The sequence below is a fragment of the Metopolophium dirhodum genome, chromosome 5 (assembly GCF_019925205.1).
Source record: "Metopolophium dirhodum isolate CAU chromosome 5, ASM1992520v1, whole genome shotgun sequence".
In the NCBI taxonomy this organism is placed as follows: Eukaryota; Metazoa; Arthropoda; class Insecta; order Hemiptera; family Aphididae; genus Metopolophium; species Metopolophium dirhodum.
The window spans coordinates 30,779,950-30,924,128 of record NC_083564.1 but is presented as its reverse complement, the minus strand read 5'-3'; the positions used below and the strand labels follow the sequence as shown (position 1 = coordinate 30,924,128).

Sequence of the window (144,179 nt, the reverse complement as noted above, 5' to 3'; positions counted from 1 at the left end):
TGCTTATAATTATTGAGATATTGTAAATTCTATTGTAATAGTAATTAATGTCCATATACCTTATAGAAAATAATAATTGATCTTCTTGTAAAAATATAATAAATAGACAGGACAGATTTGAAAGCGGAAATGTAAACGTTGATACATCCACATCAGATCCCAGCGAAATAGGGGTTTTTGGACTAAAATCCAAAATCAAAACTTCTGGTGGTGGAAGCCAGGGGATCGAAAAGCCCAACCCTACCAAAACCCCAGGAACAATAATCCGTACTGCAGCGTGTGCTGCAAAGTGTACACTATCTTGTATTTCGGGAGAGAATACTGATGCATGTCTGAAGTGTATAAGTAGATGTTCAAAAAAAAAACAATAAGATTTGATATAAGTAGTTAAATTGTAAAATGTATATATATTTAGTATTTTGAATAAAATTGTTGTGAATTATTTTGTTTACGAAGAATGCAATTTTAAGCAATTATATTGTAGAAATCATTTTAACTTGTACAAAAATGTATGAAAATGTAATAATGTTATTTTAAATATAAAAATGCTATATTTTACATAACATATGTTTTTCTTACGCCTGTTTTGGCCATACATTTAAGCTATTCATTAAAGCACAAGACAGGACTGAGTGGTCCGTATCAATTATCATAGTTGCACTTACAGCTGCTCATCTTCATACCATTTGTATATGCGGCCGACTGCTGTGCTGTTCCATGTTGTCCACGATCCAAAGTATTCGGTGCATACTTAGGTGACCAAGGTGAACTTTAATTAATTTAACTCGAGGTGACTTACAGGTGGTAGGTAGTATTATCTCATCTTCCAACCTGAGGTAGGATAATTGGCCATGAATGGAGCATGATTTAAGATAGTTTGGCGGGGCACACAAAAAGGTTTTATCTGGTGTTCATGACTTGTTATATATGCGGTAGTCAGGTAGTCTTCCGGTGTCGCGACTGGCTAGGAGTTGGCGACGCTGTCCGCCGTTTAGTCGTCACTACCCGAGCCAGTTGGGTCGAAACACAAAAGTATAGTTAATAATAAAAAAAGTAAGAAGCGTCGCCGTGCTAGATATACAAATAAAACTCGAATCAACCAAGTTAAGAAAGCTATAACAAAGTACAATGCAATCAAACACCAAGAAACTTTAGGGTTTCCGACTAAAATATAATTTACGCAAATGGAAAATTAAGAAATTATCTGGTCTAGCATATAATCCCACAATTGATTATAAAAATAACATTGGCACTATGAACCAAGTCAAAATAATACTAATTGTCAGGTTAGGTTATTCACGCTGATAGAAAACCTGCTAATGGACACAAAGGCTGTTACAATGCTGCAACTACTAATGAAGTAGCTTTAGTTATAGTTGGGACATTTTCTAATAAGATTGTTGTCATACATTATTATTTTTATTTTATACCTATTAAAATTATTATTATTTTTTATTATATACCTATTAAAATTAATCGTCTGTCTTGGTCTGCGGCCGTCCGGCTAAAGTTGGGCTGTAGACATTTTTTATACTTAAACTCAGCTAGTAGTTTATAAATAACCCAGATAAGAAAATGATTATTATAATATAATAATAATATTATATAATATTACCTATTATATTTCGTAACAAATATTATTTAATTTTGTTCGGTTTTATATTTTGTATTCGTATCCGAATTTTATACTAATAAAAACTATACTTTTGTTCTTCCAAGTAATATGGCTTATTGTAGCGGTTTACAATAAAACTACCTATTATAAAAATTTTAGAGGAGAACTTTTTTAACAATCGTAAGGAATCCGATTTTTGATATCGTATTCCTATCGTCCAATATCACATGGTAAATTAACACGGTTTTTAACTTCTTATCGATTAGTTATTCAACTAATTAATAAAAATATAAAAAATCGGGCTTCTTACGATTGTTAATAAAAATTCTTCTCTGCAATTTTTGTAACAGGTAGTTTCGCTGTAAACCGCTTAAATAAGCCGTATTACTGGAATTGCGAAACCATGTTTTTATGCTATATTTTGTCTACTATAGTGCGCCCTCTTCGTATCCGAATTTTATACAAATAAAAACTATACTTTTGATCTTCAAGTAATACGGCTTATTGAAGCGGTTTACAACAAAACTACCTATTATAAAAAAAGTAGCGAAGAACTATTTTAACAGACGTAAGGAATTCGATTTTTGATATCGTATTCCAATCGTCTAATATATTGCATGGTAAATTAACAAGTTATCTTCTTACTCTTGATCAATTAATTATTTAACTAATTAATTAAAATATCATAGATCGTGCTTCTTACGATTGTTAGAAAAATTCTTCTCTACAATTTTTATTATAGGTAGTTTTGCTGTAAACCGCTTCAATAAGCCGTATTAGGTTAGGTTAGGTTAGGTTCAATAAGCAGTGAGTATTACTTGAATTATCCAACTATTTGGGTATGATAAAAAATACTAATTATTACGATATCGGAATAAACAATAACTAGGTATATAAGAAAAAAAATCAAAATTAAATCAAATGTTATTCAATTTAGTGTACATTAGAATATATTGTATACAAATATGTAACAATTATTACAAATTAAATTTCATATAATAATAATTATATTATAATCGTTTGAATAAATTATTATAGCAATAATTAAAATAACAATTATGATATCGGAATAATTATGTAAGAAAAAAACGAAAAAAAAACAAAATAATTCAAGTGTAATAACTAGAGTTAGGATGTTGAAGACTTAAATAACACACACAAATTCAACTGCTAAAGTAACAATATATTAGATTTTGTATTACATTTTCAAGCTTTTTTACTCAACAAAAAAAATTTTATTGACATTCAAATAAAAAAGATAAAAATTTGGAAACTGAAAATGTCCGGAAACAGTTAAAAACAAATCAATATTTTTTGAAAATTTATGTGTATAGATAACGCTAATATAAACAACCAGTGAAAATTGCATGTAGGTCATTCGTTTTAGAATTACACCAAAAACCGATTTTGCGTAAAAACTCCTGGTTTTCCTTTCCTTTTTTTTTTTGTTTTTCTCCGTGCCTATGAATTTCTAACTCATAAATAAATTATATTTAAAAAAATTCTCATGGCTATAATTAGCTCAAAATGTGTCAAAATAAATTGAAAATTTTACCTGTGAACACTTTGAGTGTTTTGAGTTATTCGTTTCTAAATTACAACAAAATATCAAATATCGATGAATAAAAATTCGTTAATTAAATTCAATATCATGAAAATGTTAAATTCCTAACCTAACGATCATAAAAAATGAATGTTACATTCCGATAAACTTTTTTTTGTTTAAGGAAGAAAAATTTGTGAGGAATCTTCTAATAAAATTTCTTATGTTAGCTATGGAAAGATAAACTTTTATGAATTTCTAACTGAAAAATAATTTGAACATTTTCGAGAATTCAATGAATTTTATTCTAATTTAAACTTAAGATGTATATTAAAAACAGATTTGTGTAAATAATATTTTGAAAAAAGTTTGTTACGTTCCAAATTAATTAACTTAAAAAATATTAATATTTTAAAAAATTCTAAAATATAAACTAGATACTTGACTTAGAAAAATATTTTTACCTTCTAAAATTTTTTTATAAATCTAAAATTTGATAATTTAATAGAATATTTATCATAAGAATCTCTACCTTCATAAAAAAAAAAGGTGGACAAGTGGGTGTCGCTCTGCTGTACAGTAGGTTACAAGTGGGTCATTGTAATGGATGGTGTGAAATTTGAATTCAATGATATAATATCATTGTATAAGAAAAACGATTCTGAGGGAAAACGGTCAGTCAGCCTATGATATTACCAAGTATATTTGATGATATTATTGTGAATAAAGTAATTTATATATAACATATTTACGTGGAGCCTTGTTTTAAATTTTCAATCCTAAGCCATAAAAGTTAAACATTTTATGTATTTTTAACTACAAAATAATTAATAAATTATAAATTTGATAAATGTTGTCAAAATTTGAACTTAAATGCTTATAAATAAAAATTGAGCTTATCATTCAGTGAAATTTTCAAGTATCTACAGTCATACGTTTTTTTAAATACAACAAAATAAGAAAATCGTTACATGAGAAATCGAGTGAATATCAAATGTTGTAAAAATATGAAGTTCAAACGATCATACAAATTTAATTTGACTTCCTTGTAGACATTTTTTTTTTGATATAGGTAGGTAAACTTATGGATATTCTAGTATTACATTTTCGAATCTTAGATTGAAAAAGAAAAATTTTTATGAATTCTCAACTCAAAATAATTTGATATTTTTCGTGATTTTTCTGTATTTTGTCAATATTTGAACTTTAAATGCTTATAAATAAATACCGTGACAAATTACCGAGAAAAAAAACAAAAAAAAAAAACACATCATTGTAAAATCAATACATTCATCGCTTCGCTCAGAATCTAAAAAGGTGGACAAGTGGGTGTCGCTCTGCTGTACAGAAGTTTACAAACAGGTCACTGTAACGGATGGTGTTAAATTTGAATTCAATGATATAATATCATTGTATAAGAAAAACAATCCTGATCGAAAATGGTCAGTCAGCCTATGATATTACTAAGTATATTTGATGATAATATTGTGAATAAATTAATTTATATATTTACCTATTTACGTGAAACCTTGTTTTAAATTTTTTTTAAATATGTAACTACAAAATAATTATTAAATTTTAAATTTAAAACGATTTTAAGTGGAGACGATTTTGTCAGTCTAGGATATTGTATACTATATGTATATTGATATTATTAAATATTATTAATACCGTAGCCGGTTAAGTTGAATTATTATTATTTGTTTATTATCGTATTTGTATATGATAATATATTTTAGACGTTTCAATTACCCACGAATAATATTTTTAAAATAGGCATATGTATATATTACAAGTAACAACGAATTAAGAACGATATTGCAAAAAATAATTGCCGGAAATCATTAGTTTTTAACTGAAAACGACAGGGAAGTCTGAACTTGGTGGTCAGTCTTATTTTTAAGTTATATGTATTATAACTAATTGAAATTTTTGGTATTTTCATATGTACCCGGTATACCACACTGCGCTTGCTCGAACAATTAAAATCAAAAACATCCATCGACTTGTTAAGTAAAACCACCATGGGTGGGGTGTCAGAATTATTTTTGCATCATCAATTTTAAAACGTTGATTTACCTAGATTAAAAAAAAAATTAATTTGTAATACTTAAGCTCGGTAAACTTTAAGCGTTGTACGGGTGCGTAAAACACCGAAAATCGTGAACTTCGTAAGGCTACCATAAAAACCAATGATTTGCAGGTAGTCGAGTTTTGGACAAGTACCTACATAGGTACCTTATAATAATTCATATTGTAAATTAATTAGGTACCAAAAAAATATAACTTCTCAAACACTTTGTCTATTGGCACTGGCGGGAGAATGTATTAGAATGTCTATAAACTTGCGGACCAGTTTGTATAGTTAAATTTGGCATGCGAACTATAATTGAAATAGAAAACCAGAATAGGTGCATTGCAGATCACAAATATTTCTGTAAAAGAACATACGATTTATAAATATACCGTATAGGTTTACTGAGTACTTATATAATAATATATAAGTTCTTTGGATTTATCATAGTAAATAATATATTTTATGATATCTATGGCAATCGTCAATTGTCGAAATTCGTCAGCGACGGTTAACAATTCTAATAATTTCAGCAATACTATTGTATTATAAATATAATATATTGTATATTTTGATTTCAGTGAACAAAAAAATAATAGGCCACAAATATAAACGGACAGTTCGTTAAACCGGATAACTTGTAACACAAACTCGCAAATTTCGTTTGATCAGGTTATTTTCATAAAATATTTCGATACTTTCAAGTTTCAGCTCATCGGAGTGAGATGATTAGATAAAGATGGATGAAGATAGCTGTTTCTTCGGCGATGGCGGCACTCTAGCTACGTTTTACCGGAAGAGTAGATGTTTACGAGTAAGTTTGATTTTTATATTATTACCTACTATTTTACATTTACTTTTTAGACTTAAATTAAATATTTATTGCCACGGACAATCTGTTAACTACGTGACGTAGAAGCATTTATAAGTTTAATCCCAATAGCGCAATGTATAAAATACGCGAGACCGTCTTCGTTTCACCACGCCAAGTTTAATACGCACCTTTTTGCATGTTATACTATACGCCGGGTATCACCTTAGGTTTGCGCGAAGTATTTAAAACAATATAATGTTATTAATCTTTATATTTTATATTTTTATATACATAAATACATTATACAACTCATATATTTTATTAGCATACTTACACCTTTTTTAGTGTAGTCTATACCCTAGATGGCTATAGATATAGGTATTAAATGTCTTGCAATTATATATTTTACTATAATTATTAATTTCATTATAATATAATATAACAATACACTCTAAAATTAAATTATTTGTTATCAAGACAGACAGTCTTAAAACAAACTCTTTTCTGGACGTTTTCAAAACGTATTATGCTTAAAAAAATTGCACAGTTGTCGTAGCAGTCAGTTGCTAGATCAACCCGTGTGACATCAAATAGGAATTTTTCTTGTTTTTTTAAATAGTTTTTTCGAAAAATATATGTAACATGTATACCTCATACAATTATAATTTTATAGTTCATGGAAATGCGGATGTTCATACTTCATAGATATTTTTTTAGTTAATAATCGTGTAAATAATTTGATTAAACAATATTACCTACTCATCACTAGTGTCAATTTTATTATATTACATGTAAAATCACCAACACAAGGTGCAGACTACGTTTAAAAAATTAAAAACATAAAATAAAATATAAAGTAATGTTGTAGTATAGAAGCTGGAAACTGTAGTTTATTTTAATTTATAATCCAATTAATGTAACCGAGAATGTAACTATTAAATTCATCATTGAATGATTATTCAGTGATCACTTTGGGATAAATGTAAATTAAATTAAAAATAATTAAAAAACATTTTGTGAAAGGAACAAGATTACTGCTAATATTTAAGTCTTAATTATTATTAACAAATAAATACAAATAATAGATATTTTAATAGATTTTACTATTAACATTCAGTGTAAAAATAGTTTCTGATCGACTTACCAATATGTAATAAACTTATATGTTATAAAATAATTATTCATATCAAATAATCCTAACAATTTAATGCAAGGATTCTCATAAATTGATCTTACAGCAGCCTTAAAACACCAAAAATACATTTGTACATCATTTACAAAATTTTAGTTCCCTATTATGGTGTAGGTATTAATACAAACAATAAATTGCTATTCGAAAACACAATTTCGTTTACCTATTATTATTTACTAAATACCTACAATTAAATTAAACTAAAAATAAACATATGATTGCATACTGAGTGCCTATAATATAATATAATATATGAAAATTGAATCTTTATTACGAATACTTATCGTTTACACAGACCACAAGAAAAAATAATTAAAAATATTAAAAAAAAAAAACACACACATCATTGTAAAAATATAGTTGGTATTATAGTATTTGATGAATATACTGTATACGTTTATGGCTTTATGTTAACTCTGAAATCCAGTAATCACATTTTTATTTAATAATTCTTAAAATACAATATGCTCTTATAAGAATATTCTTGTGCTTCTGATATCTATTCACCACCTTAATCAATAATTAAATTGATAAACGAAAATAATAATTTAAATAATACCTATATCATATTATTATAATTCAAATTCAAAATTATAAACTATTTTGGTTTATTGTCATATCAAATTTCAATGAACAAATAATCGGCCCTTAACACAGAACTCTTTGATATAAAAAGTTGCATTATATTATATCCGTGGATTCTTCATATTGACGTACCTAGTATAATATCTATCATTTATTTATTTAATCTATGGCAAATCTCAAAGTCGTTGCAGAAGACACAGTCGATTAAAAATTCTAAAATTTCAATAAGCAAAGAAGATATGAGCAAAAAACATACTGCGTTTCGTATAATTTTATTTTTCATAAATCACAATATTCTAAGTTCTGGCTGTATTCTGGAGCGTTTCCTCATGGGCGTCGCAGTTCACACACGTCACGGATTCCGCCGAAGGAGTCGATAATTAAAGTAAGTTTGTTTTTATATTCTTTTGGGGCTTAAATTTACTTTTAAGACTTAAAACAAATATTTAATGTCACGAAAAATGTGCTATCCAAGTGTGGTAGGCACATATTTTAGTTCCGGACTAGAAATGTATAAAATACGCGAGATATAAACGCCGTCGTCGTTTTTCCAGTCCCTGTTTGTAGAATAATTATAATTAATAGGTGCATACCTATACAGGGTACTTAATATAAATATATGAATATTTTGGTTTAATTTATAGAAATATATGTTATGACTTATAACTGATAATAGTCATAAGATACAATTTTAATTAATAACTGGTATTTTTTTTTCCAAATACAACGTTATAAGTTATAGGTAACTATTAATTTAGTGTCACATACTTAACTTCTATTGTTCACCTAATATCTATATTCTATATCATAGGGATTAGGGATGTACACATAAAAGTATATCCACGGAATGGTCAACTGCCTATCCTGACGTGTGCGCACTTATGAATAATATACCTACTCATATACTCGTATAGGTATATAAATATACCTATATAAATAGTGTAATACTACATACACGAATGTGTTACCTATTATGTCCCTAAAAGTTCAACATTTATTATTATATTTATTTATTTTTTACATATAGGTAGGTACATTACAAGACTCTAATTAAAATCACATTTTTTTTTTATTTTTTTGAACACAATGTTTTAAAAATTATTAATTAATTTATAATTTATTGGTATAGTACTAAATAAATTAATGAAATAAAACAAACACAACTACTATAATTATTAGTAATAATAATATATCCACGTATAAATTATTAAAATACAAAACGAACAAACGAAAAACGATTCTGAACAAAGATATCGTTAACTAATAAATAATATTGAGATTAAAGTTATTAATTTTTTCGGTAGAAAATTGGTATAAATATGAATTATAAATATTTTTTTATTTTCATACCATGACGCGTGTGTGCAAAATTGTTTATATTAAGTGTTTAAGATGTTAGATTTCGGTTCGGTTGATTGTCCACCCCCCTCACTCTTCCACATCAATGTATCAGAAATTATTATTTATAATATTTAAATATAAACTGCATTTTCTGAATTTTCTAAAACATTGCTTTCCAAGCAAGGAATTCGTTTCATATATTATCAATGAATTGAAAAATGAAATTAGAACATTTATATGGGATAAAGTCAATTTTAAAAAAACTTATTAGAAAAAAATTAAATACAATTAAATAAAGGTAATTTTTTTTCTTATATTTCTATTTTTTTACGTACCCATTATGTTCGATACTATAACTTCAGTCTTCAGTTATAGAAAACAACACTTGCCAATATGGAATTACTGTCGAATTTTTTTATTTTAAAATATTAAATAGCATCTGATCGACTGATGTGCCATAATGAAACTCAAAATATAACGAATACACTACCTATACACTTATCTAAATTCTATTTTATATTCGTTTAAATTGGACTTTTAATTTTTCTGGCCATTTTATTAAGCTTTGTATATTAAGTGCATTAAATCGTATTTTTAAGGCATTTTTCTTATTTTTAATGCATTTAAATCCACGTCCTATTTATAACTTAACGTTATTTTGTATATACCAATCGATAAGTGTATACAATAAAAAATATAATATTATTGATGGTATCGTTCTTAATTCATAAAGTAGCTAAATGAGTCAAATGATTTTGTCAAGGGGTGGGGGGGAGGATATGGCTGATTTTTTAACATGCACTATTTCAAGGGCTCTTTACCTAAGGGGCGCACCACTCTAAGGAGTAGTGACACCATTTCGTAAGGGGGGGGGGGGGGGGGGACGTGAAAATGTTTAAAAAAAAAACAGGAATTTATTTAGTTATTTTGTTATTTAGGTAATACATATTAATTAATAGGTATTTCTTAATTTTTTTTTATTATTTTATTTGAAACATTATTTTTAAATATTGGGATCAATAAAACTATTTTTATATAATTACTATTTTATATCAATTAGAATTTGTTTATAAACCAAGTAATAAATAAATGGTTACCAAGTAAAAAAACCGTTATCTATATTATAAATTTGAATTCAATTTACCGCATTTGCGTCTAGTAGAAACAAATAAATGTTTTTTTGAAGATAATGTAAAAATATCCATCATCCATCGGTTAGGACCATATATATATATTTTCTATGATTGGGACGGTTAGGTTATAATTATAAATAATCTATGGCAAATGGCAATCGTTTGAGACGAACAGCGATTCCAATACGTACTCACATATTTCGTTCCATTCTGGTTATTAAGCTAGGTACTTATTTTTATAAATGTCATTAATCTCAATACTTCCAGACTGAACTTTTGGATCGGAGATATGAAGACGCGAGCTGCATTTTGCTTGGCGGAGACGCACAGCTCTGACACTAGACACTATTATACACTCAAAGGGAACGCGTTTCGCCGGAAGAATAAATAATTACGTAAGTTTTGTCCTACTACTCTATTGACGCGGTAGACCTAATGTCAGACAAACTTATATACCCGCTAGACGTAGAGTAGTTTTTTAAAATCCAGTTGTTATAGGTGTACAAAAATTAGGATATTATGAAAAATACCTTAAATTTTTTTATTAAAATTCAGATTATACCTATCACTTGGTGACGATTATTTTTGTTTTATACGTTCTTCGTAATTCAATTCCGTCACGATAGTTTTAGTTTTCTTTAATGTGAAACATACATTTTCTATGCATACGGGATACGGGCATTAAATATTTGGGTTTTAAGAGAACACCTCAAACGTACGTTTTATTTTAGGGGTTTTACGGGATATACATATAGGAAATTTTCTTCAAATTTTCACATTTCACTATTTGATATTGTGATATTATTTGTACCTATAGGTTAGGTTTCTGTTTTAGAATCGATCGATATGTTACCTAGGTATATCACATTCTTTAATTTAAATTCTGGTAGTCGAGTATTGGACAAGTACCTACATAACTTATAATTCGTATCGTAATTTAATTACTAAAGAAATATAATTTCCCCAACAGTGTTTAGGGCCACCGGCAGCAGAATGCATTATAGATTGTCTATAAACTTGTGGTCTAGTATATGGTTAAAATTGGCATGCGACCAGCAACTGGGGGCTTGTTCTGGAAAATTTAAATGATCTAATAAGGTCCATCTCATTATTTGAATTAAATTAATTTTTAAGCGATTGTTGTTTTAATCAATTTTTTAATTTATTTCATTCAACACACTCGTCTCAGTTTTCTAGTACCTCTAGATTTCTCACAAAATTCATATCGATCATCTCACAGCTTTCATATTCAAAACCAAAAATATATGTATTTTTATCTTATTTCAATCTTTTTCATCGAACACCAGAATATATTACAGATCATAAAGATAAGATACTAGTATTGTATACTAGATAAGTTTCAATTAGCGAGATGTAGAGAGAGATGGAGATGGAGCGAGATGTAGACGGATGAAGATAGCTGTTTCTTCGACGACAGCGTGTGCTGCAGTACAGCTAGGTTTCACTGGAAGAGTCGATGTTTATGCGTAAGTTTGTTTTTATATTATTTTGGTCTTACATTTACTTTTTAGACTTGAATTAAATATTTATTGTCACGGAAAATCTGTTAACTAAGTAACGTAGAAGCATATACGTTTACTACTGCCTGCCAAAGGCGCAATGTATAATAATAATAAATTATACGCCAGTCCGAACAATCCAAACGCTGTCTTACTCGTAGTCGAGTTCTAGTTGATAACTGACTTGTGAATAAATGTAATTTTTGTTAGGTATAAAAATAAAACTAATAAATCCTTGAATACAACATTTAAAAATACAAATTCTGTGTAATAAAAATTAATATTAGGTATTTATTGGTAGGTTTATATATCTGTAGACTGTAACGCATAGGTCATTAGAATATTGTAGAACATTTTACTTTAAGATGCGTGTTATTTCAGAAATGGTATTCGTCAGTGAACATTTTCAAACTGGGAATAATATATCATAAGTAGATTGAAATGTGTGAACGTTTCAGTGTTTCGAAGACTAAGTCTCGTAGCATATTTTGATTCCGTCACGGGGTATATATTTTCTTATTTCTCAGTAGGTTTTTTTTTATTATAGTTAATTGATCAGGGGTTATATTGCCCGAAAATTTTCAATATTTGTATTGTAACTATACTGGTATAACACTATTATATCAATAAAATCGTGTTCAAAATTAGAAAATTGGTGAGGTATGATATTTTTTTAAGCAATTCTTTCGAGTAGGGAATTCGCTCAATGATATTTAAATATTTTCACCGATAATCAAGTACGATGACTTGTAGGTAACTAGAGACTGAGTGAATAGGAATTAGGCAGTGTGTGATATGGCAAAGATAAGGAAATGGGTCAACAGGATTTCAGAATGTTTGGTGTATGAAAGGAAAAGATGAAAAAGAAATGTAAGGTTAGGGTAGGTAAGTGGAGTGAGAGTAGCAGATATGAGAATAATAAGTAAGGTGTTAAGGTACAAAAGAGGATAGAATAAGAAATTAATTAATTAAGGGCAGTGTAGGGTAGTGTACATATTGTAGTGAAAACAAGAGAGAATAGGTTTAGGTTGTTCGGTCACTGTATGATAAGAGATAACCACTCTATAGAAGTTAATTTACGGGAGAAATGATGGACGAGAAGACTGAAGAAGAGATGGATAGACAGAATACCGATCATATGGAGGTGTGGAATGAGAGTGGCTGAACCTGTATATAGCTGTGAGAGACGGGGGAAGAAAAAGTGTAAAGGTAGAATAGTTATGTTAACAATGCCGAATACGTAGGAAAAGATCTTGAATTGCAAAGGCCCTATTGACTCTTTGGCTTCAACTAACCATAGGTTTACCTAACTAACCTTCTTATGACTCATTAGGACACTTTGAATAAAAAGATCCTGAGTTGCAGGTTGCCGAACTGAAGTGTTTGATTATCAAGTTGATCCTTTGATTGTTGACACCTTAATCCATGCTATGAATGAAGCCCATAGATAATAAAGATATGGATAGTCCACGCCTATGTTAAATACATTTGAGGCCGCGTCCCGGAGGGGAAGGAAATTGAGGCTCCTTTATATTGATATAGTCGATATAAAGGAGCCTCAATTTATTGTTCCCCTCGAAGACCGCTGATAAGACCATTATGTCCTATCCATATCTTTATTATCTATGATGGAGCCATACCCAGCTCACTCGTGTAAACTTGTTGCCGGTTGGGATGTCAGTGCACTATTTGTTTTCCATCTTCGACCCACGCGTAGCATACCAAATGTACGATTAAGAAAACACTAAAATGATTGGGTCAGAGAGAGAAATAAATGGTGCGCTAAAAATCTGACATCCTCTTAGTGTTATCAAATTGAAGAAGCAGTTGATTGTTGACAATTTGACATTTAACATTAACTGTGGTAGGTATTATGATTGGAAGTAAAAGTAATTAGCAGGGCTGTGAATTTAATGCAATGAAAAAGTGTTAAATATTTGCCTGCATGTATGCACTAAAAACAGATAAATGGCAATTTTTTTTATATATTTAACTTTTTTTGATTCTTTTATATATATCTTTTTTTAAAACATTAACAACTTAATGCCATATGATTTTTTTAAAATTTTTTATCTGCTTCTTAAAATGCGTTTGCCTGCGGTAGCCCACGTTTCCCTTTCAATTTTTTTTCATAAATTTAATTCAATTGATTTTTAATATGAATATTTTCAAATTTGTAAGTCTTCAGAGAATTTTTTTCTGTTATATAATTCCTATCTAAATCTTTCTATATAGATTTTTTAAGCACTGACAAGCCGGCGCCAACACTCTCCTTCAATTTTTTCTTTTTAGTAATGTAACTCTAGTTGAATATTTTGTATTGACTTGAAAATTAATAACTTGGTGCCCTATGGATAACCATTCTTTAATGAACTAAATACTTTGAATAGTTTTTTCTGTTTAAAATTCTGGGCATTTTAGTTTGTACATTGTAATGAGTATTCCTACAGTTAAATGTTTTCAAAATTTTTTTTTGGTTTCCTAAAATGCATTTGCCTGCGGGCGCCAACACCCTCCTTCAATTTTTTTTTTATGATATAACCTCTAGCCAAATTTTTTAAACATTGACAATCTGGTACCATTTGAATAATCCTTGTTTAATGAAATAAATATTTTAAATAGTTTTTTCTGTTTAATATTCTGGGCATTTTAGTTTGAACTTTGCAATGTATTTTTCTTCTGTACATTTTTTCCAAATTTTTTTATTCAGTAATGTAACTCTAGTTTAATTTATTTGAATAATCCTTGTTTAATGAAATAAATATTTTAAATAGTTTTTTCTATTTAATATTCTGGGCATTTTAGTTTGAACTTTGCAATGTATTTTTCTTCTGTACATTTTTTCCAAATTTTTTTATTCAGTAATGTAACTCTAGTTTAATTTATTTGAATTATCCTTGTTTAATGAAATAAATATTTTAAATAGTTTTCTTAACTTGGTTGATTCGAGTTTTATTTGTATATCTAGCACGGCGACGCTTCTTACTTTTTTTATTATTATTTTCATTATTAACTATACTTTTGTGTTTCGACCCAACTGGCTCGGGTAGTGACGACTAAACGGCGGACAGCGTCGCCAACTCCTAGTCAGTCGCGACACCGGCAGACTACCTGACTACCGTATAAATATCAAGTCATGATCACCAGATAAAACCTTTTTGTGCGCCCCGCCAAACTATCTTAAATCATACTCCATTCATGGCCAATTATCTACTCAGGTTGGAAGATGAGATAATACTACCTACCACCTGTAAGTCACCTCGAGTTAAATTAAATAAAGTTCATTATATAAATATAAATAGTAAAATATGAATACAACTCAAGGAAAACCATTAAATAGTTTTAAATAGTAAACAATTTTGTAAATAAATAAATATCAAGTTTCTTGAGTTATAGTTAACAATACGTCAATTAATTTAACCTTTGGATAATCAAGGTTATTAAACATATTATTTTTTCATTTTTCTCAATATCACTAAAACTAATACGTAAAATAAATTTATGGCACACACCATTATGTTCGCAAACACGGCAATTATATAAAATTCTTAACGTATACATTAATAATGAAACAACTGAAAAAGAACAAAACAGCTGAAAAAAACTTTTATGACACTTTATTAAAATAATGAAAATAAATATAAAAAAATTAAAAAATATAAAATGTATTAAAGATACACAGAGAATTAAACAAAAATGGGGAAGTAGGTAACTCCAGTAGCTCTGGACTGTAGCTGGAGTTGAGTGTACCTAGTCATTGAGTAAGTCACTGTAATCTGTATTAGTTAAATTTGAATTCAATGACAATGTACGTAAACAGCTCAAAAAGAGTCAAAATATTTTCAAAATTTTATAGTGTATAGAAAATGCTAAAATAAACATTCAGTGAAATTTTCAAGTATCTACAGTCATTCGTTTATTAATTAAAATAAAATAAGTAAATTGTCACATGAGAAATCGAGTGAATATCAAATGTTGTAAAAATATAAATTTCAGACGCTCATAAACATTTAATTTAAGTTTCTTGTAGACATTTTTTTTTTTTGATAAAGGTAGACAAACTTATGAGTAATCTTATGTTACATATTAAAATTTTAGATTTAAAAAGAAAAATTTTTATGAATTCTCAACTCAAAATAATTTGCTAATTTTCGTGATTTTTCAGTATTTTGTCAAAATTTGAACTTTAAATGCTTATAAATAAAAACTGTGACTAAGGATTTTTAATTTTTTTCATCTGCCTTTGAAACAATAACCAGGAGCCTTCTATTAAATTTTCAAACTTTTTTACCCAACAAATAAAATTTCACTGACATCCATAGAAAAAAAACTAAAAAAATTTAAAACTGACAAAGTCCGTAAACAGCTCAAAAAAAGTCAAAATATTTTCAAAATTCTATGATGTATAGAAAATGCTAATATAAATATTCAGTCAAAATGTCATGTCCCTACGGTCATTTGTTTTAGAGTTATTAACGAAAAACAAAAATCGATTTTCTCGAAAACAGATTTTGCGTAAAGATTTATAAGCATTTAAAGTTAAAATTTTAACAAAATTATCAAATTTAAAATTTATTAATTATTTTGTAGTTACAAATTTATAAAATTTATTGAAAATTTAAAACAAGGTTTCACGTAAATAGGTAAATATATAAATTAATGTATTCACAATATTATCATCAAATATACTTAGTAATATCATAGGCTGACTGACCATTTTCGATCAGGATTGTTTTTCTTATACAATGATATTATATCATTGAATTCAAATTTAACACCATCCGTTACAGTGACCTGTTTGTAAACTTCTGTACAGCAGAGCGACACCCACTTGTCCACCTTTTTTTTTTTTATGAAGGTAGAGATTCTTATGATAAATATTCTATTAAATTATCAAATTTTAGATTTATAAAAAAATTTTAGAAGGTAAAAATATTTTTCTGAGTCAAGTATCTAGTTTATATTTTAGAATTTTTTAAAATATTAATATTTTTTAAATTAATTAATTTGGAACGTTACAAACTTTTTTCAAAATATTATTTACACAAATCTGTTTTTTATATACATCTTAAGTTTAAATTAGAATAAAATTCATCGAATTCTCGAAAATTTTCAAATTACATAGGTATAAAATAAAAAATAATAATGTATGACAACAATCTTATTACAAAATGTCCCAACTATAACTAAAGCTACATCAGCAGGTTTTCTATCAGCGTGAATAACCACCTGAAAATTAGTATTATTTTGACTTGGTTCATAGTGCCAATGTTATTTTTATAATCAATTGTGGGATTATATGCTAGACCAGATAATTTCTTAATTTACCATTTAAATATTAATTTTAGTCGGAAACCCTAAAGTTTCTTGGTGTTTGATTGCATTGTACTTTGTTATAGCTTTCTTAACTTGGTTGATTCGAGTTTTATTTGTATATCTAGCACGGCGACGCTTCTTACTTTTTTTATTATTAACTATACTTTTGTGTTTCGACCCAACTGGCTCGGGTAGTGACGACTAAACGGCGAACAGCGTCGCCAACTCCTAGCCAGTCGTGACACCGGAAGACTACCTGACTACCGCATATATAACAAGTCATGAACACCAGATAAAACCTTTTTGTGCGCCCCGCCAAACTATCTTAAATCATGCTCCATTCATGGCCAATTATCTACCTCAGGTTGGAAGATGAGATAATACTACCTACCACCTGTAAGTCACCTCGAGTTAAATTAATTAAAGTTCACCTTGGTCACCTAAGTATGCACCGAATACTTTGGATCGTGGACAACCTGGAACAGCACAGCAGTCGTCAGCATATACAAAGGGTATGAAGATGAGCAGCTGTAAGTGCAACTATGATAATTGATACGGTCCACTCGGTCCTGTCTTGTGCTTTAATGAATAGCATAAATGTATGGCCAAAACAGGCGTAAGAAAAACATATGTTATGTAAAATATAGCATTTTTATATTTAAAATAACATTATTACATTTTCATACATTTTTGTACAAGTTAAAATGATTTCTACAATATAATTGCTTAAAATTGCATTCTTCGTAAACAAAATAATTCACAAAAATTTTATTCAAAATACTAAATATATATAAATTTTACAATTTAACTACTTATATCAAATCTTATTGTTTTTTTTTTGAACATCTACTTATACACTTCAGACATGCATCAGTATTCTCTCCCGAAATACAAGATACTGTACACATTGTAGCACATGCTGCAGTACGGAATATTCCTTCTGGGGTTTTGGTAGGGTTGGGCTTTCCGTTCCCCTGTTTTCCACCACCAGGAGTTTTGATTTTGGATTTTAGTCCAAAAACCCCTATTTCGCTGGGATCTGATGTGGATGTATCAACGTTTACATTTCCGCTTTCAAATCTGTCCTGTCTATTTATTATATTTTTACAAGAAGATCAATTATTATTTTCTATAAGGTATATGGACATATTTTTAATAGCAGAATTGAATTGAACAATATAATCCAATAAAATAGTGTTTTTTTAGAAGACTATTATTTTGATATTAATTATGTATAAGGGATATCTCGTATATTTATTTCGTATTCTATATTGTATACGCTTACATGTATTTTTTTTTTTTTAATTCTATACCTATGATCTATTAATTACATTAATGATACTGTTAGTCGTCTAAATATTCACTAATTGACTACAAATCATTATCTACATATCACTTGATCTATACTCGATAAAATATAATTAAGAATAGTATATATTTTACTTGTTCAATAAATTATTGTTTATTGAGAGTAGAGAATGTGCTTATGGTGATGATTTCTAACATCTACTCTAACTTAAGATACTATTTCACATCCAGAACACTACCGTGTATCGAGTGAACTACAGCATATTAAAACTGCACGTCACTTATACGTATACAGTTATAGAGTCGGTGTGTAGCGAAGTATTTCGGGCGCACAGGCTATTATTGTTTGTTCCCAACCCCCCAAAAAAAGAAAAACATTTTTTTAATATGATATAAAATATAAAGAATTAAATTCTTTTTAATTAATAATTGTTAGTTATATTGCGATTTGTAGACAACAATAATTTGAGTTCAATAAGTGAATTTTTAGACAATTGACGGTATTATTATTCACTGAGGTCATTAATATATGATATAGAATTAAAAATAACGAAAATATAGTTTATAAAATAAGTAGTAAGTAGTAATAAGTAATACTTTGGTGTATGAATAGGAGAATAAACATTATATAAATGTACGGATATAAAGCAGATATTTTATAAAAATGTCGTGTACTTTGAAGGAGTCCTACTTACTTCTCAAGTCCTTGGCCGCTGCCGTGCTCTAAGCCATGATTTTGGTCTCCATTTTGCGATTCAGAAATGTTTTGCGGTGCACCCAGTGAGTAACTGACAAAGGCAATTGCCAATATTATTGACTAGAAGAGAGAGAAAAATGCATTTATATCACAAATTTATTAGTCTATAAATATAGTCAATAGTTGTACTTATACGTTATGAAATATATTATAGTAAATTATTTAAATCACATAATAGGTGTACTGGTGTACTGATATCTATATAGGTACGTATTTAGAGTAAGTATATAATTCAGCGACATCAGTTTATACGTTGCTTACTCAAAATATATAAGTAAATGAAAATAAATCACTGTGTACCAATACCAAACATCATAAACGAGGTGGTTATACTTTTTAAACAATTAGAGCGAAAAAACCATTTCCGCATTGATAAAAACCAAAATGATTGTAATATTCAAATAAAAACAATAATATTATTTTATTATCCTTAGGGCCTTGTCGACTGTCTTTAAAAAATTTCCTTGGAGTTTATTTTTCTGAAAAACACGGGTGGTATTCGTAATCTACTTCGAGACATTATTTCCGCTCTCTCAACGAGTTGGGACATCATATCCGCATCCACGTTCATAATATTAAGCGCTTTTCCGATAAATCACATTTGCCTCTCTTTTTTATCGATCTAAAAAAAAAGTCATCAACAACTTGGACTTATAAAAAATTAAACTCCCATGGCACACCAAAGTAATTGTCGTAAAACCTTATCCAGCCAAAAAACCACCTCAATACCAAATATCTTATGGGCAGTCTATCTTATGGGCACACACAGAGTTACTGTAATCACGATCCACGATGTTTTTTTAATATTTTAACAATGTGTGAGGAGCCTTGCATTATATTTTCAAGACTTTTGACGCAACGAATAAAATTGTATTGATATTTATATTAAGTTATTATTATTGTTATTGTAGAGTGATGAGTAGTGTTTGTACCTATTGACTATTTTTTTAAATTAATAATATTTGTAAAGGGCAAAAGTTTTATATTTTTTCTTATACGCTCTTTAACTTACTTTTAAATTGTAATATTTGTAAAATGTAGGTAAGTATGAGGAATAGTAATCAATATCAAATATTATACATATATAATATAATAAATATTGTATTTTTGGACGTACAACAAAAATTCAAAATTATACAAGGTAAGTACCTAAATTATTGTGTTCAGCGAGTAACGTTTATACGTATAAAATAGGCAATTACGGTGAGGCGGGGCCAAAAATTAAAATATTCTGCTACTGCAAACCTGATTCCACACTAAAATATTTCAAAATAATGAACATAGACCTAGTAGTGCACATACCACATATAACTTCATTGCATAATTGTTTTTGCTACTTATTTATAATTAGTTATAGACAATCTTCTATAAAAGTCCTTGATACCTATATGACTAAACATATTAAAATTAAAAACGAAAAAGCTTCTTATTATACTTATTATATTATAAGTCGCCCAGAATATGGTGTAGTCGGTATTATTTTTAGTTTTAAGGATTTTAAACGAATAAAATACGCTAATTAGTAATTTTCAATAATCAATATTGAATATCAATCAGATAAAAATGTATAAAAGCCGAAAATAAGTACTGCACACTTTTAAATTTGCTGCTGCACATTTAATATTAGCTACTGCACAATGTGTGTGCTACTGCATACAATTTTAGGCCCTGCGGTGAGGACACATATTTAATGGTTTCACAAAATAACAATATAGACAGAAATACAGAATGTTAAGTGAAAAGTGTACGTTCGGGATAATATAATTCTAGGATCGTACACAAAAAAGATAATTCAATATAAAAATAAAAAAATAGTAAAAACCTATTTGGTGATAGGTCAGGTTAGTAATATTGTAAAGTATACAATAATTATTTAAATAGAAAATATTCAAATATACCATAATATATTTGTGTATTATTAAAATGTATGATTATTGATTCATTAAAATTACTATCGATGAACGAGAATACTCGTGTCATATCATTAATATTTTGAATATAGCACTCAGGTTTTTTCACTAATAATCGTATAGGTACAGGCTTGGTTGCTTGGTACTAGTATGGTTAGGAATTTAGGAGTACCTACATATTACACTTCGCCTATCACTACAAATTTTTTTAGGTAGGTAAACATTTTAATAATTACCAGACGGTTCATGTTGATTGTTGATTAGTGAACGTGAAGTGTTTTTCGCAAGACGAGTTTATCGGACGATGGAATACTGTCAGTAATCTTCAGGTTGCTACTGTGATCGTTCGTCGGACGTGCTGTCTTATATACTTTAAGGTCGACGGACTGGATTTTCCCAAGAACGAGTATAATATGGATAATATATTGCGTATCATGATTTAATGACTGACCTATGAACATAATATAGATTAGCTGCAACTGATAACTCTAAAAGGTTATGATCATTGGAAAATCCATGTTTTTGATAGACTGTACCTAAATTATTATTTCTTATTAATTATTAGGGATACAAATTGGGAAAATTTGGTGTCATTTGCTATTTCCGGAAAAAAACTGGGATTTTCCGGAGAAATCGTAAAATTTCATGAAAAAAACATTTTTTTTTCCTATAGAATTGAAAAAGAAGATTTACCCTTACTATAGTAAGTTATAGCTTTTTGACCCAACAAATAACATTTTATTGACATTTATAAATAAAATTGAAAATTGAAAATGTCACTTAACAGCTCAAAACGAGTATTTAGAAAATTTTATCGCTCCGCTCAGAAACTAAAAAATTAAAATTATCAAGTACTTATTGGTCGAAAACATTAATAGTTATATAATACAGTTGAATACATTGATATACAAATGGAAATGACAATGACAGGTTTGTTTATACATATATTTTTAACTGAGTTTTTTTATACCTACTTAGATTATTTTAATTTTTAAGCGTAAATGCAACTTTTGAACTTTTCAAAAATTCTGTTAAATTTCCCGAAACCTTCAGTTTTTTTGGAAATGTTTTATTTTAATATTCATCAATTTTCCGGCATTTTGATCCTTACTAATTATTATTAGGTATTATAATTACGGTTATAAATAAATATTTATATCAAATACGAATAGATAAGAAATTTAATGATATAAATAATGTTCTTGATATTTGAATCGCCGAAAATAATTCACCCAGATCACTCATAATTTATTTAAAAATCGACAAATCTAAATTATTAGATATTATATATTTGAGGTCAAATGTTAGGAATATTTAAATATCTCACTTTTCATTTTGTCGTGTATAATATAGAATAAAATGATGCATACAAAAATTGTAGTACAAAATATCAACAAGGCATTATTTTATCAGGTAAAATTGACCGTTCTAGCTGTATACGAATTTGTGATTCATATTCGTATGATTCTCAATAATTATTATAAACACGTAATTTTCTAAGGTGTTTAAAAATTCGTAAACCACGGTGGAACTACCGGACAATAACAATATAATACATTATGAGTATTGTTCGCTAGTCAACGTGGTAGTTTTTAATTTTAGTATTATTATATATTTGAATAATTCAATATTTTAAATTGAAAAGAATATTTTGGGCACAAAACGTATATAATAAATATATATACCTACAAAGTGTACCAGAAATACCAGAACAAAAAATTGATACTATAGTATAAAAATTATATTGATGATAAATTGATAATTTAAGAAATATTCCAAATGTTCCATAAGCACAAATTAGCAAGGCTGGGCATTAACGAGTTAAAAAGTTAAAGTTAACTTAAAAAGTTAATTTTATTTTAACTTTTTAACTTAACTAGTTACTTTTGGCTTTTCATTAACTTAACTGTTAACTTACTAAATTTTTTTCTTAATTAACGTGAAATTAATGAGTTAATTTTTCATTTTAAGAAGTAAGTTAAGTTAATTTATTTTGTTTTTAATTTTGTAATATTTCACTATTTCAGTCTATTTCGTTTTCATATCAAATAATATGTATCGTAAATTGTTTAATTTTAAAAATTTATATCATTCGAATCTAACTAATATGGAAATACTTTTCCATTTTTTTTTAAAACAGATTTTGCGTGAACATTTCAGTTTTTCCTTAATTTTTTTTTTGTTTTCACGGTTCTTTTGAAAAAGCAACTGTAAGTTAATACACACTTTTTGTTAACTTTTTATTAAGTTAAAAAAAAGTTAACTTGTTTATACAACGCTAGCGTATTTAATTTTTTTCCAACCCAAAACTAAATTATAGGATATAGTGTTAATACTTCATATAGTATTTCCATATAAGTTAGATTCGAATGATATAAATTTTTAAAATTAAACAATTTTCGATACCTACATATTTTTTGACATGAAAACGGATTAGACTAAAATAGTGAAATATTATATGATTAAAAACAAAATAAATTAACTTAACTTACTTCTTAAAATGAAAAATTAACTCGTTAATTTCACGTTAGTTGAAATGTGAATTTACTTTTTATAAAATGTAAAGGTAAGATGATTATCTAGGCAATGACATGCGCGTTTTATTACATTTTAATTTTAAAACGAATTATTAGTATTTTAAAATTGTAAATTATTTGTACATCTTAAAATACTCATAACTCGCTTTAAAATAATTATATTATAATAAAAAAGCGTATGTCATTTCCTAGATAATCATCTCATCTTTAGATTTTATAAGATGTAAATTCTCACTAATTTTTAAACTACGGATTACGGAGATAACAAATGCCGGTGTAACGCACTCTTATGAGTAATGAAAAATGTTATTAAATATTATTATCTACATGAATGTAGATAATAAAACGGGTTTTTTTTTGTGACTAATATATGATAAGTTAAATCTAAACAATCAATTATCAAAATACATAATATATTGGCATCAATCGGAAAATTTGTTTTGTATTAGCATTCTACTCATTCATATATAAGCATATACAACTATAATTTTTTTCTCGGAATTTTCATATTTGGTTTTTGGTGTAACTCTAAAACAAATGACCGTAGGTACTTGAAATTTTGACTGAATGTTTATACTAGCATTTTCTATACACCATAACATTTTCCAAATAGTTGACTCTTTTTAAGCTGTTAACGGACATTGTCAGTTCTCAATTTTTTTAGTTATTTTTTCTATAAATATCAATAAAATTTTATTTGTTGGGTAGAAAAGCGTGAAAATTTTATGAAAGGCTCCGTATATATTGTTGCGATAGTAGTTAAAAAATATTAAAAATACATATTATGAGTATTTTAAGATGTACAAATAATTTACAATTTTAAAATACTAATAATTCGTTTTAAAATTAAAATGTAATAAAACGCGCATGTCATTGCCTAGATAATCATCTTACCTTTACATTTTATAAAAAGTAAATTCACATTTCAACTAACGTGAAATTAACGAGTTAATTTTTCATTTTAAGAAGTAAGTTAAGTTAATTTATTTTGTTTTTAAATCATATAATATTTCACTATTTCAGTCTAATCCGTTTTCATGTCAAAAAATATGTAGGTATCGAAAATTGTTTAATTTTAAAAATTTATATCATTCGAATCTAACTTATATGGAAATACTATATGAAGTATTAACACTATATCCTATAATTTAGTTTTTGGGTTGGAAAAAAATTAAATACGCTAGCGTTGTATAAACAAGTTAACTTTTTTTTAACTTAATAAAAAGTTAACAAAAAGTGTGTATTAACTTACAGTTGCTTTTTCAAAAGAACCGTGAAAACAAAAAAAAAAATTAAGGAAAAACTGAAATGTTCACGCAAAATCTGTTTTAAAAAAAAATGGAAAAGTATTTCCATATTAGTTAGATTCGAATGATATAAATTTTTAAAATTAAACAATTTACGATACATATTATTTGATATGAAAACGAAATAGACTGAAATAGTGAAATATTACAAAAATTAAAAACAAAATAAATTAACTTAACTTACTTCTTAAAATGAAAAATTAACTCATTAATTTCACGTTAATTAAGAAAAAAATTTAGTAAGCTTAACAGTTAAGTTAATGAAAAGCCAAAAGTAACTAGTTAAGTTAAAAAGTTAAAATAAAATTAACTTTTTAAGTTAACTTTAACTTTTTAACTCGTTAATGCCCAGCCTTGCTAATTTGTGCTTATGGAACATTTGGAATATTTCTTAAATTATCAATTTATCATCAATATAATTTTTTATACTATAGTAATCAATTTTTTGTTCTGGTATTTCTGGTACACTTTGTAGGTATATATATTTATTATATACGTTTTGTGCCCAAAATATTCTTTTCAATTTAAAATATTGAATTATTCAAATATATAATAATACTAAAATTAAAAACTACCCACGTTGACTAGCGAACAATACTCATAATGTATTATATTGTTATTGTCCGGTAGTTCCACCGTGGTTTTACGAATTTTTAAACACCTTAGAAAATTACGTGTTTATAATAATTATTGAGAATCATACGAATATGAATCACAAATTCGTATACAGCTAGAACGGTCAATTTTACCTGATAAAATAATGCCTTGTTGATATTTTGTACTACAATTTTTGTATGCATCATTTTATATCTATATTATAGTATACACGACAAAATGAAAAGTGAGATATTTAAATATTCCTAACATTTGACCTCAAATATATAATATCTAATAATTTAGATTTGTCGATTTTTAAATAAATTATGAGTGATCTGGGTGAATTATTTTCGGCGATTCAAATATCAAGAACATTATTTATATCATTAAATTTCTTATCTATTCGTATTTGATATAAATATTTATTTATAACCGTAATTATAATACCTAATAATAATTAGTAAGGATCAAAAATGCCGGAAAATTGATGAATATTAAAATAAAACATTTCCAAAAAAACTGAAGGTTTCGGGAATTTAACAGAATTTTTGAAAAGTTCAAAAGTTGCATTTACGCTTAAAAAATTAAAATAATCTAAGTAGGTATAAAAAAAACTCAGTTAAAAATATATGTATAAAACAAACCTGTCATTGTCATTTCCATTGTGTATATCAATGTATTCAACTGTATTATATAACTATTAATGTTTTCGACCAATAAGTACTTGATAATTTTAATTTTTTAGTTTCTGAGCGGAGCGATAAAATTTTCTAAATACTCGTTTTGAGCTGTTAAGTGACATTCAATTTTCAATTTTATTTATAAATGTCAATAAAATTGTTATTTGTTGGGTCAAAAAAGCTATAACTTACTATAGTAAGGGTAAATCTTCTTTTCAATTCTATAGGGAAAAAAAATGTTTTTTTTCATGAAATTTTACGATTTCTCCGGAAAATCCCAGTTTTTTTCCGGAAATAGCAAATGACACCAAATTTTCCCAATTTGTATCCCTAATAATTAATAAGAAATAATAATTTAGGTACAGTCTATCAAAAACATGGATTTTCCAATGATCATAACCTTTTAGAGTTCTCAGTTGCAGCTAATCTATATTATGTTCATAGGTCAGTCATTAAATCATGATACGCAATATATTATCCATATTATACTCGTTCTTGGGAAAATCCAGTCCGTCGACCTTAAAGTATATAAGACAGCACGTCCGACGAACGATCACAGTAGCAACCTGAAGATTACTGACAGTATTCCATCGTCCGATAAACTCGTCTTGCGAAAAACACTTCACGTTCACTACTCAACAATCACATGAACCGTCTGGTAATTATTAAAATGTTTACCTACCTAAAAAAAATTGTAGTGATAGGCGAAGTGTAATATGTAGGTACTCCTAAAATTCCTAACCATACTAGTACCAAGCAACCAAGCCTGTACCTATACGATTATTAGTGAAAAAACCTGAGTGCTATTATTCAAAATATTAATGATATGACACGAGTATTCTCGTTCATCGATAGTAATTTTAATGAATCAATAATCATACATTTTTAATAATACACAAATATATTATGGTATATTTGAATATTTTCTATTTAAATAATTATTGTATACTTAACAATATTACTAACCTGACCTATCACCAAATAGGTTTTTACTATTTTTTTATTTTTTATATGAATTATCTTTTTTGTGTACGATCCCTAGAATTATATTATCCCGAACGTACACTTTTCACTTAACATTCTGTATTTCTGTCTATATTGTTATTTTGTGAAACCATTAAATATGTGTCCTCACCGCAGGGCCTAAAATTGTATGCAGTAGCACACACATTGTGCAGTAGCTAATATTAAATGTGCAGCAGCAAATTTAAAAGTGTGCAGTACTTATTTTCGGCTTTTATACATTTTTATCTGATTGATTTCAATATTGATTATTGAAAAATTACTAATTAGCGTATATTTATTCGTTTAAAATCCTTAAAACTAAAAATAATACCGACTACACCATATTCTGGGCGACTTATAATATAATAAGTATAAATAAGAAGCTTTTCGTTTTTTAATTTTAATATGTTTAGTCATATAGGTATCAAGGACTTTTATAGAAGATTGTCTATAACTAATTATAAATAAGTAGCAAAAACAATTATGCAATGAAGTTATATGTGGTATGTGCACTACTAGGTCTATGTTCATTATTTTGAAATATTTTAGTGTGGAATCAGGTTTGCAGTAGCAGAATATTTTAATTTTTGGCCCCGCCTCACCGTAATTGCCTATTTTATACGTATAAAACGTTACTCGCTGAACACAATAATTTAGGTACTTACCTTGTATAATTTTGAATTTTTGTTTGTACGTCCAAAAATACAATATTTATTATATTATATATGTATAATATTTGATATTGATTACTATTCCTCATACTTACCTACATTTTACAAATATTACAATTTAAAAGTAAGTTAAAGAGGCGTATAAGAAAAAATATAAAACTTTTGCCCTTTACAAATATTATTAATTTAAAAAAATAGTCAATAGGTACAAACACTACTCATCACTCTACAATAACAATAATAATAACTTAATATAAATATCCAATACAATTTTATTCGTTGCGTCAAAAGTCTTGAAAATATAATGCAAGGCTCCTCACACATTGTTAAAATATTAAAAAAACATCGTGGATCGTGATTACAGTAACTCTGTGTGTGCCCATCAAGATAGACTGCCCATAAGATATTTGGTATTGAGGTGGTTTTTGGCTGGAAAGGTTTTACCGACAATTACTTTGGTGTGCCAGGGGAGTTTAATTTTTTATAAGTCCAAGTTGTTGATGACTTTTTTTTTAGATCGATAAAAAAGAGAGGCAAATGTGATTTATCGGAAAAGCGCTTAATATTATGAACGTGGATGCGGATATGATGTCCCAACTCGTTGAGAAGCGGAAATAATGTCTCGAAGTAGATTACGAATACCACCCGTGTTTTTCAGAAAAATAAACTCCAAGGAAATTTTTAAAGACAGTCGACAAGGCCCTAAGGATAATAAAATAATATTATTGTTTTTATTTGAATATTACAATCATTTTGGTTTTTATCAATGCGGAAATGGTTTTTTCGCTCTAATTGTTTAAAAAGTATAACCACCTCGTTTATGATGTTTGGTATTGGTACACAGTGATTTATTTTCATTTACTTATATATTTTGAGTAAGCAACGTATAAACTGATGTCGCTGAGATTATTTACTTACTCTAAATACGTACCTATATAGATATCAGTACACCAGTACACCTATTATGTGATTTAAATAATTTACTATAATATATTTCATAACGTATAAGTACAACTATTGACTATATTTATAGACTAATAAATTTGTGATATAAATGCATTTTTCCTCTCTCTTCTAGTCAATAATATTGGCAATTGCCTTTTGTCAGTTACTCACTGGGTGCAGCCGCAAAACATTTCTGAATCGCAAAATGGAGACCAAATCATGGCTTAGAGCACGGCAGCGGCCAAGGACTTGAGAAGTAAGTAGGACTCCTTCAAAGTACACGACACTTTTATAAAATATCTGCTTTATATCCGTACATTTATATAATGTTTATTCTCCTATTCATACACCAAAGTATTACTTATTACTACTTACTACTTATTTTATAAACTATATTTTCGTTATTTTTAATTCTATATCATATATTAATGACCTCAGTGAATAATAATACCGTCAATTGTCTAAAAATTCACTTATTGAACTCAAATTATTGTTGTCTACAATCGCAATATAACTAACAATTATTAATTAAAAAGAATTTAATTCTTTATATTTTATATCATATTTACAAAAATGTTTTTCTTTTTTTGGGGGTTGGGAACAAACAATAGATAGCCTGTGCGCCCGAAATACTTCGCTACACAACCCGACTCTATAACTGTATACGTATAAGTGACGTGCAGTTTTAATATGCTGTAGTTCACTCGATACACGGTAGTGTTCTGGATGTGAAATAGTATCTTAAGTTAGAGTAGATGTTAGAAATCATCACCATAGAGCACATTCTCTACTCTCAATAAACAATAATTTATTGAACAAGTAAAAATATATACTATTCTTAATTATATTTTATCGAGTATAGATCAAGTGATATGTAGATAATGATTTGTAGTCAATTAGTGAATATTTAGACGAACTAACAGTATCATTAATGTAATTAATAGATCATAGGTATAGAATTAAAAAAAAAAAAATACATGTAAGCGTATACAATATAGAATACGAAATAAATTATACGAGATATCCCTTATACATAATTAATATCAAAATAATAGTCTTCTAAAAAAACACTATTTTATTGGATTATATTGTTCAATTCAATTCTGCTATTAAAAATATGTCCATATACCTTATAGAAAATAATAATTGATCTTCTTGTAAAAATATAATAAATAGACAGGACAGATTTGAAAGCGGAAATGTAAACGTTGATACATCCACATCAGATCCCAGCGAAATAGGGGTTTTTGGACTAAAATCCAAAATCAAAACTCCTGGTGGTGGAAGACAGGGGAACGGAAAGCCCAACCCTACCAAAACCCCAGAAGGAATATTCCGTACTGCAGCATGTGCTACAATGTGTTACAGTATCTTGTATATTTCGGGAGAGAATACCTGATGCATGTCTGAATAAGTAGTTAAATTGTAAAATTTATATATATTTAGTATTTTGAATAAAATTTTTGTGAATTATTTTGTTTACGAAGAATGCAATTTTAAGCAATTATATTGTAGAAATCATTTTAACTTGTACAAAAATGTATGAAAATGTAATAATGTTATTTTAAATATAAAAATGCTATATTTTACATAACATATGTTTTTCTTACGCCTGTTTTGGCCATACATTTATGCTATTCATTAAAGCACAAGACAGGACCGAGTGGACCGTATCAATTATCATAGTTGCACTTACAGCTGCTCATCTTCATACCCTTTGTATATGCTGACGACTGCTGTGCTGTTCCAGGTTGTCCACGATCCAAAGTATTCGGTGCATACTTAGGTGACCAAGGTGAACTTTAATTAATTTAACTCGAGGTGACTTACAGGTGGTAGGTAGTATTATCTCATCTTCCAACCTGAGGTAGATAATTGGCCATGAATGGAGCATGATTTAAGATAGTTTGGCGGGGCGCACAAAAAGGTTTTATCTGGTGTTCATGACTTGTTATATATGCGGTAGTCAGGTAGTCTTCCGGTGTCGCGACTGGCTAGGAGTTGGCGACGCTGTTCGCCGTTTAGTCGTCACTACCCGAGCCAGTTGGGTCGAAACACAAAAGTATAGTTAATAATAAAAAAAGTAAGAAGCGTCGCCGTGCTAGATATACAAATAAAACTCGAATCAACCAAGTTAAGAAAGCTATAACAAAGTACAATGCAATCAAACACCAAGAAACTTTAGGGTTTCCGACTAAAATTAATATTTAAATGGTAAATTAAGAAATTATCTGGTCTAGCATATAATCCCACAATTGATTATAAAAATAACATTGGCACTATGAACCAAGTCAAAATAATACTAATTTTCAGGTGGTTATTCACGCTGATAGAAAACCTGCTGATGTAGCTTTAGTTATAGTTGGGACATTTTGTAATAAGATTGTTGTCATACATTATTATTTTTTATTTTATACCTATGTAATTTGAAAATTTTCGAGAATTCGATGAATTTTATTCTAATTTAAACTTAAGATGTATATAAAAAACAGATTTGTGTAAATAATATTTTGAAAAAAGTTTGTAACGTTCCAAATTAATTAATTTAAAAAATATTAATATTTTAAAAAATTCTAAAATATAAACTAGATACTTGACTCAGAAAAATATTTTTACCTTCTAAAATTTTTTTATAAATCTAAAATTTGATAATTTAATAGAATATTTATCATAAGAATCTCTACCTTCATAAAAAAAAAAAAGGTGGACAAGTGGGTGTCGCTCTGCTGTACAGAAGTTTACAAACAGGTCACTGTAACGGATGGTGTTAAATTTGAATTCAATGATATAATATCATTGTATAAGAAAAACAATCCTGATCGAAAATGGTCAGTCAGCCTATGATATTACTAAGTATATTTGATGATAATATTGTGAATACATTAATTTATATATTTACCTATTTACGTGAAACCTTGTTTTAAATTTTCAATAAATTTTATAAATTTGTAACTACAAAATAATTAATAAATTTTAAATTTGATAATTTTGTTAAAATTTTAACTTTAAATGCTTATAAATCTTTACGCAAAATCTGTTTTCGAGAAAATCGATTTTTGTTTTTCGTTAATAACTCTAAAACAAATGACCGTAGGGACATGACATTTTGACTGAATATTTATATTAGCATTTTCTATACATCATAGAATTTTGAAAATATTTTGACTTTTTTTGAGCTGTTTACGGACTTTGTCAGTTTTAAATTTTTTTAGTTTTTTTTCTATGGATGTCAGTGAAATTTTATTTGTTGGGTAAAAAAGTTTGAAAATTTAATAGAAGGCTCCTGGTTATTGTTTCAAAGGCAGATGAAAAAAATTAAAAATCCTTAGTCACAGTTTTTATTTATAAGCATTTAAAGTTCAAATTTTGACAAAATACTGAAAAATCACGAAAATTAGCAAATTATTTTGAGTTGAGAATTCATAAAAATTTTTCTTTTTAAATCTAAAATTTTAATATGTAACATAAGATTACTCATAAGTTTGTCTACCTTTATCAAAAAAAAAAATGTCTACAAGAAACTTAAATTAAATGTTTATGAGCGTCTGAAATTTATATTTTTACAACATTTGATATTCACTCGATTTCTCATGTGACAATTTACTTATTTTATTTTAATTAATAAACGAATGACTGTAGATACTTGAAAATTTCACTGAATGTTTATTTTAGCATTTTCTATACACTATAAAATTTTGAAAATATTTTGACTCTTTTTGAGCTGTTTACGTACATTGTCATTGAATTCAAATTTAACTAATACAGATTACAGTGACTTACTCAATGACTAGGTACACTCAACTCCAGCTACAGTCCAGAGCTACTGGAGTTACCTACTTCCCCATTTTTGTTTAATTCTCTGTGTATCTTTAATACATTTTATATTTTTTAATTTTTTTATATTTATTTTCATTATTTTAATAAAGTGTCATAAAAGTTTTTTTCAGCTGTTTTGTTCTTTTTCAGTTGTTTCATTATTAATGTATACGTTAAGAATTTTATATAATTGCCGTGTTTGCGAACATAATGGTGTGTGCCATAAATTTATTTTACGTATTAGTTTTAGTGATATTGAGAAAAATGAAAAAATAATATGTTTAATAACCTTGATTATCCAAAGGTTAAATTAATTGACGTATTGTTAACTATAACTCAAGAAACTTGATATTTATTTATTTACAAAATTGTTTACTATTTAAAACTATTTAATGGTTTTCCTTGAGTTGTATTCATATTTTACTATTTATATTTATATAATGTTAAACTGTATTTACATTATCTGTGGTCATACAAAAAAAAGGCGGATAAGTGGATGTCGCTCTGCTATACAGTAGGTTACAAGTGGATCACTGTAATGGATGGTGTTAAATTTGAATTCAATGATATAATATCATTGTATAAGAAAAACAATTCTGAGCGAAAACGGTATGATATTACCAAGTATATTTAATGATATTATTGTGAATAAAGTAATTTATATATAACCTATTTACGTGGAGCCTTGTTTTAAATTTTCAATCCTAAGCCATAAAAGTTAAACATTTTATGTATTTTTAACTACAAAATAATTAATAAATTATAAATTTGATAAATGTTGTCAACATTTGAACTTTAAATGCTTATAAAAAAAAATCGTGCCTATGTTTTTTAATATTTTTTAACTGCTATTAGAACGATATATCAGGAGCCTTATATTAAATATTCACGCTTTTTTACCCAACAAATAAAATTTTATTGATAATTATAAAAAAAAAAAAACTAAAATAATTGAAAACTGACAATGTCCGTAAACAGCTCAAAAAGAGTCAAAATATTTTCAAAATTTAATAGTGTATAGAAAATGCTAATATAAACATTCAGTCAAAATGTCATGTCCCTACGGTCATTTGTTTTAGAGTTACACCAAAAACCAAAATCGATTTTTTCGAAAATAGATTTTGCGTAAAAATTCCAGTTTTTCCTTAATTTTTCTTTTGTTTTTCACGTCGCTTTTGAAAACTACTGTGAAATTTTTGCTTTTGACTCCCCCAAAGTACCAACTAGATTTACTTTCCTATCTGAAAAGTTACTGTTGAAGAAAATCCAAGCACTTTTACTGTCCTAAAAGGTGTGACAGTCACAAAAATAATAATAAAAAAAAAAACACACATCATTGTAAAATCAATATACATTCATCGCTTCGCTCAGAATCTAAAAGGTGGTTAAGTGGATGCCGCTCTGCTGTACAGTAGGTTACAAATGGGTCACTGTAATGGATGGTGTTAAATTTGAATTCAATGATATAATATCATTGTATAAGATATTTATAAATTTTTTTTTATTTTTTTTTATTTTTGTGTCTGTCATCACCTTTTAGGACAGTAAAAGTGCTTGGATGTTCTTCAATACTAACTTTTCTGATAGGAAAGTGAATCTAGTTGGTACTTTGGGGGGTCAAAAGTAAAAATTTCCCAGTAGTTTTCACAAGCGACGTGAAAAACAGAAGAAAAATTAAGGAAAAACGGGAATTTTTACGCAAAATCTGTTTTCGAGAAAATCGATTTTGGTTTTTGGTGTAACTCTAAAACAAATGACCGTAGGGACATGACATTTTGACTGAATGTTTATATTAGCATTTTCTATACACCATAAAATTTTGAAAATATTTTGACTCTTTTTGAGCTATTTACGGCCATTGTCAGTTTTCAATTTTTTTAGTTTTTTTTTCTATAAATATCAATAAAATTTTATCTGTTGAGTAAAAAAGCTTGAAAATTTAATAGAAGGCTCCCAGGTTATTGTTTCAAAGGCAGATGAAAAAAATTAAAAATCCTTAGTCACAGTTTATATTTATAAGCATTTAAAGTTCAAATTTTGACAAAATACGGAAAAATCACGAAAATTAGCAAATTATTTTGAGTTGAGAATTCATAAAAATTTTTCTTTTTAAATCTAAGATTTGAAAATGTAATATAAGATTACTCATAAGTTTGTCTACCTTTATCAAAAAAAAAATGTCTAGAAGAAACTTAAATTAAATTTTTATGAGCGTCTGAAATTTATATTTTTACAACATTTGATATTTACTCGATTTCTCATGTAACAATTTTCTTATTTTATTGTAATTAAAAAACGAATGACTGTAGATACTTGAAAATTTCACTGAATGTTTATATTAGCATTTTCTATACACCATAAAATGTTGAAAATATTTTGACTCTTTTTGAGCTGTTTACGGACATTGTCAGTTTTCAATTTTTTTAGTTTTTTTTTCTATAAATATAAATAAAATATTATTTGTTGGGTAAAAATTCGTGAAAATTTAATGCAAGGCTCCTGATATATTGTTACAATAGCAATTGTAAAATATTAAAAATTCATAGGCACACAATTTTTTTATAAGCATTTGAAGTTCGAATTTCGACAACATTTATCAAATTTATAATTTATTAATTATTTTGTGGTTAAAAATTTATAAAATGTTTAACTTTTATGGCTAAGGATTGAAAATTTAAAACAAGGCTCCACGTTAATAGGTTATATATAAATTTTTTTATTCACAATAATATCATCAAATATACTTGGTAATATCATAGGGTGACTGACCGTTTTCGCTCAGAATCGTTTTTCTTATACAATGATATTATATCATTGAATTCAAATTTAACACCATCCATTACAGTGACCCACGTGTAACCTACTGTACAGCAGAGCGACATCCACTTATCCACCTTTTTTTTTTTAATTTTTAATTTTTTTTTTATTTAATTTTTTTATTTGTGTCTGTCATCACCTTTTAGGACAGTAAAAGTGCTTGGATTTTCTTCAATAGTAACTTTTCTGATAGGAAAGTGAATCTAGTTGGTACTTTGGGGGGTCAAAAGTAAAAATTTCACAGTAGTTTTCACAAGCGACGTGAAAAACAAAAGAAAAATTAAGGAAAAACGGGAATTTTTACGCAAAATCTGTTTTCGAGAAAATCGATTTTATTTTTGGTGTAACTCTAAAACAAATGGCCGTAGGGACATGAAATTTTGACTGAATGTTTATATTAGCGTTTTCTATACACCATAAAATTTACAAAATATTTTGACTCTTTTTGAGCTGTTTACGGCCATTGTCAGTTTTAAATTTTTTTAGTTTTTTTTTCTATAAATATCAATAAAATGTTATCTGTTGAGTAAAAAAGCTTGACAATTTAATAGAAGGCTCCTAGGTTATTGTTTCAAAGGCAGATGAAAAAAAATTAAAAATCCTTAGTCACAGTTTTTATTTATAAGCATTTAAATTTCAAAAATCACGAAAAATAGCAAATTATTTTGAGTTGAGAATTCATAAAAATTTTTCTTTTGAAATCTAAGATTTGTAAATGTAATATAAGATTACTCATAAGTTTGTCTACCTTTATCAAAAAAAAAATTTCTACAATAAACTTAAATTAAATTTTTATGAGTGTCTGAAATTTATATTTTTACATGATATTATATCATTGAATTCAAATTTAACACCATCCATTACAGTGACCCACTTGTAACCTACTGTACAGCAGAGCGATATCCACTTACCCACCCTTTTATTTTTGTTTTTATATACTTGCCATTTGTTTATTTGATCCATTGTATTGTTTGGCGTTTGCTTACTTAATTATTATGTTATATTGTTCAAATGTATTACTATAAAATATTGTATTGTACTATTGCGCTCCTAGCCCGTTCATAAATAAAATAAAATAAAATAAGTTTAAATACTAATACAATATATAATGAGGTGTACAATTTATATAAAATAATATAAAGATTAATAATAGATAATAATATATTGTTTTTGATACTTTGCTTGGTAAACTTAAGGTGTTACGCGGCGTATTGTATAATGTATATTATGCAAAAAAGGTACTAATAAACTAGGCGTGGTGAAGCGAAGATGGCATTTAGACTGTTCGGGCTCGCGTATTTTATACATTGCGCTTTTGGTATAAACACTAAACGTATACCGTGTGTTCACCAATTTAGGGAACACTGAATTTCTCAGCCGGATTATGTTTGAATAAATACAATTTTTTTTTACAAGCTAGTGGTATATAAATATACATTTTCAGATAAATTTCAAATTTTTAACCCCTTCGGTACGCGCATGCGCAATGCAACTTATTTTTTTTTTAATAGCAACTGGTATTTTTGATACCAAATTCGGATATACTAAATTTTTTTAAGTCATTTTGACCAATTAACCATGGCTTTACAACTAAAATTGACTGAATGAGAGCCATTCAAATCTTAATAAATAATACATTTTTACAATTCATTAACATAATATGGATATAAAATTATTTAATTAAAATTGATTACAACAGTTATTTTATAAAATATGAAGTTATCGAGGTTTTAAATAATAAGATAATCTTAATTTACATATAGTTATTCAGATAATTTAATACTAGATAATCAGAAGTTATAACAATAATATGCATTTATTGCACATTAATATTCAGTATTATTAGATGTTTAATACCATTAAGCGATAAATTAAATCTACCCATTAATTTGTAATTGTTTATAGGTAGAAAAACCGTTGTGATTATTAAATTTATACTTGAAAGTTTAGATAAAATGAATCATTTTTATGCTGATTGTCATACTAGTACGATTAGTTGGGTTAAAATGAACAACAAAGAAAAAGTGCAAATGCTATTAATTTATGGTAAATGCGATAGAAATTCTGGTATTGTCCGAGTTGCGGTCGCAATAGACGAATTGCGGTCTTAATAATATTGAAGGTAAAATTAACGTCTTAATTGCGGTCAGTATCCGGTTATCGATTATCCGATGAGCTCTTATCCAATTTTCGATAATATGCGATGTTGCCAAAATTTTGTAATTTATTATTTTCAAGGTCCATTTCAATGCCCCCCCCCCCCCACTTTCGAAATTTGAACTTCTGACCACTCCAAACGTTTGTGCATCGTTTGTGCAGAAATGTGCACCAAGTCCAATCGTTTGTGCATAAAAACTGAAAGCTCTATCCCTAAAACAAAATGGGGGGCCATTGAAACGGTAGCCCCCCCCCCCCACATTGAATATTTGGATTTTTGAATGTGCCAAACGTTTGTGCATCGTTTGTGCAGAAATGTGCACCAGATCCCGACGTTTGTGAACAAAAACTCACAGCGCTATCCAAAAAACAAAGTGGGGGGGGGGGCATTGAAACGAGACACCCTCTTTTTGGAAAATTGAAATTTTTAAGGTGCCAAACGTTTGTGCAGAAATGTGCACAAGGTCCCGACGTTTGTGCACAAAAACTCCCAGCGCTATCCAAAAAACAAAGTGAGGGGTATTAACACGAGGGTCCCCCTTTTTTGAAATTTTAAATATTTGTCATATTAATAAATGTTGTTTACGTACCTAATAGGTTCAATAGAATTTTACTATTGCCATGTAAACGTATGACAAATAAAATCTTCAAATATTTTTAATTTATCAAGAAAGCATTATCTTGTTCTAATGTTTTTGATTTCAAAATTGTATGAATAAATGCAGTATTTTCTTTATGCATTTCTTTACTTTATATTTTATATTCAAAATTTGTATTTTGACCGTTTCATTTTTGTATTTAGCATAATAATATGTAACTATGTCAATATTTAAAACATAATAATTATTAATCATATTTTTTTACCGCAACTAGGATTTTTACCTATTTTGATATTTAACCTGTTTTGATCCCGACCGCAACTCGGATTTTTTTTTTTACCTGTTATAATCTCGACCGCAACTCGGTATCAACCGAAATTCTCGGCAGTCAGCAAGAATGTATGCTGAACAATACCCAGGTCGGTACCATCCACCGCATACATTTTTTATTAAGATAGAACAATTATTGATTAATCATGGAGCATTTTCTGTAAAAGTAGTCCGTAACCAACAAATTAGAGAAAACAATATTAATGAAGATGTGGAACTTCAAGTTTTAGCTTACATTAGATTGAATCCAAGATCTTTGGTTAGACATGTTGGTAGAGAAGTTGGAATCTCATTTGGCCTTGTACATACAATTTTAAAAAAACACAAAATTCATCCTTACAAACCTGACTTAGTTCAACATTTACGACCGGCAGATCCAGAAAGAAGGTTAAATTTCATTGCTTGGTTACTAGTTCAAATCGATACACAACCATTATTTTTAAATCAGATATTATGGACTGATGAATCTAAATTCACGAACAATGGAGTTATTAATAAACAAAATAATCGTATGTGGTCAGATGTCAATCCCCATTGGGCAGTGGATAACCGTTACCAAACTGTATGGGGTACTAATGTTTGGTGTGGACTTATTGGTGGAAAATTGTTAGGTCCGTATTTTTATGAAGAAAACTTAACTGCGAGACGATATTTATCATTTTTAACAAATGTTTTACCATTAATGTTAGAAAATTTACCATTAGCTACTCGTCAAACCCTCTATTTTCAGCAGGACGGAGCTCCTGCTCATAATGCGCATATTGTTCGAGATTACTTGAATCGGGTATATGTGGGAAAATGGCTTGGCACTTATGGACCCATTGAATGGCCAGCAAGATCTCCAGATATTACACCACTTGATTTTTTTTTTGTGGGGACATTTAAAAACAGTAGTCTACGCAGATCCACCAGTTAATCTAGCAGATTTAAAAAATAAAATCTTGGTTGCGTGTAATAACCTTACTGAAAGTCAAATAATGTCAGCAACTAATAGAGGATGTCTACAACGTTTTCAATTATGTGTCGACAATCAAGGAGCAAACTTTGAACAATTTATTTAATTAATTGTGTTGATATAAAATAACTGTTGTAATCTATTTTAATTAAATAATTTTATGTCTATATTATGTTAATCTTATTTATAACACGTATAAAAAAAAAAAATACGTAGATATTCAAAAAGTAACCAATAATAAATAATTATAAATGGTTTTATGCATTTTATAATGAATTGTAAAAATGTATTATTTATTAAGATTTGAATGGCTCTCATTCAGTCAATTTTGTTTGTAGAGCCATGGTTAATTGGTCAAAATGACTTAAAAAAATTCAGTATATCCGAATTTGGTATCAAAAATACCAGTTGCTATTAAAAAAAAAATAAGTTGCATTGCGCATGCGCGTACCGAAGGGGTTAAAAATTTGAAATTTATCTGAAAATGTGTATTTATATACCACTAGCTTGTAAAAAAAAATTTTATTTATTCAAACATAATCCGGCCGAGAAATTCAGTGTTCCCTAAATTGGTGAACACACGGTATATGCTTCTACGTCACCCAGTTACCAGATTGTCCGTGGCAATAAATATTTAATTTAAGTCTAAAAAGTAAAAGTATAAGCCCCAAAATAATATGAAAACAAACTTACGCGTAAACATCGACTTTTCCGGTGAAACCTAGTTGTGCTATATCTAGAGTATGTGACAGCTATCTTCGTCTGTCTTCATCTCGGTCCGAACTTAAACTTGAATAACACAACAATAAACTTGATGAATTATAAAATAATGAAACAGAAGAATAAAACGCCAAATATATTTGCTAAAAAAAGTCAAGTAGGTAGCTAGGTACTAAACTAGAATTATGCCGCTGTTTTTATTAACGGAACGTTTTTCATTAACCATAACTATTGCAAAAGAAATAGGTCTCCGATGAATTAGTAGATATTGAGTATTTAAGTTGTACTTTCAGAATATTATTGTAAAGAATTTGAAAAACTTACCTTGGTCTGCTGATATTCTGCGTTTGACACAAAAAAATTACACTAAAATACGATGTACACGAAATTTTTATCATAGTTCACTTCAACGTCAATATACGACTATTTATACCATAGAGCAAGTATAATACACGAAAGAAGATCTTTTAAGACCTTGGTATATGTTCATGCCATAGAGTAACATATTCAAATCACATGGAGGTATTTGCGCGCTGCGACGTGCCGCTATCTGCTGTGATATAAACTGTGAGAAATACTGAATTCGTCATCTTTCCCCTTTCGTCAACTTACCCCGCTTTCCACTACATAATATTGGAATCGTTGTTCTTAGGGTCTTACAATATCGTGACATTTATTTTCTTGAAATACTTCATGAATTTTTCATAAAATATTTCATTTCCATGAAAAATCAAAACCAAATGTTTATTATATCTATAAGCAAATGTTCGTCAACTTCCAGGTGAACATTTTTAAAAGTTTGTTTATTGTATGAAACAAAGGAAATATGTAACATATTTATATATAATTTATAAGTTGTTTAACAAATCTATAATATTATAAAAAATTTAAACATTGCCTTTTAACTCTTAAGTTACAAACTCATAAACCAACTTTAAATCTTAAGTCATAACGGGGTAATACTAAAATCCGGGATGGGACCGATTCCATTTCAAATGGTGATAAGATAACCAGTGTGGCCTGAACACGGACTAAGATATTGTTATCTTTGTACCCATAAATACTTAATACATTATTTAAATACATTATTACGTATTACTGTTATATTATTAACAGGGCTAGGATTTATATGCAAAAGCATGTTTTTTTTGCGACTTTTGATTATTGATTTTGTCAGTAATGTCCACGAATCACCTCATGATGAGATAAATGGTGGTATTTTTATTTTGCATGTTTTTGCATATTTTGGATGAAATGCATATTATTGCATATATTGAATAAAATGAATATTATTGTACATTTTGATTATAAGAATGCGAAAAATAAATGTTTTATAGTAAATTTCATAATACTTGGTTTTTTGTCAAACATACATTTTATTTTTATAAATACAATCCTATGGTACAATAGGTATGCGATAAAAGATTAAATAATTTGAAATTCATTTTCGAAAATTTGAAAAAATATGAGATCGTAGCATGTAACACTCGTAGTGAATGTGAATTTTATAATTAACGATAAAATTTATTTCTAAATTATTTTTTTTCCTCAATTATATTATATTAAGGCGCCCGATGCCGATGCCATTTTGTCCTCAAAAATATATTCTGCGGGAATAAAGATACCACCTTATAGAATCAACCAAATTTCATAATTTTTTATTTAATTGCTAGAGAGAAATATTCTACAGCCCGCATCGATCTCTGTTTTTCAATATTTCATTCTCAAACTTTATAATATGTCTAAAAAAATGCAAGATAAAAAGCATTTTTTTTACAAATTTTTTAATACAATTATTTGAAATAAAATACAAAATCAGAGATTGGTGTGGGCTGTAGGAAGTCTTCTTCTTTCAGATAAAAAAAAAGTCATCAGAATCCGACAATTCTACAAAGCTTGAGCGTTATTCCCAGAAAGTCGTTTTTTTTCGATATAATACACCCTATCAACCCGGGGGGGGGGGGGGGTTGATAGGGTGTATCACAGGTTTATCGGTTAATATATTCTATGTAGGTATTTAATGTACGTTTTAAATAATATATTTAATAATCAGGGCTAGGATTTGTATGCAATAAAAATCGGTAAAATATGCATTTTATTTACCAAAATATGCAAAAATATGCATTTAAATTTTTATAAGATAAACACAAAAATATAGTTGGGGCTAAATAGGTATCAGGTAGTAGATTAGTGTTATCGCCTCGAGTATTATCCTTCTTTAATGAACTAAATATTTTGAATAGTTTTTCCAGTTTAAGTGTTTAAGATTCTGGACATTTTAGTTTGAACTTTGTAATGTGTATTCCTACAATAAAATTTTTTCTAAATTTTTTTTGTTTTCTAAAATGCGTTTGCCTGCAGGCGCCAATAACACTTCGATTTTTTTCGAATTTTTTTCAACTGTTGTAGTATTTGTTATTGAAAATCTTGTGCCCTATGAATAATCCTTCTTTAATGAACTAATTATTAAATAGTTTTTCTGTTTAAAATTCTGGGCTTTTTAGTTTAAGCTCTATAAAATGTGTTCGTGCTGTAAAATTTTTTCTAATTTTTTTTTTGTTTTTTTAAAATGCATTTGCCCACGAGCGTCAACACCAAATTTTGATAACCTGGTGCCCAATGAATAATCCTGGGCTTGAAACCTGTTACCGGTTTTTACCGAAAACCGGTAGTTTCCCGGAATTTTGGGGAACCTATAATCGGTTACCGTTATTATAAACCTATTTGTACTCCCGGTTATCGGTTACCGTGACGATTTTTCAGCTAACATAAAACGTTATAATAATAACGTAATATGTAATATGTTCTAACCGGTTAAGAACCGATTACCGGTATTTATAAATACTGACTACCGTTACGTATGAACTATAATAATATTATGTTTAATTTATTTTATCTACTATAATGGTATAATAAATAATAACTTCTTAAAGCTATTCTTAAATCATACTATTATATCTTCGAATTTTTTCCCTAGTCTTAATTCTTGTAATAATAATTCAAATAATTGGTATTCTACATTTCTATTTCCTACCTACCTATAACAAAATATCGTTGGTTGGTAATGACTAATGAGTAATGGCGGTACTCGATAGTCGATAGTCCCGGTCTCCCTCATCGTATATTGTACTGGGAAAACTAAAAATAGCTTCATTCCTATAACAACACGAATAATGTATCAAGTATACGGGTACAAAGGTGTAGTACAATTTTTTTTTAGAAAACCGGTATTCAATCAGTTACCGCGGTAACCGACATTTTTTGGAAGCTGTTATCACTTAACGGTAACCTGTAATTTTGAATTTAGTACCGGTAATTGGTTACCGCTAACAACAGGACCGGTATAAAACCGGTAACCGATATCCAAAATTTTTTAGGTTACCGCTAACGCTAACGATTAAATTAATAACGGTTTCAAGCCCTGGAATAATCCTTCTTTAATTAACTAATTATTTTGAATAGTTTTTTGTGTTTAAGAATCTGGAGTTTGTAGTTTGCTTTTTTAAATGTAAGTTCCTACTGTATAATTTTTTCTACATTTTTTTTTGTTTTCTAAAATGCATTTACTTGTTATACATTTAATTATTGTAATTTAGTAAGTACCTATATACAGTGTGTCCCGTTTTAAATGTACCACTAAATATCTCAGCCCGATAATCTTAGATTGAAATACGGTTTGCTGCAATAGCTATATCTACTCACAATATTTTCGAGTTTAAATAATCAATCCCAAAAAAGAACATAGATTTCCTTCATCACATCGCCTATCTTAACTATAGATATGAATGTTTATTTATTAAATAATATCTTTTATTATAAATATAATTTATAGGTTTAAATTTTAAAGCAACAATAATAACGATCAAGCTTTTAGCATAACATGTATAAATGCAGCGTACCATTTGTACTTCAATATTGTCAAATAATTTACGTACCTATAATAATATATTTATAGAAATTATTTATTTTTCATTGATTTAGAATGTTGTTTTATTTACTTATATACTTCCTAGGTATATATAATATAATATTGTACAGCCAAACAACAGCCAATACCTAAGTGTTTACATTGATTAATGATTGTAACGCAATGGTTAATTATATGTTGATATTGGATTTTAACGAAGCTTGAATGAGTCGCAAGGTATGTCCGTTATATATAAAAATAAAATAGTTTTTTAATTTTTTGAAGTAAAACGAATGAGAATGATGTGTAACGTGCTAAAGTGGAATATCTGATATATACTATGTCGAGATCACACTGTCGTTGTCAATCATCATAAAAAAATGAAAACAATTATAAATGTTTAAAATATCAGCCTATGTGGCTATGTGCTATAATATGCTATAGCACAACTACGCATAATTTTGGTTTTAACATTATTTTTAAATACGCAATAAAACCTATGTTCGTTCCTAAAATGAATATTTAATTTAATTCAAGAATATATCGTATTGACATATTATATTGTATTTAATTTAAAATTATACGAGGTCTTTGGCCTCATAAGTTTTAATTACCAATCGATCGATACAAAACAGAATAAATCGAAATAATATCAATATTATTTATATTGATTAACTACGCACCCATATGCATATTAATATTGTGGTATCACCGGTATTAGACAATACGCGGTAAACCAACTATCGCCTTACCCTCGTATTCTCTAGTTAATGACACTCTCTAAAGTTAATTAAAATGGCACTGTTAACTCATTGAGGTAATGAGGTACGATGGTAGGCGCTTGTCAATTCTTAGTTCGTTCCTATCTAGTTGAAATGACTCAAAGATTACATATACCTTGGCACTATTCAGTTTAATAAAACTTCATTGACACATAGTACGTATATCCCGGCGCTGTTCCTATAAAAGGTAAGAACGTAAGAATGACTAAAATAATGTTTAACTCGGGTTTTCAGGTCGGAAACACTTTTATTGTATTAAAAACAAACATAAATAAAACATTTAGCAAATTCAGATCGCCTAGCCCGTACTACGATCCAGTGGCGTCATTTCAGTTTTCAATAGAGGGGGGCAAAGGTTTAGACCGGCCCGAATGGGTAAAAAAAAACCGCAAAAATATTAATAGTTTATTAAGATATCTTCTTTTTTTTATTTTTGAAAATCTATTAACAGCATTATCTATAAATCAATTTTACCTGATTCATTATAAGTATATAAGTATATATTATATAATATATATATATCTTATATAAGTATATGATATATTTACAAATTAATATTATCTTAAATTATAATATATTTTTTTTTTATTGCTTGCTCACCGGCTCAAGTTTTGTCTGTTTATTAACATGCTAGAAATTATTTTCAATACTTTTCGAGCAGTTTGCGGTAATTTTATATTTTTAGTCGCACCCCTTAACCACCCATCTATTTTTTTTAGATCATATTTTTCCCAAATTAAAAGATTAATGTAAACATGCGTCACGAAAAAAATTAATTTTAATTTAGGTACTCAACTAAATTAACACAATACGCAGAATAGTTGAATCATACACGACTGTCGCAAGTTATGAAGTCCGTGATCAATGATAAATAATAAGAGCGTCAATCGGTTGTTGTTTTTAGAATTTGTAATCATTTTAGATTTTAGAAATTAAACTATACGAGATTATGATACTAACTGTTCATTTTCCTTCACAAAACACACTCACACAAACAAACATGCATAAATACATACATACAATGTGTACGTCCCCGCATACGTCTAAATATATTCGAACTATCAATTAGTAAAAATGTATCATTGTGACAATAATTTCTTAGTACATACTTTAATATTTTCTGAAAATATTATAAAATTCCCAGACAGCAAATGTTTGACTAAAAATATTATTATAACATTATTATTGGCACGTTTTTGCACTAATAAAATATAATAATGGTAAAACGGCAACAACTGGACACCGGCCCATAGGGCTGCTTTTAAAATCAGACAGGGGCAAATGCCCACCTTGCCCCCCCCCCCCCAAATGACGCCACTGCTACGATCGGCGTTTCACACGCACGTCGTAGCTACGTTCTCGCCGAATCACTCAGCGACAACGGGGGGTCGTGCCTGCGCGTACGGCGGTGTTATATAGAAAATAATATTATCGTCGCCTCAGCACATATTGCTTCGCTGGCCTGACCTATGTCAATAATTTACAATTTGAAATATTCCCACCTATATTACATATATATTAAATAATATTATTTTGACGACTGTCTACAATATACGACAATATCGATAGATATTTTAAATCAAAATCTAGAATAATACCTTTTGATTTTCAGAATAAAATTCGAAATTTTTTAAAAATTTCATGAACACAATATTAATAAAATACTTATAAACCAAATTACAAATCACAAAAAATTAAAAATTTGTTTTGGTCAAGGCAATGGATACGCACTATGTGGTTTAGCTTATAGTTTTATACAGGTTGTAAATATTTCGAAATGTTTTCAAATTTTTCGTAACGATAGAATTATCAAACAGTTGTATAAACATAATGATAAGTTATAACTATCATTAAAAAAAAAAAAATTTAATAATATGATTTTCAAGATAATGATAGTTATTTATACTGTTTAAAAAATCACTCTGTATAAGTTAGGCCTACTGTAGAATATACTATTAAACCATGCAGTCATGCGTCGTCTCTGGATAAAATTTGCACCCATTTCGGTTTATGTGCAGCCAGCCCTCTTCGTTACAACACACAAAATGGCCAACAAACTAAATAATAATAATAATAATAATATGTATATACTGTAGAATTTTACATTACCTATATAACGCATTTTATGTGTTATATTGTGCTATTATATAATGAACGAAGACGTATGTTAAAAGAATGAATGCTGTGAGAATGTCAAAATATAATATATACTCAGTGGCGGCTCGTGCAGGGTGCGACTTTAAATATGATAGCGGCAGCCATAGGTATAACAATTTATTTAAATATACGAAAATATACTATAGGTATACCTTACCATGACAAAATAGATCTATTTTGTCATGCATCTTACTTTTTAATTTTTATATAGTCGCAGGTCGCAGTAGAAAATGGAAATAAAAATAATAATAGCGATTAGCAACCGACAACGCTGTTAATTTTAAAAATAAATTACCCAATATAATAGTAACATATATATTTTACTATATGGACACGATTGCCCGCGTCGCTTATAAGTTATTATATACGAATAATTCTGAATATTGTTCGGATGACGCTGCCGGTCGTCCAAACACTGCTCCGTGCTCGTGTGTACATGCGTACGGCGTACCCCATAATATGCTACTGGTATCTGAGAGAAATAACCATTTCGCACACGAAAATAAATTATTAAATATATATTATACATAATATTTACATAATATTATATATATATACAATCTACATATATACATATATATACATAATATTTATATATATGTAATAGACAAATGTAAAGTAGGGACTTTAAAGTAGTTTATAACTATTTTGCTATTTAAAAATTTGCAATATTTTTTATAAATGTAAAACTAATAATATTATACAGTTAATTTTCTTCATTTAAATATTTAATTAATTTTAGTAGGGGGTGTGATCGTCCCGTCGTCCAAACCACGAGCCGTCACTAGATACTATATAGTATATGCCACTATATACTAGGTTGTTTTGCTCATATTGAAATGTAGCAAAATTAAAAGCAATCAAGTTAACTAATTTGCCAACACTAGCTATACAAAAAATAATTGAGTATTTCAAATTACAATATGAAATATATAGTTCAAAAAGTTATAATTATTGCAAAATGTAATAAATATTTTCAACATTGATGACTTGGTGGTCTCTGAATTATCATTATTTAATGAACTAATTATTGTGAATAGTTTTTACTGTTTGAAATCTTGAGATTGTAGTTTGCATTCTTTAGTTATATTTTCTAAATATATTTTCTAAACAACTTTTGTAAAAAGTTTTATTTTATTATTTTTTCACAGTTGTAGGTGGGTAATAATGTTAAAAAAAAAATCACACATTTAATTAGTTATAAAAATTCTTAAGTTCAGTTGTTATAAATTAATAATCACAATTGTAAATTTTAAAGAAAAATGTAAGTACTGGCCGGGGAAGGGTACATTTTGGCCGAATAGGAGGCCGCCCATAATTGGTGGATACATCACGGAAACTTTTTGATTTCTTTATTATTTATAGTAATATATCATAATTGTAGAATGTAGATATTATTATGGGTATAACTATAGGGTTCAAAATACCATCCCCCCTCTTTTAACAGATTCCCGGACCATAATATGAAAAAGTCAACGAATTTATAAATTACAATAAGTTATATTATTACATATTAACGCCTATTACCTACCTACCTATTTACTATTTTTCATAATATTATTTGTAGGAAACTATAGGTACATAACTGCTTTTATACCCTGATTCATGCACCTGCTAATTAGTAGGTAGGTATTCTCATTTAATTTATATTATTATCCTAGATTATAAAATAACTTACAATACAGAAAACCTTAAAGGCTTATAGAGTTCCAGCTATCATTTAGACTCTTATATTAGAATACCTTAAACCGATAAATGGCCTTTTTTTTATAGAAGTAAAAATACTTTAGGTAGTCATACTATTAGTGTTTTACTATTGACTAGGAAAAAAATTGAAATTGAAATAGTGAAAAAGTATACCTAATAAATATTTTTACCTATTTTGGAATATTGATATTATACCGTTGTACATTTTAATATCAATCGAGCATTGGAAATAATTACAACTTTTTGTTGAAGTGAGAAAAATTTAATGGTACTAGCAATGCATTTACGACCCGCAAATTGTACAGGGCAAAAGGTAAGAACTAAAAAATTATGTTTTGCATCATAAATCCAATTATTTTTATTTTTGTTAATGAATAAGACTATAATTATTAATTTGTATTTCCAACAGAATAATATAATTAAAACTATTAAAAACAAATCTTTATTACGGTGGTATAAATGTATAATAATTATTATATTTTAATACAAGTACTTATTTTCAATATATATTTAATGCAAATTTAATAATAAAAAAGTAGAAAAAATAATAGTACATAAAAAATTTCTATTAGTTACAACTTATTAAGCACAATTTAATATTGGTACACACATACATAGAATACTGATCAAGTTTTGTTTAAATTGTAATACTTATACTTCGGTTTAATTGAGCTGCAATTAATACTAAATAAATCAGAATATACAGAATTTTAAAAATATTTATGTAACATATACACTACATAATATAAATATTATATTTGGAAAATTATAAAATTTTCAAACTTGATGAGTTCAATTTTTTAAATATAATTTACAGATCTTAAGAATCACTGATAATGGTTAGTAAATAACTTAAATAATATTATCGTATACACAGAAATAAGTATAATAATTCCTATTTAAAAATTAAGTACATGCTATTTCTAAGTGGAATTCATAATAAAACTACAGAATGATGTTGTGAGTTATGAATTAAACAAACTATACCTAATTAATAATGTGTATGTTAAAAGCTACAATTCAAAAATCAAAGTCATTATGTGTTATTAATTAAGACTGTACAAATAATTATTGTTATATATCATATAAACATAAGAAAAAAATAACTAACAAAAATGGCAGTAGTACAGCTGGATTACCTGTAAAAACTAGGTACAAAATTAAAATTAATTACAACTCAAATAAACATAATACCTACTAAACATTTTATAATTATAATAACTAACAATAAATAAATAAACTACAAAAACTAGCATGAAATAAAATATGTCAGTGTTAAACTAAAGTTTCCAATTTTAAGTATAAATAAATAAGAAACAATACATCCAAATTTAAATTTATTTGAAGGGTGCGGTGGGATTATTTTATTACTAAGCTGCACAAATTGTAACAATCTTTCTTCAATTGAGATTAATTTTAATTATTAAATTAAACACGAGAATATAAATGCCTTAATTAGTTATACAACAAAAATACATATGAATAAGACCTAAAGGACATAGGAAGTACTTGGATAAAAAACAGTATCAATGTCAATAATAAATAAATATTAAAAATATAAATACATTATATCTATATATAGCTAATAAATACATGTTTAATACTTGATATTTTAATACTTCAACTAGGAAAAGATACCAAAGGTTAATAAAATTATAATGGGAGATACATTAGACTATGAAGTTTCTTTAACTCAGTCACGAGGTTTATTTTTCTAAACACAAGTCTCGTCATTTTCGTCACTATCAGATTTATTAGTTCTGGCAAGCGTATAACCAGATGTTTTATGAGATTTTCTCATGTCCTTTTTTCTTTTGTTGGCATCCGTCCATCTCTCTTTTTTTGGCGTAATTGTTTCATATGTGTGATTTAATGGATTTGCACTAGAACAGTCAGACACTATCACATGAGGACTACTGCAAGTTTCTTTTTCGCTTATGTTCCGTCCACAATCGGTGACGCTGTCTGAAATACCTTCACAACTAGCACCACTCATTTGGCTGGTTACAAATTCTTCGGTAGAGTAATCTCTTGGTGGTTGCATATATTTATGTCGATATTGTGTACGGCCATCTACCTCAACATACTCATGATCAGTAATGGCACTGTCTGAGAATACACCATTTTGTTTTAGTTCCAACCGTAGGTTATTGGTTTTACCATTTTGACAGTAGTAAACACCATTGTCTGTTAGTTCTGGTGAAGTCAATGGCGGACGTCGAGGTAAATTATTTTGTTTCCTTCTTTGTTTCTTAAAAAACCTCTTCGCTACAGTTATTTGATGTGGATTGTAATAATCAATTTGACGTTCTGCATTTAATTGATGTCGCATCATAACAAGTTGTAATTGAGGTGATCTAAATGATTGCAGTGATACAACTTCACTATTGGACTTTGGCCTCACAGATTGAAAACTATCAGTTCTAATGGATGGAGCACGGACTGAATCAACGACTTTTTTTCTTCCCCAGCGATGTTCTTTCAGTTCTACAAATGCATTCTGAACATCATTTCGTACAAATATGTAAAACCACATTATCAAAAAGTTTTGAAATATATTGAAACAAGCAAACCATACACCTAACCATAGTTGTATAGTTGGACTGTGCATAACTGCTACATTAAAATAAGTCATTGCAACAGACAACAAGTATCCCAATAGAGTTCCATTGAAAAATCTCAGTTGGACAACAGGAGACTGTTCGGGATCTTCTACTTTGCTTGACGGAGTTGTGAGGCTACGACAACTATTGTGTTCCACCATGCTATTTGTCTGATCCAATAGTTCCAAGTCAGTAGCTTGAGTACCTTCTGAAAGTTGTACATTGGAGTCGAGATCGTTGGCAACACAGGAAACAATTAAACTGAGGAAGAAGATGCTGATAACAACAACTAAAGCAACACTAAGAATAAAACCAAAAGCAGGACCCGGTTTTAAGAAGCAATAATCTCCTTCGTGTCCTCCATAACCAGGCAAATTGACAGCACTTGACATTCCACACAATAACATTGGTATGCCCCAGCCAACCATATATATACCCAATAGTGGCTTTTTTACCACAACATCTTCGTGTGGAATATTCATACCACCGCCGTCGTCAGATGGAGTGCCAGCTGGAAGGAATGGCTTATGTACCCGTTTACACAAAACTCTATAAGAAAAAAAAAATAGAACAATAATTATTTAAAGCATACAACTACCTTTTACAAGGTGCTACACATTTAATACTCATAGGTACCTCTAGTATCTACATCAAGGTACATTGTATTTTTAAAATAAAATACAAACTGAAGCAGCTATACTTATCAGGTTTATTTTATAAATTTAAATTACTAGTATTATCAGTTATTAAACATAATAAATTAACTGCTAACTATAGCTATCATCCTTTACGATGTGTTAAATATGGGGAGAACACTCCTGAGACGGTTGTACCAAAGACAAAAGCAGCCTAGCCAAGTGCACACTTTGAGCGGGTGATCATACTTCCATTTACAAAAGATGTCCAAAATACCAAGCACTTCTCAAGTCACACAACTTATTAAAATCGTGAAATCTGAACTCAGTACTTAGGTGTCCCCTTCTCAAATCACCACCTCACCTTCCCAAAGCTTTTTACACCTAGGCCACCAATTCTAATAATATTGCATTACCTAATAGTTCCATTAACGATAAACCATTTTTCAAATTTATCTCAGAACTTTCCCAATTAATAAATCCCCTCATTTTCTTCCCTACATCTATACTAAACAAACAACATCCCATAGTAAACAATTAATCTCTACCGCATTAACTTAATTAACATAATGTCTTTATTCACTAATTACAATTCATACATGTATACTTTAATACGTCTCTGATCTATAAATGTACCTATTTTATATTTCTATATTTACATTAAATTATTCTTTTCGTATTAATGTATTTATACTGTTAAGCTAGAATAGTTAGATTAATTTAGAAAAAAAAAATAATAACTCACTTAATAGTTACTGTCATCCAAAACAATGGAGCTAAACTGAAAAATTGAATCAGCAATCCTATTATTTGGCAAGTTCTAGGATTTTCAGTCCGATGAATACCATTACTAATTAGTAATTTAATTAAAAAAAAATATTAATAATTTCAAACATTAACGTTCTATACATGTCTTACTAACCAATAGATTAAATAAAACATTGACATTGCAAACCAAGTATTGGGAAGAGAGTGTTTCAATTTTTTAGCCATTTGTATGTTGTTATTGAGTAACACATAGAGAGTGACTGAAAATAAAAGAAACGTACTTCCAACAAAAGTCCCAATATAAATTGATGTATGGGCAAACAACTTTGTTTTTTTTGTAGCAGTACTGAAACATAACATTAGGTAAATTAACAAATATAGTAAAGGTTTAAAATAATGAACACTATTTTCGTACATATTTGTCGGAGGAAAAATATTATGCACCAATGTTGGGCTCATGGTCAATGCAAAATAACCAAATCTATTACACGTGTACTCCAACATGCCACCAGTAATACGTGCTAGCTGACAACTGGTGTTTGGATTTATATCCCATAATCCCGATAAAGGATTCCACCATGATGGGCTTGGCCTCATTGTCAAATAATGATCATAATTTTCAGGTTGACGTAATGTTAAAATGAGTGGTTCTGGTAAAATTTCCATTTCAACACCAACCAATTTTGTTACTAAAATGCAAGATTTTATTTCTGTAGGCAGTAATGTGACATTGTCTTCAGCTGTTATCATTGGCTCGGGGAACATTTTTCCATCTTCGTACACTATGAATACTAATTTTATTTCATTAGTAAGCAAATCTGTCTTTGAATCACTCATAAATAACGAATTTGGTACTTTTATTGATGCTTCAATAATCTAAACCAATTTAAATATGACAACAATTAATTTATATGATCTATATTTGTATTACATTGGATTTACAACTTTACAAGATTAATATTTGGAATTCTTTGTTAATGTGTAATATGAATTTACTTTGTTTTGATAAAGACTATCATTGTTATAAACATGACACATCAATGAATTCATTGTAGTTGGAGAATCTTGGTCTCGACCCCAAATACATATTAAACCATTGAAATTTTCTTTTGAAATAATAAATTCTTCCATCGCTATAGCTGATGTCTGAAATAAGTGTATATTCTAATTGCAGTTTAAAATTATCACAATATTTAAAAATCATAATCATTTTCAATTTACCCATCGGGAATTTAATGTTGAAGCAAATTCTAATGAAGTTTCCAAAGCATTTACAAGTCTGGAGGTGGATTTATCATTCTTTTGAGCGGCTAATAGTAATTCTCTAGGTAGTTCAGCCATCAAACTTATTAAATCTACTACGATTGGTGCTAACTAATAAATATAAATTTATGTTAGTTTTAATGAAACACAATTGAAATTGAAAATTAAAATACCGATTTTTCATTGCGTATTACATCCAAATAGTCATCAACTATGTCTGCCATAAAACTAACATCAAGATTATCTTTAATTTCATTAAAATGATCTCTCGTGTAATTAAATAACTGCCTAGCTGTTTCTGAGCTATCTTTATGAGTAACATTTGTCTACAACATTTTTAAAAAAAAATCAATGAAATAAGTTTATAACTGATATTTAATAATCATCATACCTTGGATTGTGTGTAAAAAATACGAGTGGTTGGGCTAGTGTAAGGACAGTCTAGAGTATCAGGTACTTCCCATATACCATTCAAATTGCAATGTCTACTGACTGTACCTCTAGCTAAAGGTTCAACTTCTTCATTTGCTTGACATTGTTTAACAGTTATTACATCTGAGACGGTACGAGTCCATGCATATGTTCCTTTATTGTCTTTACTTTCTAAAATAATTAAAAAAATTCTTCTATTAAACTATACCAATACAAAAGAATACAAGTCAATAAATGTGTTATTGTTAAATCACCTTCAACTCCACAGAATTTAGTTTTATTTGAAATAACAGTCAGTGAAATTGATTGAATTCGTGTTCCACTAGAAGAGTTCAATTTACATTCATATTTTCCTGTATGATTTGTATTAAGTTTTGCTATTGACAAATTACTGTGAAAAAATGTCAAACAATATTTTAAAATACACTGTTTATTAATATTTTTCATAATGAACTCATAATTTAAAAATACAAATTTGACTTGTAAAAATCAAAAATCAAACAGTAAAACATATTATAACTTATAAAAAGTAATAGTGGCACTGAACTCATATATCATGTGAAGCGATTACTGGAAAGTTGAAGTGGGTGGGTGAGTAATGATAAAAAATTTTAGATTTTGTTTTACAAAAATTTTTTGAGTTTGGCTATATTCTTACTCTATGGTTTGATGCCACTGAAAAGTAAAAATTGATAGTATTTAGCACTAACCTTTGAATCAAACCAGTGTTTTCAAAATCTCCGTCAGTAATAATAATGGATGCATTAGTATTTAATGCATTTATGTTCCAAGTCAAAATAATACCTTCTAGAGCATCTGTTCCAACAGCACGACATAATAGTTCTGTTGAATCTCCCTCAAAGAGAACCTTTACAAAAAGGGCAATTCCAAATAGTAAATAAGTACATGGAATTGCTTAAATAATGTTTCAAACACCAGTAGAATAGATGGTAAATAAATTTAAAATTACAAGATTTGTGAAAGGTAAAATTTCGATGGCTGGAGGTGTATTTGATTTTGGGCGCACACAGTTCAACATATCTAGGCGTATATTTTTAATAGGTGTGTCTTTCAAGGAAGTTGGTTCATGACATTCAGATTTCGGTCCTAATTTAACTTTTCTTTTGACCCACTCAAGAAAACCAGAAATTTCACAATCACAAACTAATGGGTTGTCTGATATATCTCTGTAAGTAAACAAAATTAAAGTATGAAGATCATAAATAATCAATATAACTATAACTTATAAGTATTAAATAATTAATACTTACAGTCTAGTGAGATGAATCAAAAATGTAAAAGTATTGCCAGGTATTTGAGCAATACTATTTTTGTTTATTTTCCTGTAAAATAAATGTATTTATCAGTCAAGAGATTTTAATTTCATTTTTTCAAGCTATTTGTCAGCAATTTAAAATTAGGCAAATGCTAAAATATTGTAGTTTATTTATCTTAATTTCTTACAATTGTTCTAATGAAAAGAGCCCTTCAAACATGCCTTGAGATATATTTCTAAGTTTGTTGTCAGTCAGTGTCCTACATTTAATATAATTTTTTTATTAGTAACGTCATTACACAGCACCAATTTAAACTACTCACAATATTTTAAGATTTGGTGTGCCGCGAAAAGCTCCATCATGAATAATAGAGATTAGGTTTTTGGTCAAATCTCTGCAACATACATACATTAAATTACATAAAGTATACAATTATATTAAAAAAAATAATCTTACAGCTTTTGTAAAGTCAGAATAGGTATGGCGTTTGTGGGCAGAGCAGCAATAACGTTGCTGGACAGATCCCTAATAGCAAACACACACAATATTATATATTGTAAAATCAAAGAATACAGATCAAGTGGACACGGTGGTTTAGATGACTTACAAGAATGTGACTCCCGTAAAGTTGGACAGCTGAACCAGGGGTATCTCGCTGAGATACATGACAGGCTTATCGAGCCCACCACATTTGACTTTGCTGAACTTGTCACCGACCCTCTTTTTTGGGCAGATGCATCGTTCCGGACATGCCGCAACGTCCGTAGACGTTGCCGCCACTGCAGCAGCTGTTTTCTGAGCTGCTACCGCGCCGACCAACAGCAACCACAGAGCCCACAGCCATGAGCCAGGGTACATGGCGACAATATTAACGATCAACAAACCTCCTAATACAACCGACTTCGGTCTAACGTCTACACCGAAGTAGCTCGCAAGACCACCTCCTCTTCGTCCTCGTCGGACGCCTTCATCGCGTCAAAAGTACATCGGTACGAAACCGACAAGCCAAACAAGAAAGGCTCGCAAAGGCCCACTATTCGATTTTTGTTACGGCATTAACGGCAATCTAATATTATTCTAATACCTATCTACGAGCGACGTCAAGCATCTTCGGTTTGTTTACATTTTTTTTTTTGTTTTGTTTGTCGTTTATCTTTTATTTATTATTATTATTATTATTACTATTTATACTTATTATAGTTATTTTCTTCCCTCTCCGAACAATGAACACTATATAACCTCAAAAGCCGCCAGCGACCGACTGTCAGTGGCCCGCCACTTCGTCGAACTGTCGAAGTGTCCACTGTCGAGGGTTGTCACTTGTCACGTCTCGTCGGCCATCAAGGCAGCAGCGGGTCGCTACTGACAACAGACAAAGTAGCAACTTGCAACAGCGTTATTGTTATTGTTATGCACAGACCATGATTTATTTAGTAATATTGTTATATTCTGTGGTCATGGGTTCAAGGTCGTACTATCACCATTGAACAAAAGCAGTAGTGGTTTTTTAAACTTTTTTATTATCTCTCCCCGATAACGTTATTATTATTTATTTATTAGTTATTATCATAGTAAAAGGAGATAATATAATTATTATAATTTACTATTTAGTATTTGCCCATATTAATGTGTATTGTACTATTGTCTCTTATTTTTTTGGTGTGCGCAAAGCAACTAACCGTTGTTGAAAGTCCGACCTTTTTTTTATACTGTGGTTTCTTGGCAATTATTTCACGCACTGTTCTCTATACTTAGGCACGTTTCTGCTGTGTACACAATTGTTGTCACTTCGATTGATGTTTTGAAGTTCCGCTAGTCACTACCTACCTATAATCAGAGATGTCGAACACCAACGTCAACGTTAGTTTTGCTTGCCAGCGGTGTTTCGAACCAATCCGTTTGGATAGCTCATTCAACAGCATCAGTGAACACACAATTGCTGAATTATCATGTAAGTGTTAGAGTGATTAACATTTGAACTCTGTAACCTAACGGTTGTTGTTGTTTCTAGTGCCAATTGTCACATGTCCAGAAGTTGATCTTGAGTCTCAGGCAAAACACATTGATCATATGATACCCGGTTTTCACTTGAACGATTCGTCCAGTGGAAATAATGGTTTCACATTGTTGGGCGAAGGGGAGACGCCGACACTTAGCCATCAAATGAAAGTTAGTTAAATAGCCATCCAATGTTTACATGTAGTACTTATCCATATGTGACTAGATTATATTTAATGATTATATCAGGGGTGTCCAACTCTACCCTCAGTAGTTATTAATGCGGTCCCCACTTCAATTTAATATCTTGTCCTCCACAAATACACATTATTCAAGTCCTTGCTATTAAGAGGATGCTACCCATGCATTTTTTGTCTCCGTCTTACACATGTACGACATTTCCATTCACTAGTTTCAATTGTGTGTTGTTCTAGTTTTGATATTAGAGTTAATTGACTTATTATCAAATGTTTGGTTAAGGACATTATCCGTGCTTAAGCATTGGCTTTATTCAATATTTTAATTTTCAAGCTCGATATGAGTGTTTTTAATTTTTGATATTTTACATACCCATATTTTACTTGAAAATGAAAATATCGAAAAATCACCAATGCTTGAGTATAGATAATTCTCTTACCTAAAAGTTTGATAATAGATAAATTAAAACTAACAGCCCACTATTGAAACTAGTGAACAGAAATGTTGTATGTCATACGTGAGTAAGACGGAAACAACAAATGTTTTCAAAAATTAAAAACGCCTAAGGTAATAATCGGTCTACTATTTTGGGCTAGCACCTAGAAACTTGTTTTGAGGGTTGCCACAACTTCAATCAATCTGAATATTATTCATTACTTTCATAATGAAGCAATTTATTTTTTATAATTTCACACAGGTTTTTTTGGTATTTTATGTATAATAATATTATAAACATTATATATCATTAATTTGTGTAGGTGGCTGCCAACCTTTTCGATATCGTGTCTGGAAATTCAAAGATAAACCATCCACTGTGTGATGAGTGCACCGATGTATTGATGGACATGATGGAAGAGGAGCTACAACAGGCTGAAGCGGACTATGTAGATTACAGCAATTACTTGAAAGAGTTTGTACCGTTTTTATTGTAATTTAGACCATTGGTATTAAATGATAATATTATATTAATTGTTTAGACTTTCCACTGAAGAACCAGAAGACATGGATGCACTGAACAAAGAGTTGGAAGACGTGAGTAGTGAAGACATACTTTTCTATCATTTGATGTACAATAGAATATCAATTAAACGTGTGGGTGATAAATTTCTTAAAAAGTCCACTAAAAAATATACAATAGGTACAGTCGTTGACAGATAGATTGGCATGGTAGTGGCAGTGCTTCACCAAGTTGTCAAGTTATTTACCATATAAGTATAAAAAAATCTACTTTTTTGTTTTAAAAAAGTATTTGGCAGAATATTTTTTTATAAATTATCAAAGAGTATGGTGCAACAATAAACTATCTCTATTCTTTTTCAAAATGCATGTTTTTAAATGTTCATTAAAGAATAATTTTGTCTACATTTCGGTGCAATAAACGGATACAATCGGTTTAATAAATCTCTTGTTTGATAAACAAGCTAATATCATAAGAATAGAGATGTCTGGTATACATAGTTTAGTGCACCGGTTATTATTTTATGTCTCCTGAACAAATTCAAAATTGAAAATATGGAGATAGTCTGTTCTCACACTAAACTCTACAACCAGTATAGTTAATACCCAACTCTAAAATTAATATTAAATTTCAAATATGGTTACAGTTGTTAAAAGAAGAGAAAAAGTTGATGGGTGAACTAGCAAACTTGCAAGACACTGAAAACGCATTAGATTGTGATATAAAGGAAGCAGAGAAAGAAAAAGAAAGATTAATTAAAGAAGAGGAGCGGTATTGGAAAGAATACAGTAAACACCGAAGGGATTGTATCCTCATAGAAGATAAACAAAAAAGGTTGGTTTTTTTATAATATAAGTTTTAATTTTTGAATACTTATATAAAATTGATGGATAATTTGGCCTTTTTCAAATTATTTGGAACTTAAAAGTAGATTAATTTTTTTTTTAAATGTATATAATTAATGTACAATGTTTGTTGTAGCGTTGAATGTCAAATAATTTATACCACTTCACAATTGGCCAAGCTAAGAAAAACAAATGTATTTAATGCAACCTTTCACATATGGCATCATGGTCATTTTGGGACTATTAACAAATTACGATTGGGTAGATTGCCATCAGCTCCAGTGGATTGGGCGGAAATAAATGCAGCCTGGGGTCAAGTCACGTTGCTGTTGGTATCATTAGCTAGATATATGAATTTGAAATTTGAAAAATATCGTCTTGTACCTTATGGAAATCATTCTTATGTTGAAGTAAGTTTATATAATTACTTCCAATTACTTACACCTATAAATCAATGTTTTTTTGAAAATATTCTCAAATTTGTTTTTAAATCTAGATTTTGAACATGCTATGCAAAATAAATTAATTGTTAGTTTATTATTACAATTTACAAGCTATGCACTTTCACTCAAAATCCTCTATATTTAAAAAAAATTACATTCCTCTTAAACTTCTAGTTAATAATTTACAGCATTAGCACAGATTAGATGAAATCAATTTCATCTATTTTGTAGTATTAATCTTTAACTATGTTCAAGTAAATTTGTAAGAGATAAATAATATAGAATTAAATAATTAACATTACCATATAAATTAGTAGAATGACATATTATTAATAAGAAAATTGGTTGAAAAATTTATATTTGTAGTTAAATTATATTTATTAATACCTGATTTCTTATAATGTATTTAGATACTAATTTAATTTATACTAGAAATTGAAAAATTATGACATAGTTTGCTTGTTTATAGTTTTTTTTAATAATTTACAAAATTAATGTAAAATAAAAGGCTCTGGTACAATGTGCAACCTTTGTTGATAATTAACCTTTAATTATCTTCACCAGTCTGTGTGATCTACCATTTATTACGATTAGATAAAATACATAAAATATTAAATGTCTATGGACAATTCTATTTGCCGTTGGAATTATTTAGTTGTTTAACTTAGTAGGCGACGAGTCAATATTTCTAAGTGAAGAGTTTACTTGAATAAATTTATTTTGATCTTCCAACTGTGCCTCTTAAGATAATCATATTTAAATGCTATTAACTCATATAACCGGTTGTAACATGGTTTTCGTGAAAAGCGGTTATTATTATGTCGTCAGCATATGCCCCTAGGGATGTATAGGAAGTTTTTGGGATGTCGTAAGTGAAAATCAAGTAAAGAAAGGAGGCAATGACAATTACTTGAGGAACTTCTGCTTTAATTGTGTAAAGTTGAGTAAGTGGTATTTAGGTGGATGGTAAAATAGCAGTTTGTCAGATAGGATAGAACTTAATTAATAGAACGTAAGCCAAGGCAACTAAAATAGAATTGGCGACAATCTCCTCACCCAAACATGCAAACTATATTATTAGACAATTTCTTAACAGACATGAAGGATAATTTTACAATATAAATTAAACAAATCAAAATTTGGTGACTTAGGATACCAAGGATTAAAGGCAGGTGTTAATAAGCAGTGTGTTCGATGAATTTTTTTCTTGTATCTTTTGACATTTAATAATTATTGTCTTTTATTAAAAGATGTATATAAGTTTTCATTATTAAAATTATTAAGTGTAGGTCATACATTGGACCGGTACCAAATAAAATACATTATAATATAAACTAATTTTAATGTTGCAGGTGTTAGGGGAAAAAAAGACATTGCCACTGTATGGCCAAGGTGGCATACGTTTTGTCTGGAACACAAAATTTGATTTGGCTATGGTTGCATTTTTAGACTGCCTCCAGCAATTCAAAGAAGAAGTTGAGAAAGGTAATTCTGGATTCCATTTACCTTATCGAATGGAAAAAGGAAAGATTGAAGATTCAGCGACTGGCAATACATACAATATTCGGTAATTATAATAAATTACTTTTATTAAAAATATCAATTAATAATTGAGCACTAATATTTATTTATAATATACTTTGATATTATAGAATACAATTGAATTCCGAAGAAGGTTGGACTAAAGCTCTAAAGTTTATGCTTACCAATTTAAAATGGGGCTTAGGTTGGGTATCTGCTAAAATAAACCACGAAATGTAAATAAAAAATAAATAAATAATGAATTTGAATTTGAAAAATAATATAGGTAATTTGTATTTTATAATTTTTATATAAATGTATAACTTATTAATTAATATTAAATCAACAATGCAATTGGTTTAAATTTAATTGTTCAAAACAATTTTGTTTGTCAAAAACCACATTAAGCCAAAAAGAAAACTAGATGACCCATTTAAAACTTCTGATTGAGTGATTATATCTCTGATTTGTGGTATAGTGTATTCTACGACTTCAATATCTTCTCCTTCGTGCGCAAGACCTCCTCCTTCAGAAATTTTCATTTGATCAGTTACTTCGGTGTAAAAAAATGTCATAATGGAACCAGCTGTACTTAATGCAGCTCTAAAAATAAAAAACACAATTCAATAATTTATTTTTCAATTCTTATTGTTTTTAATACATAATTAACATTATTAAGTTATAGTGTACAGTATAAATTATATATTTTATAAAATATTAATTGATTACATAGAAAATAAGTTTCCCTAATGGTATGTTTTTAAAATCAATATAATGTAACTCATTTTTTTTTTTTATATTTGTTTTTTTTTTCACAAGTAATTAACTATTAAGTCCAAGAGTATTTTTATAAATGTGAATTTATTGTAGGGTTTGTATGAACAATTTTACAATAAATGTATATTAGCTGTAGCTAACTGTATAATCGATGTACATCATATTTTTTTTAAATTATATACAAAATTGGATCAATTTTTATATTATTATTGATTTGTTTAAAAAATGGGTAAATAGTTGAAATAGCTATTGCAAGTTTATTAGAGCTGTATGAATAAGATTATTTGGCGTGGATATATAGTGCATAGAAACCACACTCACCACTCAAAAGATGAAAATAAAGATGTTTTTGTGTTAAAATAGTAACCTAATTATGCACTATTAATATACCATAATAAAATGTATTAATATACTATATTATAGTTTTTAAAGTAGAAAACATAATTACATTACCTACAACTGATGACTTTTTGCATATCTGACACTTTGACTTCATAACCACATTCTTCTCGGACCTCATCAACAGCTATTTCTTCAAGAGCTTTGTTTTTGTCTACAATACCAGCACAAAATTCTACAGTCAAACCAAGGCTAGGTGGATATTTATTGGTATCAATGAGTCCATCTTTTGGTCTATCACATTCTGGTATACTTTTATAGTAGACACCTACAAACAATTATATACATTCAACAATACAATACAATACACCAATCAATGTTTAATTGTTACCTGGTCTAAATTGTTTAACACACACCAATGTATTTCTGGTTCTGTTGTAAATGATCACAAACACTCTACACATAAACAAAAAACCAGCTAGGTAAAACAAATTTATAATTATATTAATAATTTAAAGTCATAAATTAATATTATTGTTACCTATATTTATTTTACTTTGTGCACTTAAAGAAGAAACTACCATTACAGTATCAGACTATTTAAAAATGGTACCTAGGTACATATCTATGTGACTATATATTTTTCTTTTTCATTCATCTAATAAATAGGTAATATAGGTACATATTATATATTATAATTGTTTAATATCTTTTTAATTGCACTGAAAACAAATTGTGAAAATTATAAATCATATTAATAATAATACTGAACACTGATTTAGTTAACCTTAAAAGTAAGGCCAAGATTTCCATGCAAAGTGCATTATTATTTAGGTGCTCTAGAACAATGCATTTCAAGTACATAAATTATTTCATAAAACAGATACTTTAAATGTGAAATTTGTATTTTGCATTTTTCAATGTTATTCCATTATTAGGGATTTTTGTTCAGCATTTTTAGCTCATTAATATAGCTCATATTTTATTTATTTTTTGTGCATGTTGATATATTGAATGAGCATTAGAAGTAAATTAGCTGAGAGTTCAAAATATATCAATAAATAATATTGGTAATAAATAATTCATAATATTTTTTTGATGGTTTTTAAGTATTTTTCATTCATACAAAATGTCAATCATTCTATATATTCTTATTATTCTTATAAAATGAATATTGTTTAATATAATATTTATCATTAAGCAGGTATATTATATTAGGCAATAGGTGATATTGATAAAACAAAAAAGTATAGTAATAGTCATGAAATAAATAACATTAAAATGAGATTGTAAAACATATAGGTAATCAGTAATCACAATTTTACTAACTTACAAACATTTGTATTTTTTAGTTTTATAATAATTTTAATGTTTAATGAGTCTTTTAACTTTTAGGTAGTATTGATCACAAAATAAATACTTATAAAATAAAGAGCAAAATGATTAGTTAGGTATGGTATGATGTAAGATATTTGAGCTTATTATTTATTATTATAAATAATTACAATAATTAAAACATATATTCAAATAGATATTTTTTAATTTACTTATTTATTTTTCCAATTTGTTAAGATTACTACATTGAAAAATATTTTAACTTCTAAAGTCGGAAATAAAAATTAGGAATGCAGGATGTTCCAATATAATTATTCCAGTAATTGTTTAAATCTGTCAGTAATTTGTTTAATACATTTTTGTCAAATCTGATTTATAAGGCAAAATTAATTTATATTTGAGTATTTGACCCATTTATTATGAATATTTCAAAAAGTTATGAGCATTAAATATAAATAGGTAAATACAATATAGGTATTTATAAATTTACCAATAATTAATAACAATTAGGTTATAATGAATCAACTTAAGTTTAAGAACCAACAAACATTGTGACACTTTCTAAGCAATGCAGTGCCTAAAATGTTTAACATTATAATATTGAGCTATAATAAACAAAATATAATTATTATAAGTGCATAATTGTTTAAAACACAAATGCACTTATACTTTTATTGATGCACTTAATTTTTAGTAATGCCAATATTATGACCTCAAAATAATGCATTATTAGTGTTAATAATATAAAGTATATTTACCCATTATGACTATCAATTAGGTCCCATTTTATTTCATTTCCTCCCTAAACAGAAAAACAAACAAATGTACTAATATTTCACAGCAATTAATTTGATTCCTAAATACAATTAAGATAGGTAATATGTACTTGTTTAAATATCAATGAAAACGGCCTAATGAATGCCGATTCTGTGGTTTTAACAACTCTGACATCGGTTATGGGCTTCATGGTTGAACAGGTTTCGAGTTAATATCTGTGCACAGGAAAAACAAAACTACAAAATTGGGTCAAACTATTATAGAAACGTTAAAATAATTTAATGTATAAAAATAATATAATACTTACTATCATCAAAGTACCCACGTAACGGTAATTCGGGAGTCGGACGAACTTGGAGATTTTGCAAAATAACCACTCAATAGTAGTCTACCCGGTCGGGATGGAAAATGAAATGCAAGAATGCAACTAACGAAAAACTGTGTAATTCGTTGATCGATCACAAGCTGCTGACTGCTGTCGCGTACTCGGATATCAATATTGTGGTCGCAGACTGCAATACCGTATTAAATAATAAATATTATTATTATAATAGCCAATAGGTACCGCGTATTGTGTGTCCATGTCAACCGTTATCATGGTGAACACCGATGATGATAAATAATATTATAATAAATAAGTACTTAATACTTAAGACTTGAAAGTATTATTTATTGTTTAGTCGGTAATTACTAATTATTGCTGCTATAATAATATAGTACGTGCCGGTCGCAGTGGAGTTAAACTGCAACAGCTGCTACGAACAACTACTACTCCCACTATATTATAATATTATCTACGACTCCGATAAATTATTATTTGTTACCATCGAATTAGGTATATTATTATTTATTATTATTATTATTTGATTTCATAATCCGTCATCCGAAGGAGTTGCAATTCATAAGATCTATACGTGGGCCACTTTTAGGGACTACTTTTTTTTAAATATTATTTCAGTGATTTGTATTAATATTTAATTCTATAATATAGAATTTCGGTTTTCGGAGTAGTTGTATATAGTCGTAGTAGTTGTGGCAGTATGCGTTCGGAGTATTAAATTATTATAATCGTGGCAGATGATTGTCGATGTAGTTGCAGTACAGGACAACGCTCGTGGCAACTTTATTAATTATTTATCACATTTCTGAGGGGCACATTGATTAGGACGTTACGTCATCGCGGTCCGTCCGCCGACCACTATTGAACTCTTCTCTACTCTACTCACTGACTACTGACTAGTCCTCTCGTCACTCGTCAGTCATTCACCCGCTTCCATCGCTCTACACTTTATCGGACGGATTTGACTCTTCACAGTATTTTGGTCCCTCGTCCGATTTTTGATTTCCTGTAATAACTAATAAAAACAATTAAATAACAGCGCGCCCACACCCACTGAACATAATAATAATATGATCATATGATCGTCTCGAGTGTACAAAATCTGTGGAAATTGTGCGGCAGAGTACGTCGCTTATCGACCACAGGTCCGATTCGTATGGCAGATTCAAACGTTGCACGTAAGTCGTCCATCTGTTTTCGATTTCATTCGTCTCCTAGATGAATATTGTTGACAGTTATAATTAAGTAATTTATACTTTAAGTTGCTGTTATTATTGTTTTTGACGCTGCATGTTAGTTTTTGTAATATTCCTCTAACGCACTCGCCCGACCATTTTACACAATTCTGTGCATAAATAACCTTTTAGTAGTGTGTCTGCAACGGTCACCATGTTTGCCAAATCAATATCGTCGTTTTTCTTTGCTAGGACATTAAACGCGACTGTTCCCAAGATGATGTCGTCCACATGCATTGAGGCGTTGTCCGCTGAAGGCCGGCGGGACTTTTACAATTCGTTTGACACCGTACTCACCGACTGCGATGGTGTACTGTGGTTGCTGAACAACACTATACAGGGGGCCACAGAAGTCATGAACGGTTTTAAGGCGGACAACAAGAAGGTGTTTTTTGTCACCAACAACAGCACTAAATCGCACACACAATTCTTGGAGAAGTTTCATGCACTGGGATTCAAAGCCCTGGCCAACGAAGTGGTCAGTACTAGTTTCTTGGCCGCAAAATACTTGAAGGCCAATCTCGATCCATCTAAGCAAGTGTATGTGATCGGATCTCCAGCTATCGCATGTGAACTAGATGCACTAAATATAAAACACTTTGGTGTTGGCGAGGATTATTTAAAAACTTCTGTACCCACGTTTGTTGAAAACATAAAGCTCGAACCCGACGTTGGTGCTGTGTTGGTTGGATTTGACGAACATCTTAGTTATCCTAAACTATTTAGAGCTGCATCCTACTTGAAGGATCAAAATGTCCTGTTTGTGGCAACTAACACTGATGAGAGTTTCCCAGTGGCTGGTACAGGTTTAGTTATGCCTGGTACTGGTAGTCTGGTGTGTGCTGTCAAGACTTGCGCCGGACGAGAGCCATTTGTTGTTGGCAAACCGTCAAGCTATATATGCAATGTCTTAACGGAAACAAATAAAATTGACCCTTCAAGGACAATAATGATTGGTGACCGTTGCAACACTGATATACTGTTGGGTAAACGTTGTGGATTTAAAACACTGTTGGTATTAACTGGTGTTAATAGCCTGAAAGATGTGGAAGAGTGGAGCAAATCTGATGATCCTAAATTACTGGAGTTAGTACCCGATTATTACGCTCAGAGTATCGATAGTTTAAGAGCGACATTTCCAGTGCCATTGTAATGATTGAATGACAATTTTTACTGTTTATTTTAAATAAATTAAAATATTAAACTAATGCATTGTAGAACAATTTTATTATATTATGTTATCACCGTTTTTAGACAATTTTTAGGGGTGGATATTTAAATGTTTTTCACATTTTGTTCAACTTATTGATTTATTACTTCAATTATAGCAAAAATTATGGGATGTACTCGTGCCCATCATAATACAATGTATGAAGTTTTTGGAAATGTTAATTCTTTTCTGGTAAAATTGGTATTGTTTATTAAATAGTACAATTCTTGTGTTATCTGAGAATAATATGTTACCTATGCTGTTTACTTTTTTTTATGTCAATTAAATTTCTGATTTTTTTGTGAATGAACAAATGTTGTAATAAACAGTTTTTTATTGTCTGTCTACCAATATTTGTTTAGTTGTCCTTATATTATTTCATACTATTTTATTATCTGCTGAATCGTTAATCAATATTTCTAAAGAGTATAACAAATAACAATCAATAATTATCAGTTTATCTGTCTGAGGATTTTTTTTCCCAAATAGGTTTTAAGTAAAATATAAATTACTAAGACTGTGCTATGTCAGGTATATCATAGGTATTAAGTAATAAAAATTTATGATTTTTATCTTTTAATACAATAATACTTCTCACATTTGAATGTTATTGATGCATAATTAGGTAATAATTAAAATATATATTATGTAATTTAAAAATTAGTATAATACCATCGCTTAACATTTTCTAGATAAATTATAGAAGAATATTTTATCTATTTTGAAACATTAAACCTACTTATAAATGTAATAGTATTTACTTGAGTATAACAATATAATATTGTTAACGTAATATTTCTTGTAAATTAATAGGGATTATTGATCAATCTGTTAAAGAGAAATGATATCATTTTTCTATAATTACTTAAAATATTAGGTATAAATTATTATTGTTGGGTTGATGCAATACTTGCAAGTTATACGTCGATTAGAGATAATTTGTCGAAGTAAGATAACCTTTTTTTAAAGTTTATCGTTTTAGAATTATTAAGATTGCAATTTTGAGACTAGATGATATTATTTTAACACCATTATTAAATTTGATTACAATAATGTTTTCAAACTTTATAACTGATTATATATTATAATATACAATATTTTGGCATAGAAATATATAAAATTAAGTATATAATTTATTTATATATTTATTTACTAAGTATCTAGACATCGATGGCCCTTATATATTTTTACTACACATACTTAAACACTTGAACTGTTAACTTTCATTAGTTTGTTTACCTCAATTTGTTTTCATTATATACATACATTATACGTGGTTTACAATAATTATCTAGTTTTAAGTTTTTAATGAAGATGATCAGCTGTTTTGTCTTGTCTATGTTTTGAGCTTCCTACAGAATATTGAAAATTCCCTTTTTAATGGGCTTGTTTGTACAAGAGTATTTGAGCATGTAGGTACTCCAATTATTCAATTTTTGAGGTTCACCGGTGTAATTAACCTATATGGTTGTTTGCATAACATATTTGTTTAACAGATTCACTAGGTAATATTTTATTTATTCTGTTAGTTGTAATAACAGATATAAGAATGATATAAGAATCATCCTTTTAGATTCTGAGCGATGAATGTATTGGTCTTACAATTATGTGTTTTTCGTTTTATCACTTCATTTTTATATTTTTTGTGTCTGGACACTTTTTGATGTGGTAAAAATGGTTTGATTTTCAATTATGAGGGTTGTTTCTACCGACATTTAGTACCTAATAATAGGTAGGTCGTATGTACCTATTATATGGTATAATATTGTAATAATTAAGTAGGTACTATAATATAATATTATAATGTAGGCATGTTTTATTTTGTTAGGCAAAAATAAGTTTAAACTAACATAGATAATATTATTATTTATTACTAATAGAAAAATAAATAAATTGCCAACATAAATATAACCAAATACCTATCCTTAGCAATATTTGCTGACAAACAGACAAACCATCTCCACTCGTTTTTCGTTCGTAATGATTTATCGTTGAATTCAAATTTAACACATCTATTACAATTACCTTCGCAATAACCTATCCAAATACTCAATTACTAGGTAGGTACACTCTACGCACCATCTATAGGCTGGGTGAATTCCCTTATATATATATATATATATATATAATATTTTGACATATTGTTGCAATTAATATTTTAAAACACGAGTTTTTAATAAATAATTTTAATGTAGGTATACCTACGTAGATTTTTAAATGTTAAAACTCTCCCCCTCACCACCTTAATTTACTATAATATAATATTATTAAGTATTAACTATAATTATTATAGGATTAATTAGTTATTCATTAGTTATAATTAAATAACGTAAACTTAGTTATTTAAAAAAAAAAACTAGAATAAACTGAGCCGTTGCTCAATATATTAATATATCCGTACAAAAGGACTGCAAAAGGTATCTAATTGTCAGTTGGCGTATAATTCTATAAAAACGATAATTGAGAAGGTACCTCTATTATTTTTTTTTTTTCGTATTTAGGAATCAACTTTAGCACATGTATATAGGTACAGTACATAAGTACACTCTTTTACATTAAAAATAAGGTCTTGATGAATACCTATGCTGCTGAGTGTTGGGCGACAAGTCATTGAGTCACTATACTCACTAATGTCGTCCAGGTGTAGGATTTTGATTTTATTCGCACACATATTGTTTGCTATTGATATCATCGACATTGTTATTTATTATTATTATTATTGCAGAGTTGAGGGTCTCGTACAGAGACAAGGGCGATGTCTTGCTCGAAGATAATTTGGAATCGAAAAATCCACATCAGCTGTTTTCTATATGGTTCAAAAAAGCTTCGGAACGCGACGACGTGAGACAGCCCAACGCTGCTTGTTTGGCTACGGCTACTAAGTAATACAGATTACTATAAACTTTATATATATCATAATACTAGCTGATCCTGTGCACTTCGTTGCCCGTTAAATGTACCAACTCTATATGACTCAAACTTTGTTCAATTCGTTATTTAATATTCGGTGTATGGTGTTCAAAATTTATCTTAACTTTTCTGTTGCCTGGAATAAAAATTCTGATTCACAGCAGTACCTGATAAAGGTAGGCAATCTACCTGCTGTAGATCACGGACCCAGTGCTGTTTGTACGGAAGTGTATCATTTAACTCTAAAGTATCAAAGTTATACCAAGTTTATTTTGATATAATACGATGGGTTAATATAATCAATTAGTACAAAATCCTAACCTAACCTAACCGTACTAAAATCCGATGAATAAAAAAAACCAAATTTAACCCTTTTAAAATTAGCCTATCTTCTTCCCAGAGATCTACACACAAATATTCACTTATATATAATATAACTGATCCTGTGTACTTCGTGGCCCATAAAAAATGACAAAAAAATTGTGATTGTTCAACTCCCTTTTGGTGTAACTTACTGCAGTAAGTGCAACTCAGCCACCCTGGTAGGCAATGTACGGAAATTCGATTTGATGCATGCTTGTACCTGATCTGCCCGATTAACCAATAGCAACCAATAATAAATAAATTCTATTTCTATTAGTTATTTCTCATATAACCAAGGTTACCTATATAACCATTTATAAACAAATATTTCCATCGTAAATCTCAAAATCCTTGTTTGAGCACTTCTATTAATTGGTCGTAGCGTGATGTTATATAGCCTATAAGCCTTCCTCGATGAATGGACTATCCAACAAAAAAATAATTTTTCAATTCGAACCAAAAGTTCCTGAGATTAGCGCGTTCAAACACACAAACTCTATAGCTTTATATATTAGTATATATTGTACTAGAAAATAGAACCCCCTTTGTATGTAAGTACGCGTTTATCTCTAAGTACTTGAATTTTAACATTTCTAGTTTTCACTAATGGATTGGCTTAGTCTCTAGGAATATTTTAATGTTTAATACGTCTAAGAAAACTTATTGGATAATTACTCATTGGTAATTTAGTACCTACTGTATATAACATAGCGTGTATATTTTTGTGACGTTCTGTAGGTCTGGTATTCCGTCGGCTAGATTTGTTTTACTTAAAGCTTTCGGCGAATCGGGTTACACGTTTTTTACAAACTCAGAGAGCCGCAAGGGCCGAGAAATCGTGAGTACCTCATTACCTTGTCTTATATAATATATTAATATAAATTGTCACGGGATATGCCATCGTTTATAATTATATAGGTACCTTATGTATTTATATGCAATTGAATTGTACTGCGGAACAACAAATCGAGTATTAATAGTACTGAACGTATTGCGAGTAATGGGACTATTGTAACTAGGATTTTCGATCACTCCATATAGCTATATAAAGGTGTACAAGCATTAAAATATTAAAATTTCTAGGAAGAAAACCCGGTAGCAGCCATGACGATATATTGGGACGCGTTAGACCGATCGGTAAGTTTAGATTTATAACACATTACATATTGACAGGGGTGGCATCCTGGCATATTATTTTGACGCTACGCTTTCGTGCCAAATTTTTGTTTTAGATTGTGCCATTAAATTTGAAAAAGGAACATATACAGCTATTTATCGGTAAATATAACGATTAGGTATTCGAATTATTCAATCTTTAGATATTAATATATACATATATTGTGATATTATTAATTATTAAAAATAAAAAAAAAATGTGTATAATATAAATATTAGAATTTTTCGCGTGCTCTCAAAATGTTATCGTGTGCCATGGATTTGCCATCCCTGCTAATCAGGCTGCTATAGGATATTTCTGTCGAGGTTCTGTTGCTGTTCTATGTTAATCATCATAGTTCGGGACTTATTGCACTAGAACGGAAAATATGCACTTGTATGTGCTTCAAAAATTGAATTATATGCGCTAAATATATATATGAATAATCACAATTTGTTTAAACAAATACATTTTAACGTGTACAAATAACAAAAACATATCACATGAAACATTATGTAAATCCTATAAAAGTAAAATATTTGGATATGAACTAATAGAAAAACATTTATTTTCCACATAATTTTCTAAATATATATAATAATCTATTAAAAAGTAATTAAAATTAAAAAAATTATTTTTACCAGGGCTTTGCACCGGAATCATTTTTTCGGGTGTTGAAAGAAAATTCGGGTGTTACGGGTTAATACACTTTTCTGGTTACGGTTAAATGCAAATTTATTCGGGTTAATTCGGGTGTTAAAAAAAAAGACATGTTCTATATCAATTAACATGAGATTTTCAATGCAAATTTGATATACCTAGTAATCTGATTTTATATTTAAAGTAAAAATAATTAAAAAATTAAAAATTAAAATATTAAATTAAATATTTATACTTATTAGTTATTAGTTTATTAAGCCTTAATACTTAGTACTTACTCAGTCCTTTTTCTATAAAAGAAAGTTCTCGCCTATTACATATTTTAATTTTGAACTAAACATATTTTCGTTACATTTATTTTTGATTGAGAAGATTAGACAACACAATTACTATTGTCTATTATTGAATATTGTGAAATAAAATAAAACAATCATCTAGCATCAATGTCTTTTTTATTTTTTAATTAATTATTTTGTCAGTTGCAAAAACAATTTTTTAACCTTAACACGTTTAAGTTTTAAGTTTTAAGTTGAATTGTTTTTACAATATAAAATATAAATACAGAATACAATATACAAAATACAAATTAATAATTACTTAACAGTTAACAGTCAACACTTTTAAGTTTTACAATAAAAGTCTGGACAGTAAAAATTTAAAAATAATAAAGTACATAAATTGATGATAAATTAAATATTTAAATGACTAATTTACCTATAGTATTACTCAACTGTATAAAATATATTATTACATCTTATTATCATTATTTTTTCTTTCTTTCGGTTAGGTAACTTTAACCGGACATTGTAAGAACGGCCATTATAGTATTATCTTCTTATCTTAGTCGCGTTAGTTGCAAAAAATACATACAAATTGATATGCCACTTAATTTTTAATAATGTGGGTTTCGGGTGTTTTTCGGGTGTTTATTTTTTTCAATCGGTTTTGTATATACGGGTTTCGGGTTATGCTATTTATTTGGGTTAATTCGGGTTTCGAGTTTCGGGTTACGTTCGTCTGCAAAGCCCTGATTCTTACCATTGCCAAACTAAACTTACTAATTGAGGTAGATAGATACTAGATCCTATCTAATTTATTTAACCTGTTGAAAAATCGAAATTGTTTTATTTTTATAATTTACCTATGAATATGTGTAAAGAAAATTGTTTAAGACAATTTTGGGCAAAATCCTTAAAATAGGCCAACTAAAATGTTATAGTAATAGTGCTAAAAGTCCCGAACTCTGCATTGTATAGATTAAAGATATAAATTATAAACGAAACCAATAGTTAATCGCGCAGGTAGACATTAACATTATTGAATACATTTTCGTTTACATATATTTAATGTACGTATTATAGGTACGGATCGAAGGGGCTGTGGAGAAAATCGATGAAACTGAGTCCACTGAATATTTCGATACGAGACCGAAAAGCAGCCAAATCGGTGCTCATGTGAGTCGGCAGAGCACAGTAATAAGCAGCAGAGAGTCACTCTCCAAACAAAATGAAAAGCTTGAAGTTGAGTTCTCCGAAAAACGAGTGCCCAGACCGTCTTATTGGTAAGCAGATGGGTCTATGCGGTGCCGTGTGCCCGTGTATCGGCGTAATATATGTTTAGACTGTTCAGAGCTTAATGATATTCATGGTTGGAAATACCTACCGAATACACTAAATTTTGCTTGTCTACAATTTTACCGAAATTCTTTCTGATGTACTTAAATGTTTTTTTGACTTACGTCAACAATTTACCAGTGAAAAATATTTGCTATATTTTATTGCCAATCGTGACATTCAGAACCCCCTCAAACCTCTCTTTCGTTTTGCTTTAAGTCAGTAGGTATAATATACTCAATATTATAGTGGTGGAAAAGAATTTCATTCATTATAGGTTAATCTGATTATGAGTTAAATTGTTTTCTGGTGGGAGAGCAAGTGGTCAGTTATATTTCTGAAATTGGTGGGAGTGGGGGTTAGTTAACCTCTTGCCCCAAAGCCCTCCCTTGCAACAGTTCTACCCTAAATGTATACAAATCGTCAACAACTCTATACAAAACTATAATACCGCGAGATGAGACGCCTCTATAAATGTTCGATTTGGTCGAGCTTATTGCGTGGAACTCCCATTTTTTATCTACAGGAACGGCTACAAAATAATTCCCAAAACGATGGAGTTTTGGCAAGGGCAGAGTGACAGGCTGCACGATCGCATCGTCTTCGAAAGGGCTGAGCACGCGGCAGAAAAGCAAATCGCCAGTCACGCCGGCGAAAATGGTTGGGTATTTTACCGTCTCTCGCCGTAACGTTGCGTCGTATATACATATTATACCATCTATACCTATATATCGTGTGTCGACATAAATGTATTATAATAATAAGAACACAAACTTCCAATAAATTGTGGTTTTTTTTTCGTATTAAATAGTGATGTACTGTGATGTACCTATAGCTAGTATAATAAATTGATTAATATTAAATAATAATAATAATGAAAAAAATCAAACTACAAAATATATCTACAAAATACATTTCCAATTTTTCCGAATGTTTATCCTTGAGATTTAATTATTACCATCGCAAAATATGCAAGTTTTATGCAAGGAAATTGAGCTTTTTGAAAAGTAAACGGTAAAATAGTACCGGAAAATGTCAAATTTATAAGCGGAATCAAAAATTCCCTTGTGGCATGCGGTTCCAGTTAAAACTTTGCAGTCAATAGCATTACGATTGATATCACAATATATAATTAGCTTCCATCCCGTTGACCCCTTTATATAAACTGCTTCCGTTCCACTATGATAATAATATTATTTCTCACTCCGATTGCCACCACCTGCCTTTTCCTTGCTTGACATTATACGCGGTTCGTTGGATTGCCTACCCAACTGATTCAGGAACATCGTAGAAGAGGAACATTAGATTGCTTATTCAATACAAATCTGGGCGTCGCGACGCGTCGTTCGAAATTAATACATCGAATCGAACTTGATTTGTCCTTCCAATCAATTAAGAATTTGTTCTCTAATGATATATTTTTTTAAATTGTTAATATTTCAACAAATAAAATAAAACATGACAAATGAATGGTTTAGAGTTTTTTTTTGGCCTCAAATGGCTCAAATGTTGTATTACCTTTAATTAACCCCCCCCCCCCCAAAAAAAAAAAAAAAAATATGTTCTACATGCCACTGATGATATACTTACAACTAACTGATATAAGTGCTGTTATTTCAATATTATGTATAAAAACTATACCAGTGTATCGGCTGTGTAATACATAAATTTATAATATATTGTGCATAATACGAGCATATAACTACACGCAGCTCTAATAATATGTTACTAGCACAATATTAATGAATTTAAAGTGTCATAATTATCATCGTGGTCATTATTATAATAGTATATTAATATACCAATTATGTACCAAGTAGGTATATATTACATAGTTACGAAATCAACCAAAATTATCTTATTTTAATTTTTTTTTTTATAAGTCAATCCTTTATATTTATTTAATTCTGTTTGATCAAAAATATTGTCTATTGCATTTTTTCATAATTTGAGTTTGAAGTATTAAAATAAATTATAGAAATTTTCATGGGGGGGGGGGGGGGGGAGAGCTGCAAGATTACGAAATGTAATATTATATGATTTTATCTTTCAACATCTCAAATCGTTTGTCTGATTATCAAGAATCACCTATGGTGGCTATAAGTAAAGGTACATTATACAGAAGTCCTTGAAACTACGTTGACAATATTATTGCCTAATATTCGATTGCATTAAAAACGTGATGAACCTATATTTCCTAATTTTTTTATTTATTTCATTATTATAGAATTATTTTAACGTAAATACCACGTGTCTCTTTGAATAGGTATAATATCGTATGTTTAACCTTCGCGTATTAAAACGCCTACCTATACAATATTTCCTATTCGATGCTTAACATTATAGTGAATTATTAATTAACTATTGTCAAACTTAAAAGTAAGAACATTATCTATGTTTGTGCGTTATTAGTTTTTACGGTCTTGTGGAAGATACCTAATAAAAGTATTCAAGTAGGTATACCTACCTAATACAGTCGTACAGACAAAGATAATTATGTAAAAAAGTGTATGAAATACGTATTTAAAAATCAATAAAATTTAGTATTATTGGATACAAAATATACAGATATTTAAAAATACTTTAAAACTGCTATTGTATAAATAATAGTTAAAAATCTAATATAAAAGTAATGGTAATGTTCAATACGAGCTGATAATGACGGCATAACGTATAGTAATAATTAATATTATCACTAGTTTTCCATATTATTTCTTCAGTTTGTACCTAAATTGTAATTATTAGTTCATTTTGGCTTGTTTAAACGGTAAAGACAATATCTACACGCACACACACGACCTACGTAATAATATATTACTGTTTTTATAATAATTTACATTAAATCACACTATAGGTACGCGGGTACGCCTTATACGACCGATGAGCTATTATAGTAAAGGTTATGAGATATTATATTTCCCAGTTTGTTCAATCGGTGTTAAATGTTAACAATGCCAAAAGAAATCACTTAGGTCCTGATACACGCAATCAACAGAATCAATATTCAATACGATGTAAATCATTATAGGTACATTTTTTTTTATAGTTATGTAAATTGTACGGGATGTATATTATAATTTATGTAAAGGAAATAATGTTTATATATTGTACACTCAACATTGTATGCAAATCAGCACATATTATAGGATCAATTAATATAATATCGATCGAGCGTAAATACAAACATTATAGGTAATTAATATTAATACAATTTATTTTTATCGCATATGTATTAGTTCCCTTGAGTAGGTACGTCGAGTACGTTTAAAGTGTAAAATACTTAAGTTTTTTTTCCTTAGTTATAGTTTATTTTGTTAATCAGTTCTTTTTTATTATCTTAAATTAAATTAAATGTCTATATTGTAAGTTCATGAGTGTGAAACGCTTTAAACCTGAACAAACTTTTTATAGTAGATATAGGTATATCATAGGTATATGCTATATGAGTATAATATTAATGTATAGTATAGTATTATCGAGGAGAGAGGTAAGGAAGCAACGATCGACTTCGGTACGACATGAGGACAGTGTTGGGATATTGAAAGAGTCTCGGATTAGGCTGCAGTCATGTTGAGGGTGATCTACCCGTGTATTAGTGTATTATTACATTTACCGATTTTATAATTGGTTTTCTTAAAATAAAAGTGTAAATACTAGGATAATTTCTATATAAAAAATGTATAACCCTAACCTATGGGGAGGGGGGGGGGGGTGGAAACCCCTTACACTTCCCCCCTCCTTAACAACGCCACTGCCCTTAACAAATGCAATAGGTAGGAAAGAAACTTATTTTGTACGCGCTCAATACGTAGTTGAGTGCGTACAAAATAATAATTATATAAAAGTGATAAATTGTTAAACTTTATACATATACATAATACATTTGTGATTGTATTTCTTTACTAATAAGATATAAGATGAATGCATTTACAATGTATATTTAATCTATAATAGTATAAGGACTCTTGATCCCCTCTGTCTATCAGTGGGCCCCAATATTTATTGTATGAAATTCAAATAAATTATATGAGTTAGGTACCTATAATAACTAATTCAATACACATAACAATAACTAATGAGCATTAAAAATAAAAAATAAAAAAATATAAGCCTGTTACTAAATTGTATTTAGTTATAACAAAATGTCATAAAAAAGTAAAAAGTTGTGGAACTACCTATTATATAAAAGTTTTTCTCTACATTTTAGATACTTTCAATCGGATGATGGTAAAATGTACTTATATACTTTGTAGGTACATCAAAATAGCGTTTGATTAAAAGGTTATAAAAAACGTATCTATATAGGTAAGTTATAACTGCAGATGTTAAAATAATAAAATACCAACGATGGTCCGTAACGATATGACTATATGAGAAGAAAATAAAAGTAGTACGAACATACTTGGTAAACCTGCAGGTTCAATGGGCAAACTAGATAATATCATCGACTCCGCCAAACCATTTTTTACTAGGGGTAAAGGTTGATGTGGTCGATGTGATTGTGCCACTTCAACCATGGAGGGCAGCAATCAATTAAGCCATTGACAATGCGAATTTTAAGTTGTACAATTCGGTAACTCGAGATTGATCTACTGTTTTTTATATATATATAACAATTTCTTACTATAGGACAAGGAGAGTATGGAGAAATATAGGTATAAACTTCACGAACAAAAATGATAAATAGTTATAACACTTCAGTAAGTATTATATTTATAGGTATAGCTAATATTTTTTTCAAATTAACTAAAAAAAACTGAATGGTTTTGAATGTCTTTAAAAAATTATAAATTGCTAAAATATATATAAGGGCCCCGGCAGCCTCAGGGAATTAGTTTAGGGAAGTCCTTTAAATCTTCGTCGTATCTCTCTTGCTGGTAGTATATATTTGTAAAAACAATGTGATATTCTTACTAATATTATAATATTAATATGATATGTAACCAAAGACAACCATTTAAATAAACAAAATCAATATCTTTTTTAGGAATCCCAAAAAATTCACGTGTAAGATTTTTTTAGCTATCTACAGGGGTTGAAAAAATAAGCTATACACACTCCAAGTCTCAAGTAATCTATTGATATACCTTTTATTTAAAATGCTGTAGTAGTTTTTGAGTCTATTAACTTCCGATAAACCAACTTTCATCGTATAAGTATAAAACTTCGCCCGTGAAAAAATGAAAAAAAATATAAAATATAGCTCTATATATTGGTGTACTTTGGTTTTAGTGTACTTACCTTAGTTAACGGGCAAATCGTAGTCGGGGTACCCTCGCGATTTTCCCGGGCAGATTAGATATAGCATATTTTACAAAACAAAAGTGGTTCATACTACTCTTTCGACTTTACTGGTACAACAATTTGATGCTTGCGTTTACCTAATTTGCTAGAGTAATCAATGGTAACCATTTGTAAACAAAAACAATTTCTATTTTCATCTTAAATCTCAACATCTTTGTGTGATGACCTCTTCCAAGCAACTTTTCCAATGTGTCTTTTCGTAAAAGTCTTATTCGGACAATACAATTACGAACATAAAAAAAAAATAATATTAAATTAGCTAAATCGGACCGATTTTTAACCGTTTTCAAAATATGATTACCATCACCCAACGAACAGAATTTAATTTTACCCTATAAATAAAGAAAAAATAAAATAAAATTAATGTTGAGACTTGGGCTACCCCTCAACTTGTAGAGATTGAACAAATACGCCAGAAACACATTCCAAGACTCAAGGAATCTATTGGTATAACTTTTATCTCAATCGGTCAAGTTGCTCAAAAATTACACTATTAATAATAACAGATTACACTCAAGAATTATATATTTATATTACAATATATTATATATTATAATAAGATTATTATAAATTAAAAGGACGTACCTGAGTGTGTTGACTTGGTCTTACTATTATTTAATTTAAAGGTAAGCATATTTTTATCCACGCCACGACCGCGACGTAGACTTTTTTGATATTTTAATTTTGAAGCATGTCATAACAAATTAAACTAAAATTAAATAAAAAGCCTACGCGTCGCGTGGGACCCAGAATAATATTATTGCCTCGATAAAATCCTACCTGTTCACTCTACTATTAAAAATGAAAGAGTAAAATGAATTTTTCTGAACGTAAAACTTGTTGTGCTTTGGTAAGGAAACAACAGCTCGTACGACGTACTTGACGTGCGTAAGTAATATTATATTGGAGTATATTGGACCATTATAAAATTATTAATTTTAGATTCTGAGCGGAGCGAGGAAGCTAGTGGTTTTTATTTATTTACTTTGTAGTTATAATATTATATTGGTACAAATTAGTTTTGTTTTTTTTATTTATTATGTATATCTTTGGTACTAATGTAGATATGTCATCAGCCATTTTAGGTGTATTATATTTTTTATATCGTCCGGGGCGTATATTAACTGCGCCGAAATTACATTTTTACTTGTAAGAATATCTATTGATCGCGTCGCGTATCAACTCCGCCGAACTTTTTTACATATTGATTCCGCCGGCTATTAATCCACTGAATATTTGAAAATTAAATAATTAAATAATTTTAATAATAACAAAATGTAAAAGCAGGTTTACATTTACATTCATGTTAATGTTATTTTATGATATAAAATATGTTTTATTTCATTAGTACACCCTTTAACACTGTAATTTTATAATTATTATTTAAATAAAAAAATAAAAAAATGGCAATTTTACTTGAATTCGTAAAAATAACAATCACTAGGTACCTATATTTGAGACTTAAGTTATATTATTTTATTGTTTTAACAAATTTTACATTGTTTTTTATTGTTTTTTTTTTCTGCCATAATATAATATGTATAATTGAGTTATATTGGCAGGTTTGGACGACAAAGTTTGAATTGCTTTTTGAAATATTTATATTTAAATAAAAAAAATATATACATTTACTTTTATGGTAAGCTGTGTGTACCTACTACCTTTCAGTTAACTAAAAAAAAAAAATGTACAGTATGATACATCGGTTATTGTTCAATAAACAGTCGGCGGAATCAACATAAATAAATTTCCGGTGAAATCGATAAAACCCTATCGTCTGCGCCACATTATAATAGGCTGCAGATGAGGCTCTAGGAGAACCGGTCCCGTAACAGACCTGTTTTTTTGGGAATGAGTTAACTTTTAGTTAATTTGTAGGTACCTAAGTATTACCTATACACTAATAAAATCTAATAATTTACATTTATTTTTGCTACGTTGACATCACGTGAACTTTTCAAAATAGTTATATTTTTACTGTGATAGGGTCATCGATTAGATAATATATCGATTAGGTAATAAAATAAAACTTGTTTAAAATAAATGTTTTGTCTTACGATATTATTTCAAACACCGAATAGTAAGGTTATATATTTTTATAGGGACCCTCAAAGCCAACAGGCTTAGGATTAGGTATACAACCTCATAATCAAAACCATTAATATTATGAACGCACTTATTTATGTATTTTCGTTTCCACTACCTATACGGTATTCGTCGTTCGTCGCTGGCGGGATCGATGGGCGACGGCCAATCATGGTCATATCTAGAACGTGCCGTGGCAGTGCCGTCGGCCGATATCCGTCTCATTGCCAGTCGAACGATGGATCGCGAAACGTGAATAGTGACGTAGAGTGTGGACCGAATTTAGGAAAGCGTTTTCTATGTACAGACCATACTGACTTTGCATTGTTTACCTCACTGTTCACTGAGAACTATTATGGCATTTACCGTGTTCTGATCATTGCGTACCTGTATAATAGTAGATATTTTATCAAGACACGTGGTGTTATTGTATATCCGCAAGTCGGTCGTTGGCGCAGTTTGAGTCCGTTTGGAAATAATTGAAAATGACTAGCGCGTGGACCGTAAGTATTTTAAAAGGTCGCGTTTTCTATATTCTATCTTCGTCCGATTAAGGGGTGGACGAAAGTCTTGTCGTAAGGCGTAATTTGCAAAATTATGCTTAATATTATAAAATTTAATAAATAAGGCGAGTGTTGTCAAAAATAAAATATGCATAAACAATTTAAATAAGTAATAATATAATATAATACTTTTTGGCATTTGTGGATATATATTTAAATTATTAATGTACATAATATTGTTTTATAATATATATTGTAAATAAAAATAAATAGAAATCGTGAGTTCGAGCGATAAGTCAATCGCGATTCGCTGTACAAAACTTTGATATTTATGTAATAATAATATGAACCGATGACTGAGTGTTAAAACGTTAAGGTGTACGAGCTTAGTGTTGTAAGGTCTTACCTCAGAAGACACTGGCAAAAGTATAAAGTAACATTTATGAGAGTAAAACAATAAAGAAATGTATTATTTATAATATTGATAATATTGATAATAGTTCACTCCAGCCCCTCCAATATGCACAGACGTTACGTAACTCAAACTTATCTAACCTCCAGGCATCAGGTAAAGTTATATAACCAGTTCTGAGGCATTTCCCTATAACTTACCAATCTAACTTTAATCAACATTATATTCAAAAAAACTTGTCATATGTGCAGTGTTCCATTATTATTTAGGTAATATAATTAAAATATCGTCAATAAATAAATGAATTGATAAACTAAATAATATATCATAGTAAATGGTAATCGCTTGATTTAAACTTGACATCTTAGCATAGGTTTGGCATCCGTAAAGTTTGCACAATAATGATAATGATAAGTAAAAAATCACAGAGCTTATAAATCAATTAAACCACAAAGAATTAAATGAAAATTCAAAATTGTACCTATATTGTCAAATATTTTTAAAGTAATTTTATAAAAGATAAATTGTGTTATTTTTGTTTGGCGAAACATAAAGTTTACTTAAATGTTAATGTCTTTTCTTCTACTTAATAGAAAAGTGTGTACCAAAAATTGAGTCGGAAAAAAACGTATGTGGAAGAAATCGGAGTCGAAAAAGACAAATTTAAACGAGTGTTAAACGTTGTGGATTTGACCGCTTTGGGCACCGGTTCCACATTAGGATGTGGTGTTTATGTATTGGCTGGAACAGTAGCAAAATCGGTTGCCGGACCGGCCGTTGTATTATCTTTCATTTTGGCTGCGACCGTGTCTTCGTTTTCAGGTAAGTACCTACCTACTCAAATATATAATAAAATCAGTGACTGTAGCTTACTTAACTTTTAGAGTTTTGACAGCTTAGGTAAAGTTTTTTTGCCACCCCTATCCCCTCACTATTAAAAAAAAACGTGTCACTGGAATTTTTAACAATAAAAAAGTTTGCAGGAGCTTACGGACGTTAAACTCTCAGGGTTTTTGTCATAAAATGATTGGTCTAATTTAGGAGATTAAGGAATAATAGGTGCTTTTTTTCTTGATCGACGATGTACGATGTTTGAATATAGGTTGAGGACAGTAATGCTGCCTCAGAGGCTCTATTGTAAGGTGCAGTAGGACAACAATTTATTGAGCAGTGGAAAATATAAAATGTGCAGTGGACTTAACGAATATGTGCTTTTGATAAATTAATAAAATATTAATATTAATTCACTTAGCAAAAATACATATAAAAACGAAGTTAATGCCTAGTATGAGTTACCTGTATATAGTATGTAGGTACCTATGTTTTTGTTTATTTATAAGGGTACCAGCTACTGTGTAATCGATTGTACAATATTATTGGTGATCGCCGCCAATTATTTCCAACTCACCATAATTTCTAAAAACTTTTGACATATTTTATTTTTTGCTCAAATGAAGTGTGAATTTTTTTGGGTTGGGGGGGGAGGGGGGAGGGGAGTAATAAAGCCACCAGAAAATCAATGTAACAACAATTATATTCGTGCAGATGGGACAAATATCCTTAAAATAAAGTTTGCAATGCCTCCCGATAACACCTTAAAAAAATAGGTGACCGGAACAATAATAGATTCCATTCACCCCCCCCCCCCCCCCCTAAATATATCAACGTATCATTACAAATATTAATGCATTTTATTTATATCGTATTTCACCCAGAAACCGACGACCCTCATCATTGTATATACATTTTTTTTAACTATTATTTATATTTATGAAAACGATACACATAAAATATATCACGTCATGATACAATTATACTAATATCGATACAATATTATAAAACGCTTTGGACTTAAAATCCGATTTTTAACATGACTGTATGTATTCCACCAAATTTTAGATATTATTTAATACGTGCACTCACCGTGTAATCCACCGGGATTTAACTAGTTTTTATTAATCTCATTTTGATTTCTAGGAGTTTGTTACGCTGAATTTGCTAGCCGAGTGCCCAAAGCTGGATCCGCATACGTTTACAGTTATGTGGCAGTTGGCGAATTTATTGCGTTTGTCATCGGCTGGAACTTGCTACTTGAACACACAATTGGTTAGTTCACTTATTGTTGTGAATTATGATTTTAAATAGCACCTATACGTATGACAATTATTCGTAATTACAAACATAATATTATATTTATTTTGTATAGTATGACTGAATTTTGTCAGTATATGGTTTTTCAAATTTTTTTAGGTACCGCTGCTGTCGCCAAAGCGATGAGTAACTATTTAGATTCTTTACTCGGAGACCCTCAGAAAAGGTTTATGAAAAAACATTTTCCGATACACATGGATTTTTTGGGAGAATATCCGGATGTCGCATCGTTTTTGTTCATTATGTCTATTGCTTGTAAGTGAATTTTATCATCCCGATAGCGTAAACCATAGGAATGTCTTATTGTATAAAATATAAGTTTTTAACACTTTGAAGTAAAATACAATAATACTGAGAATTTCATCGTGTCATGCGTTCATCTCTTATAAACATGGATTAGTATTCAATACGCGAACCTGCATGCATAAACATAATATTATCTATTTCATTGTAAAAGGTATTAATAAATAAGTACACTTTGAAGTTAGCAATAAAACAATATTTATGCAAAGTCGATACATATATTCAAATTAATATACATTTACTACATTTACTTTACTTTATTAATAATTTGTACCTAAATCGCTGAACATTTTTTGAATAGTTTTAAATAGTATATTCTACACGACTTTCACGAGTCACGAGCCATAAGTGCGTAACGTGACATGGTGGAAGTAAACTTAATTCGTTTGTTTACTATAGCTCAAGTTAAAAATAATTATTCTATTGTTGATCACATTGTTTGTTAATTTACAGTGGTCGTGGCCTGGGGTGTTCGTAAATCGTCAACCCTGAATAACCTTTTTACCACATTGAACTTAGTGACCGTGTGTACGGTCATCGTTAGTGGATTTTATTTCGGTAAGTATTTAATAATATGTTTAAGTATTATAAATAGGGCTCGGATTTAAATGCTCTAAAAAATGGCTAAAAATGTCCATGAAAAATGTATTTTACCGCAATAATGCCCTTAAAAATTTACATATACAATTATTTTTTTAATGTAATGTTTTATTAGATACACCTACCTAATTTAAAATGTACAGTAATTTTTAAAGTTTACTAAAACTTAATTAAAAAAAAAAAAAAATTGATGAAAATTTGATTAGAAGTTCAGAGTGCTTATAAATTATAATCATGGCATACTCGTTTTACTATTGGATACATGTTTTTCCCTCTGTATAGGCCTAATTGGTAAATAGTTAAAATTATAATTTTCGGACCAAATTGATATTGCTCCCCCCCTCCCCCCACCTTGAAGACGAAACAAATTCGCTACTGAAGTTGTATGATACCTACAAATATGCATTAAAACTATCCAAATGACCAAAAATTGCTAAAAAAATGTGAAATAGAAGTTTCACCGTTGACGTATCTGTTTCACGAAACCAATTATTTACTTGAAAATCATTGTCTAAGATCACTCAAAATCACATTGTATTGAAATACGTGCCTTAATTATAAATTATAATATTAAAAGTAATATATTATGTTATTGTGGCATGGAACATATTTTAATATTTTCAAACGTTTTGGTGGTCAATCTATAATAATATTATACTACCTCATTGATCCCACACTGTTAAAATATATATTAATACAAACGACGTACCTATATAAATAAATATATAGATAGGTACACGAATAATCAAACTCGAGTCCGTAGACATCTCGTTGAAAAAATGTAATTTAGCTTTAAACCGTAAACCAATTTCAGACATAAAAATAATAATAATAGTTGGAACATGTAGGTACTAACACATACCAATAATTTCTAAGGGACCATTACGAATATTATTTAGACGCAGGTTTAAAGAATATTAATTAATTAATAAGAATTTTAATTTATATTTTTTTATTCAACACACGCATGTCATCTTACGTATTATTATTTTTTGGTCTGCAACACATTAAATATATTTGACTAGGTAATAAAACAAAATGTATTACTCATAATAATTTTTTTGCAATAGTTATAATAATAATTATAATAGTAATACACTAATACCTAATGTGTGGCTGGCGTGCTGCAATAATCATTGCACATGCTTATAATAATTTGTGAAACATCTTTCATCACAACTCTACAGTGGATTGGATTTTCCCGGGTTGTCGGTAGAGTAAAATAAATATTATACCTATTTAAAAACTCGGAACTACACTAAATAAAACTGAATATCTTGTTAATTTCAAATCAAAATCCTTATGCATTTCCAACCACTTTGTTTTTATCTATCACTTATATACTATACTACACCATAATAATATCAGTGATAGACAGTTTTTATAAATACGACCACTTAGCACTATTATATTATATTATGTTGGAATGTGTAGTAACCAATTGACTAACGTTACACTTTCATTAGAATTGTATTTTTTTACATACGTTTTTAACTATTATCATTGAATTAAATTATCTAAATATTAATTCCGTATACTATATTTGCTCAGATATCAGAAATAATTTTTCTTTCCTGGTTCGTGTGTATTTTATATACTAACAACTTGATAATAATTGTAGTGTTCAGATAACGAGTATAATATGCTCTTATAGTAATAATAATAATGATAAATGATAATAGTTTTTATTGATGTAGGTATAAAACTTTGTAAATCTTTTGAATTAAATATTTCAAAATTTAAGATGATTTAAGAATTACCTTAGCTTTATGTAATAATCCAGTAAAACAACTGTTTTAAATACTAATTGTTTTATTATATTATATGATTTCTATCTATTTTTATTCGTGTGCCTAATAGTTTATTTTATTTTATATTTACGCATTTTTTTTAAAAAAAATTTTATGTTATAACGATCTCTCTTTTTAGCACAAGCTTTGTTATTAAAAAGAGAAACATAGCTTAATTTATTTTATTTGTTATTTGTATAACTATAATTGTATTTTGGTATCAAATAAATAATAAAAAATGTATAAATATTTCAAATGTAATAGCATCAGTCAATATTTTATATTCAGCAAACAAAACATTAATGTTAGATATATTATTAAAGATCCTAATCACTTTTTACTGTTAAGACTTTTTAGTTTAAAATACTTTTTGAAAACATCATAACATTACAATATGATTATGATTATTCCTCGATTAGATTTTACTCTTGCCTCATAATACATTATTAGGGTGACAAGTGGTATATAATAGTACAAAAAAAAAAACTATTAAATACATTAAAACAAATAAGTTAATCTAAGAGCATGCTTAATTTAAAGGAATCTTATGTTATCTTGAAACTTCTAAGTAATTAGTATTTGAAAAAAAATGTTTTATAAAAGATTTTATTCTCAAAAATGAAAAATGATTTTGATAAAAATAATACTGTCAATTACAGCCAGAAGAAATACAGCACACAGATACCAATAATTATAATGTCCCTAATAACTGTTCTATTCGATACCTATCAATTTTCTATATTATTATGTATTCACAAACCATATTATAATCGTAATACCTAACGTTCTATGTTGATCTTACCACATTATCCCACTTAATCTTATAATAGTGTAAAAAAAAGCTAACTAGTTGTTTGGTTGTAGCGAATTTATCAAATTGGTTCATTGATAAAAACGATATCCCACCTGGAGTAAATGGTGGCAATGGCGGGTTCCTGCCTTTTGGCTGGACCGGAATGATCGCAGGAGCCGCGAGGTGTTTCTATGGGTTTATCGGTTTCGATTCGATTGCATCAACTGGTAAGTATCATTTTTTGGCAGCATATTTTTCACGTAAAATATGAAAATGTTCTTACCAATGTCACTATGTATATTAAATATATCAATCATTAATGATAACATGATGTGTAAGGATCTAATCCAAATTACAGTACCTATGTAAAATAATCTTATAAATCTTATACATTCTAAACATTTTTAATAATTTAGTACTATTATAACTACTTATGATTGTATGAAGGTTTTGTATGGACCAGTGCTTATTTATTACTTTTCAGACACTATTTGTCATACAAGTACAAAAGAAGAGTGATTTTATATCATACTTTCGTGAGCAAATAAATATAATGTAAACATAGTTCTATCTATTATTTTTTTGTTTTTTTTATTGAATGTAAGCCCAGCCATTATGGTTATTAGATGTTGTAGGGGGTTATGAACTGTGGTCGTGAAGTTTGGTACGGTAAGGTGTTATTTCTGTTGTTACAGTAGGTAAGCAAACATGTGTATGTGTGACAAGGTTTTTACTACTACGAACCCGGGTGGTCACCCATCCGGGAACTAGTAGCAGCGGGCGTTACTTACTCTCAGTCGCATTGCGCGACTGGTAGCAGCCAACGCGCCAAGCCAAGCCACTCTGTCTATGTTAATAAACACTTAAAGAAAAAACAATATCTTCGATAAAAGTATTTATATTTTTATATTTCGTACTTACTGTAATTTTAAATAGATTACGTATCATCATTGATTATCAATACTATAGATTACCTCTGCGGTAGAAAATACGCTACGCTAAATCTACTAGGTATCCAGAACTGACTTAACGGCCAGGTTATAAAATACGCCGCCTAGTAATTGCTGGATATTAAGAAGACCACTAGTAGATTTAGCGTAGCATATTTTGTACCACAGTGGGTCATCTTTAGCATTCATAACCAATGGTATCATAATATTATATATTTTTATTTTTAAATAAAAGGAATTGACCCACGAAATTACGTTTCATGACATTTTGAAACTTAACACCATTTTTAATATAATATACATGCTCATTTGGAACATTAATTATATATCTTATAATAAGTTTATCATAATAATAGTAATCAGTTACCACTGTCGATAATTTTACATAGGCGAAGAAACGAAAAACCCCAAGAAGACCATCCCGTTGGCAATTGTCTTGACGCTGTTCAACGTCACTGTCGCGTACTCGAGCGTAGCGTCGGTATTGACGCTGATGTGGCCGTATTACGATCAAGTACTTATATAATATTATATTTAAGGGTTTAACATATAATACAGTAACTATACTTATGATATATAACAAAATGGGACACGCACAATTATTACTCGTGTTACACAAAAAATATTTTTTTTTAAATTATAGCTAAGTTTCAATAACTCAATACAAAACATTAAAAATTTCTTTTTACTAACTTGATTTTTAATCAAGTAACTATGGTAATTGAAATGAAAAAAAAATCTGAATTTTGAAAACTTCAAGTATTTGTGTTATGTAGGAAAATAATAAAAATGTATGTGGCTTGGCGTGGCGCGTTTGCTGCTACCAGTCGCGGAATGCGACTGGGAGTAAGTAACGGCCACAACTACTAGCTCCCGGATGTGTGACCACCCGGGAACATAATAGTTAAAAACCTTGCCACACATACACGTGTTTGCTACATACCGTAACAACCGTAAAAACAATCGTAAAAATAAACAAACTACCGTACCAACCTTACCCCTAGTCCCTACCACATTTTCGAAACCCCTACAACAGCTAATAGCCTGTCGCCGGGCTCAAGTTCAATAAAAAAAAGGTGGATAAGTGGATGTCGCTCTGCTGTACAGTAGGTTACAAGTGGGTCACTGTAATGGATGGTGTTAAATTTGAATTCAATGATATAATATCATTGTATAAGAAAAACGATTCTGAGCGAAAACGGTCAGTCAGCCTATGATTTTACCAAGTATATTTGATGATATTATTGTGAATAAAGTAATTTATATATAACCTATTTACGTGAAGCCTTGTTTTAAATTTTCAATCCTTAGCCATAAAAGTTAAAAATTTATAAATTTCTAACTACAAAATAATTAATAAATTATAAATTTTTAACTACAAAATAATTAATAAATTATAAATTTGATAAATGTTGTCAAAATTTGAACTTTAAATGCTTATAAAAAAAAATTGTGCCTATGTATTTTTAATATTTTTCAACTGCTATTAGAACGATATATCAGGAGCCTTATATTAAATTTTCATGCTTTTTTACCCAACAAATAAAAATTTATTGATATTTACATTTTATGGTGTATAGAAAATGCTAATAATATAAAAAAAATGATAATATAAAATATTAAATGATAATATAAAAATCCTACAATGGAATATGAATGGGTTCAATAAAAAGTACGAAGAAATCACCATTTTAATACAAGAACATAATCCAGATATCATATGCATTCAAGAAACTAACTTCAAAAACGACAACATAACAAACCTAGCTAATTATGATGGTTATAATAAAAACAGATTAGATAGTGCAAGGGCAAGTGGTGGAGTGGCCATATACATTAATACTAATTACCCGAGCAGTCAATTAAACATATCTACAGACATAGAAGCCATAGCGGTCACAGTCAAATTATCGAATAATGATATTAACATATGCAATATATATCTACCTAACCACAAATCATTCACTGACGCGGACATTAACAATATTATAAAACAATTACTACAACCATTTATAATTGTAGGAGATTTTAATAGTCACAACGTAATATGGGGTTCCAAAAACACTGATCAGAGAGGTAAAGTCATAGAAGAAATCCTGGAAAATAACAACATAATATTATTAAATAACACCGAACCCACAAGATTAAATCCAATAAATGGCAACTTATCAAACATTGATTTATCTTTCGCTAGCACATCATTAGCACAACGGATCGAATGGAACGTAACGCCAAACCTAACTAGCAGTGACCATTTTCCCATAATACTTCAAATTTTATCTAGGACATACAACGCAAAAAACAATGAAGCAATAGAGAGGTGGAACTTAAAAGACCCAAATTGGGCCAGATACACAGAGACACTAGAACTGGAAGTGGACAACATACAATATATGGACTCATTAAACATAGACAGTCTAACAAAATTACTCACGGACGCAATAATAAAAACAGCTGAACTTACGATAGGAAAAAATAAGAAATGGGGGAAAAAACCAAAGGTACCCTGGTGGAATGAGACCATCAAAAACGCAATAAAAACTAAAAATAAAGCCCTTAATAAATTCAAAAAAACAAAAAACCAAAGTGATTATATTAATTTAAAAAAACATAGGGCAGCAACTAAATATATAATTAAATCAAGTAAAAAAAAGTCATGGGAATTCTTCATCAATAATATAAACGAAAAGGCAGATACCAAACTCATATGGAATAAAATACACTCTCTTAAAGGAATTAAACGTAACTATAAAATAAACCTAATCGATGAAATCAACAATAAACTAATAACAAATCCAAATGAAATTTCTAACAAATTAGGACAGTACTTCCATTTAAACAGTAATAACACATCATACAGTCCAAACTTTATCAATCTCAAACACATAAAAGAAAATACACTCATCATTAATATAGTTGACCACAACAATGAAAATCAACTTCAAATTAATTCAAAGATAACAAGGGAAGAAATAGCATACACACTAAAAAAATGTAAAAGTCTAAGCCCAGGACCTGATGGGATTCCATTTATTTTTATACAATATTTTGGTCCAAAAAGTCAACTCTTACTCGAAAAAATATACAACACCATTTGGTGTAACGGTATCTTCCCCTCAACATGGAAAAAGGGCATAGTCATCCCTATTAACAAACCAGGAAAATGTAGATTCAACACAGAAAGTTATCGGCCAATCACATTATTAAACACCATGTGTAAGGTCATAGAAAAAATTGTAAATTTTAGACTTATTTGGTATCTAGAAAAAATTAATTACCTAACGCCGTTCCAAAGTGGCTTTAGAAAAAATCGCTCCACATACGACAACCTCATCGCAATAAAGGAAGAAGCTCAGCAAACTCTTCAAAATAAACAAATCTTAGGCTTACTTAGTATAGACATTTCAAAAGCATATGACGTCACCTGGAGACACTACATTCTTTCTAAGCTAAATAAAGTCATATGCCAAGGTAATATGCTAAATTTTATAACGAACTTCCTAAAAAATAGAACATTCCAAGTCAAAACATCAAACCATATCTCTGATACCTTTACACAGGAAAATGGAGTACCACAAGGATCCGCTCTTTCAGTTACACTATTTTTAGTGGCAATCAACAAAATTGATAAACATTGTAAATTTCCGATAAAAGCCAACATATTTGCAGATGATGCTAATTTCTCATGTAGAAGTAAAAATATCAAAACAGTTAAATACCACCTGCAAGCAACAGCAAATCAACTAGAAAAATGGTCAGCAAAAACGGGATTCGGTTTTTCAATAGAAAAATCAAAGAGCATAACCTTTACCAGGAAATCAAATGTAGGAGAACTAAATATCAAAATGAATAATAAAAATATACCCAACAAAACATGTATAAAAATATTGGGTATAACATTCGATTCTAGGCTCACGTGGTCGCAGCACATAAAATCATTGAAAGTATCTACAAATAAAGCGCTTAATTTAATAAAACTATTATCGCACACAAATTGGGGATGTGAAACAGAAACATTGATCAAAATATTTAAATCAACAATTCAAGCAAAATTATATTACGGTTCATTTCTTTATAACACGGCCAAAAACACATTAATAAAATATATAGACTCAAACCACAACACGGGGATGCGAATGGCTATAGGGGCCTTTAAAAGCAGCCCAATTAAAAGTATTTATAATATAGCGGGTGAACCAACACCAGACCTAAAAAGAACAGAGTTGACACTCCTATACGCTGCGAGACTAACCAGATTAACAAATAACCCAGCTTCAACTAGCAACATAACCCTTGATCTACAAAATAATAAAAACTACACCAAGATTCCACAAATAATAAAAAAAGAAAAAATAATTTGTCCTCCATGGACAAGCATATATAAAATAAACACAGAATTGAATACTCTACGTAAAGAAAACACGCCTCCACTTATATACAAAAACCTTCTGAAAAATACTCTAGAGAACCAAAATGAATTTCAAGAACTATATACAGATGCCTCCAAAAATGACGAAGGGGTAGGAATAGCCATAATAAAAAACAATTCACAGACATCATTCAAACTACCATCGACATGTTCCATATATACAGCCGAAGCACTTGCTATATTGCTAGCCATAAAATATATAAACAAAAAGGAAAACCAAAAACATATCATTCTAAGCGACTCGTTAAGTACACTAATTAGTGTAAAAAATAAATTCAATCCGAGCGACATAGCAATTCAAATTCAGAATAGACTAGAGGAAGCAAACCAAAAGAACAACAATATAAAATTAATCTGGATACCTGGACACATTGGAATAATCGGCAACGAAAGGGCAGATAAACAAGCTAAATTAGCAATCAATTCACCGAATTCACAATATATTAACATTTCATCATACTCTGACATAAGAAAACAAATTCAAAGAGACACCACTATAATATGGCAAAATATATGGAACATCCAAAACACCAAATTAAACAAAGTTAAACAAACGGTCCAAAGATGGAGAAGAAATCCCAATATTAGTACCACAAATGAAAAAAAACTAAATAGGGCCAGAATTGGCCACACAAGACTAACTCATGAGTACATAATGAGCAAAGGAGATCCACCAATATGCCAATCATGTGGCACAACAATTACAATAAAACACATATTCGAAGAATGTAGAATTTACATACAACAAAGAGAGGAGCTCAATATAAGCCACCAAATTGGAGCAAGTCTAGGCCCAAATCCTGAAAATGAGATCAACACCATCGAATTCTTTAAGACAACCAAATTACTCAAGCTACTCTAGTCAACCCCTTTTCAATGTACAAATTACTAAACGAACTAATCTAAAACTGTTTCTATTGTATCTTTTTGTATTTAATTCTTAGATCTGTTACCCACTATAAATATTATGTATCTATTATTTATAGTAACATGCTAATGACCAAGTTGTCGAAGCAGAAATTTTATAGATTTCAAGACCAATAAAAAAAAAAAAAAAAAAAGAAAATGCTAATATAAACATTCAGTGAAATTTTCAAGTATCTACAGTCATTCGTTTTTTAATTACAATAAAATAAGAAAATTGTTACATGAGAAATCGAGTAAATATCAAATGTTGTAAAAATATAAATTTCAGACGCTCATAAAAATTTAATTTAAGTTTCTTCTAGACATTTTTTTTTTTTTGATAAAGGTAGACAAACTTATGAGTAATCTTATATTACATTTTCAAATCTTAGATTTAAAAAGAAAAATTTTTATGAATTCTCATCAAAATAATTTGCTATTTTTCGTAAATTTGTAAATTTTATGGTGTATAGAAAATGCTAATATAAACATTCAGTCAAAATTTCATGTCCCTACGGTCATTTGTTTTAGAGTTACACCAAAAACCAAAATCGATTTTCTCGAAAACAGATTTTACGTAAAAATTCCCGTTTTTCCTTAATTTTTCTTTTGTTTTTCACGTCGCTTGTGAAAACTACTGGGAAATTTTTACTTTTGACCCCCCCAAAGTACCAACTAAATTCACTTTCCTATCAGAAAAGTTACTATTGAAGAAAATCCAAGCACTTTTACTGTCCTAAAAGGTGATGACAGACACAAAAATAAAAAAAAAATAAAAAAATAAATAAAAAAATAAAAAAAAAAACACACATCATTGTAGAATCAATACATTCATCGCTTCGCTCAGAATCTAAAAAAAAAAAATGTAACTCAGTAATGATGAATAGGTGGGTAATTTAGCTAGCTTTAATATAAAATATTAATGAGAGAGATTTGATATCACGTCCAAGCGGTAAAATCACTTGAATCCATAAAAACGTCGGCGTGAACAGTCCCAAAATGTCTATTTTTCAACTTTTCTCCTGAACTATGATAGTTAGAAAGTTGGTTTATAACTCAATAAAAAGGGATTTTCAAGTAGATACTAAATGTGGAATGGTGAGTGATAGTTGGGGGTTAAAGGATTCGGTAACGTCATCGGCAGTGTCATTAGCCCGTAGCCGGTAATACAACAGCAGCCGTTGACGTAATCATGCAACAAGAATTGTTAAAAAGGACTGTATCATGGGACACTACGGACAGATTTAAAGTCGCATTACTAGTTAAGAAGATCATTATAACTCCTACCAATTCGGCTTACTTGTCCTCTTGTTTGGATATCCATGGAGTAATTGGAGTGTGCAGGCCCTTGCGTTTTTCTTTTCATAGTGAAAATTCCAAACGCCCAGTACTAGTTGTCTACTTCCAAAGACACTTTGTTGATTTTACACAACCATCTGAATTTGTCGCACGCTGGTCTTAAGCTTACCATGACCATGATATCCAGACGGTTTTGGAGTATGTCGGAGTTCAAAGCTATTCGACAAGTCAATCATACCTGTATACTATGTATATGGTAATAGCTGCCTGTCCGTAATCACAAATGCCATTTTACCAGCTTGGTGAGTGCTGCCACATCGTCCGTTTTCTTTAGTCGGGATAGATTATGGACAATTCATTGTAAAGAAGAGTCGTTGCAAAAACTCCTAAGCGAATAAGTCTTACTTGGCATTGTTTGTATGCTTATCGGTAAAGGCGATACACTTGGAAATTGTGTCAGCAATTTCTACAAAGGCTTTTCTCACTGCGTTTGATAGATTTTCAGCTCGTTATGGCATATTATGTGAAATTCATTCAGATTGTAGTACCAATTATGGGGGGGTGGCAAGACAATTAAAGGCCTTATTCAAAGAAGAAGCAACTCAAGAAACTCAATGCCAGAACTGAATGTCAATGCAAATTTAACCCACCTGTGGTTCCCCATTTTTGAGGAACTTGGGAGGCGGCAATCAACAGTTCTAAGACTTATTGGAAGTTTATAATATGCTGGTTAAATCGTATTAGCATTTAAGATCTACATTATATTCTACTAGAGTGGGTCGACATGTCAAGGTTATTTGTTTATTATGCATTTCTTCATTATATAATGAATAATACAGTCCACAATACTAAAGATATTATACTTCTGGTATTTTAGCTATTTATTGTTGAATCTTGTCTATCGGTTTGTTCATTCAAACGTCAGGCGAGTATTTATCCGTTGTAGAAAAGTGCGGACTTACGCGTCTACAACAAGTATAATTATAATATGGAAATGACGGGATTAAAACGTGACTATCTACTCTAAAAACGTGACAAAAATTGTCTCGTTTGAAGTTTGTCGGGACAAGGGGACATAATGATGCTTGAAAAAGGGGACAACCCCGTTTTAAACAAGACTTATGTCGTATGGTAACCCTAGATTTAATTTAGAGACCGCCAAACCTCGATGATCTGCCGTGACCAGTGACATTATAATAGTGGTGACCATTGTTTTTTAGGATCCGAACGCACCTTTACCGGTTATTTACGAAAACCTGGGAATGCCTGTTCTCAAATACTTGGTCACCTGCGGTGCGGTATTCGCGCTTTTTACCACGTGAGTGGTTATATAGTTTGTATTTTTAAATTTAAACGACGGCAAACATGCGTCATATGATAATATAATAAATGTGATGAGTCGTAATCGTCTTTATGTCATTTGTTTTGAAGATTGATTGGATGTTTGTTCCCGATACCGCGAATCCTCTACGCCATGTCCAGCGACGGGCTGCTGTTCAGTTTCTTGGCGACGATCAACGAGAAAACCAAAACGCCTTTCACAGCTTCGATCATTTGTGGCATCTGTGCAGGTATGAGTTGAGCTTCCCATGCAAAATCGGCTTATTATAATATACTATTATTTATTTATTTATTTATTTATTTATTAAGATTCTACGGGCTGAGTCCTTTAAAATAGTGCATAGAACATTTATATACTCCGCGCCACGAGAGAAGGAACCCGTGTCCCGACCGAAACACGTTAGATTCCGCGCATATATTAAATGGCACGAAGTGGGGAATGCCTACAGTCTGCATGTGCGAAACGGGTTCCTTCTCTCGTGGCACGAAGTATACCATAACAATAACAATACTAAATTTACTAAAATTTATATACAACAATATTATTTAATAATTTTAAAATAGAAGGAGGGGTCCATATTGGCAAGGGACATTATATGCCAAATAATATGTTAATTTAACGTATAATTTTTGGAGAATAGTGGAATGGAAAAAAGGACAGAATGTCGGACAGATCGTTGAAGTACCTTATACCTAATCAAAGATAGGAAGGCAGGTGAGTCTGTTTGCCCAGACAGGATATTTTTTAAGAACTGGAGATTTAATGAATGTCTGTGATCAGGCTAGGAATCTAAGTTTAGTCCTGCAGATACAGGTTTATAATCATGTAGTGGGTGAGGAATTTGTTGCAAAGAACCAGAGAACCTAAGAAACCAAATCTGTCTCCTATGAGTAGGATCTAGTTATTATAATATATTTATATTACTTTATACAATATTGCAATTGTTTCCTTGCAGGACTGTTGTCGACCATATTCAATCTCGAGCAGCTCGTCGACATGGCGTCCATCGGCACACTCCAATCCTACATGATCGTTAGCGTCTGCGTGCTGATCCTCAGGTGTTTATTATTATTAATAATTATCATACCATAATATTACTGCAGTTTTCGTAATAGAACGTGTCTATCACCTAAATGTGTTTTTTTTTATTTAATACACATAATTATGTAATTATTATTAGTGTAAAACTTTTCGGTTTGATTTTAATATTTTAATTTATTGTTATATGAAACGTGTTATTTTCAGATACAGAAATACTAATTTGTACAGCCGGGATTCAGACGGTCCTGAAGTGTACACAATTGCCATGTGGTTAAATTTATCAAACAAAAATGTTACAAACCGGGAAACCCAATACGTGTCGAGAGTATTGATAACCATTTTCAGTACGTTGTGATCAAATAGTGAAAAAAACAAAATTTAACTAAAATATTATTACGTATAGTAAAACGTTTTAAAATTTCACTGTGCTATTTTTAAAAAAATGTTATTGATACATTATTATAATGTTAACGATTTTTGTAATTGTAGATTTATGTACTTCTTCTATGGTAGTATGGTATACTAGCCATATTTTATACCAACTCGTATATTAATCGTAATCGATTGAAATATGTTACAGCCTTCACTGCATGCATATTTTGCATTTGCGTAGTAAACTGGGACTCTCATCAGGGCACTGCCCAGTTAATACTAGACTTCATAATTTGTTTGTCAGTCATCATCTTATTGGTTGTTATGTTAATGTTGAAGCGAATTCCACAAGCAATCGAAACGTTACCGTTTAAGGTGAGAGTTTTAATTTTTGCCGTATAGTATAAAACCAATGATTTTCAATTATAATATGGTTCGACCGTGTTATTATTGAGTTAAATTAAAATAACTCGAACAATGTCGTATCTATACGATAGTTACGTAAAAAAATTCCATATAATATTATATTCACCATCCAACCTATAAGAAATATTTTCAAAAACATTAACCTAGTTTTTTTTAAATAACAAGTGGCTTGCTTTAAATGGATCACTCGGTTTATAACTACATATTTGTCTTACATTGATAAAAAATAATTCAAAGTTTTTTTTTTGTTTATAGGTGCCTTTTGTTCCATTTGTACCATGTTTGAGTATAGTTCTCAACTTGTATCTGATGATGGTTTTAAATTTCAAGACGTGGATAAGATTCAGCGTATGGCTAGTAGTAGGTTTGTATAAATTCTTCAGAGAAAATAAATATTATGTAATAATAATTGTATTAAATAAGTAATAATATATAGTTATTTGTAATAATATTATATAGGTACAACGACAGAGCTACATTTTATGTCTTACCTTTGTGTTTCAGGATTGTTGATATATGGGTTCTATGGACTGAAACACAGCATAGAAGGCATCAAAGAACAGACGTCTAAAGTCGAAGAAGGCAGACACGAACAAAAAACCTCCAACTAATTAGCTCGCATAATAAATCGCTATAAATTTGTATTAATGTTTATAGATTATTAATTATTAGTATTCATATTATAATTTATATTAACAATATTTACATCAGGTGCAATTTACTGTGGTAAATTATGAGTACCTATATTTTTTATCGTGTTTGTGAGTTTTTTTATTAATATTTTTATTTTATTTTTTTGTAACACGTAAAGTAAATATAAAAAGCCAAGAAAAAACCTGACTATTATTTTAGTTAAGATCTATATAATTTTATATCTAATAATATTGTTTAATATGACATTTGTGGTTTAGTGGTTTTCACTGTTTAGAAATGATCAAGATTACATAAGAACGGTTACCCAATGATCTCAAGAGATATTTCAAGAGAATATTGTACGTCTACAGTATGTGAGACTAGAATGCACTGAAAATCCAGTGACGCGTGGATAGAAAGGGATGATTTTTTAATTGACCTTATGCTCTGTGCCCATTGCCCACCAGACCCAAATTGAAAGAATTATTTTTCCACGTGTATTAGGTTTAATAGGTTTAATAATAAGGTGATAAAATATCTCTAAATATTTATGTCTAGATCATGAACTATTATTATCTACAATTTTTGACAATGGTAAATTGACTTTCACAAGAAATAAAAAATAAAGATAATATCTACGGTTAGCATTTTGATTTTGATCGGTGTTAAGTAGTAATATTATATTATTAATTTAAATAATACTCAACAACTAAAGTTGTCTATATATTCGCAGTGGTAGGTATATATATTATTATTTATGTGAACATAATTTCTTAGGAGTTTTATTTGCATTACGATTAATATATATATTATATTCTTATGAAAATTAATTTGTTCATAAGTATCGATAGTTTTTTATTTATCTATAATGAACGTACGCCATAAGTTATCTATTATAACACTAATGTCTACGGAGTTAAACTATTATCATAGCTGGTTCTAATTTATCAGAATAATCAGATAAACTTGATTGGAATATTTAAAACGTAAGCAATTAAAAAATTTTAATTATTAGAAATTGAAATTAAAAATCTTAAATTGTTGCCTGATCGATCTCGAGTAGATATTATATTTACGAATTAAAATCTATTTTTACTAGTATTATCACATTATTAGGCCTATTGGTAGCATTGATTAGAAGTTCATATACATTTGAAATTAGGATACAGGTAGTTCCGTAGTTCCGTTCACGTGGGCGACGCTGTGGTGACTGGTGGTACCTTCACAATTTTATTAAGATTTTTTTTACTTAAGTCACAAATACTTATAATCAATTCTTACTACACACACATTTACTAAAAACGCATTCAACACTTGGGAAATTACCTCTATACAACTCCTTAAAAACTGTCGTTTGCAATCTCTTTAGTAATTTTAAATTTTAACCTGCACAGTCCACAGTAATAGATTTGTACAAACACTGTTTAAATTCAACGTACTTACCTAATAAATATTTAAACTAACTGAAAATAATGGCAAGTTATTACAATAGGAAATATTAGCCTTGTTAAGCCATGTTTAGTTATTGAGTTTACTAGAATATAAACTATTTTCAAAAAAAATGTTATATAATAATTTAATAATACAATAAGAATATATTCAGTATATACAATATTATACATATTAAATCATGCACGGAAAGGTTCTAAAATATTTTTTAAATTAATATTCATTGTTATTTTATTTTTAACATTTTTTTTTAATATCATACCTAATTATTTATAATAAATCGAGTATATTATGTAAAGTTATTTAATTGGTATATCTTATATAAGAACCACACATAATATACACTACATTATACACAGGTACAATTATTAAAAATATAAAAATAATCCCACGGATTTCAAGCTGTAATTGGATATTGGTGATTTTTAAATGTGCAACATTTTTAGAATTTGTCATTTGAATTGTTATATTATAATTTATAACAACTTACACTAGGTAGTCACAACAATACGTAAATCGACGCAATAGAAGTCCATTCGTTTTCTTACTATAGTTTAAGTATAAATTAATAATTGATTCATTTTATATTATTCTGATTATTGTTTGTTTATTTAAAGTTATTGTGAGACGTAATACGTTAAGCCAATGTAGTTGATTATATATATCCCTCTCGTAGTTTAAACAGAAAATAATAAAATTTACTTACTTATTTAGTAAATTTAGTATCAAAATCGTTTCAATTATTTTTATAATTTATGAAATTATACCATACCATGGCAGTAAAATATTGTAGGATTATATAGTAGATAGATATAGTAGGAACTATAATTATTATGAATATTTATTAAAAATCTCACCAATATTATCTATGCACATTATAGAATCAAAATTGAACTATGTGTTAGTTTGCTTTTAAATATTCATGAGCTGAGATGTACCACATATTTTGTCATTTATATTATCATGGACGTATTCCGTGTTAATTAAACTCAAAATACATGACAATAATTAATAATAAAACCGTGGGCTATAGAGAGAATAAACAAATAGCGCACTGGTTCAAATTATAATATTTTTTTACGAATAATTAATAATTATTAATTATGCATCAATTATTATGATAACTAACTTGGAATTAGGTAATTTAACAAATTAAAAATTTTGCTGAAATGTGTGGAAAAAAGCGAACATTTGCAAATTTTTTTTAACAAATCCATTACAGTTATCTACTCAATGACATGTACACTTGACTTTTTTATCTATACCATTATACAACAGGACGGTTACACCTATTTGTCCACTTTTATTATTTAATTATACTCTCATAATACATAAGATCTATTCGGGTAGATATAACTAAATGGTAATATATTTTTTTCTGATTTACCTACTGATATTTATTAACAAATAATGCATAAAAAGGTACCAAGTATCACGAATACATTTTTTTAAAAAAAATGTAGCGTACCTATAGGTATTATGATAGATTATATAATAATCTAACTTGCTGGTGCGTATTTATGCACATACACCGATACAAACTTATTCAATACTATTGTGAAATCAAATTATAATATGATTGTTATGACCATCATGTGTATCACATAACTGTTTATTTTATAGTCACGAGATTAACAAGTCAAGTACGTCTTAATATGCCTGAACAGGTAAGTTTACAATTTATTGTTTTGTATATTCAGCTGTGTTTGAAATATCTTACGACTCTGCCTGTACCTAATTCATTAAGAGAAAAAATTATTTTTTTATTGTAGACACAAGGTCACATTTTGGATTCTGAGCTAACCAATAGTTTACCCTATCATGTGGAAGTCATTTGGGCCGAAGCAGTTGTATTAATTAAGGTTAACCTAATCTAACCTTTAGAATTATGTGTCCTCAGGGCGTAGCCTGGAATTTTGTATGTGGGGGGGGGGGGGTTAAGTATACAAATACAATATATATTTTATTTACACTTTTTATTTTTTTTATTAATCTTGATAAAATTCTAAGGTCAACATAGTCAATGGGGGGGGGGGGAGCTATAGCCCCCTTAGACCCCCCTGGCTACGTCACTGTGTGTCCCTAACTATCGATTGAGAGAGTAGAATAATGTAGTGCTTTATTGGTGGATTGGCCATATAAGTGTTCCTAAAACGTAACTCACTTATCGGATGATAATAATAATATAGTAACTAAGGTTTGCTGTTTCGTTGTATGGACATAACGTAAAGATAATATTATATTATTCTTTTGGAAAAATGAAAATAGCAATAAATTGGAACCTATATAAATATTATGTTATCGAACAATTATTAACTAATAACTATTTAACAAATCGTTCGGCTTGTTATTTAGAAGAATATGAAGTCGATTTTATTTTATTTTTCATGTTTTTGAGGCTAACAAATAACAATACGATTAAGTATTTGAAGATTATTCTGTACTATAGAGCGCTCTAATCATAATGGTATCAGTACATTAATTCCTATACCTTCGATCTTGAACGTTTATTATTGAACATCAGCCTGCGTCGATCGACCAACTGTGTAAAAGTGAAGTGCCACCGTATAAATTGTTTTTTTTTTTTAAATTTTCTTACTGACGTTAATATTGTTTAAGGTATAGGTTTATTCAGGGTATAGTTTTACCACCGACTTCGATCGAAAGCCGTATACATGTCTCATATCGCACATTGACTACGTTACAAGGAGTTCATTTTGGACGGATTCCACTTCGCACGTAATTCAACATGAGAAAATCGTTGTCGGTGAGTTCCATATATTCTGTTTAACGCGTTTAACACGCTGTATAGACGTAAAATATTATTATATAATATTACACTGGACGTTTATGCATTTAGTTTTTGTTATGTATATACTGTCATAATGATATTATAACGCACTTAAAAAAATAAATAATTTAAAGAGTTAATACATGACTGGGTTTGGTAGGTAATAATTTAAGAATGTTTCAATTGTAAGAGGTATAGATGATCGGATGTAAGTATGTCTGGTCACCATATATTATTATAATAAATTATCATGAAAATATTATTGTGAATCTGATCAACCTTTATAATAGTCTTTGTAGAAACTTTTTGTCGTTATTAAGATAAAAAAAAACGTTTTAATCACGGTTATCTACTCGAGTAGTTAATCGTGGGTTTGATACTGTATACTAACATACTATTTTCCGATTGATTAATTATCCTCATCGAGTATTGTTTACTCTATTTGACACAGAACCGCACGCTTTATCAAACGTTGTGCAGGAAGAAAACGTTTACTGAGGATGTCGAACCGGGAAAAGATAAGTTGAAACGAGTGTTGAATATATTCGACTTGACCGCTCTGGGAATTGGTTCCACTTTAGGATGTGGCGTATATGTGTTGGCCGGGACGGTGGCCAAATCCATCGCTGGACCAGCGGTCGTACTGTCTTTCATCGTGGCGGCGATCGTCTCATCGTTTTCCGGTAAATCGTACTCTAGTCAATACTATTAATATCAGCTGACTTATCTTTACCTATGATGATCATCTACACTACAATTATATATAATATAAAACACGTTTAAAGTGTTAGTTCACTTTCTTGGCTATTGTAGCACTTCTGCAGAAATAACGACTTTAAAGTTTAAAGTCACGTGTGACAAGCCTTAGTGGACCCCGAATTTCCCGAAGCACGCCTGGAAGCCTAACTCCTCTTATCTAGACTTAAAAATTCTTAAGAATAATCGCTCAACATTCCATATTTATGCATTGACATAAGAGGATACGCACTATTTATTATTATTTACTTCTCTGTGTGTTCGCAATGCGAAAAATGTACGTTTAGCAGAACCAACTCTGCGTGGCTGTGTTATTACTTTTAATATTAGCGTGAATTCGCCTATTATCAAACTTTAAGTTAAGAACATTACCTGTATCCTTATTCCTTACGTTTGCTTTTTTATCATATTTTAATTTTTATATAATTTATGAGCGTGTAAAATTATTACAGTTTAAAGATGCTTATAAATTGTATAACAATGAAAATAGAGAAGAAAAAAACCCTTTCAGTTTCAGAGTTGGTTTTGCTAAACAAAAATTTGCTTTGTCGCGTGAGGGTCAGAGAGAGAAATCAAATGGTGCGCCTTAAGGATATAATAGTTGATGAAGTTCACTTGGGTGAAAATAATTAGCGTAATATTATATAGTGAGAATGTTTATACTGAAGTTGGAAATTTGAAATAAGTTTCTTTTTTAATAATAATATAATGAATAGCAAATTTACTCAACTTAACCTAACCATATGATTGTTCACTTTTGAAAGAATCATCCTACAGGCTACAACAGAAGTGTACTACAATATTGTAATTGAATTTTTTCACAATTTCACAAATTATTAATAAAACAAATCAACTATGGGTAGGGCTTTGTTATCTATATATTTACTAAAACTCAAATATCTATATGATTATGCAATACAATACAAAGCTATAGTGGTTTTAGTAAAATATATTGTTGTTTTTACATGGTTCTCATAATAATGCACCAAAGATCAATTATTTGTTTTGATTTTTAGGAGTTTGTTACGCTGAATTCGCTGGTCGTGTACCCAAAGCTGGATCTGCATATATTTACAGTTACGTGACCGTTGGAGAATTTATTGCGTTTTTTATAGGTTGGACTTTGTACATTGAACACACTATTGGTGAGTCGTCCAATAAAAAATAATCAATTTGAATGACATAATATTTTAAAATTTCTACTGTGATAATTTTGATTGTTTTATAGGTACAGCTTCCGTCGCCAAGGCAATGACTAATTATTTAGATGCTTTACTCGGAGATCCTCAAAAGAGATATTTTAAAAAACATTTTCCAATGCATGTGGATTTTTTGGGCGAATATCCAGATTTTGCATCGTTCTTTTTCGTCATATTTATTGCGTGTAATAATAAATTGTACTTATATAATATAATATTTTCAAGCGCTCGCTGTTTTCATGAAACTTTTTGTTGTTTGTTATTTCGTTAATTTGTGCAGTAATTAAATTGTATGGTTGAATACGTAAATATATAATATATATATATGAATATTTCTTAAAATAGGTAATTCAAATTGATTATTATATTTTAAAGAATAATGTTATTATATAAATCTCAAAATTAAGAATTTTAGCTGTTTATCAAAACAATAATAACTAATAAGTAAATTTAACTAACGAAATCTCATCTCAAAGTAGTTTTATGGTGAGAAATTATTGTGTACTAACTGTAGTAAATAATATATGTATGATGTAATTTTTCAGTAATTGTAGCTTGGGGTGTCAAGAAATCTTCAACCCTCAATAAAGCGTTTACTATGTTGAACTTGTTAACATTGGGTACAGTAGTCGTTAGTGGCTTTTTTCTAGGTAAGTGCCGAGACGAATATAAAATATTTCTTGACTGTCATTGCAATAGTATGTAATAAAAAAATACAGATTTTTCGGAAAAAAAAATACTTTAATTCTGAGGAATAATTATCCAATAATTTTATTTTCTCAGTTAAATAAAAGAAGCTTAGGTAGGTATCTAATGTACGATTTTTTTTATTTTATTTATACTACTCATTTGTTTTGCAGAAAAATAATGAAAATACGAGGTTCAGTTTCTACAGGTACACAAATTGTGTAGATAAACTCGTACTTGTGATTTTGATGAATTTGTATTAATGTTCATAATATATTAACATTTGTACTATGATTATACTACAATAGTACAATATATAGACACTAAAAAATTATTGTTACCTTAAATCATTGTATTAGTAGGTAATGTATGACCACTGCAGACCAGTTAATAATAATATTTGAAATAAACTACTTTTTCGTATTTCATTAATCATAAATCAGGTTAATATAGGCGTATAATAAGACAATAGAATACCCACTATTATTAAGTTGTTCACTGTCATTGTAAACGATTGAATCTATAGTCATAAATTTCTAATACATATACTAGTATATAATTTAGGGTTGTAATATTTTTTTTAGTGTTTATATTGTATTATTAAAATAGGTATAAAACACATACAGAGTAAATTAATATAAAATAACTACATTATATAAACTACACGTTAGGTCATGCTTTTCGTATCTTCAATATTTTTTTACAACACCTCATAAGTATATAAATACAATGGAAATATTATGGTATAAATCAAATCACACCATAATAGTATATTACAACATTTTAAAAACTATTTATAACACAGTAATTATTGTTTTTCGTTGATCCATCTGAAATTTAGTAGTCACGTTGTATAGTAATGACAGTCATGATTTGTAACTCGGGCATAATCCGTACTATATTATTATGACTTGTAACATTTTCATAAAAATGTACCCATATTGCTTTAACGAGCTTGCGTGCATCACCTATAAGCTATAATAATTATAGTTTTGACGGTAAATTAAACGAGTGCTTAACTGATTTCAGGTAAACTGTCCAATTGGTTTATTCCAAAGAGTGAAATTCCACCGGGAGTGGATGGCGGTGACGGAGGATTTTCACCATTCGGTTGGAACGGAATAATCGCAGGTGCTGCTAGATGCTTTTACGGGTTTATTGGATTCGATTCCATCGCTACTACAGGTATGGTTTGATTATATTTTTTAAAAATAATAATTTCAGTATTGACGAAAAGTATTCTCAATGAGTATGGCTGTAACAATCTGTACGATACCTACTTAGGTACCTATATTCAACTATTCTAAGTTAGAATTTTTAGCAAACAATTCTGACTTTAGGGTGCCAGACTAACTTACCTTCTACGATTTACATTTGATGTCTGTTCATTATGGTTATCATTAAATACATAAATTATTATTCATTGTACTTGTAGGTGAAGAGACCAAAGATCCGAAAAGAACCATTCCTCTAGCGATCATATTATCGTTGTTCTTCGTCACGTTGGCATATTCTAGTGTAGCGTCGGTGTTAACTTTGATGTGGCCATATTACGATCAAGTATAAAATTATAAAATTATTATGGTCTAGGTTAGCTGAGGTCGGTTACCATCAATCCAATTTTGTATGTCCCGCGTAATAAATTTATAATATTTGTAGATGTAAAACCAGTATTCGTTAAATCATTTTCTTTGCTGAGAGGCACAATATTGAGCAGTAAAATAATATTGAAAAAATATTGAAAAATATAATAATATAAAAAAAATATTGAAGATACAAAAGGCATGACCTAACGTGTAGTTTATATAATGTAGTTATTTTATATTAATTTACTCTGTATGTGTTTTATACCTACTATAATAATATAATATAAACACTAAAAAAATATTACAACCCTAAATGATATACTAGTATATTATGTATTAGTAATTTATGACTATAGATTCAATCGTTTACAATGACAGTGAACAACTTAATAATAGTAAACAACAGTGGTTCTCAAACTTTTTAGGACGGTGACCCAATTTTATCCCCGAAAATCTATCGTGACCCACATGGTTTATTTACAAGATTAAAAATTAATTCTGAAAACAGAATTTGAGTAGGTACTATTATTATAATTTATTACATTATTAATTTATACATTTCTAGCTGATCCTGTGCACTTCGTTGCCCGTTAAATGTACCAACTCTATATGACTCAAACTTTATTCAGTTCGTTATTTAATGTTCAGTGTATGGTGTTCAAAATGTATCTTAACTTTTCTAAACATATAACATTTAAATACCATTTAGTCACTGATCGCTGTAACTCAATAACTACGCAACGTACGAACTTGAAATTTGGAATAGAGATTCTTTTCACATTTTCACCGTGCAATAAGAAAGGATTTGCCAAAATTCGCATTTTAAAGAGGTGCTCAAACAGGGACATTGAAGTTTACATTGGAAATTTTATTTTTATTTATTAATAGTTCCCATTGGTTACAGTCAACAGTAGAAATTATTTATTATCGGTTGCCATTGGTTTTTTGGGCAGATCAAGTACAAGCTTGCATCAAATCGAATTATTGAAAATTGCCTACCAAGGTGTAATAAGTAGTTCTAGAGTTTAGCCTCTAGAGAGATTTTTATTTCACAGTTATATAGTTAGACGATAATGAATATAATATAATTAATAGGTATATAATGAATAAATTTCCTAGAATCTATATAGTTCAAAAATCTTCTCACGACCCACCAAGAATTGACTTACGACTTACCAGTGGGTCGCAACCCACAGTTTGAGAAACGCTGGTCTACATTCTACATCAGGGGTTATCAAACCTAAGTACGGGGCACATGCATATGTAGGCTACATGGCGCTAAGGTGGTACGTAGAATAACGTGTAATGGCCGTACGAAAAATGAATTGATTCATATTTTTACTAAATAATGGTTGTGAGTAGACCCAATAAAATGTTATGTGATGTGTAAATAGGTACTAAACATACTGTTAAATTTACCTAAATAATAGTTTTTAAACATTATTATTGTTAATTTTTAACATCCAGTGGTACATTACCGATCCATAATACAAATCAGTGGTACCTACATAAAAAAAAATCTTTGAGAATCTTTGTTCTCCAATGTTTATTGTGAAGTTTTAAAACTTTTATATGACCCCTGATCAAATTTGTAAGCGTTTCTAGCCCTTGATATGAAAAACACCTCCAACCCCTGCGTCTCCGAACGAACCCACGATAGGGTATAGTAATTAGTTTTGTCGTTGTTTCATAGGACCCGGACGCACCTCTGCCCGTCATTTACGAGAACATGGGAATGCCAATCATCAAATATATGGTTACCTGCGGCGCGGTATTCGCTCTTATGACGACGTAATAATATTAACCTTTATATTTTTGTAATTTTAATTTGATGTTTATTAGTTTTTCGTGCCAATTTTTTCTAACGCATTATTTTTATGATACACGAAGCTTATTAGGATGTTTATTTCCTATACCGAGAATCTTATACGCCATGTCCAGCGACGGTCTTTTGTTCAAGTGCTTATCGACGGTCAATGAAAAAACAAAGACTCCCGTTTTGGCGACAATGATTTGCGGAATTGGCACTGGTAAAGATTTTAACGCGTTGACTGCGATGTAATGTGTCTTAGATTCTGAGCGGAGCGAGGAAGCTAGTGGTTTTACAATGGTGTTTATTTTTTATTTATTTTTTATCGTGTTGACAAAATTTCTCCTAGAAGGAGTGCTTTGATTTCAACATATAGTATATCTTATATTTTAGTAAATTGTATCAATATTATAGTACCTTAGAGACATAATTTTTCGATTTTCTCAATAGTTATTTAATGCCAGGGGAAAGACCAACGACAAATTACGAAAAACCGCTAAAAATGGGATTTTAATATCTAACGCTTTGTTTATCACCATAGAAACGAATAAAAAAATAATATAATATTAATTCAACTTACAGGCTATAATAAATAATAACAATAATATAAAATATCCAGACTGACAAACCGTCTCCGCTCAGAATCGTTTTTCTTATATAATGATATTATATCATTGAATTCAAGTTTAATACAATCCATTATACATTGACCAACTTGTAACCTACTGTACAGCAGAGTGACATCCACTTTCCCGCTTGTTTTTATTCTAACAAACAAGAATGTAATATATACAATATGTAATAAACGATGTTATATCTATACATTTATTTTGTCAAAATCGATTTTCTAGGCTTGCTGTCGTCCATGTTCAATCTTGAACAACTCGTCGAGATGACGTCTATTGGCACACTCATGTCGTATCTGATGGTTTGCGTCTGTATTTTGATACTCAGGTGTGTAATAATGCGAAGAATTAAGAGTCTTGTATACAAATTTTGATTAGAATTATAATATTATTCCTCGATAAGTTTCCGACCAGTATATACCTAATAAAATTATTTAGTATTTACTTAAACGAGTATTAACCTAGTAGTAGACGGAAGAGTTTTTTATTTCCATCAGATGTATGAATAAACATAAACAAAAAAAATATGTTTATTGAAACGTGTATTACAATATTAATAATTTATAGTCTATACGATCGTGTTCGATTCCGTTTTATTACACGTCATATTATACTTTGTTTGTCGTTCAGGTATAAAAACAACAATTCAGTCAGTCAGGACTTGGACAACTCAGAAGTTCATATAATTTACAAGTGGTGGAATGCATCGAACACAGGACTGACCAACACAGATTCCCAATACGTGTCGAGAGTGCTTATACTCACTTACAGTAAGTTATTGCGAGTGATTTTTTTTTTTTTTTAAAAAGCCAATTATTCGTTTTGTATAATACGAGTACTTACTATAGTAATAATATTACATATGGAAAAGCGTTATAATTACATAATATAATGTTCTTTTTTGTTGTCTTGTGTTATCGTAGCATTTGCCGCGTTTGTGTTTTGCATTTGTATGACGAACGTTAACTATTGCGAAGGGTCTTTGCAGTTATCGTTGACTATCGTAATTGGGATTTCAGTTGCAACCTTATTGATTTCCCTGTTTATGTTATGTAGACTTCCACAAGCCGTCGAAAATCTGTCGTTTAGGGTAAGAAAGTGTACAAAACATTATACCTAATTTTTTTATACTAACCGCAAAGTATTTATACGATATATACCTATATAAGTATTGTGCGGAGAGAGATAACGTAAGACATTAATTTTATTATTTTAGATAACTCTAAAAATTAAATTAAACTAAATATTTTTTAATATTTTGAGAGTATTTTCTATCATTATGATTTTTTTTAAGATTCTTACTCTTTTGAATAACGACAAATATTTTTATTTTATATCCCGATGCAGAAAACTATTTAGAATATTTCGATCTATAAAAATCAAATTTTGACCAAGAAGTTTATTAGTTATAACTTATAAGTTGACCAACATTTTGTGTGGACCTGTGTACCACTCCACTCCTCTTATCAAATATATTATCATTTAGAGTTTATACATATCACATCACCTACTTGGCTACTTATATGTTATAACTATCACACACTACTCGTTCAAAATTCGATTTTATACAATAAAATACACCGAAGAATATTATGATTTGGAATACGAAATTCAAAATGCGTGTCATTAAAAAAGCAAACATTTAAAAAATGATAATGAAACAAAATAGTGAAAAACATATCTATTTTTTTAGAAAAACGTTGTTTATAATGACTTTAAATTATTCAAATAAAAATATTTTTAAAAACATTTATAGTTTTCATAATAGCGATAGTGTCTTACGTTAAATTTATTAATCATCGGTGGCTGGTAGATGTCGATTGAGATGACAATATATCGAGAACTATATATTGTTTCTGTCTATCTAACGGCCAAAATGTACAGATAAACGTACTTAGTTAATCCAGAAGTCCACTACCGTAATTTGGAAATGTTTGTGTGTGGGGGGGGGGGGGAGATTGAAACATTTATCCTTAACACCCCCCACACCAAAAAAAATTTGGCTTATATCATAAATACTCTCAGTCCAACCATTGTGATCTGTAATCTGTATAATGTAAGTAGGGTACATGTATAAATGCATGCATACATGGAAATAAATAATTACATACTATTTAAGAAAGTTTTAATCGACTTTTTTGTGTAGATTCGTGGAATAATCTGCGTAAACGTAAAATACTCAACATTTCAATATTCAAAAGGTTATAACCTTGGAACTAAGTCCGACCAACAAATTCTGTTTGCACCATTGTACTTAACTCGTTGAAATATACATATTACCTATAGGTTTTCGAAAAAAATTACTAAAAATCGAGCTAAACTGTATTATTTCAATATATTTGTGCAATTTGCAGTAGTGGTTAATGTTTATTACCACAAGAGTATTTGGATTTTCATTTGTTGTTTCGTAAAATATACTATATTAGTACCAATAAATAATAAGTATACAAATATGGTTCTTCAGTAAAAAAAAGGCATGAGGGGGATAAGACACCCTAATCCCCCCCTCGTAATTTCGTCACTGCATAAGTACATATCTATGCGTATCTTATAGTCTTAGGCTAAGATAATGGATCAATAAAAAAGTGTCTAATCAAAAAAGTTAACTGTATCTATGGTTGTTACTTGTAGTCAATGGTACAATGTGTTGTTTTTTATATTTTAACTATAACTTTATTATTTTGTAATAATTTATTAGAATACTATAAAAGAATGCCTGGCACTTTGTCTTTTTCTCTCAATTTGATATTTAGTGATAACAATCCGATATTAGCCAAAATCCACAGTCATTGTAACGGAAATAAGGAACGAAGTTTTTTCTTAAATTAAAAATACATCTTATATTATGTAGTTGAATGTGCAGTATAGGACCTGTGTGTTCAGTGTTAGTAACCTATATCGTGACGAAACATTATTGACTATATTATTTGTACAGCATTAGTAAGTACAGGTAGCTTAAATAATCACCCACATTTTTGTATATAGAGTACCATGTTAATTTAATTGATGATGGTTTGTAATATTTTTATCATGTTTTGTAATTTTGTAATTTTGTAATTTTTTTAGGTACCTTTTGTTCCTCTAGTGCCATGTTTGAGTATATTACTTAATTTGTACTTAATGATGGAGCTGAATATCAAAACTTGGATGAGATTTGGTATAGGGATTGTAGTAGGTATGTATAAGGATGATATAGCTTATACTTATAAACGAATTATATTTTAATTCATTCCACACGACATCATCGATGGAATAAATTTAACAACGTATAACAAAATGTAAAGGCATCTTATGATTATAACCGCGCATAATTGTTAAAAATATACATAGCTATCATTATAAATATTAAATGGTCCATATTATACATAATATAATATATTTATGCCTTGATAGATCACCATTTCACCGAGTAATAAAATAAGATCAATCGATGTTTTTCCGATCGTTACATTTTTATAATAACAGATAAACCTATTTAAAAATTATAGAACGTTTGTGGGTACTCTTTAATCACGGTATCTACAACTTTGATTGATGTTAACATTAAGTTTGGTTTAGGTTAGGTAAAATAAAAGATAAAAAATAATTACAAGTTTATAAAGTATTATAGATTTAATTTAATTATTATTATGTATATTTTATAGTATACATAAAATAAACAATGAATTCTTTAATTTCATCATGTGTGAGCATAACAATTATTTACAGGGCAATACAACATTTGCCTGGTCAGGTATAGTTATGACAAAATATTAGTCAAAACATTTATTTTTCATAGGGTCACAATATTTTTTGATAGTTTATTTATTATTATTTGTTTATATTTTAACACTGGACGAGCCCAATAATTACATGGTACATTAAGTACGAATAAATGTATTTATTACATTATAGGTTATTCTAATTTTATTAATGTAACGATATAGGTACATTTAACATTTGTGAAAATGACATAATAATTTAATTAATTACACAAAAAACTAAGGAATGATGGCTTACCAAATAGCCAATGATTAACAACAGGGCGATATTGGTCAAATATTTACATTTACCAAAAAGAAAACGGAAAAGTTTAAAAAATGGTCGATCATTTAATGAGCAGTTATGGGTTATACATTGTTGTACATTTATAATAATATATTATGTTAATAAATTATATTATATTATTATGAAAAAAAGTGATAAAAAACCAAAATAATAATGTACCATTAATGCAAATATTGAAACCAGTCAATGGCCTCGGAGGCCCAGATGCAAACAAGGCGTATTTCAAATAAAAATAATAATAATTAAGAAAATATTTCAATAATTTATTTAATCTATCATCCATTATAACATAAAAATAATTATTTTGATATTTATTTAAATATTTTTGTTTTACAGGATTATTGATATATGCGTTCTACGGAGTTCACAATAGTTTGGAAGGTTTTAAACAACAAGCAATTAAAGACAAAGAACACAAACAAGATTCAAAAATCTCTAACTAATTCGTTACACGCAATACATGCAATAAAATATTTGCATTTATAATATTATAATATAGCTGATAATTTCATATTCTTATAGTATTATAAAATACAACCATTTACTGTATTATATCTGAAAATTGTGGTGCATTTTTTATTTTTATGAATTACTATAATTACGAAACTTTGTTAAAATGTCGTGTGTAGGTATAACTATTATTATTTCCTGCCACGGCTAGTTTGTAATACTTTATTCCATAATTATTTAAATGTGCCTACCTATTATTAAAATAATTATTTACCAATATTAGATTCATATTATTGTATTACCAAATGTTCACACTTCGACCTGCCGTCCTTTAAAAAGTATTCCTGTCTTATCTACAATAACTTTCTCGACGATTTTTTTTTTGTGATTTCTGTATATTATTATTCCTTTCTAATCAATTTATCCGGAACGGATCCTCTCCTCTAATATCATATCGGAATAATAACCAATATATTATATTATGTTTAAACATAAATAAATGGAGATGGATTAAATTTTCACCTTATCTATCTCCGTTAAATAAGACAGTTAAATTTAATCTATAGCCTAATCAAGGTACTGACTAACTAACCGCCTGTTGTACACATAGGTACGCAAAGATTTAAAATTAAAAATTAAACGTTTTCACAAACTAAATTCAATACGTAATTCTATACTTATTGTCACGAACTTGGTTGTATGCAGAGCTTACCTAGCCAAATGTTCACATTTCACCCAAATATAACCTTTTTCCAAAGTAATTAATTAAGAAAATATACACGAAAATCCACTATATAGATTTTTATATCGAAATTTGAGAAGAAGATATTATAGGGAAAATGAGTAAGAAAACATAACGTCTCAACCTTGCAGCAATTCATCTGTGAGCAATTATATATTATGTTTTAAGTGCTGAAGTGGTAAACATTTTTCGGGTCACCTATACTCATGCATAAAAACAAGGAAAGAACTATGTGCCAAATTATTGTAATTTTAATTTTAATAAAAATGTTTTTGGCTGTTTAGCTTTTTTTTTTTGACCGATTTTCACGAGGCCGATTTGATAACCTTTGACCGTTATAACATTTATTATTGTTACCATGGCCAGGCCCTCTCAAAAAGATATTTATGATTCATAGATTTTCCTTACAGAGTAAAAATATCAAGTAATAAAAACTAATTAATTAATATGAAATTAACCATAGATGAACGTGTTTTCTGTTTGCACAACATGTGTTGATAAATAAATATAATATGTTTATAGAAACGTGTAAGTACTAAAATAAATTATTAATATACCTAGTCTACAATATTATGTTCGATTTCGTTTTTCATAATATTATTACTGTCTTGTCTTCTTTTTAATTGGACCTGAACTTATCCACCCATAACATTATATTTGCAATGTGATTATTGTCCCCGTTTATGGTTGGATCATTTTTCAATTTAGATGTGTATTTTGTATCCTCTTTTTTTGAGTCTATAAATTATAAGTACCTATTTATTTTGTATCTGTAAGTTTATTTCCTAGTTTTGGATTGATCGCATTCTCGTGAAAAATGAACTTTCAAAATACAAAATACATCTACTTTAAAATACATTTTAAACTTTCAACGTTTTATAACTAGTAACTATATTATTTTTAAACTATAACACATTTTTTTTCATATAGGTATTTGTTTTATTAAATGTAAGATTTAACGATGAAATTAAAAAAAAAAAAAAATAATTTCCTTTTTGTTTAAATTTGACAAACGTGACGACGTGCCATCGTTACCTTTGACCCGCGTGTCATAGTTTCACCACCTGTTCTAGAATCTAGGGCATCAAAATCATAGTTATTCTACTGATCCCAAATGCGTATTTGTCTTGTGTTTGTAGTGGGGGAAGGGTGGTTTCACACTGAGCATATTATTTTTATATTTACCTATAATTGAATTCAAGTTATACATTACAGTGATAAATTGAAACTATAATCATATTATCATAGCTGGTGATTTTTATATTTTTGAACCGCCACATTAGGAGGGCCATGTTATCATCGCTTTCCCTCAGTTATTAGCATTATATAATATCCTTCAACATTAGTATTACATCCCCTACTAGTAATAACTAAATTAACTAGAGTTACTAACTATAATATTACAATTTGTAAATTAATGAATGCATCATATAAAAGAAAAATTAAATGTAATTGTCTGCGGGGTCGAACCTATCACCCCCTCAAATACGCCCTTGACTGATCGACGTACTTGTTCAAACATATAATAATGCCATAATTCATTTACTCTGTAATAAACATTTACTGCCTAATTAATTACTTATGTGTACCTAAATATACCGTGTCACACCATGTATGAGTGGTACTTCACTATATATCGATATAAAAATAAAATTCATACCTACTTACAACGAACACCTAAACTCGTCCTTGATAACACACCGTTAATTGCTAATTAATTATATAACATTGTATTGATAATGCAATTAGCAATTTAATATTATACACATATAAATAATATAGGTATACTAGCGGTGTTATCCGGCAATCCAGGATATTATCTACCAAACCGAAATAAAAATTATCGTTGTTTAATATAATATTAGTAACTTGCTATCTATATTAAACAATTAACAATTTACCTACCTATACTAGTTAGTACGGAAAAAACGAATAAAAATAAACATGAAGTCATGAACTTCGAATATAATATCATCGTTGAATACTTGAATGTGGATATCCGAAGCTTGAATTAGAATAATTATATTGAATACCTACAGTAAGTGGTGTCCAAAACGATGCATGGTATATTGGTATAGATAATCGTTGTGTTTTAAAAACTATTCGATTTAATAGTTGAATTACCTTCGAAAATATAAATAATAAACATAAATAATACCTAATATTATTATCATTTTCCATGACTAAATAAGTACTGGACTACGTTTAATGTGCCGTCTCTTAAAGTTAAAATAAAAATGAATCCCTATTTCTCTTGGTCATGCCATAACTTGAGAACGTCTTCACCGATTCAGCTGTTTTTTTCTATTGTGTTCGTAATTTTCAGGACAAGGTTTCTTTGAAAGAACATTTTCGGAAAATCTACCAGAAAAGTAAGAAACCTGGATGTCAAAAATACAAAAGTGGCACCGTCTGTCCAGTAAGAAAATAAACTAAATAATAATATATATTTTTTGTTTATTGCAAGGTTGTGCTATTGGTTATGGTTGAATATCATTTTCAACCTGTATATTAACTATATATATATATCTGTATATATATCTAAACCATATAACTTAGTGAAAATGGTATTCCACATGTACATCATAAGCAACGAGTTAATAAAACATTCGTAATTAAGTACGCACCTCGTGGTGTCTGCAATCCACCACAGGTGGTTTGCCTACCTGAAAATATATTGCTCACATAATCACAAGCGTGTCTCAAAGGGCAAAAGCCGTGCGGGATGGCTATTGTATGATATAATCTAACGTGTCCTCTCTGACTCACTGACTGATCAACTTAGGGCCAGTTGTACAATCTCTGATTAAAGTTAACCGGAGTTTAATCGGCCGAATTTTCCCGGTTAAATATCTGTTATCAGCTGATTTAAAAAATTTAACCGTAGACGTACCCTTAGAGCCAGAGCCAGAGCCAGAGCGGCAAATCACGATCAATTTCATCTTCCGTGGTCAGGGTAATGGGTGGTTGCAAATTTGAAATTTCATATAAACCGTACAAACCCAGAGAATATTATTTGTGTTGTAAAATATATTTAGTTTTGAATTACCTTAATATTATCAACATCAAGATTCAACTCAAAATTAACTCGTCATTTAAACAGTGAAAATATTTTTAAAAAACTGTACCGAAGAAAAATGAAAAAAAAATAAGAAGTTATTTCTCTAACTTATCATTAACTTAATGATTCTTTCAAAGAGTGTTGTGCGTAAGTATTTTAGATTTGGCCGCCCTGGCAGGCAATATGCGAAAATTCGATTTGATGCATGATTGTACCTAATCAGTGATCTGCCTGAATAACCAATGGCAACTAATAATAAATAAAAATTAATTTCTACTAATTATTTCTCCTATACAGTAGCGTATCTAGGATTTTTTCAAGGAGGGGGGGGATATACAATTTTTAATAGGCATTCAGTATACTCATATTATATTCATAATATTATTACATACATATGTTGTATTGTGTACGAAATTTGGTCTCCTGGGAGGGGTATGACACCCATATTCCCCCCAGTAGATACGCCACTGCTCCTATATAACCAATAACAACCATTTATAAACAACAGTTTCCATTGTAAACCTCAAAATCCCTGTTTGAGCACCTCCGCGGGTTGGGCTTACCGCGTCCAATTGTGAATCCAAACTATTCAAAGAACCACTCAAGCAAACACAAAACAATTCATCAAAATCGGTGCAGTGAACAAATATATATATTAAGATAGTAATACTTACACGTGATGTAGGTCAGAAACGTAATAGTTTTAACTTTCTTCGTTCAACTGTTATTCCTTTGCCTCTCATATATTTTAAGAAATCATTTTTCTTTGGTATAAGATGTAAGCAGCAATAATTAACTCAATTTTACAGAGTATAGAATTACTGTTACTCGGAATCATAGTTGACGTAACTAATGCATCTAATGTGATGTAATTTACCGTCAAATGTGTCCATTCATGTACACCAATAAATACAAATATTTCGTAAGCATATTATAACAGATCGGTCGTATATTATAATAATTAAAGTATTAACACCTCAAGTGCATATAATAAATACGTTACTATAATGCACTCGTGTTTCGTTAATTAATTCACTGGTTTCGTATTTATCAATCAAGCGTGTTTATAATTTTTTTTTACTGTTTTTTATCCATTGTTACATATTAGTATATTACATAATACAAAATCATGTTTTACATTAATTTAACTTACTAAATGTTTATCGTATAATTCATTTAATTTAAAAATTAAATACGTATTTATACCTTCAGCCTTAAAACCACAATTAAAATTATATCTATGAAACTTACCTTTACATCGTTAACGTAGTACATCTATGGACAGGTGTTAAAAAAAATATTTTTCATCCCGTTTTAAAAAATGTGCTTGTCACACTTTTTGTAAAATATTATTTGTCCACATTATTTTTGCGGCACGATAGAGACTTTTTTTAATCGTGGACACTCTTTTTTAGGTATAGTTGTAAAATAATTTCATACAGCCCCGCGAACAGATCGTAATATTATTGGTAGATCTAAGGTGAATAATTTAAGTTTTGGACCAGAAGATCAATGAAGTAAGTCATTCAAATCATTATTTAAACAATGTTTCTTCATGTCATCGACTAAGTGTATGATGACACGATGGTGAAAATTACAGACTAGTGTTTGTATATGGTGTCGTATGTTATTTGTTTCATACGTGTTTTACGTAGATTAACGTTTCTAACTTAAATTATGTAAATAATAATTACCTATTTGACATTATAATTTATTACAAGCTGTATTAATCTGATGTTCGTCATACTTAGATATAACCTACAGCTACAAAGGTTTTGGTTTTTATACAGATGTTGTGTTACTGAAAAAAATCATTAAAAGTCATAACATTATTAAAAATAAAAACTGGCCGGACTCCGTTACAGAAATAGGTCCACTTTCGTTTATTTGTTTTCAATATTTTCGAGGACATTAAAATTAAATAATTATACTATTCAAGATTAATCCCGTTCAACGCACTTGTCCCACAGATACTAGAACAGCGTAATATCAATCGTACTATAAATTCAGCGGAAAATGCATTTTAGACACATTTTTTTATTGGCTATTGAAATCCGAACGGAGGATTGCGAAAATCTGAAGTGCCGGTGTCCGATAATCCACGATTATCGGTGTAGTTTACAACTGCCGTTAAAAAACTGATATCATACAATTCATACAATTCATCACCGTGATCGTAAATTTATTAACGAAAAACATACCTAGTATTTATAGTGACAACGTCGAGGATTGTCGACATATGCAATTTCTGATTAGTGGTTACTATTTGGATATCGCAGCACTATACATAATATAAAAAAATATAGTGTACAAAAATGATTCACTCGTGGTCGGTAAGTATTCGTTTTGCGTCAATATAATATTATAACATATAATTAATGATGAATTTATGATCCCGTATCAAAGATTTAAAAAAAAAAAATATCTTGAAAATGGGTTTTGATTGGGGAGCGTCGCTGTCCGGATGAGAGTCTCGTTTCATAAATAATTGATCGAGGTGAATAACAAAACAAGCATTATTGCTAATGTTTTTTGATTGGAACGTTTAAGTTGAGAAGTATGAGAAGAGAAGGAGAGTCGACAAAACCAAATTTAATGGAGTTTAGAAGAATGGAGAAAGTAAATATTATGAATGACCTGTGGTGAGCTATAAGTAGAAGAGACAAATAAGCTTGGTAATTATTATTTAAGTATATTAATTATTGTTGTATATTTAAATATTTCATTACAACGTCCTCCCACTCGCCTAAAGATGTTTCTATTTTCTAGAGCGAATAATCCATTAAGTTTTTATACGATTTACTTCTTCAGCTTTTTAACGTTATTTTCCGAGCCGGCCTTATGGGGAAATTGTTGTATAGGCAATATAATTTTTTAAAACGCGAGGCCCATACCTAAGGCTAGTTCTGAATTTATTGTTGCATTTTTCCTAAATTGCTTATAATAATATTATTGGCTCTTCAGGTTCTCTCTATATTGTTACAGGGCAAAACGCTTTATCAATCGCTGAGCAGGAAAAAAACGTTCGCTACAGAAACTAAACATGAAAAAGACAAGTTGAAACGAGTGTTGACCATTTTCGACTTGACCGCTTTGGGCATTGGCGCCACTTTAGGGAGTGGCGTTTATGTGTTGGCCGGAACAGTGGCCAAATCTATCGCTGGACCAGCGGTGGTATTGTCTTTCATCGTAGCGGCAATTGTCTCTTCGTTTGCTGGTACTAAGTCAATATGATCTAATTTAGTCTCGTTTTCAGTGTTTATAATATTATTTACATAATGATTTAATTAATTATAATAACTGGTTAAAGTGTTATTGAAACACAATAACTCCCGGAACAGTACATTGCTGTGCGTGCATTTTACTATAGCGAAATGGTTAGTAGTTTTCAAAAGCGACGTGAAAAACAAAAGAAAAATTAAGGAAAAACGGGCATTTTTACGCAAAATCTGTTTTTGAGAATATCGATTTTGGTTTTTGGTGTAACTCTAAAACAAATGACCGTAGGGACATGAAATTTTGACTGAATGTTTATAATTGCATTTCCTATACACTATAACATTTTCAAAATATTTTGACTTATTTTGAGCTGTTTACGGACATTTTCAGTTTCCATTTTTTTTCTATAAATATCAATAACATTTTATTTGTTTGGTAAAAAAGCTTGAAAATGTAATACAATTAAAAATCCTTAGTCACAGTTTTTATTTATGAGCATTTAAAGTTAAAATTTTGACAAAATACGGAAAAATCACGAAAGTTAGTAAATTATTTTGAGTTGAGAATTCATAAAAATTTTTCTTTTTAAATCTATGATTTGAAAATGTAATATAAGATTACTCATAATTTTGTCTACCTTTATCAAAAAAAAAATGTCTACAAGAAACTTGAATTAAATTTTTATGAGCATCTGAAATTTATATTTTTACAACATTTGATATTATTCACTCGATTTTTCATGTAACAATTTTCTTATTTTATTGTAATTAAAAAACGAATGACTATAGATACTTGAAAATTTCACTGAATGTTTATACTACCATTTTATATACACCATAAAATTTCGAAAATATTTTGACTCTTTTTGAGCTGTTTACGGACATTGTCAGTTTTCAATATTTTTAGTTTTTTTTTTCTATAAATATCAATACAATTTTATTTGTTGGGTAAAAAAGCGTGAAAATTTAATATCAGGCTCCTGATACATCGTTCTAATAGCAGTTGAAAAATATCAAAAATACATAGGCACAATTTTTTTTTATAAGCATTTAAAGTTCAATTTTTGACATCATTTATCAAATTTATAATTTATTAATTATTTTGTAGTTAAAAATGTATAAAATGTTTAACTTTTATGGCTAAGGATTGAAAATTTAAGATAAGGCTCCACGTAAATAGGTTATATATAAATTACTTTATTCACAATAATATCATCAAATATACTTGGTAATATCATACCGTTTTCGCTCAGAATTGTTTTTCTTATACAATGATATTATATCATTGAATTCAAATTTAACACCATCCATTACAGTAACCCACTTGTAACCTACTGTACAGCAGAGCGACATCCACTTTTTCATTATGAAGTTTACTTGAAACCCTATGATTCAGAATTATATAAAAAAAATTTAAAACAGTATTTTTTTTCCATTGAAATGTCTAAAAATACTGTATTTTTTTGTTAAATTTCTAGTAAGATTTTTTTATTAATTATAATAAATTAAAATGTGGCTTGAAGGATCAAAAGTTTATTTGACAACAAAATAAAATCTTTACTTAAAATAATTGTGTAAAACTCAAGTCAGCTAGTGTGCTAATCGCTAGAACTCGTTTAGTTTCGATTTATAACTGTTCCCCGTGAAATAATTTTGCTTTTAGGCGTTCTGATAGTCGTGTATGCAAATGCATAACACTTACCTTGCTCGCCGTCGAAAGATTCAAAATTGACTTCATAATAAATTAAAATATGAATTCAAAATATTATTATCGTAGTAAGGCGTAGTATATCATAGAGGTTTATTTATTTATTTATTTTTTTATTAATTAACCCGCGGAAACTTAGGTCATTGGGTAGTTTTTACTGTGGGGGAGGATACTGTAAGTTTAAACACGTGTGTTTTGGTTTGGCAGATTTTTTAGTGGACACCCGTAGGTATCTGCCATGCCCGGGTGGGTGATGGCGGCATTTCTCTTCGGACACCGTGACGTGCCCGAAGAAAAATGCCGGCCGCGGGTAGTGGGTACTAATCGTATATTTTTTTCGTTATGGCCGTTGGCGTCCTTGTTAATGTCCACCCCTAAATATTTGAAATTATAGTAATATATAGTTATACTATAACTATAATATATATTATATTTTATTATATTATAATGGATCGCAATAATAATGTTAGTACCGCTTAACCATCTGCAGAAAATCAGCCAACGATTTTGTATTTTGCGTTTCAGGAGTTTGTTACGCTGAATTCGCCGGCCGAGTACCCAAAGCCGGATCTGCGTATATTTACAGTTATGTGGCCGTCGGTGAATTTATCGCTTTTATTATTGGTTGGAACATGTTTATCGAGCATACGATAGGTAGGTACAACAATTGTGACGACATAATATTTTGTCTACACTAAAATTAAAATTATTTCATCAAGTAACTATATATATATATATATTAGATGGCTTTAATTTGATACTGACATGGTTTTATTATTATTTTTAGGCACAGCATCCGCTGCCAAAGCCATGACAAATTATTTAGACTCTTTGCTTGGCGATCCCCAAAAGAGGTACATGAAAACACATTTTCCAATGCACATGCAGTTTATGGGCGAATATCCGGACGTTGCGTCGTTTTTGTTCCTCATGTTCATTGCGTGTAATTATCAACACTTTCATAGTATATTATACATTAATGATTTACAGCTGTAATTATTAATCAATGTAGTACCTATATATAGTATATTCAAAAATATTTAGGTGCACAAGAAATGAGATTTATGTCATCAGCAGCTTACTAATTTAATAAGAACTTAATTTTATGGCGTAACATTTAGTATAATATTTGAGTAATCTAGATGTAAGAATCAATATATCTAATACCTACCTGACTTACGCTGTGGTTTCTTTTTTTTTTTTTTGAAATTAATTTAAACATTACGATTAGACGTTTGAAGTTATTCATTATTAAACAAAGCTGCAGGTGACGCACAACAGTAATGTATATTATATTATGTTATGACGAAATGCTATACCAGTGAATTATGATTTCACCGGCAAAACAAAGTTAATAATATATATAATAAGAAATACAACAATGCTGTCGATTTTCAGTGGTTATGGCTTGGGGTGTTCGGAAGTCTTCAACTCTCAATACAGTGTTTACTGCATTTAACTTACTGACCGTCGGTACAGTCATCGTGAGTGGACTTTTTTTTGGTACGTATATAACGTCATTCTGTAGGTTATAATATTATGATTGCATTAAATTACGAGTAAAATACAAATCGGTACTTTTCTCGTTTTAACGATTTATAAAAAAATTACGCGAACGTATAGGATCCTACGCGTATTTTATATTTTAAGTATCAGATAATAATTATACTTTAATATGACGACCAACGAGTGTTGATGTTCAAACTATTGACCGATTTCAGTTAAAATTTCGAATTGGAATATATCGAAAAGCGAAATCCCGCCCGGAGTGGACGGCGGCAACGGTGGATTCGCGCCATTCGGATGGAGTGGAATAATCGCTGGAGCGGCTCGATGCTTTTACGGGTTCATTGGATTCGAATCTATTTCTACGACCGGTCAGTTTTTGTTTTATACTATAAATATATATATATTATTTTCAACTATTAATTTTGATATCATCGCGATTTATCAACGCTATTGTGAACGATACATTATATTATTTATTCAGGCGAAGAAACAAAAAATCCGAAAAAAACAATTCCGCTGGCGATCGTTCTGACGCTGGTGTTCGTCACGTCTGCATACTCTATCGTGGCGTCAGTGTTGACCCTGATGTGGCCGTATTACGATCAGGTACCTACGGTTGAAACCGGCAAATCGAATATATTTGCATATTATTATTATTGTATTCGTCTATAAAACATATAGGTAACGCTAAAAGTATGAAAAAAAAATAATAATTTGTCGTCGACCCTGTTTTATAGGATCCGAACGCGCCGTTTCCAGTCATCTACGAGAACCTGGGATTACCCGTGATCAAGTATATGGTTACCTGCGGCGCGGTATTCGCTCTATTCACCTCGTAATGTCACTGATACTTTTAATAGATAATACCTACGTAATTGTTGTAATAATCGTTTCCACGCGTTTGTATATAGTTTATTAGGATGTCTGTTTCCGATACCACGAATCCTGTACGCCATGTCCTGCGACGGTCTGTTGTTCGAATTCTTATCGATGGTCAACGAAAGGACCAAGACTCCAGTCATAGCCACAATGATATGCGGAGTCGGTGCCGGTAAATGATTTCACCGCGTACAAAGTCTTTCGCAAATTGAGTCGATAAATTATTTTCATTTATTTTTTGTTCCAGGCATATTGTCGTCCATCTTCAATCTCGAACAGCTCGTCGACATGACGTCTATCGGCACCCTCATATCGTATTTGATAGTTTGTATCTGCCTACTGGTGCTCAGGTGTGTGTGTACGATGATAATAACATAAACGTTTCGTGAATAAATGTGTCGCTGACGATCAGAAAGTGATTGCGGTGACACCTTTTGTAGTTCTGAAAAATAAATAGGAAACAATAGTTTTGCTATATTATGCGTCCACATACTATACATTAATATATTTTTATTTAATACATTTTTCGATTAATATAAGCGCAATATTATTCATCACACAAAATACATTTGTTTTTAGATAGAATTTTTTTTAAAATTGAACTTAAGCACGGCTTTTATCATGGTCATTAGTTATTGTAGGGGTTCTGAACTGTGGTTGGTAAGATTGGTACGGTAAGGTGTTGTTACGGTAGGTAAGCGACACGTGTATGTGTGGCAAGGTTTTAACTACTACGAACCCGGGTGGTCACCCATCCGGGAGCTAGTAGCTGTGGGGGCATTACTTACTCTCAGTCACATTGCGTGACTGGGAAGCAGCCAACGCGCCATGCCAAGCCATATCATAGAATTGTTGCACTTGGGTACTTAATATATTGAAATCACGATAATTTTATACTCCTGATTTTCAAAAAAAAAAATCTCCAGAATTATTATTTTAATTTTATTTATTTAATTTTTTTATAGTAATATATAATTGGCTTTCATGAACTTGTCTTAAGTTTATTTCACGTGTGATAAGGTTAAAAATTTGTATTATTTAAAACATGCTTTAAAAATATGCATATTTTATTCACCAAATATAATAAACCGAAAATAGCGTAATTATTATCAATTTCCATTAGATTACTTTGGTGTGAAGTCGTCCTTGGATTAATAATATATTATACTGCTTGTAACTTAATATGACTTTGGATTTCTAAGAAATATGTGATGGATAATAATATTTAAACTTTTTACACGAGCTAAATTTTTCTGTTATGCAGGTACAGAGACACTAACACGGTAGTTCAGGATATAGACAGTAATTCCGATGACTATAAAATGTTCAAATGGTACAGTTTGTTTAACTCAAAAGTCACGAACTTGGATACTCAATACATATCCAGAGTGTTGATACTTATATACAGTATGTTCTCAAAAAATTTGAATAGTTATTTAATTGTATTCGCTTATACTTTATAGTACCTATCACAGTTTAATAGTTTTTTTTTCTATCTAATTTGAGAAAACCATTTTTTTTTATTTAAATATCTATTGTTGATGTTTAAAAGATTATGACTAAAACTTGCTGTTTTATTATGTTATAGCTTTCAGTGCATGTGTATTTTGCATTAGTATGGTGAATATTGACTGTTACGATGGAGAGTTTTATTTCCCGTTAATTGTCGTAATAGCGGTTTCGATCACAGTATCATTACTTTCCATGTTAATGTTACACAGACTTCCACAAGCAGTCGAAAACTTAGCGTTTAGGGTAAGAAAATATAGTATTAATTTCTAACAATATTAGAATACTCAGAATCCGGATTAGTGTTCACATGAACTGCGATAATATCAATAATATTTTATTATAAACAAAAAGTATTATTAATATTTCATATATTTTAATAAAAATCCAGGTATTTGTAACACCTTTCTTACATATTTTATTTTATTTATATTAATTTGTTCGGTAGATGAAGGTGTTAAGTTACTAAATTAGGTATAGATCTTTCCTGAGAAGAAGTGGGAGTATGACATTTCAGAGTGTTGATTACCTATGACTTTAAAATATATACATTTTGTTTTCAAAGATTTCTTAGCATTTTAACAGTTAAAAAGTTCCAAACGTTTATATCTTATATAAACCACTAAAGCTGTCTTCCTGAATAATTACAAAATTGTGAGTTATCACCTTTATCCACGGACCCTTCAATTATTTACGTCTATACGCTAGTTTCATGCTATAATATTATTATACCCGTGACATAATATTATCGACACTACTGCTCTGTATCCATAATATTTTATTTCAATTTTAAATATTGTATATCACACGATTAACCGTGATTGTGACGAGCATTAAAATATCATTTTATTTTTTAGGTACCACTAGTTCCTTTTATACCGTGCGTGAGTATAACTCTTAACTTATACCTAATGATGGAGCTGAGCATCAAGACTTGGATAAGATTCGGCGTGGGACTTATATTAGGTATTTGTATTACCGACAAACGATTTTATATTATGCAGTTCTTTTGTGTTGTTTTATTGATCACGTGATTTAACGATGGACATTTACTATTGTGCTACTCGAATACGCTATTATTACTTTTCGTACATTGGGCGTCGATTGCCAGTTGGCCAGTCACAAAGTAGAGAATTTTAAATTTCAATGTACATTTACGTATTATATAAAGAAGATTTTTGAAACGTTTCAAACTATAATATAGTCGTAGACTCGTAGAAATTATTACTATACTATTATTATACACTGTTATACCTACCAAATTATAATAATTATAGACAAAAATCTCGCGTTTCCGTATTTTTATTTCATCAGTATATTTTTCGGGAACGACAAATGTCATAATAATCATCATGTGCAAAATAAATAAGTGTGCCAGCTTACACACACGATAATATAATCATCATCATAATGCCATTTGATCGTAAACCAAACACAACAAACCACTAAAGTTTATATATTAGGGGACGTTACAGTCACATTTGTTGTCTCCGTTTTACAAGTACGTAACATAGCAACTTTTAAGCTCATCAGATCACATTTTTCTCCGTTAGTTTAAAAATTAGAGCGAATTGACCTCTTATACAATTTAAAGGTAAGACTATCTATACAATGACATAGGCTTTTTTATTATATTTTAATTTTAAAGCGAGTTATGTGTATTTTTAAATTGTAAACTGTTTGTACATCGTAAAACACTCACAACTCGCTTTAAAATTAAAATATAATAAAAAACCTATGTCATTGTCTACAAAATAATTTTACCTTTAAATTTTATAGGAAGTCAATTCGCTCTAAGTTTTAAACTAACGAAGATAAACGTTTTCTGCTGAGCGTAAAAGTAGCTGTGTTCGCACTTGGAAGACAGAGACAACAAATGTCACTGTAACGTCCCCTTAAACTATATTATTATGTGTATTGTTTATATTGAAAACATTCTTATTTTTCCTTAGGAGTATTCATATACGCGTTCTATGGCATTCATCACAGTATAGAAGGTGGTAAACAACGAGCGGTAAAAAATGAAGAAAACAAAAACACGCTGAGAATCTCTTCCTAATAATTTGTTCATATATAATCAAGCTTTACATATATATTTTTTTACATTTGTATATTCTAATGATTAATGGTTATAAATCGTAACAATAATTATTGTAACTGTAACCATTACGAAAAATCGTATTATTCAATAATAATACGATAAGTTTATATATTTAAGTATGTAACTAACATCATATTATGTAAAAAGGTTACATTTAAAAATGTGTATTTACATTTTTTATTTTAATATTTATTAATATAAGGTTAAAATGTTAAATAATTGTATTTTTTGATAATAAAACTAATATATTATACCCATCTCATGATTATAGTAATATTATAGTTATAACGCCTAAATAAGATGTTTCGCATTTTTAAGAAAATAAGATATAAATATATTATGGTATAAATAATATGCAGTCGAATAATATTCTAAATAAATATGACTATATGAGTCATCTACTATGTAGTAGGTATTGTTTGATAAATTGTTTTCTAGCACTGACGATGTGCACAGCATTTTATACTGTGGTCTGTGGCGTAATACTATTAACCTATACTATACTATTGGGCATTGAGGTACACACTCGCGTGTAAGTGTTGTTAAAAAATGTATGTAGTCTTAATCTTGAGAAATTTATGTAATTTAATGGTTAACTGTCATTAGTACACTAGCCTTCGGTAATCAAAGCTTTCGATTTATTATCACTAATCAGCATTGTCACATACATGTTTTTGGATGCGAACTGCGAAGTAATGAATATTTCTTATTATTATAGTTTATTAGTTACAGACTTTTACTTCTATATCAGATCCGTCTGGCGGTGTGTCCAGGTGCAAATATCTAATGTTATATGAATACGTTTATTATTCGTATTCCAATTGATTGAACGTAGAAAAAAAAAGTGTATAACACGTTTGTGTATTAGTGGTTACCTACTTCGTGGCGGCGCTTATAAACTCTGAAATGACAATAATAATTATAAGGTCGAGTTTACGACAGTCGTTCAACATTCGGAGTTTACCGCGTGTTTAATTGAACATTATTTATAAGTATGTATAATATAATATTGTATAACATTAAGTGGTTTAGATGCATAAATAATTTGTATAATTTAATACCGCGTGTCGATATTAGTACTCGTTATTGAACCGAGCAACCCGCGGGCGATGTTGTTCTAAACTTAGCTATGTTAATAACTCTATTGCATAAGGTAGGTCAGTTGGGTGAGGTAAGTATTTATAATAATACTTAAAAAAAAAAAAAACATTGGATAGAGCACAATATTATTATATCCAACGCATTTCGCAAGCATAGTAATATAATGCATTTTTTACTATCACCATCGACGTTACCTGTATTAACATTGTTTTAATAACACTTTTAATCGTTAAACCAATTTACAATTTTTTGACGTATTATATTATTATTAAATATAAAAATACATCAGTACTATATTTTGTAGTTATAATAATAAAACCGGTTCAATGCCATAATGGATGTATGACAATATTAAGATATTAATATTATATTGTACGATGATATTTATTATTATTGCGACGTCTTGTATTATGTATGAGCATACGTTACATAATAATTTCCTTGTAACAGATACATTTTAAACAAACAAGAACGATTATAATAAGAAAAAAAAATACATTAGAACGTAAATAGTGAGTGGCCTTTTTTAAATTCGATTAAGGATGTTTAAAATTACTTATATAATATTATAAAATATTTATAATTTTAATTAAATGCAATATAAATATCCATCTAAAAGTGTACTATTTTGTTCGATTCGATTGTCTTGCATAGTTGTAGCTAAAAAAACGTAAGACTTTTTCATCTTAAAAAAAATGTAAATGCTAGAATGTTATTATTATACCTACGAAAAGTGCTTTAGTTGTGACTCCCGCCTTATTACTATGCTATTATATTATTATTGTTTTAAATCTGCAGTAATAATTATGTCGCAAACAAAGTCGGTGAAAAGTTTGGTTACATAGAAACGGGAACACCGTCTAACGTCATTGTCATGTTCGACCGAGCACAGATACATGATTTCCGGAGAGCTTTCAACTTGATGGACCAAAACAAAGACGAATTCCTCGATAAAAACAGATTTACACGACACGCTGGTCTCTCTCGGTGCGTTCATTATTATTCCCGAATTTCAACCGTGTCCACGTTCCAAGACATACTAATACTATATAATTATATTATTTTGTGAACGGTGTGATACAATTATATCATGATATTATATTATGTTCTATCCAGGCCAAGACCCTAACGTCGATCGTTTGGAAGGCATTGTGAACGAAGCTTCCGTTCCGATTGATTTCCCAATATTCCTGACGTTGTTTAGCGAAAGACTCCGCGGTACGGATCCGGAAGATGTGATCAAAAACGTTTTTAAATATTTTGACGAAAACGACGAAAGTCATGTGGACTTGCTACGTGAGCTATTGGTTACGATGGGAGACAGGTTTACAGACGAAGACGTATGTACGATAATATTATTGCTGCAATACCTAACCTAACCTGCACGGGGGGGGGGGGGGGCGATACTTAGTGGTAGTAATAGTTTTGCATAGTTTTCAGAGTTACGCAGTGATAAGTGCCTAGAAAATATATTTTAAAAATGTCCAACAGTACAGGTATGTATATATTATTATTTACATAGCCGACGTTTTGTAGCTTTTTAATATTGCCAGGTAAAAGGAAATTTAAATAGGTGGTAGGTTTAAAAGAGTTGATCTCAACTACAGTTATATAAATATTATGATGAATCATGATGGCTGGACGTGTTTTTCTTCATAATTTACTATGCCTATTATAGTATGCTATGATGGGGTCGTATTGGGCTCATAATAATCGTATTATACATATCATATATATCGTACAGTCGGTACAGACGGTCAGTAGGTAAACGACTGTGATCCAACTTGCAGCGTTCGTACACCATGCATGATAATAATATGCATAACTTTCGTTCGATGCTTGCAAGTTTAGTTTTTTTGTCATTATTGTATGATCATTAATTTGTAATTAATTTTAAATTTTAAGAGTTTTTTTTAGAGAATTAAGATTCTAAAAATAAAACTACATCAAATATACTACCTTTCAATCAAGCCGTCATATATCCATCATAATATTATGTATATTTTTTTACACGTATTACTTATGGAATTTATGTGCATCTCAGATAGTAAATATTCTCTTTCTTAATAATAATAAAGGGTTAAATCACTCAAATTGTGGTAGTTGGCTTAAAATAAAAATAATTATGTCTAAATAAAATAAATCATTTATCTACTCGGCTTTATATCTTAGTCGATTTTTTGAAGACTTATAATAGTTCTGACTGATTAATTAAGTTATATTTTTTTAGGCTGATGGAATATTAATTCATGAAACTCCTATTTCAAAAGAAGAAAAATTAAATTAAATTCATATGTATTTTCAAATACGGGGTAAAAGAGAAGGACGATGTTTACATTTTATTTTGCTCACTGTATACATTTATTAAAATTTTACTCAGAAAATATATGAAATCTAATTTATTCTGAATATATATATTTTTGATATTAAATCATGATAAATTACGTAAAAACACAGAGGAGAGTGAAGATAATAATGATTATTGATTACTGATTAGTGAAGCTAAAATTCAAGTATTTGACCACGCCCATTATTAGTTCATAAAAATATAAAATGTGTCGGACGGCGAAATGTATAGGCAATAGAGGTACAGAGTTGTGTCGAAAATATTATAATAATATTTAAAATAACACAATAACGAGCACTCGTTGTACAATATTATTATACAACGTGTTTGTATACATTTTTTTTTCGTTCAACAAAAAACCATTAATTGAAAACGCCATCAGCCGTTACTTTGGTTCATATTGCGGAGGCGTATGACATAAACAATGTAGGTTCAGCTCGGTCATATGCAGAAAACACAATTTTATGATAATATTATTTGCAGTTCAATATTTTATTTAATGTTTAAATTTGTTCAAAGATAAAGTACAGTTAAACCTCGATAACTTGAATCGGTTGGGGGTGAAAAATAAATGGGAGTTATCAAAAATTCGCCAAAGGGGCGAAGATATTCCTCGAGTTATCGACAATTCGACTTATAGACGTTCGAGTTATCGAGGTTTCACTGTATAAATATCGATTGGATTACACTATGGTTTTATTGCAATAATACGTGTATAATATTACTTAGTGATTCATTGTTGGCATTCATTTATAACGCGTCCCATTGTTAATCATATTTTTTCTTTGATATGAACATAATATGTATAGATAGTAGAAACTCAATCCAAACGAATGAACTATATAGTACTAATACACTTGTATTGTAAAAAAGGGGTGACGGAAACATATTCTCGACTACTCCGCGTTAAAAAACAATTTAGAATTTATCACGATTCAAGTGCGATTGTCCATACACAATTTGAATGACAGAATTTATGGGTGCATGCGTTAGCTGCTCAGGTTGTTACTCGGCGGCTGTCGAGGTCAACTACAACTAAAAAAAATAAAACGTTCGCAGATTTTCCGTTTAAAATATTATCAGTTATTATCGCATGATTAATGGTTGTTATAGGTATATTAGGAACTGCTGAAAATATTATCGTCGACCATACATTACAGTAACACAATTTATTATAATGTATATTAATCGGGTCAAACAATAATATTAATATATTTTATATTTTCGCGTGTATATGAACTAGCCGTCGAAAATTCATTCCTCTTAATGGATTCCTGACTGTAAACTGCGACTTGGCACATTGTATATTGTATTATTTGTGTACATAATTTATTCTCGTACATTATCGCCTAGGGCGTCTATCAACTTCGCCAATATAACGCGACGCCTTACGTCGAGACTGACAACTATTATACTTCTTCACATCAAACGAGTAAAGCAAATGACTTTTAAAGGTGCCTAGTCATTCGCAGAGTACCTATATGAGTAGGCAACAATAATCATAACCTAAATAATATTATTGTACGATGATTTTTTTATTATTTATTTACTGACCACCGCAGCCTCGGCAACATCGGTCATTGGCACGGATTTATCGTCGAAGTGTTTGCAAATTTATAATATGTATTATATGCTTTTTTATTGGATATCGGTAAGACGCAACACGCCCGTAATATTGTTGATGTCTCCGCGTCTTACGAACGTATAGCATATGCCTATAATAGCAAATCGACGTTCAGCAGAATCCATTTATAGTTTTGTTGGTTACAATATTATTACAGTGAATTGACCCGTCATCAGATTTAAAGGATATACTATAATAATAAAAAAAACTATTGTCCGTGCAGTTCTATCGTTGATAGTGGTTTTGGTAATTTAATTTTTTAAAGCGACTCGTGAGAGCCTTTTTATTTTTATTTATTTTAACCTATAATCCATCAATTGTTCTTATTGTTCCTTTTTTGTAACAGATTGAATAAAACACATATGACTCAAAAAAAAAAAAGTTATAAATGTAACCTAACATAATACCTTTTTCGTAGGTTTTAATTTCGTCGAAATATTATATATTTATATCACAAATTTTCTAATATTTTTCTTGGAAACGTCATTTAGTTCCATTTACAAACTAACATAGACAATATTATATCAGCTTGGATTAATACCAAACTTTGGTTTTATTTTCCAATTTATAGATTCATTATATTTGTAACAAAATTAATACAATGTTTTCTTATGCGCATATCAAACTGCAACTCTTACACAAATAAAAATATAAAATAGCTGCAATAATCACATAATATATATTTCCATAAACGAAAAACGATATTATTAAAATTATTTATACCTATAGGATAGAATACTATATTGGTAGAGTATTATATTATTGATACTATTTTGGAGTTGATTAAAAGCTACCGATCTCCTGGGTGAAGTTGTATTATTTCAACCACAGGCGTCAACATCCGTTAAGACGAAAGAAAAAACAATTCAATGCCAAAATCCGGTTAACAGCTGTAGCCAAATAAAGAGTTTTCTTGAACCAATTCCGAAGGTAATCATATTTTAACAGTACTTGATATTAATTATTTTCATTGGTTAATTAATCAAAAACTAAGTTTTTGGTATTAGTCATTCCTCGAAATCGATTTTATTGTTGTGTTAATATTATTATAATATTTCGAACGAAGAATTTATGTCTATATTATATTACACGAAGGCCAACCAATGAACAATGAATATTTTTGAGCAAAACATTACAATATGGAAAACAACGGAAACTGTTCAAAACAAAATAATAAAAATATTTAAATGAATTTACTAGGTCGTATTAATTATTTTCGATGACGTGGTTCTAAAACTTAACTATCTGAACGTGTTGGGTTCACCTTTTATACAAAAACCTTGAATTCAGTCATTTTTATCAATTGTTGATATAGTAATATAATATCGTGTTATAATTAATTTGAGATTTAAATTGGAATGAGATTGTATTGCGGAATTCATTGAGATTAGGATTGATTTGTCTACAGATTTTATGATTTCTTTTCATTAGCGATTTAAATATCAGCATATAAAATGTATACATATTACATCTAACAATAAAATTGGTTTTACATTTAAAATGGGTCGAATTAGTCGAAAATTGTAGGTACCTACTCACCACAACGATAATATTACATATTATTATATTTGCAAAATTCGAAAACATTGTACACAAGGAAGGCAGATTTACCCTTCAAATATGCACACAATTTATGATAATAATTAATATTACGTTTCAACGTTTTGGTGGAAACCATATACAATTATTGCGACGTAAGTACGCGATTATGCGTGTTACATTATCAGTATCTATATATTATATTGTGTGCGTATCAAATCGTAAATACTTTATTCGATTCTCATTTTTATACTTGGAATAATTATTACATTCAACAATCCGATTTCGATAGTCATTTTTTCCGAAAATATTATTGAAAGATTCGTGTTTAGTTACTTTTTTGTTTTCGTACGTTGTACATGTCTTATCAAACACCACAACAATATGATTATTTTTACACGCAATCCAATGGCACGTGTGAACACGTGTCGTCCATGACTGATATACATAGACTAGTATGATTATATATTTTATTATTCACCAAAATCTGAGAAATTGACTAATAGTGACTATAATATAAATTTATAAGTTAGAGTATACACAATAATTTTTTATTTGACAATTATATAATATTGTATACTTACTTGGAAAAAAATGAAAACCTCTAACAATTTTACAAAACGCTGAATTGAAATACATTTTTGTTATAACATAATTATAACTATCAGATTTTTAATAAATTGTATACTATATATAGTAGCAAGAAAGGTCAACGACTTTTTCAGACTACCTACCTACGCATAAGCTTATCTCACCGTTTTAATTTTCCATTATGATTTCTCGATTAACTCAAAAACATTTATTGGTAGGTATCCAATGGTGATAGGTTAAGTATCCATTAGTCGATTGAAAGTTACGTATTTTATAATGTAAAAGTATTGCGATAGAACTATAGAAGTATCAAGTTCGGGAAACTTTCAGTCAATCGGTTTGACAGCTTATTTCAAAACCAATAACAGTTAATTGTACCTTCGTAGCAAAATAATATATAGTGATGCGTGTGAATATTATACTTGACAAAATATTGACAACTTTATGGTTTATAATTTAAGTTCTGAGCGACGTGATAAAATATATATGTAATAATAATTTATAATATTGGATTCAACACGCGTGTAACCCAACACTATCAGAACACGATTTTCTTGACGCACGCGTTAAATTTTTATGCAATATTATTCCTGTATAACTATAATTACGACCGATTAGAAACTAGTTTTTAGGCGTTTTGTGCAATGTGAAGAAAATCTCAATCAAGAATATAATATGTAGTTAGACATTAATATTTTATTCTGAAGCGCTCGTTATGAGCTTAATTATAAGAATTATATAAATACAATATTTATAAATTTATTATGTATAAAATATGTGTGTCGGCGAACTTTGAACCTGAAGATATGATTTCTAGTAGGAAAATACTTGGATTTACAACATCGAGATTGGATTCTGGTAAAAAATTGGATCTAGTTGGTACTTTGGAGGGCCAAAAGTAAAATCTCCCAATATTTTTATATAAATAGTCAGGAAAACGAAAAATAAAATTTGGATAACCGCGAATTTTTATACGCATAACCAGTTTTTATTAAAACTGATTTTGTTTTTTTGATGTACCTATCTCAAAACCAAACAACCACAGGAACTTAAAATGTTAATATTATTATAATTTTTTATGCATGATAAAATTTAAAAAATATTTTGACTCTTTATTTGACCATACAGATAATATTGGCATTTTCGATTTTTTTTTTCAGTATTCTTCCATGCATATCGATATAACAAATTTAAAACCTTGAACATGTAACAAGGTTTTTCATAAGTTGTTTATACCCCAATTAAAAATTATAGAATATACATAATTACAGACTTTTTTTATGAGTGTTTAAAGTTAGAATTGTTTTGAAATTCGTCAAAAGCTCGAAAATTTGCAAATAATTTGTAGTTAAAATGTTCAACATTTATAGTTAAGGCTTGACAATTAAATACAATGTTCCTCATAAGGAGCTCATGCTGGAACCAAAAAATCTCAAAAATGTAACACATGTAATATTATTATTTATAGACATTTTAAGTTCAAATTTAGACAAAATGAGATATTTAAATGAAGAAAAACGATAAGTTATTTTTTTGTGATTCAAAAATATTTTTTTATGGGGATTTGAAACTTGTACGTATATTATTAAATGCACATTGTCATAATGACATTTTTGAAACATTTGGATTCATTTTATGCTTTTTCCTATTTATACCACATGAACCTATAATAGTGCGGTAATTCAGTATTGTCTCTAAGATCATAATAACAATAACATATTATAATATAAATAATATTATATATTAATTGTTTGATAAAAACAATGTTTTCAGAAAAATTGAATTCAACTTACCGTAAATTATTAATACCTAACTATAAATAGTATTATAAATACACTTAATAATAATATATAGAATAATATAATATACCAACAAACTGTCATCGCTCAGAATCGTATTTCTTATGCAATGGTTTTAATCATTGAATTAAAAATGTAATATTAACAAATACATAACAGTGTCTTACTCAATGATGAGGTACACACACCTACTCTCTTTCATTCTCTCATTCTCTCTCTCTTTCTCTCCCTCCACCCCCTCGCTCACTATCTTTCACTCTCTCATTCTCTAGATCTATCTCTCACATTTAATTTTTTAAGAATAATCAATATTATAGTATTTAAACTGCAAATATAGTGTTTATACTCTATAGTACATTTTGTTTACTTATCACTTTGCGTATACCTAGTTCGTATTGTGTTTGGTTCAAGTTTAGACGAATTTTGCCAGCCAGCTGAATAAGTTATGTACCTAATGCCTCATTCTAACAAATTATGTTTACGCGTTCGCAACGTAATAATAATAATAATAATATGTAATAAGGAAACGTTACACTAATTAACCGCACGAGGAATGCATAGTATAATAAGTAATAACCTACAGACCTGAAGGGAACTATAATATTATTTAAGCTTATAACTTTGGGACTGTTCTCAATGATATGAATACATAATATATTTTAAGCTTTCATAATTATTTGTCGTGTTATTCGTCCGGTAATTTAACTTTACAATTTTTAAAGGCTTATCTTTTTGCTTACAGTCATTAATATAATTCGATGTATTAAGTTTAATTAGGTATTATTATATACGAAACACCTGTACATCACACATATAGTGTTCGTTGCAAAGCTGTTTAATTAGTGTTATTTTTTTATTTTTTTTTGCTGTTGATTGACTGTTAGGTTTGTTTTTAAATATTGTCACCGTAATATTATAATTTCTGATAAAATTAAATCATTGATATTTTTATTACCTAATAAAACTATGAATTATTGTTATTTTTAATTGGCTATTATGTTAATATGTATTATGTCTTAGTAATACTAAAATATTCAATATTACCTAAATATATTAAATTTCAAAACTTTTAGACACTATATTATAATAAAGACTAAGCATTTTGAAAAAAATTCTTTTATTCTTATACAGATAGTTTCAAATAGATTATTCTAGGAAGTCAGTAGGTAAATTATAATAACATAATTGTATAATATGATAAATGATAGTCCATTAAGAGAAAAAAATTATCAGAACAATTTAGGGAAAGCGTCTACGGATAGGTATATTATGGCTTATAAACGACTATGGTAATACCCTTATAAAGTTAGCAGCACAACTATGACAGACACATTATGGTAATACAATGTGTTTTATATATTATGTATTATGTATACGTTTGAATAAGCTTAAACTAAAAAACATTTAGCATTGTCAATTTGTTTAAAATGGTCTTAAAAGTGTGAAATAATAAATCTATCGAATTTCGATATTTTATGCAACTATGATTATACATTTATATTTTACGTGTAGGTACCTGCAGTATCAATAATTAAAATAATATTATGTTCTTTTTGAAATTAAAAACTTGACGATTTTAGACTTAATGTTAATGTAAACATAAATTGAATAAATATTAAATGTAAGTCACACTTGCAACAGGGTATTTTACATAATCCTTGTCCTGCAAACCTGCTGGTTGAAATATTTTAATTAATCCTGATATTCGCTTTATTAACATATCGAATGAATTATGTATTTTTTTTTATGTTATTGGTGTCAATATCATCGAAAAATCTTCAGATATTATTAAAACTTGTGTTAAAACGGCCGTGTACCATACGATATTGTCAAATCTACCCAAATCGATACCCTTGTAGGTATACTAATTTTTGAACGAATATAATATTATAACACTATTATTAGTAACATTTAAAATCAACTAGGTACGTGTAAAACGAATTGTTGAACTTCATATTATAATGCCGATCAGTGACCGTTAAAATGTATTATCATTTCAATTCACACAAACGCACAAGTCAACTGATATCAGTGATTTTTGACATTATCAAAATAGTATATTATGGCGTCTACACTATAAATTTAAGTATGTAATTGATAATTAGGTGTACTCATTATAATAGCTACAATACTATACTGTGTTGTTAGGTTTAAAATATGTTATTACAATTTTTTAGATTTTAACCTTTAAATTTTGTAAATCATAAACTTAACACAAACATAATTTAGATTTGGTTGAAAAACATAATACAATTTGATATAGACTCGTGTCTCGTAATACGCGTATGGTTACCCGAGTAAATAATGTCCAAGGTCGAATATTAAATGAGGTAAACTGCATACGAACAATTATATTTAAATTTATTTATTATCATTTAAAATAATAATCTATTATTTTCATTTATTGCTATATTATCTAAAAAGTATTATTTTTTAAAATTTAAACTGATTTCCATTAAGTATTATCTTATATAAAATGTACCTATAACTATTAATTTACGTCGTTGTATAATAATATATTTACTATTTTAAAAGTAAGGTGATTGCACTTTTAGCCATAATATTACGTCTATTATTTGAATAGGTAAAAATAATATATAAGTGAATAATATTCTATACTTTCACGTGGAATCGCATATACGCATTGATTTCCGCGTTCCATCTATTAATCATTTATGATAGCAATAAGCGTAGGTACCTATACTCGTTGTCAACCGACATCGAAAATAAAATATACTGACATGGTCGACTACGCTAAAAATGTTGAACTTGAATTTTGTAAAAAGACGGATGAAAGTATAATGCAACAATTTCGGATCGTAATATTCAGGCTAATCTGATATATTTTCCTCGGGAGAAAGTAATTCAAGCTGCATAATAATAACATGGTCGAAAACATTTTTCCGTGTGCAATGTGCATGCGGCCAAATTACAACAACAACAACAACAACAATAACTCACACCATCACGGTCGCTCGTTTAGTCGGAACAATCGGTAACTGATTATATTATTAATATGGTTAAACGCCAAACGGTTTCGTTGATGTTCTCCTCGAACGGAAGAATCCTTGGAGAGCGTGTCCAGACGTGCAAATATTAAAAGTTTGCCACGAAGAAAACGAGTCTATATAAATACAATAATATTATATTATTGTGCACGAAAAACGCACGCATGACGTGCACCACCTACCTATATCGTACTATTATGTACACATTATTATCATATGATATTATACTGCTCGACCGTGCGATAATGATACACACACGAAAGTCGTTAAGTACAAAGTCCATTAATAAAACATATTATCGGCGGCGGCGGTAATTTTCGCGTGGATTGCGGCGTACACACACACACTCGAAGGTATATTAGAGCTGGCACTATACATTCGATTAATCATCGTGTCGAGATACGAAATGTCCGAAGAGGTCAAAGCTGTTCGGGCGCGTCGTCGTCGTCGAAACCGGCAGCGAGCAAAGGGTGGAGCGACGACGGCAATATTATTAGCCGGCAGATATTGCGAATAGCTGTGGCGGTAGATATTCTACTACGACGTATAATATTGAAAACATCATAAAACCACTCGGGATCGAGAAATGAAAAAGTCGAAAATGACGCACGGAAATTATCGAGAATGATGCGGACATATTGTAATATCTAATGTTATTATATCGAATAGAGAGAGAGAGAGAGAGAGAGAGAGAGAGAGTGGAAGAGACTGAGAGAGAGAGGTGTTCGTCTGTCGGACTTTTGACGATCGAGACGGAGCGTGGTGGGACAGTGGCCCACGATTTACGGTCGTGTGCGCATTATAATAATATAATATAGAGTCGTAGGCATCGTTCGGGCCGCGTATAAAGATCGACAGAATTATTACTGTACAGAGGTAGACATGCGTCGTACTATAATATATAATAATAGTATATAAATCAAATAGAGATCGTGTGATGAGATTTTTCGCACGAGAGTCGTGCTGCGCAATGCGTAGGTATAAAATAATATTATGTGGGTACCTATATTCTATTTGATTACTGTTAACAGCGACTACCACAGTAATAATTGGTGATATAATAGGTAATATTATTATTTATTATTACAACGATTTTCGCGAACATGCACAAAACACACGACGCTCGTTTTGAAGACGATAATAATAATAAAAATAATAATTTATTGGCCATCCCAATATAATTGCATTAATAAATAATAATATTATACAATATGTATAATGACCCATCTCACCACTGAGGATATGCACTCTTTTCAGTGAGGTTTGAGTAGGTACTAATACAAACAATTTTACATAATATTATTTCTGGGTATGTAATTCCAAGATACAGTTAAAAATGTCAAGTTTGAAAAATAAATACACGTAACATAAATAATAATAAAATAATATTCAATAAAGATATAAGAATGTAAACACCAATAATTATTATACAATTACCATACTACATTCTACAGAAACTATAAGTTATTTCGGTTATTAATTTAACCACGCATGCATTATTGAATAATATTGTTTGTATGTAATATAAGATTTTCAGTTAATAATTAAAATTAGAACGTTATTAAATAATATTTTAAAACTACTTGTGAAAACATTGGCTTGATTTTCGATCGGATAATAAGAAAAACTAAATTATTTTGTTGACAAGAATTATTGTAAATTATAATATATTGGTTTTAAACTAAAAATATTATGAAATATAGGCAATTCTCTAAAATAATTGATGTAGAGTGAAAACCTTGTATACTACGAATACCTAGTAAAACTAGTAGAATAAATTTAATTAAATTACATTTACATTGTTGAATGGTTTGGTTAAATTTAGTTAAATTAAGTATTTTTGAGCTCGAAGTTCCGCATTTCTTGCTACTATAATACCCAAACCACCTCAGGTAGTTATACCATATTGGAGGATACACTGTGTAATATTTGTATTATATTGGTTGGTCGCTGCATCACCGGGACACTAGTGAATGTTAATAATATTATTATAAATTGCCCGGTAAATGCGGGATTCATCAAGTACACTAAACCCAATTTTATTCTCTGTTGAGTTCTTTGTTTAATCACCCCATATGGGGTAACTACTAACAGTAAATTATACGATTTATTATACATCAAAATATTACACACAATCATAACTAAAATGTTCAAGTAAAAGACAGTTTACAATATATTTCCCATTTATGTATATTCCACCCGTTGATGTACCTAATATAGGTACATATTTTAGGTTCTGAGTATGGAACG

At 29.3% G+C, this 144,179-nt stretch overlaps 10 protein-coding genes across 17 annotated transcripts in view; 7 read left to right on the top strand and 3 right to left on the bottom strand.

Annotated features, from left to right (window-relative positions):
* LOC132944343 (uncharacterized) overlaps window positions 1-563 on the top strand; it is a 3,713-nt gene extending 3,150 nt beyond the window's left edge. The window contains exon 3 of the mRNA XM_061013634.1: window positions 107-563. Coding sequence (XP_060869617.1) covers window positions 107-371 — 265 coding nt within the window. The 3' untranslated portion in view covers window positions 372-563. The remainder of the gene's footprint in view (window positions 1-106) is intronic.
* A 17,202-nt stretch (window positions 564-17,765) lies between these two features.
* LOC132944342 (uncharacterized) lies at window positions 17,766-21,499 on the bottom strand. The gene is made up of 3 exons (XM_061013633.1): window positions 21,345-21,499; window positions 19,137-19,258; window positions 17,766-18,222 (listed from the first exon to the last, which is right to left on the bottom strand). The coding sequence occupies exons 1-3, from the start codon at window positions 21,354-21,356 to the stop codon at window positions 17,958-17,960; spliced, it is 399 nt and encodes a 132-aa protein (XP_060869616.1). The 5' UTR covers window positions 21,357-21,499; the 3' UTR covers window positions 17,766-17,957.
* A 27,757-nt stretch (window positions 21,500-49,256) lies between these two features.
* LOC132945129 (adhesion G protein-coupled receptor A3) lies at window positions 49,257-56,734 on the bottom strand. The gene is made up of 16 exons (XM_061014780.1): window positions 56,383-56,734; window positions 56,232-56,300; window positions 56,098-56,169; window positions 55,963-56,034; window positions 55,770-55,841; window positions 55,469-55,685; window positions 55,209-55,366; window positions 54,753-54,889; window positions 54,458-54,669; window positions 54,240-54,392; window positions 54,025-54,177; window positions 53,800-53,949; window positions 53,219-53,679; window positions 52,958-53,149; window positions 52,781-52,885; window positions 49,257-51,949 (listed from the first exon to the last, which is right to left on the bottom strand). Exons 1-16 carry the CDS (start codon window positions 56,631-56,633, stop codon window positions 50,512-50,514), a joined length of 3,912 nt encoding a protein of 1,303 aa, XP_060870763.1. The 5' UTR covers window positions 56,634-56,734; the 3' UTR covers window positions 49,257-50,511.
* Window positions 56,735-57,033: 299 nt separating this feature from the next.
* Window positions 57,034-62,710, top strand: LOC132945130 (beclin-1-like protein). Of its 3 annotated transcripts, none has more exons than XM_061014783.1 (9): window positions 57,034-57,152; window positions 57,531-57,726; window positions 57,787-57,944; window positions 58,730-58,881; window positions 58,949-59,003; window positions 59,576-59,763; window positions 59,911-60,184; window positions 61,570-61,784; window positions 61,870-62,710. In XM_061014783.1, exons 2-9 carry the CDS (start codon window positions 57,615-57,617, stop codon window positions 61,976-61,978), a joined length of 1,263 nt encoding a protein of 420 aa, XP_060870766.1. In that variant the 5' UTR covers window positions 57,034-57,152; window positions 57,531-57,614; the 3' UTR covers window positions 61,979-62,710. The 3 variants fall into 3 exon arrangements, with proteins under 3 accessions (XP_060870766.1, XP_060870765.1, XP_060870764.1); XM_061014782.1 differs by lacking the exon at window positions 57,034-57,152 and adding an exon at window positions 57,192-57,208; XM_061014781.1 differs by lacking the exon at window positions 57,034-57,152 and having other exon boundaries at window positions 57,330-57,726.
* Window positions 61,789-65,722, bottom strand: LOC132945132 (uridine diphosphate glucose pyrophosphatase NUDT14-like). 2 transcript variants are annotated; one of them, XM_061014787.1, is made up of 6 exons: window positions 65,274-65,722; window positions 65,076-65,181; window positions 64,948-64,991; window positions 63,246-63,310; window positions 62,969-63,182; window positions 61,789-62,341 (listed from the first exon to the last, which is right to left on the bottom strand). In XM_061014787.1, exons 2-6 carry the CDS (start codon window positions 65,154-65,156, stop codon window positions 62,104-62,106), a joined length of 642 nt encoding a protein of 213 aa, XP_060870770.1. In that variant the 5' UTR covers window positions 65,157-65,181; window positions 65,274-65,722; the 3' UTR covers window positions 61,789-62,103. The 2 variants fall into 2 exon arrangements, with proteins under 2 accessions (XP_060870770.1, XP_060870769.1); XM_061014786.1 differs by having other exon boundaries at window positions 65,076-65,202; window positions 65,274-65,721.
* Window positions 65,723-66,085: 363 nt separating this feature from the next.
* Window positions 66,086-75,923, top strand: LOC132945131 (pyridoxine-5'-phosphate oxidase). Of its 2 annotated transcripts, XM_061014785.1 has the most exons (6): window positions 66,086-66,484; window positions 70,477-70,633; window positions 71,763-71,862; window positions 72,108-72,161; window positions 74,202-74,401; window positions 74,980-75,923. In XM_061014785.1, exons 1-6 carry the CDS (start codon window positions 66,385-66,387, stop codon window positions 75,140-75,142), a joined length of 774 nt encoding a protein of 257 aa, XP_060870768.1. In that variant the 5' UTR covers window positions 66,086-66,384; the 3' UTR covers window positions 75,143-75,923. The 2 variants fall into 2 exon arrangements, with proteins under 2 accessions (XP_060870768.1, XP_060870767.1); XM_061014784.1 differs by lacking the exons at window positions 70,477-70,633; window positions 71,763-71,862; window positions 72,108-72,161; window positions 74,202-74,401; window positions 74,980-75,923 and adding an exon at window positions 66,734-68,102 and having other exon boundaries at window positions 66,109-66,484.
* A 6,136-nt stretch (window positions 75,924-82,059) lies between these two features.
* On the top strand, window positions 82,060-100,010 carry LOC132945185 (cationic amino acid transporter 2-like). Its single transcript, XM_061014865.1, has 14 exons — window positions 82,060-82,345; window positions 83,351-83,579; window positions 84,735-84,863; window positions 85,008-85,163; window positions 85,665-85,769; window positions 88,466-88,621; window positions 89,734-89,858; window positions 97,199-97,296; window positions 97,410-97,549; window positions 98,276-98,378; window positions 98,566-98,705; window positions 98,942-99,108; window positions 99,415-99,523; window positions 99,664-100,010. The coding sequence occupies exons 1-14, from the start codon at window positions 82,328-82,330 to the stop codon at window positions 99,768-99,770; spliced, it is 1,782 nt and encodes a 593-aa protein (XP_060870848.1). The 5' UTR covers window positions 82,060-82,327; the 3' UTR covers window positions 99,771-100,010.
* A 3,627-nt stretch (window positions 100,011-103,637) lies between these two features.
* LOC132945384 (cationic amino acid transporter 2-like) lies at window positions 103,638-115,472 on the top strand. Of its 2 annotated transcripts, none has more exons than XM_061015113.1 (15): window positions 103,638-103,793; window positions 103,867-104,008; window positions 104,484-104,715; window positions 105,805-105,933; window positions 106,017-106,172; window positions 106,533-106,637; window positions 107,704-107,859; window positions 108,110-108,234; window positions 109,954-110,051; window positions 110,151-110,290; window positions 110,922-111,024; window positions 111,327-111,466; window positions 111,620-111,786; window positions 113,763-113,871; window positions 115,080-115,472. In XM_061015113.1, exons 2-15 carry the CDS (start codon window positions 103,991-103,993, stop codon window positions 115,184-115,186), a joined length of 1,785 nt encoding a protein of 594 aa, XP_060871096.1. In that variant the 5' UTR covers window positions 103,638-103,793; window positions 103,867-103,990; the 3' UTR covers window positions 115,187-115,472. The 2 variants fall into 2 exon arrangements, with proteins under 2 accessions (XP_060871096.1, XP_060871095.1); XM_061015112.1 differs by having other exon boundaries at window positions 103,640-103,793; window positions 103,861-104,008.
* Window positions 115,473-118,002: 2,530 nt separating this feature from the next.
* Window positions 118,003-130,178, top strand: LOC132944647 (cationic amino acid transporter 2-like). 3 transcript variants are annotated; one of them, XM_061014111.1, is made up of 15 exons: window positions 118,003-118,354; window positions 120,412-121,329; window positions 121,982-122,213; window positions 124,448-124,576; window positions 124,710-124,865; window positions 125,321-125,425; window positions 125,644-125,799; window positions 125,913-126,037; window positions 126,169-126,266; window positions 126,343-126,482; window positions 126,558-126,660; window positions 127,575-127,717; window positions 127,899-128,065; window positions 128,677-128,785; window positions 129,772-130,178. In XM_061014111.1, the coding sequence occupies exons 2-15, from the start codon at window positions 121,312-121,314 to the stop codon at window positions 129,876-129,878; spliced, it is 1,788 nt and encodes a 595-aa protein (XP_060870094.1). In that variant the 5' UTR covers window positions 118,003-118,354; window positions 120,412-121,311; the 3' UTR covers window positions 129,879-130,178. The 3 variants fall into 3 exon arrangements, with proteins under 3 accessions (XP_060870094.1, XP_060870095.1, XP_060870093.1); XM_061014112.1 differs by lacking the exon at window positions 118,003-118,354 and adding an exon at window positions 121,403-121,671 and having other exon boundaries at window positions 120,051-121,329; XM_061014110.1 differs by lacking the exon at window positions 118,003-118,354 and having other exon boundaries at window positions 120,051-121,329.
* A 1,436-nt stretch (window positions 130,179-131,614) lies between these two features.
* Window positions 131,615-133,308, top strand: LOC132945696 (myosin regulatory light polypeptide 9-like). The gene is given in 5 exon segments (XM_061015459.1): window positions 131,615-131,691; window positions 131,820-131,979; window positions 131,981-132,008; window positions 132,138-132,361; window positions 133,252-133,308. Coding segments are annotated over 5 exon segments (546 nt in total).
* Window positions 133,309-144,179: the final 10,871 nt, after the last annotated feature.

Coding starts and splice junctions, on each gene's coding strand:
- LOC132945129 (XM_061014780.1), bottom strand. CDS start 56,633: ATGTACCCTGGCTCATGGCTGTGGGCTCTGTGGTTGCTGTTGGTCGGC. Junction 54,670..54,752: donor TAAATTCTGTGGAGTTGAAG/GTGATTTAACAA, acceptor TAATTATTTTAG/AAAGTAAAGACAATAAAGGA. Junction 51,950..52,780: donor TGGATGACAGTAACTATTAA/GTGAGTTATTAT, acceptor TTTTTCTTATAG/AGTTTTGTGTAAACGGGTAC.
- LOC132944647 (XM_061014111.1), top strand. Junction 125,426..125,643: donor CGTGAGTGGACTTTTTTTTG/GTACGTATATAA, acceptor GACCGATTTCAG/TTAAAATTTCGAATTGGAAT. Junction 126,267..126,342: donor GTATTCGCTCTATTCACCTC/GTAATGTCACTG, acceptor GTTTGTATATAG/TTTATTAGGATGTCTGTTTC.
- LOC132945384 (XM_061015113.1), top strand. Junction 108,235..109,953: donor TGTGGCCATATTACGATCAA/GTATAAAATTAT, acceptor GTTGTTTCATAG/GACCCGGACGCACCTCTGCC. Junction 111,025..111,326: donor GTCTGTATTTTGATACTCAG/GTGTGTAATAAT, acceptor TTTGTCGTTCAG/GTATAAAAACAACAATTCAG.
- LOC132944342 (XM_061013633.1), bottom strand. Junction 18,223..19,136: donor AGCGGCCAAGGACTTGAGAA/GTAAGTAGGACT, acceptor TATAATAAATAG/ACAGGACAGATTTGAAAGCG.
- LOC132945185 (XM_061014865.1), top strand. Junction 85,770..88,465: donor CGTTAGTGGATTTTATTTCG/GTAAGTATTTAA, acceptor GTTTGGTTGTAG/CGAATTTATCAAATTGGTTC. Junction 99,109..99,414: donor TCGAAACGTTACCGTTTAAG/GTGAGAGTTTTA, acceptor TTTTGTTTATAG/GTGCCTTTTGTTCCATTTGT.
- LOC132945132 (XM_061014787.1), bottom strand. CDS start 65,156: ATGAAGCCCATAACCGATGTCAGAGTTGTTAAAACCACAGAATCGGCA. Junction 64,992..65,075: donor TTTCATTGATATTTAAACAA/GTACATATTACC, acceptor TTTTCTGTTTAG/GGAGGAAATGAAATAAAATG. Junction 63,311..64,947: donor CTAATTGATAGTCATAATGG/GTAAATATACTT, acceptor GTTTATGTGTAG/AGTGTTTGTGATCATTTACA.
- LOC132945130 (XM_061014783.1), top strand. CDS start 57,615: ATGTCGAACACCAACGTCAACGTTAGTTTTGCTTGCCAGCGGTGTTTC. Junction 57,727..57,786: donor CACAATTGCTGAATTATCAT/GTAAGTGTTAGA, acceptor TGTTGTTTCTAG/TGCCAATTGTCACATGTCCA. Junction 59,764..59,910: donor ATAGAAGATAAACAAAAAAG/GTTGGTTTTTTT, acceptor TGTTTGTTGTAG/CGTTGAATGTCAAATAATTT.
- LOC132945131 (XM_061014784.1), top strand. CDS start 66,759: ATGATGTCGTCCACATGCATTGAGGCGTTGTCCGCTGAAGGCCGGCGG.